The following is a 132,096-nucleotide window of genomic DNA, read 5'->3' on the forward strand; positions in this document are numbered from 1 at the left end:
AGAGAGAGAGAGAGAGAGAGAGAGATGTGTGCGCTGGGGAAATGTTTATGCTAGTGCAATGCAGGTGATGTCGAGCTAGTTCATGCTTGTATAAAGGTCCCCAGAATATTTTAGTATGTCTTGTACTGTGGACAAAAATGAACATATCCATACATGCAGGGTATTTATATCTTAGAGGGCGGGCCTTAGCCAGTTCACCCAGGTCAAAGAGATTAGCTAGGTACATGAAAATATGTAACGAAAAACAGCCCCACCCTCAACATATGATTAAATAATGGCTACACATATAATGACTACATATACAGAAACAAGGAATAGTTATGAACATGTATAATTGGTTATTTGTACTACTGATACTCACATCAGCTCACAGCTGTTACTGCTAGTCAATGCAGTTATGATAAGTAGAGCATGCCAGATAATTACATAGTACTAAGCAGTATATAGGTATATGTTAGTGCAAAGAAAGATCAAGTTTTTCTTTGCTACAAAACATGTAAGTATATATGTTCATACATTTTAGCCATATGTTACAATTACTCTATGGAGCGCAAGAAAGGATAACGTTAAAGGTTGACTTGCAACAAACTTGGCATTACAGTTATTTGGTATCAAAATATTCACCATGTCGTACTCTGTTGTGTTGTAAGTGCCAAATATGTGGAAAGGTGATTACAAGCTCTTAAAAGCTATAAAAAAAAACGCTGTAGAATGGAATTAGTTTATTTCTCTGACATATAGTCATTAAATTTGGTTATTGTTTTGTCATGTAAATTGAAAGGCCATTAAAAGGCTCAGTATAAAACTTATCGTAGCACTAGTTTATGACAAACACTTCTGGTTTTACCGAAGACCCTGTATCAAATATAGATGGTCACTACTTTACAGTTTTGTTTTGACTTGGTCTAATGATTAGACTCTAATCTGATCATGTGAAACAATATTTGGCAAATAATACTTCACCGAAATAAGAGCTTACTAAATGAGACAAACAACAATTGATTCATATTCTGTTTTAGTATTGCACAAAAGATATATAAGAATATGAAAGCAACAAATAATATTATTCTTATCTGAATGTCTGATTAATTTTTTGCTTCACACATTTATCAATATAACAAACATTGGAAAGTAGAAAGGGATAGGCCTATGTTCCACACACTCTATGTCAAATGTGGAGTACAAGGAAGGGTAACTACAAAGGGAATCGCTAACCCAAAGAATTATGTGGGTCTCATTATCAGTCGCTTAGCCAATGATTGAACTCACAGTTGATCAGTCGTGAAATAAGTCAACTAGAAAAGAATAGGTGTTAAATGATGGGATGCATGACACTCAGACTATATCGATGTCTGATCTTCCGGCTGTCAGGGTTAGCCAAGGCAGTTATGATAAGTGGAGTGAACCAAAGGTTATGATAAGTGAACTGAAGGATTACACAGTACTACACATTATACAAGTACATGTTAGTTCAAAGTAAGGTCGATTCCTATGATACATATAAGTGTTTGAATTTACTGCAGTAGAGTAAGTGTTCCTATTGTATGAGCAAAAAATATGTGAGGGGCCATATCTTGGATGGATTTTTTAAATGAAAATATTTTGCTGAGATGAAAATTTTGCAGCCTTTAAAATTATATAATAATATGTTAGCTTTAAAGATAATGCAAAACTTAATTTGCATAACATGTGGATGAAATCTTTGCCTCGCTGTTACCTTTGCGAAAGTTTTTTTCTGCTAGATTGGCTTATGAGGGTTTAATAAGAGCTGTATTGACGAGTAATTTTGCATAACTTGACTCAATTCCTACGGGCCAAATATTGAGAGCTAGTCAAAAGATTTTATGCTCCACTCTACTAAGTGAAAATAGGTGAGTCCGCACTAAAAACTGTCAAACAGGCGTGAAAGTAACCTTAATAACCCTTTGCTAAAATCAGTGGGTTAATTAATGAATGCATACAAAAATTACGTTGTTTCGATTTTGCAGTTTTGTCACTTTAGAAAATCCATTTGCGTTGTACTTAAATCAACTAATTAAATGCGACCAATAAAATTATCTCTACAAACTTATACTAATAATGACTAGATAATGTTGACTATGCATGACTCTTTAAAAATGTAGTTGGTTTCAGCTGTACTCAAACATATTGTTTTCAAAAATACGACTTGCTTATTTTAACTACTAACTACTTTTCAGTTGAAAAAGCAACGTAGAACTTTGCTGATACAAAGGCTTCGATGAACTGAGTTCATGTCACGTCCTAATTACCATAGACTGGCAGAATCATAGTTGGTACTCAGATGTTTACACAAAATTTAGAGAAAAGAAATATGACAAATTTTAAATTATCTTTATTTGAGATGTTTGACAAATTTATACATGTAATAATTTATCTGTAGCTAGACCTGAAAATTTATTCTATGGATCATGAGCAAACAAAAAATAAAACATATGCCGATACAGTTGCGGAGAACTCGATTTGTATTGCAGTAGCCAATGTAAATAAGAGATATAGAAACCGGCTGCCTCTCTATATACATCATGTTAGGCAAGTCTGAACACATATTTTTGTCAGCATTTCAACAGCGACAAAGTTCCATTGATTTCAAAGCAATATTTTATTTCAACAGCTTATTGTCTGAAATCTCAGGTTGCATGATTATTAAAGAATAAAAAAAACATAATATTTGTATGTTTTAGTATTTATCTTGAGGTGTTGACTGATGTTCTAAAAAAAGAATCAAGGAGATTGACCAACCAGAAGCTGAGATATAGCCAACCAAACACAGGTCTACGAAAAAACATTAGTGTTTTGGTAATCATCATTGTATGACGTATGAAATCGACTTGTGTGCCATTGGTCAATTAAGCCAACTAATGCGCTTTTCTATAACAATCACGGCGTTTTAGTTGGTTTAATCCCTGGAAGTATAGAACAACCAAATTGGGCCTAACAATCATTGCTCTGAGAATTCCGAACCATTCCCTCTGACGTGTAGATTAGTTTTAGCATGAAATAATTACACGCGTCTATTATGTCGCAACATTTCGCTATCTTCCTAGTTCAGCTCAGTTTTGTTGTTCTCCCACTTAGCTTTCCTATTCAGACTCATCATTAGCGCTGTTCAGATTTTTTTTATCTATAGCTAATAATTGGAATCAATTAAATCAATCATCAATCTCGGTTATCATTTATAATTTTCGACAAATTATATTAGTTGCATCATTTATTCTATACGCAGTTATATTATTATTTTGTATAACATGCATTATGATTATTATATTAATCATAAAAATAATCATAGATAAGATAATAGATAAATAGAAAAATCAAATCAAAAATTATCGTTTTCTTTTCTTACAGTAAGAGCAGCACAGTCAAACTATTTTTTTTAATTATGGCAGTAGTGAACTTACAGTCTATTAATAGTGATGGTAATCATGAATATCAACTGAATGCTGCAGTAGGTACACTGTAAAAAAATGATGAATGAACAAAAATTCACATTCCCATTTCTTATTCTAAACAAACTGCAAATCGCGGATGTTGCATATAGACTATACACGCGCCGTTTGTAGAACAGAGGATCTTCGGAGCATATCCGTGGAGATCGAGTTAAAATTTGAAGTACAATAGTCAACATCTGCTCTTCTGTTTTGAAAAATCATGGCGATGGGTTATGGGCAAATGCCTTTACCACACAATGTTTGCTTGACTTTCTTGAGAAACCAGAGCTAGTCTGTACATTCTTTACTATCGCGAGAAGCGTTTCACATCTCGTAGCCTAAAACCATCATTATGTGTAACGTTGGTAAGGTTGCGCAACTCCGGCACATGACCAACAAGTCGATTTCATACGTCACAATTTTCGGGATTTTCGAAGGATTTTCCTCTGATTCGCTATTAGGTAGACCTGTGTTTGGCTGGCTATATCTCAGCTTCTAGTGGGTCAATCTCCTTGATTCTTTTTATAGAACATCAGTCAATACCTCAAGATAACTAATAAAGCATAATAATATTATGTTTTTTTATTCTTTAACAACTTGTGATGTCCCATTATCTTTATCTCGCAAAACAGTACTAAATATAGTCATTTAACGCATTTCACTAGCAAAAGTTATCACTGTTGGTAATCTCTGGTCGTATGAAAAATAATTAAATCGCTAAAAAAATTATTAATTGCTACTAAATAACTTAATAAAGCCTGTATCTAATGCTTTTCTGTTTAATAGCTAAATAAAAACCAATAAATACATGTAATCAACCAATCAAAAATTGTATAAAAATAAAAATAGGACCTATCAAATAAAACCATCATCATATCATGTCATACACATGTCATGACATTTTTTATGTCAATCATTTTATAAAAATTAACTTGGGCTCTTCTTAAACTTCACAAATGCTAATTTTAATTAAAAATCTGTTAAGCACGCGTATTTTATTTACAACCCCAATAAGTTCCTGCGGTAAGGATATATTGTCGCAGTTGAATGGGGACAGCATACTAATAGTAATCTAACCAGTTTATGCATCTTTAGCAATTTCAACACTTCATTCCGGCATATAATACGCAATTGAATAATCAATGTTATTGTAAATGAAACATCATGATCAGCGTTTTGAATTACGACTCTGTTTTGTCTAAGAAAACTCTGTACATATCTTAAAATTGATGGAAGTGTCTATTTTCATCACCGTAAAGAGTGATTAAATAAGGTTATTGTTGACGAGGCGTAACGGTAAAAAGTATTGTGGCAGATTTGCTACTATTCTTATTACATTTTGGTTAGTTTTTATCTTTTATCTCATTTATAATATTCTTAATTGACCTACCAGTTAGTTATCCTTGTATGGTCATCATTACCTTATATAGCCATTATTCCCTTATATGAACCATACGCTTGATTGAGCAACCTATATAAATGAGTGTATAGTCAGTCCACAGTGGGCCAGTTGTTAGTGATATAGCAATACAGTTATACACATGCACTCACTCTCTTTTCATTCATGCTTATGCTAGTTATTAAATAATTAATTCTTGATAGACAACCAGTACAAGTATAATCAGTCATCTAGTTGACTATGGGAGTCAGCAACCATGTGATCTGACTGGGTCGACCTAGTCACCTGAAAGAAGGTTCAACCTAAGTTACTCAGACTGTGGAACCTGAAGGTCGACATAGTGTTCTATAATTATAGACACTTATAGTGCACAGCAAGATTAATGTAAGCCTACCAGCAAGGTCGCCATTAGGTACTGGTAGACCAAATTGGTACAGTATTGTTGTTAACCATAAATGTATGCTTATTTGCCTATTATTATGCTTATATGCTTAAAACCTTAAATATCTGCTTACTGAATGTGTAATAGCTCTAATACCCTAACAGCTTTGTTACGAACTGGATTGTTGCGTTGCCAGGCAATCAAACAGAACTTTAACCTCAGCGCATTATTATATAACTAGTTGAGTTAAGCAGACGCTCCCGTACTCTGCCAGATAAGCTTGTGATTAAAGATTTTGTTCAAGCAAGCACACTGGAAAATGTACAGGTAGGCGTGGTGCGCCCTGCAAATGTAGTTTATTAAAATGAGGAGCCACGCTTGACTGGGCTAATTATTATGCTGGGCTGTTTGTACCCCCTACAGACCAGGCATAATAACGGCTTTACTGCATCGTAAATAAAGTCATGCCTTTAAACCTTTTATTCCACATAGCCTTCAAACTTACCAATTATGGCAGTAAATGCTGATACATCTTTCAGCTTGTTAGCTGTAGCATAATACAGACTGTCTACTAGACATGACATCCAGTACTGTCAGATATCAGACCCGCAAAAAATATGCACTCGAAGAGATGTTTTGCCCAAAAAATCCGTAAAATACTTGTCCCTATGATGGCAACAATTCGTGCAGGAAGGAGGTTTAATTATTTATCCATCCTACATACAACACACCAGACAGCACAAAAGGTATCAGATGCTGACTTGACGGCAAAACTACAAATCGCGGAATCTCACCATAATATATAATATTTATTTGTATAATCATTCAGATTCAACTCAGCAGAATATTGAATAAGCGTCGAAAGAAGAGACACACAAATGGAACAGCCATCCAATCCTGCAAAGATATTATATAGAGTAGAAAGGGCCTCCCTGCGTATATCCACGAGCTACAAGGAAAGGTTGAGTCTGTCACATAGACAAGAATTGCATCGCTTGAGCTTACTTTTTAACTTTTGTATTTTATGCCTTCTACTTCATGCTACTTTTAATTTATGCCAACTTTATTTTATTGTACACTAGCAATGTCAAAGAGCTCCTCAGAAACTATCAAACTCATGAATGAACAGTCATTTAAGTTATGTTTCCACAGGATTTCATTTATTCCAAAGAGCTGTCTTCTAGCGGTAAACGGAGCCTCTGCAAAATAAGCTTGAATGATTTTTTAAAGCTAAAATAATTTCTTTTAAATACGACATTCAGAGAAACAAAAATAATGGAGCAAAATATATACCAGACATTTTTTAGATCTCCAAATTTAAAAAAGAGGCAGAGACACTTTTATAAGTTCTACACTCAGTAAATTGACTAAGTTTTGTAAGCATTTTGAGCTCACTGACCAAAAGTCTGTTAAAACAGCTGTTCTTAAATCTTATTGGATTTTTGCTGCTGCTGTTTTACTGAGTATCATATAACTTCCAAGCGACATTCAATAAATTATCAAAAGTAAGAAAAGTTTAATATTTTATTAGTATCCAAGTATCCAGATGTGGAGAGTTTCCAACCATCTGAAAAGCAACAGGAACATAAAAATCACAACATGGTATGTAGAAACAGAATGAGTCTGGCATCTACAGATCAATGGTATTTTGGACATACCCAGAAGGACTTACAATAGCAGAGTGGTGGCTACTACCAACCTGCGTATACAACATACTGAGAGCTACTTATCCTAGCATTAAATATTGGGAGAAATACCCAGATACGATACATACTGAATTTGAGTTTACTGCACTAGAGTTGTGGTTTCTATTATATGAGCTGAAACTATGTGAGTATCTGTGACGGATGTTTTTAATTGAAACCTTATCATAACATATTGAATATATCTTAGCCTCGTTGCTACCTGTATCAAAGTCTTTCTGATAGATTGGTTTATGAAACACATAATGAGCTCTATTGACAGGTGATTTTGCATAGCTCGACTCAAATCCAACAAACCAAATATTGAAAGCCACTCAAAAAAGTCTATACTCTTCACTAGTAAAGGAAAATAGGTTAGTCTACACTACAAACTGCCAACCAGGTGTAGAAGTGACTACTACTACTAACCTGCATATACATTATAGTGAAAGCTACTTTTCCTAGGATTAAAGATGGGGAGAAATATTCAGATACGATACATACAGAGTTTGAGTTTACTGTAGAAAAGTAATTGTTCCTATTATATGAGCTGAAATTATGTGAGTGGCTGTGATGGATGTTTTTAATGAAAACCTTCGCTGAGATGGATATATCTTGGCTTGTATAATTTATATAATAAACAATGATGTTAAAGGTAATGCAAAACATAGTTTTGAAAATTATCATGCAAAAAATACAGACAGAGTTTGAGTTTACTGCAGTAGAGTAATTTTTCCTATTATATAAGCTGAAGTTATGTGAGTGGCCATATCTTGGATGGATTGTTTTAATGAAGACTTTATGGCGTGATAAAAAATTGTTGGTTTGTAACAATTGTATAATAAAATAATATTGTTGAAGATAATGCAAAATATGACTTGCAAAACATATGGAATACATCATAGCCCTGTTGCCACCTGTGCTGAAGTATTGCCTGATAGACTGATTTATGAAGTGTAATCAGAGCTGTTAGAGATAGAGATAGTTCTGCTTAGCTCAATTCAGTTCTAATGGATCAAATATAAACAACTACTTGAAGGATTTTATGCTTCACACTACTAAGTGAAAACAGTAGAGTCCACTCCACAAACCACCAACCAGAAGCGGGAAGGCTTTTGTTAACTCTTTTTTCCAGACAACTTTATTTTCAGAGTTGAATCGGCGATAAAGAAGTTTATAGCAATAGCTGATGTAAATACGAGCAAGAGACAGGCAGCCATTATTTTGTACATTATTTCTAAGCAAGTCTAGGCACTTTTTTGTCTGACAATTTTAACCAGCATTTAGTTTTGTTGATTTTAATCTTAAAACATATTAGCAGTAAGACTACCTCAAAAATCAAAAACCATTGCAAATGATAGAATAATACCAATGCTTTATGATAGAACTAATTAAAATTTGCTGCGAGCGGGTCTTCAAGACTTACGTAAATGTACCTGGGAGTTGTCTTACCACTATGCAGTGATTGACAGATTTTTTATTATTTGAAAGCAACGTACAAACGAGGTTTGTACATTCATTTTATTAATATTTCAGAATAAAATTATTGTGAAGTATTATGAATGGTTGCTTCAGTTATTATTTTAGGAATGTTATAATAGTGGTACACAAGATAATAATCTACTTTGAAACTGATAAAAACTTGCAATGAGGCAAGTTTAAGACTAACTAATATGTGATTTGGAGCAAATTACTTGAGCTGCAGTTGAGATAATTAGTTTAAACTTAGCCAGTGTTCTTTGACATACGCAACACTTCTAAGGTTTATGCATGTGGTACGCCCTGTCTTTTGAAGGGATACGATGAATGGACTTCAATCAGTCCTGCATCTACTCTTTACAACATTGTTGATCTTAGCAAAATCCTTTGAACCAAGTGGTTTTATATAAAAGTTATAGATAAACAGCTAGAGAAGAAAAAATGGTTGCTCCTGTTGGTAATTTAGGGATGTTATAATAGTGGTAGACAATATAATAATATACTTTGAAACTAATAAAAACTTGCAATGAGGCAAGTTTAAGACTAACTAATATGTAATTTTGAGCAAATTAGTTAAACTACAGTTCAGCTATTTAGTTGAACCTTAGCCAATGTTTTTTTAAAATACGTAAAATTTCTAAGAATTATCCATGCAGCACGCCCCCTCTATTAAAGGGATACTACGAATGGAAATTAATCCGCACTGTAGCTACCATTTACAACATTGCTGAATTTAGGAAATTCCTTTCAACCTAATAGTTTTATAGAGATAGAAAATACAGATAAATAGCTAGAAAAGAATAAACCGTGCTGAATTTCCCTAATCATTCGCATTAACTGCTTTATTTGAATTGAGACAAGCCAAAAAAGATGATCAAGTCATTTATTTAATAAGCCATTGAAGAAATTTGTAATCTGGTTGATTGACATGTCAGACAGGTGATTTAGGCTACTAGAAATCACAAGTAATACACTGACGACCTTGAGAGAATTTCAAAAATGAGCTGAACTTTCTATGCTGGTCACATACTAAATATATTAATAATATGGGAGGTCTTAGGAGTAGTAGAGTAGACTGTGTAAACCTGCAGGATAAGACAATTTCAGCATATAACAGTGGTCCTTTCCCATTTTTATTTAAATTTTACAAATAAAAATTTTGAATATTTTGTTGTTTTCTTTCTATTTTCAAGTCTATTTTATGTCTTTGAAATTTGTGAACTTCTATATGTCAGGCGTCTTAAAGCTGATTGGTTTATCAAAGGTCGCTGTAAAGGTCAGTGTCATTTATGTCTTCATTTGCTTACGGTTTGATCATTCCTTGGAAAACCATATTAAGTACTAGGGTAAATTTAATAAATATCTACAAACAACATTTATGGAAGCTACTTTTATATCACGTTCTACCTATTTATCATTTTAAACAATTATTCACATTTTTGGCTTGGAAAAAATTTAGAATCCAAAAAACACTTATTTTTATATTTACTTGAATGTAGGTGCATTGTTAACCAGAAGGTGTTTTTTTTAAAGTAGAGATTTTAATGTTCTTATTCAGATTTATGTAACATCACTGTTGATTTAATAAATTACACTTAACACACAACAAATAGCTAAAAGTAATTATGAAGCAGTTACACGTACGTAAAAGCCATAGGATCCCAGGCTATTGGTAGCAGTAAAAGTATGATGTAATATCCAGAAGCCATAATGCCGAAGTTGTTTCTATTGGCTCTCTATGATCTTACTTTATATTCAAAGCAAGTTAAATGACATAAAAAACAGGAAAACATTCATTTTTTGCTTGAGTGTGTTATTGTTAGCTAGCATGTTCTTGTTTTAAGGTGGAGCAGTAAGCTTACAAAGAACATGACATCCGGGTCGGTAATTGACATCACATTTCGGACATACATGTATGACCTGGACATCCGGGTAATATGTTATAATTTCGAATTATTGGCTTTGGTGTGCAAAACTAAAAACTGACCATGCAGTTGTGTTTTAATTCTACCAAGTTAAAAATATTTTTGGCGGTTTGTTTGTTTAACTTACTCTGAAAATATGTGAACAATTGCTTTTTTGCAAATTATATCTTCTTCCGATGTCAGATTTTATTCATGCAAATTTGGAATCGTTTAATGTTATTTGTTTTTAAACTTGAGGCGACTGAAAAACAGTTTTAACAATATAAATTTTTTTATTCCCATCCAGAAGCTTTCACAAAAATAAAATTCATGTAACTAACATGTGATATAACTTACCAACTGACAGCATAGTGTTACAATCAAAAAGAGGGCCTCAACGTTGCCAGGGAGTCAGCAACACAAGCTATACTGGACGCAGGTCTACTCCAACTGCTGAGGAGATGATGTACTTTAAGCTGGCTGTTACTGTCACTCTGAACTTACAGTGACACTCTTCATACCTTATGGCAGCTACCAGTCAAACAACATTTTGACCTTCATATGACCTTCACTCATAGTCAAGTAGTAGAGTAGAATGTACTTTGAGCCTCTTAATTGGTTCTACTTTTATGTAAAGAGGAAAAGGTAGAGTTAGATTGAACCCTTATCATAAGTAACTTTATTAGGTTTATCTTATACCAACAATTTACTTATTTTTATGTAATGCTCCCAGAGAGTAGATAATTCCCAAGTAGAACTAACATAAAAACCAAACTTTCTGGCTTATTTTATTAGCTGGGTGTAAATAGTTTTGTCAAAGTTATAATAATTTTGTAGTGTTTACAGTATTTAGAAAGAAGGTTATGAAATATTTCTTTAGTAACATTATATAATTTTTGTACTCGTCTTTTCTATATTTGAGGTTTTGTAGGAGAATACAACTCTAGTTTATTATCTGCTTACAGAAGATGTTCAGGATAGATAAAATGTACATTAGGCAAATAGCACAAATAGGCGCACTGCTTTAGGACACGACACAAAATGATGGCTCATGCTCGTAAGGGTAGCTCTCATTAGTAAGCTTACTCAAATTATCTATTGGCAATGTGATAGGCTAATAGGAAGCGACAGGCAACTCTCATTACCTCTCATTGTTTAAAAGGTGATTTTTAAAACCCGGACAACATTGAGTAGTACAGCTAGTGAGATTACAAATTTAAGTAAAACAAAACAACTTATACTGTAGCATTTTATTATAATATATTAATTAATATCATACCATAGTGCATTATAATGTATTATACCATATGGTACTCTAGTATATAGTAATACTTTATTATAAAATGGTACATCAAAGTTATATATTGTATTTTATGTAACATCAGAGACAAGTGTCAAAGTTTAAATGGTAAATATTGAATATGTTAAATAAGTTTGTCATGCAAAAACTTTTTAATTACCGGTTAGTCATAGTATATAATATTATACAAGTATCCTGACAGTCCAGTGCCTTGAAAGATATTGATAAAAACTTGTACTATTATTTCTAAACTACATATGGTGGTTGATTCGTGCAGATGGTACGTCAGGAGCTTGAATTCCCCAGAATGCAACATTTTTTCTACAAAATATGGTTCAGACAGAAACGGATTCTATTAAATTAAATATGGGCATGTACCAAAGATTTCTGTAGCTTTCATCAGAAATATCAGTATTTTTCATAATTTGTAATTGTTTTTTTATGTTTGATGTGATCTGTTTGTTAGTATGCTTTAAAACAAAAGGTAATTATTACAACGCTTATTAATTTTTAGGTTCATATTTTGCTATACTAATATTTCAGTAATTTCATGTGCTGTAAGAGATTATCAGGAAAGCTAAAAACAACAGATAATAACAATGTACACAACTATATGGCAAACATTAATGAAGATAACTGAAGTATATATTATAACGTCAGGTTGAACCCCAAGAATATCAAATCCTAACAAAAAATTGTAACAAAACACTGCAATTGTTCTTAAATACAAACAATCTTGTTTCACAGTTGTTCAAGATAAAACCATAAAAACAAATGATTTTAAAAACTTCTAAAAACCTGCAATAGCATCATTTTCATTGAGCCCACGTTAATCAGCATATTAAAACTCAGACCAATCTGCCAAATTACAATGTATAATTAGTATCATATAATTGATCATCTGCACCCCAATAATTTATTACATGTCAACAAAGAATCGTAGGAATTATTTTGTGATATCGTCTTAGTAGAATTTTCATTACAATTAAAAAAGCAAATTATTTGGAAACCATTTAAATGTATGTAAAATTTTAGTCTAACGTCAGGTGCAAGAACTAATTTGATTGGTTAACACTGCTACTTAGAAGCAGCTTTTGTAAACAGAGCCATATGGATGCCTTATTACTGGCTGCTAAAACCGGGCTTCCATAAATGCTGCAAACCTCAATGAAGGCACTGCAGGCCAATCAGCAATGAAATGTTAATCTACGCGCCAAGAACCACGGGTAGTTGGTGGCGGTCAACGCAAGATTTCATCAGTGTTAAACTTTTTCGAAGAGCCACAGGCAAAACCTTCCTCAAATGCACTGTACAGGTAAAGGTCAGAATTTTTAAAACGGCATGGCAAGCAAAAATTTTTCTGCAGTTATTTGTGATATTGTCAAAAGATTTCGACCCGCCCATTAAAAATGCAATGAATTTTAACCGTTAAACTTTGTTTTATTGCTGCAGAAAACATTTAGTACGAGAAAATGTAGGAATTTATTAAATATGTTGTTTAATTTTTGGCAGGTTTGTTTATTTTTTATTGCAAGCTTGTTGTTGTAAAAAAATTAACTGTTGTTTTTGATAAACTCTCTGTGTGAAGAATGTTTTTAAAATATATGACTAGGTCATATCATGTTTTCCTTTTTAATTTGTATTATCTGGGTCATGTATGTAGCTATGTCTCTGTTTTCTTTTTATAAAAAAAGCTTATTCTCAAAAATAATTTTTAGAAGATTTTTGTAATATTTGAATAAAAAAATCAGGAATTTTGGTTCTTAATGACAAATGCTTATTATGATTTCCTGAGTTTTCAAAGTGAATTTATGCGTGAATACATCTTTCATTTATCTATGCAACGTAAATAATGAGGTTTTAGCTAAAACCTGGTCACACATATATTATTTATTTCTTATTTTGTTAAGATATAAAATATGTGTATTTTTTAGAATTAATGTGATTTCAGTGTGCAAAGGTTGAAGAAAAACCAAAGCTGGCTACAATAGAAGGAGACAAATACTTAGGGGAAGCACAGAAGGCAACTCCCAATGGTGCTGCATCAAAATCAATCTCAATAATTGATTTTGTTGACCTAGATAGTTTTTAAATACAACATTTGAGTGTTGAGTTAATTTTGAGTGTATGTAATGAAGGTATTTACAGCTAGTTTTTTTCAATATGATAAGTTAGTAACAATTTCTGTTGACAGAAACGCCCTACCTATGGTGACCACTATAAGTGCGTTGTATCACATTCTGCAATTGGCTAACCTTCCTTGACTTAAAGACTACTTGTCAAGCACAGATTTATGTTCTACAAAAACATGTTCTCTTTGCATAAGCAATGAAAAACTTGTCTCGAAAACTTTTTTGTACTATAGTTTTCTCAGCAATCTGGCTAATAATTGATTTGAAAGCAAATAAAGCATTATTTTATTGTTACTGATGATTTTAATTAGAAGTATAGATATTAAAAATATAGTTATTAGAAGTAAACCAACATTTTTGCTAACTAGTAGCTAAATTAAATATTTCAGAGCATCAAAAAATTCATCAGAAGTGTCAAGGTAACTGCTTATGGAGATAATATTTATATACCCTTTTTACTAACCGATTAGGTAACTGCTTATGGAGATAATATTTATATACCCTTTTTACTAACCGATTATTAGCGACCGCTTCTATCGGTGTATATTATTGGTACACGCACCTCCTCTATTTCTATTGGTTAACAGCGCATTAGAAAAAAAGAACATAATACAATATGAACCTACATGTACAAAAGATTTTTAGTCGACTTCATCAAAATACATTTATTTTTTGATTTTATAAAACTTATAGTGATTTTACAAAATATCAGTATTTTTCAATCTTTCAATTTTTGTGTTGCTGTTAATGTTTAAGGTCACCTGATCGCATAGAAGTTTAAAGATTACAATTTACGAAATACTATTGTGGTTAAAAAATAGACCTATTAACTATACTAGACTGGTCAATCTAATGCATCACAGCTCACTATTGTGTCCTACTTAAATAGATGTGCTAGTGCTAAGATTAGTGTGCTAAGATTAGAAGGTTTAGAAGATTAGAGTGTGCTAAGAAATAGTGTGCTAAGATTGATTCGATAGATGGTTGCCTGCAAGAGCTAGTAGAAAATAAAGCCAAAAACAGAAATACAAAAACCATAATGGTCTACAATCCAAAATTCAAAGAGCTTGCTATTACCACGCACTACTTTTCTCCAAAAACATACGCCTATCTCAGATAGTTTTTCAAACTTCCCAATGCATGAACTCTAAGAGTTGTGTAGAGTTTAATATGGGCCTTTCAATAAATGTCATTGAAATCATCAGTAAAAAGACATGTGCAATCAATATATACAGGTCATGATAGATAGTATGGCCATCTGAAAGCAGCTTAGTCTGGATAAGTCAACCAACTCTGTACAGAACCATGTTACCATTGGGGACCAAACTTAGTTAGTTAGCGAATCACTGGTATTTCTTCTCGTTTCAGTGAGGGGTGGTGTACAAAATCCATTTGGCCATTTCTATGTAAACCGAATTGACAGTGATTTACAGTCTCAACTGATACAGCAGTGCCTACGCCTGACTTCCGAACATGTAATCAGGATTATAAACATAACTTGTGATGGCGCACAAGCAAACATCACCATTCCGAAAAAACTAGGTGGTGAATTCCAATAAAAACCATACTTTCCACACCCAATTATGGACTACAAAGTGTATGTTTTATTGGACCCGGTACACATGCTAAATTTAGCGGGGAATTCGCTAAGCACTTTGCAGAGATTTAAACCACCAGAAGGTGATGTAGATTAATGGTAATATACCTTTAAGGTATATCATTAATATATCATATATCATACCTTTTCTATAGCACCAGAATGTGATGTATATCTACATTAAAAACCTTCATAAACTCCAGAAAGATATCGGGCTAAGACTTGCTAACAAGCTGACAAAACACCTCATGAACTGGAAAAATAAGACCATGAAAGACAAGCTCGCCCCTGAGATGCTAGTTAGAACTATCACCTCCAGATATGTAAGAATTAGAATTTGCCATGAAGCTACAAAGGTAGCAGCTAACAAGGGTAATCTCAGATCACGGCTAAAACGACTGGTCGTCTTTAGTAAGGTGTAGCAAGTCACAAAATGTTTAGAAAGGTATACCAATTGTCGACTGTTTGCTACGATTTTTCTGATGTTGTTTGCATAACACCTAAGACACAAAATTAATGTACATAGAAGACTGGGATCTTACATTACTAGTACCCAAGACAATAATCTGCTTTCAAATCAATTAAAACTTGCAATAAGGCGAATTTAAGACTAACTAATATGTGATTCAGAGCAAATTACTTGAACTACAGTTGAGCTAATTAGTTTAAACTTAGCCGGTGTTTTTTGACATACATAACAATTCTAAGGTTTATGCATATGGTACTCCCCGTCTTTTGAAGGGATACTATGAACTGAATTCAATCAGCATTGCAGCTACTCTTTACAACATTGTTGATTTTAGTAAATTAATCTGAGCCAAGAGGTTTTATATAAATTGAAAATATAAAAAAATCAGCTCGCAGAGAATGAAACGCGGTGAATTTTTAATCATCTGTCTTACCTGTTTTATTTTCAACTTTAATCATTTGCCTTAAATGCGTTATTTGAATTGAGAAAAACCAAAGGAGATGATGAAGTTATTTGTTTAATAAGCCAAGAAGAAATGAGTAGGCTCGTTGATTGACATGTCAGGCAGGTGCTTTTGAGTGCTAGAAATAACAGGTAATACACTGACAACCTTGACAGAATATCAAGAATGAGTTAAACCTTCTATGCAAGCCATAATACTAAATCTAATAATAATATGTGGGAATTAAGGAATAGTAGATTAAATCATGCAAACTTGCAGGATAAGACAATCTATGCATATCACAGTTGTTCTTCTGCATACATACCTTATTTTTTATAATTTAACTAAAAGAAACTGATATAGTTTTTTATTACATTTATATGTCTTTGTGTTCTTTTGAATTAAATTGGCTTAGAGTAGATCAGGTTGTCAAAGGTCACAATAAAATACATTAGAATTTTTATATTTATAATTTTTTTTTTGATTCAATAAACAAACAGTCTTTGATTGTTCTTTGAAAAACCATTTTAAGTACTTTGCTAAACTTTAAGAGACCAACTAATAACATTTATGTTAGCCACTTTTATATAAAGTTTTACCTTTTTATTGTTTTAAACCATTATTCTATTTGTTTCACAAATTAAAAATGTACAATCAGTAAAACACATATTTTCATATTTATTTGATAGTAAGTGTATTGTTTATCAGCAGGTGTTCTTTTTAAGATAGGTCTGTAGACGTTCTTTTTACAATTTTAATAACATCACCAATGGGTTAATAGCCTATACTTAACACCAAATAAGTAGCCACAATACTTATAGAGTTGTAACCTCTAGGTAAAACCTATATGATCTTAGGCTATTGATAGTAGTTGAGGCATGATGTAATATTCGGAACACATAAGAATGCAGTGGTATCTGATTTTCCTTCATGGTCTCAATTTAGCATCAAAGAAAGTTGAATAACATAAAGTGGCAAAACACTCATTTGTTGAAAAGTTGTCAGAAGTTGATAACACACAATGAATAACAACTTGCACTATTATTCATAGACTACATATATTGGCTGATTAGTAGAGATGATAGATGTTAGATGATATTTTATGCTTCTCTAACCTGTCAATATTAATGTTGTTGTTCAGAACTGAATTCATTAGGAATTTCATGATGGTGGGATTAATCATAAAAACTCTTACTGACATAGTTACCCTGACATTCTAGTAACACTGCGATGCAGTCCTTAATAAGAGTACAAGAATCCATATATTCATGTGTATGTGTATATGTATATAGAAGGTTAAAGATAGAAGAAACGCTTTCTAGTTTTAGGTGCTGCTGCAAGACTTGAGCGAGAGATCGATCCTGCTGATTTCACTTCAGTAGATATGGATATACCTACAGAGACATGTTAAGAATCAAAATAATATATCTAAAACTTCAGGATAGCTGATAGTTATAGTAGACTTAGGGTGGGGTTGTATATCAGATGAAATCTATACAGACTCAGGGAACTTAGTCTGAAGCATAAGCTATAGACAACAAATATGATTCTCAGTTGCATGACATTTGGAAAAATAAAATAACATGTTTGCTTTGTTCATTTAAGCCTTTGGATTAGAACTTAAATTCCAATTTGGAAATACCAAATAAAGCATCAGTTTATTTAAAGCTTTGTATATGCATTTGAATTTGATTGTAAAAGTTTGTACTGCATGTGAGTGATTGTCTTCTTGAACCTGAGTGTGTTCATGTGTGCATATGAGTGTGTGTGCATGTGTGTGCGTACTCATGCATGTGATTGTGCGTGTGATTGGGCATATGTGTGCACATGTTTGTGTATGTATACATATGTGCGGGCAAATGTGTATGAACTTATTATGTTAGAATGAGATAATGCCTCATATTATATGTAAAGATATAAAAGTAACAAAAATAACTGCCAGATAGTTTGGAACTAGAGACAAGGCACCTCAGTCACATTTAAGCATACTAAAACATCCTCCGTTCAAACCATCTCCCATGTAACGACATTCAAACTGTAATTCTCCGACAACTATTTTTAGTTTGACTTTAACCCGAAAAATATTTAAATTTTTTCCTATTTGACTATCAAAGAAAATGTAAAGACCACCAATAAACGACAGCGTCAGTTACTGAATTGACCAACAATTGACCATAGACTTTTTGCTAGTCAAGTTAACTTGATATTCTAACTTACATCAAGCAAGTTGTGTACACTCAGAGTTCTTACAGATATTGTCTTCTCTTTGTTTGCTTTTGTGTTAGCCAGGCAATTCTCTGTAACCGGCGTGGTTGTCAGGGTGATAGGGCAGCTTTTATTACTTGGAATTGTCTGCTCTCTCAAAATATTCATGCTGAGTTAAGTAAAGCAAAACTTAGGCCTATGCTGATTGAATATGTTAATATACAATTATGAGATAGCCTAAGTTCTGAGTGAAGAAGCTATTTTGTGGCGGTCTAACTAAAATGCTGTGGTTACATTATAGGAAAAAAACTTTTTTTCAAAGTTAGTCCTCAATTTCCTGTTCGCGTTCATTTCCATGCTCATGCCCAATACCGATGTCAACTTCTGTCCATAATAATTGTCATATATTAAAATTACACATCAAATATTATTTAGTAACATGCAACAAAACATAGATAAAAAGGGGTGTTAATCACCATACAGGAATCTTATTAAAGTCATCCTTATAATAGAATATGTATATCAACCTCATTGTTAATGTATAGTTTTATGATCACAAAAGTATATAATTTCATGTAAAAATTTTTTATATATAATTTGATGATCACGAAAGTACATTAACTTTATGTAGAAATGTATATTTAAGGTTGGAACACATATATTATACTTTAGAAAGAAATATCGTGATATAAAACCAAACAAGTAGTATGTTCTGCCCACCTGAACATTACATCTAAACAATCAGTTTCAAAAAAATCATACATTCAGCCATTTAGCTAAGAAAGTTGATAGAAGATAAAATATGATGATAATAATAATGATACTGTTAGTATAACTTTACTGTAGAGTAGTCAGTCTTGATGAAACCTGATCATTAATATTGTTATATGATGATTAATAAGAATGTGGTCCTTATTTCTCACTCAGTTTATAGAAGAGCAGCTTGCGAGTCCTATACTGAGGTACAACCAAGGTGTTATCAGTGACACTCAAGCTATAGATAGAGATGTAGAAACCACTAGTATCATCAGCTCTCATCTCTGTTACTTTCTCACCTGTAATAAAAGTATATGAATATCTTGATTATTATTACTGTACAATCATCACGTCTACACTTGTTATATGCTTGTATACTTGCATGGATAATTACTCCACAGAGAACAGGACCGTGCTTTTATTAAAAAGATAATGCAATTCTAATCAATAATTATAATGTTATAATGTTATAAGTCATAGCAAACAAATTTGTTTCCACTTTGCTAAAACGAGAACATCGCATGTCTTGACATGAGATGTTCTCACATGAATTGAAAGCCAATAAAAAGCTCAATATAAAACTTATCATAGCACTAGTTTATGACAAACACTTCGGGTTTTACCGAAGACCCCATATCAAATATAGATGCTCGCTACTTTACAGCTTTGTTTCGCCATGGTCTAATCGGCAAGTCATAATCTGATCATGTGACTCAATACTTCGCAAATAATTTCTACAACACATTTTGATTATCACAAGTGACCAACAGGCTCGTCATGATTGTCAGACATTAAAATGTACTACTTCAAGCTAAGCTAAATAAATAAAAGGAATTTTTATGGTAAGTTTTAAGATATCCCTGCTAAAAATGACAGCATTACAATGTTGAAAACAGACGCGTAAGAACAATAGACATGGCTCTATTGAATGCGTGAAGTATATTTGTGAAAATATTTCGACGAATAAGGTTACATGAAAGTGTAAACAGAAACCATCTACCACAGCTACGTCATATTTGAGCCGTTTTTGAAAGAGAATCCAAACTACGGCGGTCTCGTGTGGCTGCGATTAACTGTTCGTTTTTGAGCTTTTAAGAGCTTGTAATCACATTTCCACATATTTTGCACCTACAACACAACAGAGCAAGACATAGTGAATCTTTTCATATCAAATAACTGTAATGTGAACTTTGTTGCAAGTCAACCTTTAAGGAACAAGCTGTTACCTGGACTCTAGCCTGCTTGCTCTATAAAATATTTGATTAGTTTCATTTGGACGTTTGCCAAATTTACTAGAAGAAAGTTGTCAAATTGTTTTTGTTTACTTGTACAAACCTATGTGTAGCATAAGATTAATTTACAGATAGGAAATTATACATGAAATATCTAACATATGGGATTGCCTGTGAACTAGTTATAAACAATCAACTACTTTCCATGTCTTTTACGTTGGAGAAGAAGAACCAAAGGAACTATCTCCATGATATTTTACTCAAGTTGTGTAAGTTTATAATATAATATAATTTAATTTTAAATATCATAAATGAAGTGATGATGTATTTAAAATTAGTTGTAATTGAATTGCTAAAAATTTTCTAAATTTTTAATCAATTTTCGCGAAAAAAGCTGTAAATTACTCTCTTTACTAAATTATGAAATACTTCATAAGAACTGATCCTGACAGAACAACTTAATAACCACTTTGTATTATTGAAGCCAACATGAAACTCTCAATAAATGTTACTAACCAGCACCTCATACATACAACTTACCTGTAGCATAGCTGAGTGTGTAGATGATACTGCTGTTCTCTGCAGCTACCAGTATGTAGTCTCCATAGCACACCAGACCTTGTGGATGATTAGGATGGGTGAAAGTCCACATGACATTCCTAGTGGTGATGTTAAATCTGAAGACTTTATTTGTCTCAAAGTCAGCTATGATGACATCATCCCCATGTCCAGCGCAAATTGATACCTGATGATTACTCAAAAGGGGACAGCTGATGTTACGCAGAGTCTTACCAGTGAGAGAATAAATAGTTAGTCTCTTGTTAGGAGGATCAGCAACCACCACATTACCTGCTGCTACAGTCAGCATGCTACAGTAGCTGCGATGATAAGGATGCTGCCAAGTTTTGATAACTTGCCCTGACAGGTCATAGACACATACTGTGCGAGGCTCACTATAATACAATATGTATAGTCTGTTCTCATGGAGGCTGATAGACTCAACACGACCAGGAGTAGAGATGAATGAGTTATGCAGCTTGTAGTTGCTATCAATTCTACTGACTGTACCATCATTCAATCCTACATATGTAACTCCTTCATGCTGACATACTGATACAGGCTCTGATGGTAGTTCTATGGATTTGAGTAGAGTTATAGACTTTGGAGGACGGGATAAAGGAATTTGTGGTTGTTGAGGAACTACAGAGTGCTGGTTACTGTTAACTACTATGTCTCCAGCTGAAACAATCTTCAATTCAATCTCACGCTTTTCACCTGAAAAATTAATAATATAATAACATAATGACATGATTACGAGGTGTAACAATATATTTATATGCAGGCAGCGCAGCACAACATCCTAGAAAAGAGTCAAGAAATATTACTTACTCATTTAATTTAAATAATTTGGACTTGATTACTCGTTGGCTCAAATCATCTACGAGAGACATCAGAAAGTTTAACATATTAATTTGTGTAATATGAAAACAGTAAGAAATAAAAATACAGTCTTTTATCAACTGACTAAAATTTAGCTGTGCGAAATGTTTTGAAGTGATAAATATGAGAGTTATTTAAATAAAGATACTGTAACAGTGCTTCTATGATATTTTAGCCTGAGAGCAGATCATGCATGTAGAGACACGCTAAAATTTACTAGCTCAGCGTACCAATATTTTAACAGTGTGTCTATTATGTCTATTTTAGCCTGAGATTATAGCTTGCATGTACATGAGACTGTACAATTTTAACCAGCTCTGCGCGCAAAGATACTGTAACAGTTTATATTTAGGTAATATCATAGCCTGAGAGTAGAGTGTGCATATCCCTGAATTTTCATTGTGTTTATCATTTCTATTAACTTCCAGACAAATATGGCATAAATTGTAAAGATTTGTTGATTATTGAAAGATGGGAGAAAAAATATCATCCTTTTTATCGTAATTTCTATTTAATTAATTAGCATGCAAATAGGCTACTTACTGATTTTCTTCTAGTAGTCATAGTTGACTCATCCCTTGTCCTATTTTTAACGCCAGCACAATTTACTGCATAATTTGACTTGTAACGTTGAGCTTGTATAGCTAACATGTCTTTCAACACAGCGCACCTTCAGAGTAATTACTAAAGATCACTTCTTCACTTGTAAACATAATAATTTAACTACAAACTTATCTTTAGAGGTTGACTTGCAACAAAATTCACATTACCGTTATTGGATATGAAAATAGTCACCATGTCTTACTCTGTTGTGTTGTAGGTGCCAATTAAGTTGAAAGGCGATTACAAGCTTTTAAAAGCTCAAAAACGAACAGAAAATCGCAGCCACCGCCGTAGTTTGGACTCCCTTTCCAAAACGGCTCACATGTGATGTAGTTGTGAGAGATGGTTTCTGTTTACACTTTCTTGCAACCTTATTCGTCAAAAAATTTCACAAATATACTTTACGCATTCAATCAAACTATGTCTATTGTTCTTATTATTCTATTTATATCTATTTATATATCTATTTATATTTATTATTGTTCTATTATTACGCGTATGTTTTATCTTCATTGTAATGCTGTCACTTTTAGCACTGATATCTTATAACTTACCGTAAAAATTGTTAAACTTGTTAACCTTAGCTCGAAGGAGTAAATATCATTGTCGGATAATCATAATGAGCCCGTTGGTCACCTGTGATGATCAAAAAGTGCTGCAAAAATTATTTGCGAAGTATTGGGTCACATGATCAGATTACGACTTGATAATTGAATAATGCCGAAACAAAACTGTAAAGTAGCGAGCATCTATATTCGATTGGTGAAACCCGAAGTGTTTGTCATAAAATAGTGCTACGAAAAGTTTTATATTGAGCTTTGTATTGGCCTTTCAATTCACGTGAGAACATACGTGACAAGAAGATAACCAAAATTCGTGGTTATGTCATTGAAATAAAGATATTCCAATCTACGGCGGCTTTTCGTTTTTGAACTTTTAGGAGCTTGTAATCACATTTCCACATAATTGGCACTTACAACACAACAGAGTTGGACATGGTAAACCTTTTGATAACAAATTACTGTAATGTGAATTTTGTTGCAAGTAAACTCTTAACATAAATAATATGGTAGAAGTCTTAGTATATACTATAACCTTTATCATTTATTTTGATTATTTTAATATACCTGTTTGCCTTAGTTCGAGTTGTCCTCCCAATTCCAGTTTGGGCAACTCCTCCACAATAAATTTGTCCATCTGTTCCTTCAGCTCCTTGAATCCTCTCACAATGTCATCCTACATGTTCAATGTATTAAAAACTATTATAACCTTGACATAGACCAACAACATGTGTATAAGCTATTGTGACAAAGCTAGAAATGTGGTTGATAGCAAAGAATACAACGTTTAGGTTTAAAGCCAATTAGCATTCGTACATGTTAAAAAGGGCTAAACTGTTTATTCACAAAACCCATCCACTTCCTTTTGATTTCACATAACTGAACTGATTTTTCTTGATCATTTACACACATAAATATGTCCAATGGTATTATATTATAACCTTCTGTAGCCTAATAAAAGTGTGTATATGCGTCACAATCTCAGAAACCACGGTTTAGTCGCAAATCACGAATTCGAGTTATCCGACTTTGAAGCTGCACTAACTGAATTTATAAAATCGGTAACGATTTTTGCAACATGTGCCTCTAGACCAATCGAAGAGTGACATTTCTGAATCTGAAGTCAGTTCAGCCAATGGAAGTGTCCAAACCTTGAAAAAAAAACTTGAAACCGTTGCTTCGCTAAACAGGAAGCATTGAAAAATGGTGTTCGATAGAAGTAATCGACTACTTTGCCGATTTTTAAGATAACTCTAACATTTTGGACACTTTTAATGAGTACTTTGGTATTCCTGATGTCGAAAACAGTGAACATAACGGGAATGACGATGATATTTTTGAATGACAATTATTAGAATATTATAACATTTAATTATAAGAATAATTATTCGATTCTACCAGATCGAAGTATATGGTGTCCAATGGTGTGCAAATGTGACTGTTATTATCTTTCTAAAAAAATATTTGGTGATACCACGGCTGTGCCCAAAATTGTGATACTGCCAAGCCATTTTAAACACCGGAAAAATTATTAATAAGTAATACATTTTCTGATAGATATACAGCTATTTCTATGACAGCTAGATAAAATATGTTTAGATTTTTAAATTCAGGAACATTTTTGTATATAAATCAGGGCTTTCAATTCTCCCAGATTTTGCCGGACCCCGCCGGAAGTGAAATTACCTTCCCGCAAAAATAAAATCACGCGTTATATTTCCGGATTTATGTTTTGTGCTCTAGTATAAACTACCGAGCCATCTATCTATCAGTCGCTATAGCATTAACGCGATGCGTGTAATCTAATGATAACAAAAGACTCTCTGTATCGCCAAAAACAATATTTTATGACTTCGCGCATAGAATTATCGTTTGGTAACTTCATGGCCTTTGAACTAGGCACTCGAATATTTCAGAACATTTGTTTTTTGTAGGCTTATGAGCCACCTAGGTCCAAGTAAAAATTCATATGTATAGCCATTTGGGTGGGCTGTTCCCACGGGTTTGAAATTTTCTTGTTTCGATGCCGCGAGATACGATCTACCATTCAGTCATGTCCAAAAAACCCAAGTACGCTTCAAAATTTTAACGGGAATGAACCAAAGAATGGCCCTTCATTGCATTAAGCATTGAGGGTAGTTAGTATGTATCATCCTGTCATTGTATCTGCTGCTTTGAAACAGAGTTGAAAGCTGACTTACTCAAGTCTTAAAAGTCAGCCAAAACCTACAACTTGAAGCATCAAGGAGCAGCAGCTACCTCATCTCAAATCAGTGCAGACCCAAATGTACATAGAGATGATGTAGCATCCCCGTCTAATTACCAAATTCATTTACAGTAAACTTTTGAAAGTGTTATGTTTACGCCATGTTCATCACCACGGATATGATACAATGTTTTTTGCAGGACAAAATTGTAGAATATTAAGTTCGTAAAAGTTGCCCATGACTTGTTTTTATGTTTTTGTAGTTCACTTAGGCATAATTTTAGAGCTGAAATACAATGTTTACCTGCTTAGGTCTCTATTTAAAAACTTTTCAGCTAGTGCGAAATAAATCTCACAACATCTTGATATTGGTTGCTATGACATTTTGGATTGTGAACAAAATTGTCCATTGGTTTCGTTTCTCAAATTTTAACACCAGCTTTTTTCAGAACTACCTGTATGTTTTTGCACTAATGGTAAACATGCATTCAGTTTATTGACCATAAAATCTGCAGTTTTGGAGCTAGAAGCAAAATTCCTTTTGCAAAATAACTCTAAGAATTTCCTCCTTTTTCTAGTGTAGATAACTCTGAATCTCAGACAATCGAATTAACCATGGCTTCTGAGATGATGACCTATTTACCAAATACAAAACATGTAAACAATGTATATGATGACATAAATTATGTGTCAAAACCATGTTTTTATTTAACATGTACAACATATAAAATTTTAACTTTTAAACTTTCTATCAGAAATTTTTTTTATCCAAATTAATTGAATTAAGAAAAAAATACAAAAGGGAGTTCACAGAAGTGTGTGTATAAAAGAGGTTACTGTTGCAGCAGAAGCTCATTGTATTCAAAGTTTTGATAAACGATATTTGTACCTTTTGGTACAAACATAAAAGTGATATTGTAAAGGACTCTACCAACCCTTTACTTTCTAAAAGAGCCATCAAATAATCCAACAGACCAAGCGATTATTCAATAAAATATCTATTCAATAAAACATATATTTGAACGTCACCTCTATTTGAATGTCACCTCTATTTGATGGCCAATATGAGAGAAGAGTTGAAAAGTAGGGCACCACCCTCTGTTTGAACCCCACCTCCACCTTACCACCAGTTTAACTCTTTTGCTACCACATTAAATTCTGACCAATTAATTATTTTGCCCAAATTAATTCAAAAAGATTTTCGAAAAAAATGATGTACCTCTTGTATTTAAGCAATATCTCGAGAATAAATACACATATATTGTTTTACTGTAAAAGGCAACTTATTCATAAAAGAACTTTTTACAAGATAAGTATAAAATTGTTTAGAATATCCTACTCTCGTAGTTTTTCCTAGCTTTGAACAAACGCGTTGTGTTTCTTATTGCCATGAGAATAACGATCTGGTTTTGCTGTTTTGAAAAATAATTAGAATTGGAGTTGTTGAGCCAAATTTTTTTCTAATAATTGCACGTGGGTGGCAGCAAGGTTGTTTCGTTGGAAACAGAATTTGATTAGCCTAGTTAATGTGTACATGGCATAAGGAAAAGAAAAGTGAAACCCTATTGATAAGCCGATACACCAGCCTACGGTCTCTACTTATATTACTGCGCTAGCCGATACATCGACTTGCCTTAGCGGAAGAGTTAACCGCCAGTCTGATCTTTGTGAACTCATAAAATCAAGTGATGATTAAAAAAGTACCCACAAGATCGTATTTATATATTTATATATAATATAATTTATATACATAAACTAGTGGGTTTGTCTTCTCTCGAGTATCGGGAAGTAGAAAGTTTGAGCAATTCGATTTGGTGGGTTCAGGTTTTGACTGGCGAGTTCGGGTTTTGGTACACGGATCCATTGAGTAAAGTGAACAAAAACTCGGTCTATGGCGCCGTGCACTCTTGACTTTTTAACAACCTGCCTGTTAAAGTTTTGAGTACAAGTTTCAGTAAGTGAATTAGTAGAAAAAAATAGATAAATTGACTAAAAATATAATTGCTTTGTAAACTTTAAGATATGTCTAATGTTTAGAAAATTAAAACATAAAATCCGTATCAACAAACCTGATACTCGAAAAACCTGTTGGGCAAGAAGTACTCGTTCCCAGCACTAATAGAGACTAGCTGTGCCTCCTGGCGTTGCACGGGTATTGAAAGTCAACTTATAAACAATAGGAAGTGATGAGAGTTGCCTACCACTTGCTATTAGCTTGGTACTTTGCCAATGGAAGATGGTATTAAAATCAACTTATAAACGATGAGAAGTAGTGAGAGTTGCCTGCCACCTGCTGGCAGGCATCTCTCCCGCAAGTGGCAGTCCCTTGCCAATAGAAAGTTTCCGTAAGCTTGCTAAGACTAGGCTTTTAATGACATTATGTTGCTTACGCGTGGTCTGGCTACAGCTATTTTAATAGCCATAGCTGGACATACCGAAAGACCACAGAAAATAGACGAACTTTGAGAAATATCTATAGATATTTATGCTTTTCAAAATATGCAGTTGTATATCGTATGTCTGTTTGAATTCCGGCTATGGCTGTAGCGCACGCCGATTATGTTACCAATGTGGCAACGTGTTATGATGCGGCAAGTAGTGTATGAAGCAGTGTAGGTTCAATTACTATATCTGAGGTCAGGGCCAATTCTTTTTGGACGAACCATTAAATTGTCCCCATGGGAAAAGTATCTGTATTGTTGCAGTGTTTCTGTAATCAAAGTTTTGATAGATAGCTTCTAGTGGAACAGTAGCCTTTTTATAGACACACATTTCTATGCAAGAATTATGAAAATTAATTCTACATATTCAGGATTTTTATTTTGTTTACTCAGCTTGTATTAATTGTATCACTGAATGATCTTTTATTGAAATCATAGCAAAAGCAACTTAAATTAGCCATTGCTTGCTAATTGTATTGCATTTACACCGAAAACTTTTTATAGCTGTTTTATTTTTCCTAATTTATTTGACCTGCACGAAACATTTTCTTGATGATATGAGGAAACATAAGTTTAAAAGTTGTTTGAACAAGGTTTAAAAGCCTTTACAGCTATTTTTTATCTCTTCTAATTTATTTCAGTTACCAAAAACACTTTTCTCATGATATGTAGTTTAAAAGGTAGAATGGCAAATGTTGTTATATGTTAAATACATATCAATTTTTGAAAAAAAAAGACATTTTTATTGCTCAGGCAACCCCGGGTAGCCCAGGTAGTTAAAAATAAATCGTTTTTTCCATAGCAATCAAATCTCTTGTTGTCCAACGTCAGAGCTTTTGGAAAATTTTTTAACTTCGAAAGGCACCCAATGAAAATAACTAATGACTGTCTCAGGTAAACAATTCCTTGTTTAACACAGTTTTGATACATTGAATTGCATGTATATAAAAACGGTTTAAATTTTTGATGGTAGATGAACAAATAATTTAGGTTAAAAGTTATGTTTGGTGAGTGAAACATTTACGTGTTGCATTTGTGCTAATAGCCGCGTCTAAAAGTTTTGCAAAAAAAGCATATTTGAACGCTATAATACCAACTAGTTCAGCAGTGCAGAAGAAAAGTTGAGGTCAGAAGATATTGTGGAAGGCATTGGACAACCAGGAAACGTTCATTCTATCGAAAGCAACAATCAGAACACAGCGATCTGAGCAAACTATGCAATAATTTTTGTTTTACAAACATTAATTTTCCTTTCTGTTTGTAATATTACAGTAATACTTCAACTTACGAGTGCTCCAACGTACGAGAAACTTGAGATACGAGCCAGCTTTTAAGCAAGTTTTAGCATTAACATACGAGCCATGTTTCAGTTACAAGCACGTGAGTCAGTTGCCAAGTACAATATGCCGGAGGTGTTTTATGAGAACAGCATCACACTGTATTTTTCAACTGCTCGGGTTATACTTTTTGTACCGTGTTTTTTGCGCGATTTTCAGTGCAGAATTATGTGAATTAAAAGTACAGTGCGTAGACCAAAAGTTTGCCAGTAAAATGAAAGATGAAATGCAAAGAAAAAGCAAATGATAACAATTGATATTAAACGGAAAATTATGGAAAAATATGCGAAATCTGCATGTGTGATTGAGCTAGCTCAGCAATATGACAGAAATACATCCACAATTATCAAACAGAAGGATTATATTCAGGGCATTTATTTAGCTCGCAAATGGACAAACCATAGTTTCTAAACGGCGCAGAGACTGCTCAGGCATTGCATAAAAGATAAACAATTGGCCGGTGACAGCGTAACTGAACGATGCTATGTGAAAGGCCGGCGCTATCTATCAAACTATGAACATTCGGACAAGTTGGTTAGTGGTCGTACATTAACCGTTTGTGACGACACCTGTGTTCATCCTAATCGCAACATGTTAAAAGGGCGACAAAGGCCGATGTCCTCAGATAGGTTTATATTAAAATGGCCGGCTAGTCGTGAAAGCGAGACAAACTAAAATTAGCTAACCAGCGAGAAACTGCTAACTATGAACGCCGAAGAGATTTTAATTACGTTAAGTTAAAAATGAAAGTTTGCTTTTAGGTTTGCTTCTAAGTTTGTCTTTTAAAACTGATAAAATCCTAATTTATCAAAGTCAACTGTTGTAATGAAAAACAACTCTCTATATAACTCTCCAGGATATCTCCCTCTCTGGCAAATACTAGCGTTAGCTGCTATTGTATGTATTTAATTTTACATTTTAATTAATCACATTTCCTTGCATTATTTTTTATTTGTTGCTTTTTAAAAGCTTGTGGTAAGTTACGACAACAACCAACATGTTCTTTCTGTCACAATATCTTGTTTTGCGTGTTTTATTTGCATTTTTTAGAGTATGGAAACTAATCAATATATATTTAATTGTTCAATATATAAACAAATTGCACCAACATGCGAGTAAATTAGCATACGAGCTCAGTCTCGGAACGCATTAAGCTCGTAAGTCGAAGTATGACCTGATTATGCTTTGTGTATGTCACTGGTTTGTGATTATATATTTGTAGGATATGATGGTTTATCATTATACAACTTAAAAACTAGCAGATTTATAGCCTATTATTTGATAGCAGCATTACATTAATCCCATCAAACAATTGATCGACGGTCGTAACCCCTAATATATTGCACATGAAAAGTTAGTTTTGGTTGCAAACTGTAGCAAACGTATCAATAAGTGCAGTGAAACTTTATGCAATATTGGTAAATATTGATACAAAGTAAAAATTTGTCTTCAAAAAGAAAGAAATAAAATTAGAAAGCTCTAACAAAATGCAAAGCAGGACACAGGCTTTAACCCTTTCGATGCTGTAGACGCATTTATGCATTTTCTATGGTCGACTGCTGTAGACACATTTTTGCGACTTTCCCCGCAATTGTGTAGTTACTTAATTTTATTAGTCGTTGACAACATAACCCACAGTCTTTAGGACTTTTATGATATTGAAAAAATTGTTTGAAGATATATCTACATGTATAAAATTAGCCTAAACCAACGAAGCAATTTAAAACGTTTGTTTGAGAACTACTAACCTAAAATTGAACAATTTTTGTGTAAGTTTTGCTAAGTACCATGCGGGTGAGAAAACAGGTAATTACTTATATTGGTGAGGCTATAGCCCACTCAGATTAAGATTTTTGTTATTATACATATAATTAAAGCACCAGCAGAGACTCTGATAGTGGTGAAAGTAATAGTTTTGTAAGAGTAAGTAACATTGTGGAGGATCGTCTTAGCTTCAGAGCGATCGTTTACCATAACTTTATCATTGCACAAAGTATAGATACATTGAATTCTTTGCATAACAGTGTTAGTTAAAATGTTGGCAAAATAAAATATGTTACAAAAATGTTCTAGATAGAGTTCGAAATTAAAAGAATATTGTACACATATCCTGAAGCAATGTCGGCAATTTTTGGTAAAATGGCTGGCACTAGGCCGATAGCTAAATTTGTACAAGGATGGCTGTGAAAGGTTTAAAATCATTGCAGGTTAAGTGTAAGCAACAAATATCAACTGGTAGAGATTTTTCTCAGTTTTTCAATGCATGTTTTTAGGAGATCGTTGCGAAGTTTTTGGTAAACTAGCAGAGTTACTGCATCCAAAAGGTATAAACCTTTTGGATGCAGTAACTTTTATTGCTCCACAAAAAATGAAGGCAAAAAATAAGCAATATTCACTTCAGCTGTAAAAAAAGCGAACATATATTTCACCAAAATTCTGACGAGACATTGGCAAAATACAATTCCAGGCTTTGTTTGAATTCAACCTCCACTATTATTAAAGTACTATTTTAGATATTCAAATATTTACATACTGGGGGAGAATGTTTGATTTTAGTCTCCAACATATCTCTGTGATTTCTGAGACTTCTCCATTTATCAAGGACCACCTCCTCCAGAAAGTCAGTAATCTGAACTTTAGACTTCTGCCTGTTCTCGAGCAACTCCTTCTCTATTTCATCATACTGCTCCTTCAGTGAGTTTATCTACGGTTATAGTCAACTCTAATACAAAACAAGAAAATAAACCTAGCTGTTTTGAATGTCTCTCTAGATATATAAAATTAAAATTTCACTTTTTGCTCAGGCAGTTCACAGCTACATTGAGTTAGTTTTAATCCAAATAAAACACATCATTTTGCTTTCTAACTATTCTCTGTTTTTTGCTCAGACAGTTTACAGTTTTAATCCTTTGGCGGGTGAAACGACCAAAATTCTGTTTACCGGTTGCGTGGGAAAACGACATTTATGTGGCTTTCGGTAGACGTTTATAAAGCTGTCACCTTGTAACGTTAAACAAAGGACATTAACACTAGTAAGCTTTAGGTATCATCCACAAAATATCGGTTGATGATTTACAATATCAAACGATTATCTGAGAGGCGTTGCTTTGTGGTAAAAGCTAAACACATCGCGCTTCCATGGAAAAAAGTAAAAGTTCGAAAAACCATTCAACATCGGCTCGACAATCAAAATGGTAAAACAAAAAACTGATTGATCCAGCGATAAGCATAAGCAAAATTTTCATAATAATCTGCTCAAAAATTATGATGCATTATTGTTATGGTCACCTTGATAATACCAACCGTATACACAGTGGTAACTATAGCATCACAATTGAATATATAATTATGATGCATTATTACTATGGTCACCTTGATAATATCAACCGTATGCACAGTTGTAACTATAGCATCACAATTGAATATATAATTATGATGCATTATTGTTATGGTCACCTTGATAATACCAACCGTATAGACAGTGGTAACTATAGCATCACAATTGAATATATAATTATGATGCATTATTGTTATGGTCACCTTGATAATATCAGCCGTATGCACAGTGGAACCTATAGCATGACAATTGAATATATAATTGTGATGCATTATTGTTATGGTCACCTTGATAATACCAACCGTATGCACAGCGGTGACTATAGCATCACAATTGAATATATAATTGTGATGCATTATTGTTATGGTGACCTTGATAATACCAACCGTATGTACAGTGGTAACTATAGCATCACAATTGAATATATAATTATGATGCATTATTGTTATGGTCACCTTGATAATACTAACCGTATGCACAGTGGTAACTATAGCATCACAGTTGAAAATATAATTATGATGCATTATTGTTATGGTCACCTTGATAATACTAACTGTATGTACAGTGGTAACTATAGCATCACAATTGAATATATAATTATGATGCATTATTGTTATGGTCACCTTGATAATACTAACCGTATGCACAGTGGTAACTATAGCATCACAGTTGAAAATATAATTATGATGCATTATTGTTATGGTCACCTTGATAACACCAACCGTATGTACAGTGGTAACTATAGCATCACAATTGATTATATAATTATGATGCATTATTGTTATGGTGACCTTGATCATACCAACCGTATGCGCAGTGGTAACTATAGCATCACAATTGAATATATAATTATGATGCATTATTGTTATGGTCACCTTGATAATACTAACCGTATGCACAGTGGTAACTATAGCATCACAGTTGAATATATAATTATGATGCATTATTGTTATGGTCACCTTGATAATACCAACTGTATGTACAGTGGTAACTATAGCATCACAATTGAATATATAATTAAGATGCATTATTGTTATGGTCACCTTGATAATACCAACCGTATACACAGTGGTAACTATAGCATCACAATTGAATATATAATTATGATGCATTATTGTTATGGTCACCTTGATAATACCAACCGTATGCACAGTGGTAACTATAGCATCACAATTGAATATATAATTATGAGGTATTATTGTTATGGTCACCTTGATAATATCAGCCGTATGCACAGCGGTAACTATAGCATTACAAATGAATATATAATTGTGATGCATTATTGTTATGGTCACCTTGATAATACCAACCGTATGCACAGCGGTGACTATAGCATCACAATTGAATATATAATTGTGATGCATTATTGTTATGGTCACCTTGATAATACCAACCGTATAGACAGTGGTAACTATAGCATCACAATTGAATATATAATTATGATGCATTATTGTTATGGTCACCTTGATAATATCAGCCGTATGCACAGTGGAACCTATAGCATGACAATTGAATATATAATTGTGATGCATTATTGTTATGGTCACCTTGATAATACCAACCGTATGCACAGCGGTGACTATAGCATCACAATTGAATATATAATTGTGATGCATTATTGTTATGGTGACCTTGATAATACCAACCGTATGTACAGTGGTAACTATAGCATCACAATTGAATATATAATTATGATGCATTATTGTTATGGTCACCTTGATAATACTAACCGTATGCACAGTGGTAACTATAGCATCACAGTTGAAAATATAATTATGATGCATTATTGTTATGGTCACCTTGATAATACTAACTGTATGTACAGTGGTAACTATAGCATCACAATTGAATATATAATTATGATGCATTATTGTTATGGTCACCTTGATAATACTAACCGTATGCACAGTGGTAACTATAGCATCACAGTTGAAAATATAATTATGATGCATTATTGTTATGGTCACCTTGATAACACCAACCGTATGTACAGTGGTAACTATAGCATCACAATTGATTATATAATTATGATGCATTATTGTTATGGTGACCTTGATCATACCAACCGTATGCACAGTGGTAACTATAGCATCACAATTGAATATATAATTATGATGCATTATTGTTATGGTCACCTTGATAATACTAACCGTATGCACAGTGGTAACTATAGCATCACAGTTGAATATATAATTATGATGCATTATTGTTATGGTCACCTTGATAATACCAACTGTATGTACAGTGGTAACTATAGCATCACAATTGAATATATAATTAAGATGCTTTATTGTTATGGTCACCTTGATAATACCAACCGTATGCACAGTGGTAACTATAGCATCACAATTGAATATATAATTATGATGCTTTATTGTTATGGTCACCTTGATAATACCAACCGTATGCACAGTGGTAACTATAGCATTACAATTGAATATATAATTATGATGCATTATTGTTATAGTCACCTTAATAATACCAACCGTATGTACAGTGGTAACTATAGCATCACAATTGAATATATAATTATGATGTATTATTGTTATGGTCACCTTGATAATACCAACCGTATGTACAGTGGTAACTATAGCATCACAATTGAATATATAATTATGAGGTATTATTGTTATGGTCACCTTGATAATATCAGCCGTATGCACAGCGGTAACTATAGCATTACAAATGAATATATAATTGTGATGCATTATTGTTATGGTCACCTTGATAAGACCAACCATATACACAGTGGTAACTATAGCATCACAATTGAATATATAATTATGATGCATTATTGTTATGGTCACCTTGATAATACCAGCCGTATGTACAGTGGTAACTATAGCATCACAATTGAATATATAATTATGATGCATTATTGTTATGGTCACCTTGATAATACCAACCATATGCACAGCGGTAACTATAGCATTACAAATGAATCTATAATTATGATGCATTATTGTTATGGTCACCTTGATAATACCAACCGTATGTACAGTGGTAACTATAGCATCACAATTGAATATATAATTATGATGCATTATTGTTATGGTCACCTTGATAATACCAACCGTATGTACAGTGGTAACTATAGCATCACAATTGAATCTATAATTATGATGCATTATTGTTATGGTCACCTTGATAATACCAACCGTATGTACAGTGGTAACTATAGCATCACAATTGAATATATAATTATGATGCATTATTGTTATGGTCACCTTGATAATACCAACCGTATGCACAGCGGTAACTATAGCATCACAATTGAATCTATAATTATGATGCATTATTGTTATGGTGACCTTGATCATACCAACCGTATGCACAGTGGTAACTATAGCATCACAGTTGAAAATATAATTATGATGCATTATTGTTATGGTCACCTTGATAACACCAACCGTATGTACAGTGGTAACTATAGCATCACAATTGATTATATAATTATGATGCATTATTGTTATGGTGACCTTGATCATACCAACCGTATGCACAGTGGTAACTATAGCATCACAGTTGAATATATAATTATGATGCATTATTGTTATGGTCACCTTGATAATACCAACTGTATGTACAGTGGTAACTATAGCATCACAATTGAATATATAATTAAGATGCTTTATTGTTATGGTCACCTTGATAATACCAACCGTATGCACAGTGGTAACTATAGCATCACAATTGAATATATAATTATGATGCTTTATTGTTATGGTCACCTTGATAATACCAACCGTATGCACAGTGGTAACTATAGCATTACAATTGAATATATAATTATGATGCATTATTGTTATAGTCACCTTAATAATACCAACCGTATGTACAGTGGTAACTATAGCATCACAATTGAATATATTATTATGATGTATTATTGTTATGGTCACCTTGATAATACCAACCGTATGTACAGTGGTAACTATAGCATCACAATTGAATATATAATTATGAGGTATTATTGTTATGGTCACCTTGATAATATCAGCCGTATGCACAGCGGTAACTATAGCATTACAAATGAATATATAATTGTGATGCATTATTGTTATGGTCACCTTGATAAGACCAACCATATACACAGTGGTAACTATAGCATCACAATTGAATATATAATTATGATGCATTATTGTTATGGTCACCTTGATAATACCAGCCGTATGTACAGTGGTAACTATAGCATCACAATTGAATATATAATTATGATGCATTATTGTTATGGTCACCTTGATAATACCAACCGTATGTACAGTGGTAACTATAGCATCACAATTGAATCTATAATTATGATGCATTATTGATATGGTCACCTTGATAATACCAACCGTATGTACAGTGGTAACTATAGCATCACAATTGAATATATAATTATGATGCATTATTGTTATGGTCACCTTGATAATACCAACCGTATGCACAGCGGTAACTATAGCATCACAATTGAATCTATAATTATGATGCATTATTGTTATGGTCACCTTGATAATACCAACCGTATGTACAGTGGTAACTATAGCATCACAATTGAATCTATAATTATGATGCATTATTGTTATGGTCACCTTGATAATACCAACCGTATGTACAGTGGTAACTATAGCATCACAATTGAATATATAATTATGATGCATTATTGTTATGGTCACCTTGATAATACCAACCGTATGCACAGCGGTAACTATAGCATCACAATTGAATCTATAATTATGATGCATTATTGTTATGGTCACCTTGATAATACCAACCGTATGTACAGTGGTAACTATAGCATCACAATTGAATATATAATTATGATGCATTATTGTTATGGTCACCTTGATAATACCAACCATATGCACAGCGGTAACTATAGCATTACAAATGAATCTATAATTATGATGCATTATTGTTATGGTCACCTTGATAATACCAACCGTATGTACAGTGGTAACTATAGCATCACAATTGAATATATAATTATGATGCATTATTGTTATGGTCACCTTGATAATACCAACCGTATGTACAGTGGTAACTATAGCATCACAATTGAATCTATAATTATGATGCATTATTGTTATGGTCACCTTGATAATACCAACCGTATGTACAGTGGTAACTATAGCATCACAATTGAATATATAATTATGATGCATTATTGTTATGGTCACCTTGATAATACCAACCGTATGCACAGCGGTAACTATAGCATCACAATTGAATCTATAATTATGATGCATTATTGTTATGGTCACCTTGATAATACCAACCGTATGTACAGTGGTAACTATAGCATCACAATTGAATCTATAATTATGATGCATTATTGTTATGGTCACCTTGATAATACCAACCGTATGTACAGTGGTAACTATAGCATCACAATTGAATATATAATTATGATGCATTATTGTTATGGTCACCTTGATAATACCAACCGTATGCACAGTGGTAACTATAGCATCACAATTGAATATATAATTATGATGCATTATTGTTATGGTGACCTTGATAATACCAACCGTATACACAGTGGTAACTATAGCATCACAATTGAATATATAATTATGATGCATTATTGTTATGGTCACCTTGATAATACCAACCGTATGCACAGTGGTAACTATAGCATCACAATTGAATATATAATTATGATGCATTATTGTTATGGTCACCTTGATAATACCAACCGTATACACAGTGGTAACTATAGCATCACAATTGAATCTATAATTATGATGCATTATTGTTATGGTCACCTTGATAAGACCAACCGTATGTACAGTGGTAACTATAGCATCACAATTGAATATATAATTATGATGCATTGTTGTTATGGTCACCTTGATAATACCAACCGTATGTACAGTGGTAACTATAGCATCACAATTGAATATATAATTATGATGCATTATTGTTATGGTCACCTTGATAATACCAACCGTATGCACAGCGGTAACTATAGCATCACAATTGAATATATAATAATGATGCATTATTGTTATGGTCACCTTGATAATACCAACCGTATACACAGTGGTAACTATAGCATCACAATTGAATATATAATTATGATGCATTATTGTTATGGTCACCTTGATAATATCAGCCGTATGCACAATGGTAAATATAGCATCACAATTGAATATATAATTGTGATGCATTATTGTTATGGTCACCTTGATAATACCAACCGTATGCACAGCGGTAACTATAGCATCACAATTGAATATATAATTATGATGCATTATTGTTATGGTCACCTTGATAATACCAACCGTATGCACAGTGGTAACTATAGCATCACAATTGAATATATAATTAAGATGCTTTATTGTTATGGTCACCTTGATAATACCAACCGTATGCACAGTGGTAACTATAGCATCACAATTGAATATATAATTATGATGCATTATTGTTATGGTCACCTTGATAATACCAACCGTATGCACAGTGGTAACTATAGCATCACAATTGAATATATAATTAAGATGCTTTATTGTTATGGTCACCTTGATAATACCAACCGTATGCACAGTGGTAACTATAGCATCACAATTGAATATATAATTAAGATGCTTTATTGTTATGGTCACCTTGATAATACCAACCGTATGCGCAGTGGTAACTATAGCATCACAATTGAACATATAATGTTGATGCATTATTGTTATGGTCACCTTGATAATATCAGCTGTATGCACAGTGGTAACCATAGCATCACAATTGAATATAAAATTGTGATGCATTATTGTTATAGCTACCTTTATAATACCAACCGTATACACAGTGGTAACTATAGCACTACAATTGAATATATTATTGTGATGCATTATTGTTATGGTCACATTGATAATATCAGCCGGATGCGCAGTGGTAACTAGAGCATCACAATTGAACATATAATGTTGATGCATTATTGTTATGGTCACCTTGATAATATCAGCCGTATGCACAGTGGTAACTATAGCATCACAATTGAATATATAATTGTGACGCATTATTGTTATGGTCACCTTGATAATACCAACCGTATACACAGTGGTAACTATAGCATGTCAATTGAATATATAATTATGATGCATTATTGTTATAGCTACCTTTATAATACCAACCGTATACACAGTGGTAACTATAGCACTACAATTGAATATATTATTGTGATGCATTATTGTTATGGTCACATTGATAATATCAGCCGTATGCGCAGTGGTAACTATAGCATTACAATTGAATATATAATTGTGATGCATTATTGTTATGGTCACCTTGATAATACCAACCGTATAGACAGTGGTAACTATAGCATCACAATTGAATATATAATTATGATGCATTATTGTTATAGTCACCTTGATAATACCAACCGTATACACAGTGGTAACTATAGCATCACAATTGAATATATAATTATGATGCATTATTGTTATGGTCACTTTGATAATACCAACCGTATACACAGTGGTAACTATAGCATTACAAATGAATATATAATTGTGATGCATTATTGTTATGGTCACCTTGTTAATACCAACCGTATGTACAGTGGTAACTATAGCATCACAATTGAATATATAATTATGATGCATTATTGTTATGGTCACCTTGATAATACCAACCGTATACACAGTGGTAACTATAGCATCACAATTGAATATATAATTATGATGCATTATTGTTATGGTCACCTTGATAATACCAACCATATGCACAGCGGTAACTATAGCATTACAATTGAATATATAATTATGATGCATTATTGTTATGGTCACCTTGATAATATCAGCCGGATGCGCAGTGGTAACTAGAGCATCACAATTGAATATATAATTGTGATGCATTATTGTTATGGTCACCTTGATAATATCAGCCGGATGCGCAGTGGTAACTAGAGCATTACAATTGAACATATAATTATGATGCATTATTGTTATGGTCACATTGATAATATCAGCCGTATGCGCAGTGGTAACTATAGCATTACAATTGAATATATAATTGTGATGCATTATTGTTATGGTCACCTTGATAATACCAACCGTATAGACAGTGGTAACTATAGCATCACAATTGAATATATAATTATGATGCATTATTGTTATGGCCACCTTGATAATACCAACCGTATACACAGTGGTAACTATAGCATCACAATTGAATATATAATTATGATGCATTATTGTGATAGTCACCTTGATAATACCAACCATATGTACAGTGGTAACTATAAAATCACAATTGAATATATAATTATGATGCATTTTTGTTATGGTCACCTTGATAATACCAACCGTATAGACAGTGGTAATTATAGCATCACAATTGAATATATAATTATGATGCATTATTGTGATAGTCACCTTGATAATACCAACCATATGTACAGTGGTAACTATAAAATCACAATTGAATATATAATTATGATGCATTATTGTTATGGTCACCTTGATAATATCAGCCGGATGCGCAGTGGTAACTAGAGCATCACAATTGAATATATAATTGTGATGCATTATTGTTATGGTCACCTTGATAATATCAGCCGGATGCGCAGTGGTAACTAGAGCATCACAATTGAATATATAATTGTGATGCATTATTGTTATGGTCACTTTGATAATATCAGCCGGATGCGCAGTGGTAACTAGAGCATCACAATTGAATATATAATTGTGATGCATTATTGTTATGGTCACCTTGATAATATCAGCCGGATGCGCAGTGGTAACTAGAGCATCACAATTGAATATATAATTGTGATGCATTATTGTTATGGTCACCTTGATAATATCAGCCGGATGCGCAGTGGTAACTAGAGCATTACAATTGAACATATAATTATGATGCATTATTGTTATGGTCACATTGATAATATCAGCCGTATGCGCAGTGGTAACTATAGCATTACAATTGAATATATAATTGTGATGCATTATTGTTATGGTCACCTTGATAATACCAACCGTATAGACAGTGGTAACTATAGCATCACAATTGAATATATAATTATGATGCATTATTGTTATGGTCACCTTGATAATACCAACCGTATACACAGTGGTAACTATAGCATCACAATTGAATATATAATTATGATGCATTTTTGTTATGGTCACCTTGATAATACCAACCGTATAGACAGTGGTAACTATAGCATCACAATTGAATATATAATTATGATGCATTATTGTTATGGTCACTTTGATAATACCAACCGTATACACAGTGGTAACTATAGCATTACAATTGAACATATAATTATGATGCATTATTGTTATGGTCACATTGATAATATCAGCCGTATGCGCAGTGGTAACTATAGCATTACAATTGAATATATAATTGTGATGCATTATTGTTATGGTCACCTTGATAATACCAACCGTATAGACAGTGGTAACTATAGCATCACAATTGAATATATAATTATGATGCATTATTGTTATGGTCACCTTGATAATACCAACCGTATACACAGTGGTAACTATAGCATCACAATTGAATATATAATTATGATGCATTATTGTTATGGTCACCTTGATAATACCAACCGTATGTACAGTGGTAACTATAGCATCACAATTGAATATATAATTATGATGCATTATTGTTATGGTCACCTTGATAATACCAACTGTATGCAAAGTGGTCACTATACCATCACAATTGAATATATAATTGTGATGCATTTTTGTTATGGTCACCTTGATAATACCAACCGTATACACAGTGGTCACTATAGCATCACAATTGAATATATAATTTTTATGCATTATTGTTATGGTCACCTTGATAATACCAACTGTATGCAAAGTGGTCACTATACCATCACAATTGAATATATAATTGTGATGCATTATTGTTATGGTCACCTTGATAATACCAACCGTATGCAAAGTGGTCACTATAGCATCGCAATTGAATATATAATTGTGTTGTAATTACCGTCACTAAAAATATAGAGATAAATTACCCAGTTGTTTCTATAGATATACTTAAGATTCAATTTACTGTGTGAGATCGTATGCTAATAAGGTTCAGGGAATAGGCACAATCTCTCAGAAGTGCTTTAAGATGATTGATCGGTGCGGATGTCAGAGCGTTGATGTGCTATACTGAATGTCACAGGTATGAGTTTTAGTCTTGTCACAGACTATATTTTAATCTAACATTAAACAGAGAGTTAGGCAGACATTAAACAGAGAGTTAGACAGACATTAAACAGATAGTCAGGCAGACATTAAACAGAGAGTTAGGCAGACATTAAACAGAGAGTTAGGCAGACATTAAACAGAGAGTTAGGCAGACATTAAACAGAGAGTTAGGCAGACATTAAACAGAGAGTTAGGCAGACATTAAACAGAGAGTCAGGCAGACATTAAACAGAGAGTTAGGCAGACATTAAACAGAGAGTTAGGCAGACATTAAACAGAGAGTTAGGCAGACATTAAACAGAGAGTCAGGCAGACATTAAACAGAGAGTTAGGCAGACATTAAACAGAGAGTTAGGCAGACATTAAACAGAGAGTCAGGCAGACGTTAAACAGATAGGCAGACATTAAACAGAGAGTTAGGCAGACATTAAACAGAGAGTTAGGCAGACATTAAACAGAGAGTTAGGGAGACATTAAACAGAGAGTCAGGCAGACATTAAACAGAGAGTTAGGCAGACATTAAACAGAGAGTTAGGCAGACATTAAACAGAGAGTCAGGCAGACGTTAAACAGATAGGCAGACATTAAACAGAGAGTTAGGCAGACATTAAACAGAGAGTTAGGCAGACGTTAAACAGAGAGTTAGGCAGACATTAAACAGAGAGTTAGGCAGACATTAAACAGAGAGTTAGGCAGACATTAAACAGATAGTCAGGCAGACATTAACCATAGAGTCAGGCAGACATTAAACAGAGAGTGAGGCAGACATTAAACAGAGAGTTAGGCGGACATGAAACATAGAGTCAGGCAGACATTAAACAGAGAGTTAGACAGACATTAAACAGAGAGTTAGACAGACATTAAACGGAGAGTTAGGCAGACGTTAAACAGAGAGTTAGGCAGACATTAAACAGAGAGTTAGGCAGACATTAAACAGAGAGTTAGGCAGACATTAAACAGAGAGTCAGGCAGACATTAAACTGAGAGTTAGGCAGACATTAAACAGAGAGTCAGGCAGACATTAAACAGAGAGTTAGGCAGACATTAAACAGAGAGTCAGGGCAGACATTAAACAGAGAGTTAGGCAGACATTAAACAGAGAGGCAGACATTAAACAGAGAGTCAGGCAGACGTTAAACAGAGAGTTAGGCAGACATTAAACGGAGAATTAGGCGGACATCAAACAGAGAATTAGGCAGAAATTAAACAGAGAGTCAGGCAGACATTAAACAGAGACTCAGGCAGACATTAAACAGAGAGTTAGGCAGACGTTAAACAGAGAGTTAGGCAGACATTAAACAGAGAGTTAGGCAGACATTTAACAGAGAGTTAGGCAGACATTAAACAGAGAGTTAGGCAGACATTAAACAGAGAGTTAGGCAGACATTAAACAGAGAGTCAGGCAGACATTAAACTGAGAGTTAGGCAGACATTAAACAGAGAGTCAGGCAGACATTAAACAGAGAGTTAGGCAGACATTAAACAGAGAGTCAGGGCAGACATTAAACAGAGAGTTAGGCAGACATTAAACAGAGAGGCAGACATTAAACAGAGAGTCAGGCAGACGTTAAACAGAGAGTTAGGCAGACATTAAACGGAGAATTAGGCGGACATCAAACAGAGAATTAGGCAGACATTAAACAGAGAGTTAGGCAGACATTAAACAGAGAGTTAGGCAGACATTAAACAGAGAGTTAGGCAGACATTAAACAGAGAGTCAGGCAGACATTAAACAGAGAGTTAGGCAGACATTAAACAGAGAGTTAGGCAGACATTAAACAGAGAGTTAGGCAGACATTAAACAGAGAGTCAGGCAGACATTAAACAGAGAGTTAGGCAGACATTAAACAGAGAGTTAGGCAGACATTAAACAGAGAGTCAGGCAGACGTTAAACAGATAGGCAGACATTAAACAGAGAGTTAGGCAGACATTAAACAGAGAGTTAGGCAGACATTAAACAGAGAGTTAGGGAGACATTAAACAGAGAGTCAGGCAGACATTAAACAGAGAGTTAGGCAGACATTAAACAGAGAGTTAGGCAGACATTAAACAGAGAGTCAGGCAGACGTTAAACAGATAGGCAGACATTAAACAGAGAGTTAGGCAGACATTAAACAGAGAGTTAGGCAGACGTTAAACAGAGAGTTAGGCAGACATTAAACAGAGAGTTAGGCAGACATTAAACAGAGAGTTAGGCAGACATTAAACAGATAGTCAGGCAGACATTAACCATAGAGTCAGGCAGACATTAAACAGAGAGTGAGGCAGACATTAAACAGAGAGTTAGGCGGACATGAAACATAGAGTCAGGCAGACATTAAACAGAGAGTTAGACAGACATTAAACAGAGAGTTAGACAGACATTAAACGGAGAGTTAGGCAGACGTTAAACAGAGAGTTAGGCAGACATTAAACAGAGAGTTAGGCAGACATTAAACAGAGAGTTAGGCAGACATTAAACAGAGAGTCAGGCAGACATTAAACTGAGAGTTAGGCAGACATTAAACAGAGAGTCAGGCAGACATTAAACAGAGAGTTAGGCAGACATTAAACAGAGAGTCAGGGCAGACATTAAACAGAGAGTTAGGCAGACATTAAACAGAGAGGCAGACATTAAACAGAGAGTCAGGCAGACGTTAAACAGAGAGTTAGGCAGACATTAAACGGAGAATTAGGCGGACATCAAACAGAGAATTAGGCAGAAATTAAACAGAGAGTCAGGCAGACATTAAACAGAGACTCAGGCAGACATTAAACAGAGAGTTAGGCAGACGTTAAACAGAGAGTTAGGCAGACATTAAACAGAGAGTTAGGCAGACATTAAACAGAGAGTTAGGCAGACATTAAACAGAGAGTTAGGCAGACATTAAACAGAGAGTTAGGCAGACATTAAACAGAGAGTCAGGCAGACATTAAACTGAGAGTTAGGCAGACATTAAACAGAGAGTCAGGCAGACATTAAACAGAGAGTTAGGCAGACATTAAACAGAGAGTCAGGGCAGACATTAAACAGAGAGTTAGGCAGACATTAAACAGAGAGGCAGACATTAAACAGAGAGTCAGGCAGACGTTAAACAGAGAGTTAGGCAGACATTAAACGGAGAATTAGGCGGACATCAAACAGAGAATTAGGCAGAAATTAAACAGAGAGTCAGGCAGACATTAAACAGAGAGTCAGGCAGACATTAAACAGAGAGTTAGGCAGACGTTAAACAGAGAGTTAGGCAGACATTAAACAGAGAGTTAGGCAGACATTAAACAGAGAGTTAGGCACACATTAAACAGAGAGTTAGGCAGACATTAAACAGAGAGTCAGGCAGACATTAAACAGAGAGTTAGGCATACATTAAACAGAGAGTTAGGCAGACATTAAACAGAGAGTTAGGCATACATTAAACAGAGAGTTAGACAGACATTAAACAGAGAGTTAGGCAGACATTAAACAGAGAGTTAGGCAGACATTAAACAGAGAGTCAGGCAGACATTAAGCAGAGAGTTAGGCAGACATTAAACAGAGAGTTAGGCAGACATTAAACAGAGAGTCAAGCAGACATTAAACAGATAGTTAGGCAGACATTAAACAGAGAGTCAGGCAGACATTAAACAGAGAGTTAGGCAGACATTAAACAGAGAGTTAGGCAGACATTAAACAAAGAGTCAAGCAGACGTTAAACAGAGAGTTAGGCAGACATTAAACAAAAAGTTAGACAGACATTAAACGGAGAGTTAGGCAGACGTTAAACAGAGAGTTAGGCAGACATTAAACAGAGAGTTAGGCGGACATTAAACAGAGAGTTAGGCAGACATTAAACAGAGAGTTAGGCAGACATTAAACAGAGAGTCAGGGCAGACATTAAACAGAGAGTTAGGCAGACATTAAACAAAGAGGCAGACATTAAACAGAGAGTTAGGCAGACATTAAACAGAGAGTCAGGCAGATATTAAACGGAGAGTTAGGCAGACGTTAAACAGAGAGTTAGGCAGACGTGAAACATAGAGTCAGGCAGACATTAAACATAGAGTTAGGCAGACATTAAACAGAGAGTTAGACAGACATTAAACAGAGAGTTAGGCAGACATTAAACAGAGAGTTAGGCAGACATTAAACAGAGAGTTAGGCAGACATTAAACGGAGAGTTAGGCAGACATTAAACAGAGAGTTAGACAGACATTAAACAGAGAGTTAGGCAGACATTAAACAGAGAGTCAGGCAGACATTAAACAGAGAGTTAGGCAGACATTAAACAAAGAGTTAGGCAGACATTAAACAGAGAGTTAGGCAGATATTAAACAGAGAGTCAGGCAGACATTAAACGGAGAGTTAGGCAGACGTTAAACAGAGAGTTAGGCAGACATTAAACAGAGAGTCAGGCAGACGATAAACAGAGAGTTAGGCAGACGTTAAACAGAGAGTTAGGCAGACATTAAACAGAGAGTCAGGCAGACATTAAACGGAGAGTTAGGCAGACATTAAACAAAGAGTTAGGCAGACATTAAACAGAGAGTTAGGCAGATATTAAACAGAGAGTCAGGCAGACATTAAACCGAGAGTCAGGCAGACATTAAACAGAGAGTTAGGCAGACATTAAACAGAGAGTTAGGCAGACAAGGGGCACTTTTGGGAAAAGAAAAGAAATAAATTAAAAAGTAAACTTTTTGCTTTGTTTTATTTTAGACAGAACAGAAAGTTTTGGTTGTTTTCAATTTGGCTAATAGACTATGCTTTCTATAAATATTAAAAATAAGAATTTAAGTTGCTATTGTAGGTGTGCAGTCGCTTACATCATTGTAGAACTATCATAGCCATGGACCATAATCTAAGTTAAGCTGAAAGAAATGAAGAAAATTTATATATACAAACCAATAGTGCTACAGTTATTATATGGTCATTTGATGAAAAAGTTAAGTCTAGGTCTTCCTTTGAAAAGAGCAAAGTTTTGAGTTGGGGGACAGTCTTCAAATTTCAAAATTTTTACTTCGATTTAAAATCCGTCAAAATTAAAGTTTAAGGTCAGCATACGCCATAAAAGGCAATATTTTAAATGTATGATGTGAGGCAACCATACTTATGCTAGCTGTTGTTCTATTGAAATAGAGAAAAGTTTATACTGAGACTTCTGTAATGAACCAGCCCTTAATTACAAATAATTCTCGATCGCTGACTATTCTATGATTGATGTATAAATTAGGAAACATAAATAAGTTGAAAATGCAAGTCAAAAGGTGCAGAAAATAATTAAACACAAACATAGACTGAGCTAATTCACCAACCTGCTCATCTCTCTTTTTATGAATCATTGTTAGCATGCCTTCAGTCTGACTGTCATATTCAGAGACCATCTTAGATATTCGCTTGAACAACACTTCAAACTGCTCATCCCTGGCTGAACTTTCAGCAGATATCGTACCTGATAGAAGGGCTGATGCCAGGTCCTCTAATGGAAGCAAAGAGTGTGTAGAACCTAAATAAGAAAATAACTTCACATATACCAATCATACATAACAAATAACAACTATACCGATATACGTATACTATACCAATTACATAAAACAATGACTCATTACAAATAATGACTGTGGTAAATAGTAAAAGCATTTAGGCAGTTATTGATGCATTACTTGTATTAAATGAAAACAAAATGAAAAATACAAAATACTCATTCTTGACTCAAAAGCAGATACACTGATACAGCTTGAACATGTTACACTGAAAATAGTATAACTGATAATATCATCACGGGTCAACTGATGTAATGAGATATCATGCTAAAACTAATATCTTGTTTTTAACAAATGTAATATGTTTAGAGACCTACACAAACCTACAATAACCACACTTACCAGTGTCACAGGTTGGTAAATCAGGAACGCACTTAAGGCAGCTGAGCACATAGCAGACTCCACACCCAAGAACGTATCGTTGGTCTTTATGCTTGGGGCAGCTGCTGACTTTAGCTTTTTGTTGCTGAGCGAGGTACTCCAGTATTGTTATCTTGTTATGTTCATCCAATGTGTCATCATGGGACTGAAATATCAGAGCTACCAGCAACGTTTTAGATGATATGTCTTTTTTATTTACAATGTAGAATAAGGAATAAGGAACAAGTTATCAGTAAAATATTTATGTAAAAATAATAAACCAAGTTTAGAACAGTCTCATCAGGTTGGCTTTATCAGAGTTTAGTGATTATGAGGCACAGATAGCACTTAATTTACCAATACTCAATGAGTAGTTATTTAGACTCAGACTAAAGTATGTTGTCTTGCTGTACACTATACTGATTCTGTAAGTTTTTTTTTAACCATGAAACCGTTACGACATAAATTGAAATTAAATGAACATAAAACTCACCATAAACCAAAGTCACTATAGTTGAAATTACACAGTATCGGGGAATACCGCACATCCACATTCAAACCGTTTCACTACCAACTATGTAGAAATTTAGCTATCACCCTACTGCCAGCCATTTTACAGAAAACTGCTAATTTTGCTTAATAATATTTATACAAAACTTTTCAACTTCAAACTCTAACTAGAACACTTTTGCTATATATTTCATTTTACCAACATGTTAACAAATAGTGGTAAGCCAAAAAGTACATTTTATTTATTCTTCATGCATTGCTAAAGCTACTGTATGTGAAGCTACTATCGCTACAAAGCTAAAACAGTCCTCTGTTCTCTTACTCTTACAAAACTATTCCTTTCACCACCATCAGGGCTAGTGCTGCTTCTTTAATTATCTGTGTTATCACTTAAATCTGAATATAAATTGGCTACAATTTCAGCAACATAAGTAATTACCGGTTTTCTAACTTGAGAGGTATTTACTAAAGCCATAATACCGTTATACTAAATAGTCCGTAACTCAAAAGGAAAAATGTTCGTTTTTATGTTAGAAATTCTCAAAGAAAAGTTTAAAATTGCTTGACAAAACTGTCAATACCATACAAGTCCTAAAGATTGTTGGTTATGTTGTCAACAAATAATAAATTTAAGTTACTACGCAATTGCTGAAATATTCGCAAAAAGGAGCATACGGCACCCAACTAACAATTTTACGTTCCCAGAACGTTCCAGGGATGTTCCGAAAAGTCCCAGAAACGTTACATTGTAACGTTGTCACAAGATTATTTGTAGACACATTTTCAACGTTCCAGCAATGTTGTGGGAAAAACATTGCTGGAACGTAACTCTCAAAACGTTCCATCAATGTTGTGGGAATTACTTTGCTGGAACGTATTTCCCATAATGTCCCTACAACGTTGTGGGAAATACGTTGCTGGGACGTATTTCCCACAACGTCCCAGCAACGCTGTGGGAATTACGTTGCTGGAATGTTAGCAAATGATCCCGCATAACATTCCCACAATATTGGGAGAACATTGCATAATATTCCACGAACATTTCTTCCATAATATTGTCTCAAGGCTATTAGCTAACATCCCAGGAAGGTTACGCATAGAACATTGGTGGGACAATGATGCGTAGGGATTTTCCATCTTTATTATACAATATTCCTAGCTACTGCGCATCGTTTTCCTTGCCGCGGTAATCCCGTGTAGCTAAAACGAAATATAATTATAAAGGCATACAAGTTAATGGGCATTGGCTTCGTTCTACTAACGAAATGATTTACATACGCGCCGGCTTGTCAGACGACACGTATCGTTAATCAATCGGTAGATAGACTATCACCAACCATCTGACACAACATGTATATGTTGCGACCTGGTCAGTTGCGATGTGTTCACACTGTCGCGTTTTACTTTGACCCGTGATACGCATAGTTGGAGCCTAATGGACCCTAGTCATTTTTGCGATATGTCTAATGAAGTGCGAAAATTAAAATTTGTAGTGACTTTTCATTTAATTTACATAAATCATTCAAATTTATCATTATTCTTTTTCATTATTCTGTTTTTTTTTTTTATATCTGTAATGAAAAATCTATAACATTTCTAATTTGCTTCATTTTAAATAATTTTTTGTTATGAAAGGGGGACAACTTCCAAAAAATGAATCATGCGTTTTTTGTACCATTCTAGCTAGAACGTTAGAACGAGGAAAAGGTTTGCTAACGTTATTATAACGTTGTTACAAAACATTGTTATCGAATGTCCCAGCAATGTTACAGGATTGCTACTTTGAAATGTCTGGGTATAAACATTCACATAATATTGTCTTTTAATATATTCGGAACAGTATGGCATTTCACCATTATGGAACATTCAGCAGATGATCTGGTGCAAAAATCCTGCGGCATGGGGAGAATGTTACAGAACATTCCACAAGCATGCCTTTCATGATGTTGCCTCAAAGATATTAGCTAACATCCCAGGAACGTTTTCGTGCAGAACATTAGTGGGGTGTATCTGTGTAGACAATTTCTAACATTTTGATGTTTCACAGAATGTTCCTCTAATGAATTGCGTACAATGTTACTATAATGTACCGAGCATAACCGTCGACAATATTCTTTCCTTAAGCTATACAACATTCCACCAACATTACGTCTCCGAAGCAACCTAATTTTTCTATAATGTGCCATGCTTAACCTTCACACAACATCTCTTCTCAAGGCTGACGGACATTCAACAAATATTGCACCTTAGATATATACGAAGACTTTTACTAGATTATTCTTAAAATAATCTTTGTGAGCATCTCAATAGTTAGGGCATGGTTCCGAAGCTGTATATTTTGATACAAACAGTTGCATGATATAATAACAAAAAATAATATGAAACACAATAAAAATATAGCTATAAAATGACTAAACTCTATATATATTGTCATCATCAAAACATGGCAGAAAAATACCACAACCTTTACACCAGAATAAATTATATATCAATGATACACAGAGACAAACAAGCAAAGCTATGATCATATTTGTGAATAATGCTACAGTCCACCAAATGCTTTACCACATTAGACTAAAGTTTTTCCAGCTCGTCCGTCCTTGGATTGTGGTGGCGAAGGCTGTTCTTTCATCCAACAATTCAGATTACCGTACAATCCTTTAAGCCCTGAAATGTGAAGAAGCATTTATATTAGCAGATGAGAACTGCTAAAAAGTACAGAATACAAACAAAGCAAATATGAGTATAAACTAAATATGGCAACAACCTGTTAACAAGGTAATTATGAACATCGAGGTTGATCTGCCACATCACAGTGTCACTTGCTAGATACATGAAATAGTACCAGCAATACTTTTCTTTTCACTATTTGTGGGCACTCTATAATAAGGTACTATTGTCCACTCATTCAAGTTTTTGGAATCACGATTCCTCATAATAGGCACAGGTGGATACAAGAGTGCACAACCACCATATTTTCAAAATCATCCTAATCAGCTTTTTATTTAATGGCTTCATAACTGAGCTTCCTATAAGGCTGCAACTTCATATTGGCATAATATGAAAACTGCACAAGCATATCATATTTAGGGTTGCGCTAATAGTAAGTTTCTTCAGAAGCAACTAATGTCCTAGTCGCATTGTTCTTATGCTGAATTATCATTTTAATAATTTGAAATTTAAAAAAGAGTTGTTGTAGAATAGCAATGCGGTAAATTAATTAGTAAATCTCATGTAGCAAAAAACACGAACTTGGACATATCCATTAAAAAATAATAACAAACTGTAAGCTAACAACTCCGCATTAGTCGAGTTATTTACTTGGAGGTTAACCTTTCTGATGAGACGCTATATGTGCAAACAGCTATATACGCAGGTAAATGAGAAGCACTGCTAATGCTATTGCAGATTGTTCCAAAGCTTTAAGAAACGCCGTGCAGATATTTAATGAAAAATTAAACGATAAGATTTTGTAAGTTTTAGTTGAACTAGAAGTATGCGAGCAGCCTGTCTTTTCAATTTCCTTTATAAGCTTGTTTGAATTAGCGCGTACACTCTTTTAAAAATACATAGTCAATCGGCTATTGTTGCCTCTTACATATTGTCAACTTCTTCAATCATACCTATCTTATATCACAATCAAATAGCTGAAAATCATGTCATAAAAAGAGAAAAAGAAATTACATCGCACTACTAGCTCTAAGTTGACATTTTGGTAAAAGGCAGCACGATTCTCAACCTAACATGCTTATCACAAGTTATACAAAATCTAACACAATGCAAACTTTCAAGAGTTGCTTTCTTAATTATGTACACGTGCACACAACTCTTAGATTTCCATATTTTCTCTGCTTAAAATTCTGATGTGCTAGGTAGTTAGTGTTGAAATGTGCTTCCAATCTGCCAAAAAAATCTACGTTTTGTGCTACAGCATTTCTAAATTTGAAACTAATTTTTCCAACTTTCAATAACAAAAATCACAGTTAAAGGGAGAGTAACTATAGATCTATCGTAAATTCAAGAGTACAAGTCGAGATCTGAAGTTTGGTTCGAAAATCCTGGTTTTGACATGTACATACCGTGACCTCTTCCATGGCCCAAATCTTTTATTCGCTAATAGTTCAATCGGGATCAGAGGCGGGCAATGCGTAGCTGAAGAAATGGCATTCAAAACACCATCAGTAAGGACGCCTTTTTTGGCGCCGTCGGGAATACTACAATTAACAAAAGCCTGAAAGTAGCATGTTATAGTGAAGATCACAGAGAACAAAAAACAAGCACTTAACCAACGTACTGGGTCACCTCAATACAAGAACAAAACCGCTACCTCGGATAATAGGTATTCAACAGAGTAGCAATGCCGCAAGACAGATTTCTGTCAGAAATCGTGATTCATGTACAAGAAAAAGGTGTGAATGCCCAATAGTGGATGTGTCAAATGGATTACTGAAGTGTGGCCTTGTAGGCAGATACTACAAAAACCAACATCAAATTCAAAACATATCACGTATTTCCAGAAGAGAATCCTAGTGATGACATTTCGAATGGTGAATAATGGGGACCTGGTGTTCCAATCAGCTCACATTGAGTAGGATTACTGGTATTTCACTATTTTATAAATAAATTCCTATATGTGATATCATCTAATTTTGATTTGCAACGGTTTTTTGAAGTTGAATTTTACTAGAAATCGTGCCATGAATTACATTACCGTCGTATTTTTGTGCAGACACCGCAGCAATACTATTTAAATTCATGAAAGAAACGAAGTCACTGTTGGGATTCAAACCGAAATGCTCTATGGTAACATCTTCCAGCGCAGCGAGCTGGAAGCTTGTAGGTGTAGCATAAATACACACTGGTCAGTGCGCGAGGCGACATTGCAGTAGAAGGACTGGTCTTATGTACTGAATATTATATGGTATGTTTATCGAATTTGATATGGTTGTCACGACGTTAAGGGCTTAGGGCACAAATAAACAAACTTTCCATGTAGCTGAATTAAAGCATATTGATAACATATTAGTAAGCCTACAACATGTATAATAAAAACACAGACATGGAAAATTTGCAATAGTGATGGAAAAATGCAAGAAATATGTCTAGATCTCACCTGTCCCACAGTTATTGATACCGATTCAATTGGTTATGGAGAATTTACTGTTGAGCCGAACCGGTGTATGGTTGGCAAATTGACCATAGTAGTGGTGATTGACTAGATAGCGATTAGACGATTAGTTGCAAGGATAATGGCCAGATCTTGTGAGATTCATTCTAAAAAATCGCAAACAAACTACATTAGAGATCTTGCAAACAACAAATCGATAAACTATCTATATGGTAAGAATCTAATGGTTATGGACTTGGACTGAGATTGAACCGATAACCTTGTAGTTGCAAACCCTAAATCTGGCCACTAAAAACTGCTGGTTGGTCACTACTAATATTGCTCAACATTTTCCAACTGCACTACTAATATTGCTCAACATTTTCCAACTGAATAACAAGTTTAGTAGCTCAGTGACTAACAAACATGTCTTTACTCATTTGATATATGCGTATAGATCTTCATCTTTATGAAATTTTGGAGACAAAAATAATGGCAAAGGAAGATTTCTTCAAATTAAGTTTAGGAAATGGCGTTCAAACTTGTATCAGAGTTTGTCACATCAGAGTTGTCTTCTCTATTTTATGGCAGTCAAAAACTATTAATGATTCACCATTACTCCGTTTGTACACAACACACAGTCACTCGCAATGAGATTTATTATCAACAATGCCTCTGAAGTAGGTAATGAAATCAAAAGATAATGCTACTACTCAGTAACATGCTTTACACATTTTTCTACGCATATATGGCTTCAAAGCCATTTCAATTCTATTAGCAAAAGCTCGCTCAACCAGCAAAAGTGTTTTTATCAGTTATTAAGACATTCGATAACATCGCTGTGATACGTGAAAAAAATAATATTAAAAGTTGTACTTCTCTTAAAGCACAGAGGTACAGTTAAAGAACAAAAGCAATATGTAACCCTTTTAGTGCCATAGGCCTACTCTTTTTAATGAATTCCTGTTTACAGAAGCGTGACATTTTAAAGACAAATTATATCCATTTTATGACTCGCAAATGCTTTTCAAGCTGTTTTCCAACGTCAAACGCATCCAAGAACGATAATCCACTGCAGTTTACCACCATGGAGTGCAATTATTTATAAACACAGTCTTTAACACTCGGTTTTATTTACGGAGAAAAACTTGAATTTGTACCAATGCAAAAAACTTTACTCACCTGCAATAACGATCGCAAAGAGCGTCAATATCATTTATTACTATATTGTGAATTTTATTGCAAGTATTGCAGATGAGTTAAGCATCGTTAAATCATTAATTAAACTACAACAACCGGAAAAATAAATCAGTATGGCGGATATTTCCTCCTCCTAGTTTTGCCTTGTCCGATATTTTCAGGCATAATACGATGTAAATGCATACCTTCGAAATCTTTCGAAGGAGTACGATGCGGATTTTTAGCTTTCCCACGCATCGAACTTCATAAATTCCAAAAAGTTATAACTAAATTCTATGTATATGCCCACAAACAATCTCGGTTGATATTTTGGTTCAATATACAGTAATACAAAAAAGCGTTTAATCTCTTTGTAAAGATTTAATAGACGTAAACTGACAAAACGTCGTAAAACCACGATTATGGAAGAGCAAGCGAGTCATACTTAACGCCGAATACCTGTTGGAGATTCCGACAAGTTGGTGATTTTTTCTGAAACTACCGATGTGATTACCGCTGCCTATACTCATGATGTTGTGTTAAAACTGCTAAAAGAGTTCTGAATAAATATCGCCGAGTGATTTATTCACTACTAATGGACGTGATTTGACGCTATTTGGTAAGAAACCTCAAATTGTTGATCAGTTACAAAACTGCCTTACACAAAGCCACTGCACACTCGCAGACCTGCGAAAATGGTGCCCGAAGGGTTGAAATCAACTTGATATCGAATAATGAATACCATATTTGCCTTGTGGTGATCGATTTAACTCATGCACTACTATAAGCCCCTCTGTGAGGCTTACAATTTAAATCAGACGGAAGCCCCTCACTGGGGCTTTTTTATATTATGTGGTTTGGTTCTCTTTTTGTAGCTACAAGTGAATGGATTCAAATTTTCTTGGTTCAAATGCTTAGTATGGAGACTATTGTAGTGTGTGCTCATGTGAAACTGACAGTAAAGGATTCTTATAAGTATTATATATATATAGCATTTGTATTCATTTCATGTGAAACGTTAACTGCGGATGATTCCCAACATCTATAAGCACAAAAGCTCTGAAACGCGCTCGTAGAGAGCATACGAATTTCATCGCATCTGACGAAGACTTGCCTTGTTTGGCCTGACCCATTTTGTGAGCAGCTGTTTGAATGGCTTTTGTTGATACAAATTAATTATGTTCAACCTAAAATGAATTACGTAGTGAATAAGTTGAAGACTCTTTTATGAGAAAGAGATTTTGAGGTGATTTTTTTGTGAGCAGTACATCATGTTTATGTTACAAAACTATTTATTGTACTGACTGAAGATAAAAACGAAGTTGCAAGTTGTCAGTCAAGACTCAATAATCATTTTTTATTTACAGCATGAAACTTTGTTGAGTCCAAAAATAATCCATCAGACAACAAGCAAAGCAACCTTTTCACTTCTAACATTCCTTGCAAAAAACATAATTTTCAGTGATTTGTCTGCTAATATGTTACACAATTCTAAGAAAATTTATCTTTGCCAAAATTATTTAAGCATTGCCAAGTGGAAGTAACTTTATGCGGATCCATGGTCTATTCTAGCAAATACATGTAGACTAATTATTATGACATGACCATGTAGTAACTGTAATTTTTAATTTCTGTAATTTATCTAATTGTGATTTTTACAATTTGATATAAATGAGATAATCTCTCTTCGAGTTAAATTCAACAACAAGATTGCATAAAGGTTTGGAAATTTTTTTGAAGGTGCATCCCCCTTTTTCTTATTTTGTAAAGAGCAAATCTGACAATACAACAATCATTTCAACGGGTATGTGAACTGACTGTTTGATATAGCCGCGTAATTGCCTTTAAGCTGTATAAATCATCTATGTGAGAATTTTCTGCAAGTTGACAGGCTCGGTTACGATGGTTGTTTCTTGTGTCATTACTGACCAATGCCCCAGATGGGCACAAACTATTTTGTAATTGCAAAAGGAAGATTTGTTTAGTAAATTGACAATGTCATATAAGCAAGCTAATAACAATAACTGAACACTTCATTGTTTTGTTAATTATTTGTAATATCTACTGTGACAAGCAACAACAAAAACTGAGCCAAAGGTTTCAAAAGAACAGTGAATATCACACTGTATTATTTAACACTGTTTACGAAAACCTACAATAGGTGTTCTCGTCATTTCATGAACAAAAAATAAGATTGTTATATATGACCTATTGTTAAAGGTTGACTTGCAACAAAATTCACATTACAGTTATTTGATATCAAAATATTCACCATGTCTTATTCTGTTGTGTTGTAGGTGCAAATTGTATGGGAATGTGATTAAAAGCTTTTAAAAGCTAAAAAACCAACAGTTAATCGCAGCCACATGAGACCGCCGTAGTTGGAATTCTCTTTCCAAAGCGGCTCAAATGGGACGTAGTTGTTACAGGATGGTTTCTGTTTACACTTTCATGCAACCTCATTCGTCGAAATATTTTCACAAATATATTTCACACATTCAATAAAACCAGGTCTATTGTTCTTACGCGTCTATTTTATCGTCATTGTAATGCAGTCACTTTTAGCTCTGATATATTATAACTTACCGTAAAAAGTCGTTAAACTTTCTATCCTTAGTTCGAAGGCGTACATATTATTGTCTGATAATCATGACGAGCCTGTTGGTCACATGTGATATTCGAAAATTGCTGCAAAAATTATTTGCGAAGTATTGGGTCACATGATCAGATTACGACTTGACGATTAGATCAAGCCAAAACAAAATTGAAAGTAGCGCGCATCTATATTTGATATGGGGTCTTCGGTAAAACCCGAAGTGTTTGTCATAAACTAGTGCTACGATAAGTTTTATATGGAGCTTTTTATTGGCCTTTCAATTCACATGAGAACATCACGTAACAAGACAATAACCAAACTGTCAGAACTACGTCAGAGAAATAAACAGATTCCAATTTACGGCGGCTTTTCGTTTTTGAGCTTTCAAGAGCTTGTAATCACATTTCCACATATTTGGCACCTACAACACAACAATGTAAGACATGGTGAATCTTTTGATACCAAATAACTGTAATGTGAATTTTGTCGCAAGTCAACCTTTAAGACTAAAGCTTTGGAGGCTAAGCTGCTTTTCATCAACAACAAAAACTTCAGCTTTTTAAAATTCACTCTCAGAGTCGTAGAGCTCACATGTGTGCTATACGGCTCTGTTCACGTCTACACATACTGTTGCAACAATAAAGCTATCTCTCCTTGGAGCAGACAATTCCACTTTCCGGTAACTTTTAACCACTAAACAGCTATGGCATTCGTTAAAAAGTATTAGTCAGCCCAGCTTATAGGTCTATGGTGACAGTTTTGTCTTATTAATAGAAACGCACATGCAATAGATTGAAGGGGAGTCTATGGGTGATCGATCCGCATCATGCCACACTATCACAGTATTATCCAAGAATTGTATTTCAATGGGATTATCGCTCAACTGAGCAGTTACCGGTGTTTCTTAGACTCGCAGCTTACAAATTTCTTACTCATCAATACTCTTTAAGGGTGGTCAGTGGTCACGTGAGAGCCGAAACGAACTAAACGACACAAAACAACGTTGCTGTCAGTTGTAAACTGTTCAGCCGAAGACATTTCTGGCTGAAACGAACCATTTCGATCCTGCTCGAAATTTTGTGGTCGAACCCTTGCGTTTATTGGCTGGTTAAAATTCTACCGAGCACTCGTCACATTTCTATTTACGTGCGTGTGAGCAAAGGTAAATAGAAATGGGACGATCTTTTTATTTGGTTAAATAAACAACATCAAACAATTTATGACAAGGCTCTCCCGGACTTGTGATTGTGTTGCATGAATGTAAGATGTTGTGCTTGAGTTTTGCATAAATGTTAAAGAATGGTTGTGGTTTTATTTCCTGTAGAATATAAGTAATGTGTCATACTCATCCTGATGAATAATCGTTGCCTGTTTTATTTATGTAAAACCACAGTACTATGATGAAGACTGTTTTTGTTTGTTATGTACTCAGCATAGAAAAACATTCATATATTAACAAAAAGTATAATTTTGTTGATGGAAGGTTTGGCAAAATTTTTCTATCGAGTGATTTATTCTGAGCAGCTGAACGATCTTCTGATAAGTCTGCTGTGTAATAATAATTAATAATTGTTCCTCAAAGTTTTTTGTTTACAATAGAAATATTTAGTTTAAATACATAAAAACTACCAATGAAACAGTGTCCTGTCTCCATGCGTATGGTATCTAGGAGGCGAACTGACTTCGGATGCCATGTGACATGTGGCTTAGCCGACCCAAAGTAAACTAACCTCCAAACCTAAGTCAGTTCGGTCATCGCGTGACCACGGCTTTAGCGTGTCACCTTTGCAACATTACTAAAAGGCTGTGTTTCATGTAAGCGAATCTATTACTGGTGCACCTTCCATTACATCACGTGGTCCATACATGCATACATAGCTGAGAGGTTCTATAGAGGTCCGAAGGGCTATACAATATTACATAGATTTTTGCAGAGGTCTCTCCAAAGTCGTTCTGTTGTCGAAGATGTCATTGGCAGCTGACCAAAATTAAAGTAAAACAACCATGATAGTTAGTGTAATTAATATAATTATTCAATAAGTTAAAGCAATGGTAAAATAAATTGTGGCAATATGTTACAATGCAATACTGTTAGCAGCGGATGACATTCAATCTATATATAAATGTGAGCGTTTGTCGGTTGGTCCAGTTGTATACGGATAGTTTTAGTAATAAAAAATTCGCTTCGCAGAGGATTTAAACTTGCGAAGATTGTAATCGCAAGTTTGCAAACACGCATAACTAACCACAAGATTGTGATTTTCGGCCATCTTTTTTTTTCAGTATCCGTATCGCGATTGTAGGTTACTAACTAAATGTATATGTAATTTTTACTATTAACTAATATTACCATTTGTTTCATTTTTATAAAATCATTTTAAAATCCATTACCTCTCTTTTAATGTGACGTTTCAATTTCAGATGTCCTGCTACACTCCTATTTTCGGTTTCTTATAAAGCAATTGCTAAATCTACAAGTACCGTGGTGCGCTTCATTGCTATACATTTGTACTGGTATCGTCCATAAAAACTTTTTCAATAGTTTTTCAAAGTAGCTTCTGCTGCAGCAGTAACCTTTGTATACACACGTTTCTACATGTATATAGTCACTGTTATTAATAATTCAGCCTAGTCATGATTTTTATTTTATTTTTTCAATTAAATAGTGCAAGTGCTCTAGAATATCGAATATCAGAATAGGATGAGGTTAAGCACTTTACAAAGAATCACAGCCATCTTTGGTACTAAAAATGATCAGTGCTTGTCCAATTATTACATGAATTATGATGTTATACTTATTTCTTTGGCAATTAGGCTTATTTGTGCTGTTTGTCCGAGGTTGGAAGGAGCAGAAAAGCCTCTGACCTCTTGTATAGAACGCACTAGAGTTTGCGCAAGCAGAGTGCCTCAATAGTTTAATAACCTAACCAGTATGGACAATCATTTGTGTCGCTTTGGTTGTCCACTAGTTTATTGAATGATTCATAAGCAGTTTGTTTGTGTGTGTGTGTATGTGTGCTCTGGTCACTCGCCTGTTCCCAAACACGTCGCAAAGTACTGGCGACAGCACCGCATGCTATTAGCGGTGAAATGGGAACCTATGCGCCGGGTACAGCCAAGGACCACCGATAGTTGCAGACGGCCTCGCAATAGTTTAGGGCTGTTCAAATGTCGCAAAAGGCCGCAAGCAAAACCTTCATGTAATGCTCGTACAGGTGAAGGTCACCATTATAGAAACGGCATGGCGAGCGAACATTTTATGTGATTCCTCGATTATGTTTAGCGATGTAGCTTATATGTGAACATATGCCACCGAGCCTAGTGCCGCAAGCGTTTTGCTGCGCAAGTTACCGCCAGAGTTTCGCAATCGATATGTGAACCAGGCTTTAGTATTAAGCTGCGTTCAGATCAGCCATTGTGCAGAGGCCAAGTTTGATCTGAGAGTGGGTGATTTTGTCCGTTTTTTATTTGCAGGGTCAGATAACTTTAGCTGATATATTTTAGTTAGTCACTCCTTGAATTTTGCTGACTGTTTCCTACAATGTTTTTAGTGAACTTTTTTAGCAAGCTGCCTGATTATTTTGCACTGCTCATCGCTAATAATGGATAACCATAAGGAGGACGATCTTTTGCTAACATAATGTGCTTCAACTATTATAATAACAGCAGTTTTCCGGGTTGCTGTTACTCATGAGTGAAGCTATGACAATAGCATACACAGGTGTGAAGACAAATATGGTGTTCATATTAAAGCCTGGTTTCCATATGACAGCACAAGGCCGCGACGTCCTGCGTGCGTAGGCCAGCTGTGATATGGAAACTTCAACACACGACGATAGCGCGACGTGCGTACGCTAATCGCAAGGATCCAACAGAATGGGTCCTTGCGATGGGTGCTCACGATTATGTATCCCACAATACACCGCTAGACCTTGTCAACCCATCCCATAATTCAAACGGAGGGCTGTTTTCCGAAGAAATCCGTCTCTCCTACGAAAAAGTAAGGAAATTATCCACTCTGTCCAATGCAAGCGTGGTGCCTACGCGCGATATGGAAACACCGCATCGCGGCCCATGAAATGCATTGTGCACGATCACTGGGCTGCGCACGATCATTGTGCTGTCATATGGAAACCAGGCTTTAATGACACTATGACTCACAGTAAAAAAGATGTCATTGGCTACTCAAATAGAATATCGGCTTTGAAAAAAAATTTTCTCTTTGGACTATATCGGTATCAGGCTTGTTTGCGCTGTTCACACGATACGATTCTCGGTCAGTAGAAAAATTGGTCAGAGAATTGACCCAAAATCGGCTGCTGTGACCGCAGCTTTAGTCTGTTAGATTTAGCTTTCTGCTTTTAGGAGGAAACTTATGTTATGCAAAAGCTATTATAACGAATATTGTTGGTTGGTCACATCGTGTATCTGCTCTAGTAGGGCAGTGGTGTCAGGTTTAATGCTTATTAGTTTGTTGTAGGGGCTTAATGGAAACTGATGTTTTTTTTTCTTCTCTAGAGGGTATTCTCAGTAGAAGCATATATCTGACTTTAGTTCATTTTTGGCAATTGTTTCCAGTTCTAATTTATTGCAGCTTCAGTGGTAGTGTCTGCCTTTGAATTTTGAGCTAATGTAATCGTGCATTGTGGTGCCATTTTGTGAAGCGACCAGCATTTGTAATCTTTAGTTACACACCCCATGAATACCTGTCATTGTGAAACAAAGTAACTCATCATGTTATTCAACTTCTATATTAGTATTTATGCATCCTGTCTTAAGAGTATTATACGCATCTTACATAACCACTCATCCCCTTTTATTTAACCATTTCTGATGTGATTAGGAAACAGCTTTCTGGACTCTTGCTAGCTAGCCTGGGCATGGCTCTTGTGGTGGATATGGAGAGAGAGCCTGGGACACATAGCGAAAAAAAGGTAAGATAACTTCTGCAAAACGAGCGACATATGTTACATATGACGCTCAGACTGATACTAATGGAAGCGTGTCGTTAGATTCGTATCTCACGATGTATTAGATGTGGCGCGTTTAAAAGCCTATTGTCACGGTAACGTGACTTGATCTAGTAAAAAGCGCTATTTTTTTGATAGGCTGGGTGGTTACGAAATACCTCGTTTGATAATAAAACGATAGGAACCATAGGCTACTATTCTCTTGCGTTTTCACGTTAGCAGTTTCATTTCCTATACTGATAAAAATAGAGCCATTCAAAAATTACTATCAAAGCTAGGCATAGTCGCACTGAGACCAAAACAGTTTCAAGCTTTACAACATATTATCGCAGGTCTTGACCAATTTATAGTTCTTCCTACTGGCTTCGGAAAGAGTATTTGCTTTCAGATGGCACCATTTTGCAGTGGTAGGTCCGAGTTGTTCATAATAACTGTCGCGAATAATAATACTCGTGAGTAAAATAAAACTGAGATTACTTTTTACTAGATATACTTTTCTTTACTAGCAGCGTGCAATTCATTTTTGTTGTTCTATTGCTATTCGTTTGCTATGTTTGTATTGTTATTGTGAATTTTTTTTATTCAATTGATTCAATTTTTTATTATAATTAAATCAAAACATAATGAATTGAACATATGAAATAATATAACTGTCGTTATTGATTTATTATGCAACCAACATTTCATACTTACCAACCAGCGTTTGTTTGCTGCCAATTCAGATTAAAAATAATACATAATACTCGCGTAGATCATAAATAAGACCGTCACATGATACTCCTTCGGAAATAATGATTGTGATATTAGCGACTTCAGAAGTCGGCTTTTAGAGTTGTCTTCCCCGCGTGTTGCGATGTGTCCCAGGCTCTCTCTCCCAATCCCCACGAGAGCCATGCCCAGGCTACTTGCTAGCCTGACACGCAGATTTATTATTCCAACTTCCTAGCACCTGCTATTTTACTGCTTAGCATAAATGTTATCTGCTTCCTTGTACTTACTCGCTTACTGCCTAGGAAGCTTTGCAGCGCCCAATCGTCTGTGATCTATGGATGTGACGATTGCCTGACTGATTAGGCAAACATATATAAGCCTGTGTAGATCAGAAACAATTCGAACTCCATATTTTACTCACGCTCTACATATCACTCTGCTCTTGTATCACTCTTTATATTTTTAGACTTGCGCAATGAGCATCGGCCATTGACTTGATTAGCCTTCATATATTTTATGTTTTTGCAATTGAAAGTTTGAATTTTTAATAAATATATTCTGTTTTAAAGTTTTTTAACTAAAACAAACCAGTCTAATTCTTGACATTAAATCTACACCTAAAATACAGTCCTTTATAAATTCGCAAATCATAAACCAACTACTTGAACCACCAATCCAGCACTTATAGTTAATAATCCTTTAAACAGAGGGTCATTACAATTTCTATGTCATCAGTCAACTATTCAATTGACAAGTTCATTACTGAAGCAGCATGTTTGTGGTGGTTGTAGATAGTAGTTTGTGATTTTGCTGCCAGCAATTTTCTAACAGCAAATTGTTTCCAGCAAAACTGTTGAAAATCTGAGTGTATTGATTTTAACTATATACATTGTATAATAACCGCAAGTACATCACTAACTTCCATACTATACTCCACACAAGTTGCTTGTAAAACTGTGTATCTCATAACTGAATATTGTAAGATGGCAGATCTCTTCATGAGTGTTTCTATTGTATTCTCAAAAATCTGGTTAATCATTGATTGGCTTGGTTTGCTGAGCATTAGTATCTTTGTCAGACTTATTATTGTTGGCATAGGCCTGAAATCCTCAATTGCTTTATTTGTTTTCTCTATAAAACATGTTATAATGGAACTCTATACATAACCCAAAGGTAGACAAATGTATTTTATTTTATAATTTTAAAAGTATAGCACTATGATTCTTCGTCTTAACTTATTAGTATGCTGGACTTGGTAGATGGCATCGAAATCTGCAAGCAAACACATTAACAATCAAATATATTACAGAATAGGAGAATGTGTTCTAAAAATGGTAACTACTCTTGTTGCTAAGCTCGCACCTATTTTTTGGATCAGCTTTAAAATGGCTTTTTTGCTAGAAAAACAGCAATACTGTTTCTAGTGCTTTTTGATTCAACTTAACTAGCCCATGTTTATTACATTTACTGTGACTAGCATGCTCACTTATCACCACTTGCGACTCTACTACATGCCATTCAGCCACCTAAATGCTGAGTATTATTTAATGTCATACGGCAACCAGCTTTATGGATGCAAAGCTTTTATGTGAATTTAATAATATTTTTAAAATTAATTGCTATTAAATCTAAGTGGTAGGTACAATGGCTGGTTTGGAAACTTTGGATAAATTTTGGCACAGTATTCCGATGTCACTGATGAAAAGATCCTGAGACCTACCGAAATTTATTAAAAATAGCATTCTTTGCAATTGTGTTATGCAATTAAAACTTGATTTTAATGACACAGATGGCTCCTGCCCCTACTTCTCTCATCTAAACCAAGAAAGAGTCATGTAGAAGGTGACGATGACTTCCATGATGATTTGGAATCAAGCGAACCGCTGGAAATCGAACTGTCAAGGTCTGGCTCGAACATAGTGGAGTGCATCGGTAGGTAAATATGACCAATATATCCAGGTTTTCTACAAAACAAAATATCTGGCACACATTGCAGCCTTGCTGCATATGCTAAACTGCATGGCTGCTCATATTGTGGTGCATAATTTGGGTATATAAATGTATTTTGGTATTAGCTACTTTCACTTATTGTTAGTGTATAAAGCAGATATACAGAAAGCAGAGTGGCTTGAAATAATACTGCAGCAGATCAGCGATATGTAGTTAAATTTATTTTATGGTTGATACATATGCTTTTTATAATAATATTAGCATATGATATTTATTTAGCAGGTTATGAGGTACAGAGCTTAAAACTCAACTGCAATGACTGCACCAGCTTTATAGCCTCCTGTCCAGGTTTACGCATCAGGGGATGATGCGATACTAATCAGTGTAAAAGATAGAGGTGGTATGTTTCCACCTCATCCTGTCATCACAAAGATATGTCTAGGCTCAGAACTGAGCATACGGCAGGGTGTCGACTTACAAGGAATCACTGCAGACATACACAAGCTGGTGGTCACTAAAACTCTTTCATCGGTTTTACAAAGCAATTTGCATCAGGGATTTCCATGCTCGTTCCACTGCACAGCGCAACGTTAGTTAAAATATCACCTCCAGATATTTCAGGATTATAATTCATCAGGAGGCTACAAAGGTAGCAGCTAACAAGGGAATCTCAGATCAAGGCTCAGCCGACTGGTCGTCTTTAGTCATGTGTAGCCTTTCACAGTATGTCTAGAAAAGTGTACCAATTGTCGCTTGTTTTCTACGAGTTTGCTGATGCTGTTTGCATAACACCCAAGACCCAACATTTATATTCATGGCAGACTGCAATCAGCGTACGATGTACCAGTGTGTATGCATTTGAAATCAGTTTGTACACCTAGCTATCTGACATGTTAGCCCATAGCATATGGCAACATTGATAATTTTGCAATATCTTTTGGAATACATGTGCATCAATATACACTTTTACTCGCACTTTTTATATGAAATAATCAACTTTATGTTTATAAATTTGCAGGGTAGGAAATACATAGTGTATAAGCGTTGTATCTAAAATTTGAAACAAATATCTTGTGTGCTTTAGTAGTTATATCAAATTACATGTAGCAACAAAAATGTCTCTTGATTCTTTCAGTGTAAACAATGATGACTCACTTGCCTGACCAGCTGCAAGTGAACAAAGCATTGCCCTTCTGTCACAAAGCATGCGGCTATTTATGTAGGACACCACAGCTTTGCATTGCCCAGTCTCCTATAGCTAATAGGTCTTAAATAGGCTCGTAAATGTCACCTTCAAGAAAGGGTAGTGAGCTTCAGCCAGCGCATTGGCATTTAAAATACACCAAAGGTCAAGCTGAGAATTAAACATGAGTAGCAGTACGCAGACCAACACACACAGGCACACATACATATTGAGCTATCCCTGCTACTTCAATTTGTATGGGGTATAAGTGGTAACATCACTCATGAGTTCAATATAGTGTCAGGGTCAGTCATGTAGTAGGACACTCCCCTGGTCATGAATATAATCTCCAACATATCTATGGCAAAACAGTCTTCAGCCATTTTGCAGCTGTTTAACTATGTGAATACAATTGTGAGAACTTTGCAAATTTTATGCAATTCAAGTTAGTTTATTTTTATCCTGCAAAGTTCTGATCAGACATCTGCTGTAATCAGCAATTTGGATTTAAATGCTCTCTGTTGTGTCCTTATGAGGCTTACAGCGTACCCGTGGTTTTATAGGACTATTTTGACTATTAGGACTAAAAATGGCTTGAGACAGCTGGAACAAACATTTACTGAACCAAAATGAATCGAACAATATTAAAGCATGAGCGTTTAATTAATCTAGCAAAAGGGCTACCCTAATATTGCAGCGATAATATTAGGTGCTCAAAATTAGCCAGTTCAACCTTCTTAGGAGGGTTTTTGACATACACTATTTTCCCATGATGCGCAGTGCTTCGGAGTTGCGCCCTTTCCGAATCATGGAAACGGCGTCTTCGCACTGAAACCACTGCGCACTGATCAGTGCGAAGTCTGTGCAAATTTGCAACAAGGAAACAGCAACTGCGCAGTGGCTGCACATATCTCCCATGCCATGAAAACGGATTCTTTGAGGGCCATGAAATAGTACAAAAGCTATCCTGCTAATCTTGTTTTTTTCTAATCTGATTTTCTTTCACCTATATTTAATTATGGTCTGCGCCCACAAGGATGAGGTGATTACTTTCCCAGACTTTGTTGTCGATGCCAACACTTTTCGAAAAACAGGAGGCACGTCCTAAATAACGTTTAAATAATATATTGCTTAAAAAATTCTTATTAAAAATATATTACTTTGTAAAAATTGTGTTAAGTTTTGTAAAACATTGTGATTGTGTATTGTAAATAAAAGTATAATGATGACAGAGGCATAAAAAGACCTTTTCTGATGTTCGGTATCCATGATCGATTCAATTTCTCCATCAGGCAATTCGATTTATACAATGTCTGTTCTCTGGCTAATTTGCTGAAAACCACTGCGCAGCATGGTAACGTGTCAATCCCTTCGACTTCGGAGGGGGCTGCATCGCAGTACTGCGCACCATGGAAACATAGTTATAGTCCTTTTAACATTGCCCTAACAATAGACCGATCTTTAAACAGAGCAGCTCGTTTATTGTGAACGATATTTGCAATAAGGTTTCCTTTTATACATTTGGAAAATTTGCAGGTATTTTATAACCATAAAACAGCTAAAGATTTTTGCTTAGATTTTAAAATAACCTATCTAAAGTTTTTTAAAAATTCTGCAACTGAATAAAACATTGTTGCAGAAAAACAGTGATACCTTATAGAGAAGTTGTTCTCATTGCATGAAGCAAGACTAAAGCTGAATAAGGATACTTCATTAATAATAATTTTGTTTGTGTTTTAAAGAGCCTTGTTAAATATTAAAATGGTTTTCTATTCTGTGCTAAAGTTTTGCATGCAAACAATAAAATAGAAGGAACTTAAATGACAACATAGGTGAAACAAATGCAGGCCTCGATTGAGTAAAATGTTGGTGTATTGTACCTAAGTTCACTTGAAATGTAGAAAAGAGTAAATTGAATGTAATAAAATCCTGCAAAAGTGCTCTCAACTTCAATGAGGAATTAGTACGAGTGACTGCGCGTTACAATCAGAGAATATGAATAATTAAGCATTTTGCTATGTACACACTGTACTCTGCAATCGAGCGTTTCAATAAACACTTGCTGATGTGGATTTAACACCAGGCTTGACCTCATAGGTCAAGTACTAGCCTAATTAATGACTCAATAAATAGCTAAGCAGTCTTTTCCCCGCCAAGGTTAGCAGCAATGATTCGGAAGGTTGGCGCATTGAGACTGCTGAAATGGAAATAAAAACGACTGAATCGTGAAAATGTTTTTAATGTGATTGTCATCGATATTCTAATGCACATTAATAACACTAGTGGGGGTCCTCCCATGTTTTGTGACGATTCTGACGACCCGACGACAGGGATATTTAAAAAGTGACGGACGAGACGACCATTTATTAATGTAGGTGACGAGGATTGCGTAAGTAGGATTACTAAAGGTACGGCTGCACGTAACGAATTTTTCGTTGGTTCTGAGTTCTGGCCGAAATCACGAAAAACGCAGAATTAATCAGTCGAAATTCACAGAATTATTTGAGCTGTGCATGCCCACCGAGTTCGTCGACGAAACGCTTTTAACAGATTAAACAAATAATTAGCGAGCACGATTCTAGCAGCTTTAACAATTAGTATAGTCCAAGACATGAACCGCGACACACAATAAAAATACGAAAGCATTTCAACATAGAACACACGATGTAACTGTTTAAGTCGCGCTATTGTTGGTTAGCGAGCACGACTTTAGCAAATTTTAAGATATATGTAGTCCGAAAACATAATGCAACACACAAGAAAAATATTACAGAAAGTTATCATAGTAAATACGATACAACTGACTTGTTTGCGCTAGAGATGTCAACATTCTCTACCACAAAACTTTTGCTGCTAGAAAGGAAATATAATTAAAAAATAAACAAATTGTAGCTATAACATCCAAACAATAAATACATTCAATAACGCAATCTAAGCAGTTGCATCGTGTGTACTATGTTGATTTGCACTTATACTTTTATTGTGTGTCATTATACGTCTCTTGGACTATACTAATTGCAAAAGCTGCTGAGATCGTGCTCGCTAGCACGATTCTAGCAGCGCAGAATAATTCTGTGTGTTTCAATCATTTCGTGATTTTGGTTAAAACCAACGGAAATTTTGTTACGTGTAGCCGTACCGTTACTAACTTATTATTTGTTCATAAATCACCACGGTCAACCGAAACTTTACTAGTTTTTGGTTTGAAGCATCTGGCCCAGCATTTATAGACTGCCAAATAATTAAAGCAATGAAATGCCACGACATTGACAGCAAATCCGTTTCCAAGTCTGTGACTGACAGTGATTATTAAAGACAATCTCGGTCTATTTTCAGTACAAGAAATATAGCTCTAAAAACATAAGACGGCTGTCACTCTTCGCGGAGTAATCAGCAACGCTCCCAAACAACACTAATATGTTTGTGAAGGGCGCTGGTTGAGCCATGCTTTTGGTTAGCAGAAGTTCAAACTGAGCGAGTTTCAGATTTTTAACGCAACCCAGTGCCACCAGTATAGATATTTGTATTAAAATAACGAATGTGAAGAAAGAGATTGTTTTGGTTACCAACTTGAAAAAGGTGACAGTGATTTTAAAAGTGACGACAGTGATTTTAAAAGTGACGACAGTGATTTTAAAAGTGACTATTCTGACGACAGCTTTGTGTGGTAGGACCCCCACTAGTGCCGTTTCCATAATTGGCAAGAACAATGGATTCGATAATGTTTTGTAGATCGCAAAACTCGCTTAGCTTGCGGATTTATGCCGTTTCCATGACGCAGATCACTTGTGGATCGGCTCAGTTTGCAAATTATGAGCGTCATTGAAACGCAGCTATTGTCTGTTAATTCTCTAGCATGTTGAACTCTTCTCTAGTTGAGCTCTAAGAGATTAGTGAATTAATCACATCCTTCAAATAGCACTACACTAGACGGTCTCACTGTCAAGGACTGTTACACAGGCTGAGGATGTCTGACTGCTAACACGAGCTCAGTCCGTTGACTATCTATGCGTTGACTATCTATGCCATCTCACCGTGCGGCGCATGGGCCATCATCCTAACCATAATGTTTTGGAATGTTGCATATATGTTACAGCCATTCTGAAAATAGAAATACACACACATTTTTATTAATCATTTTGATACTTATGTGGCTACAACATATAATGGCACTGTTTTGAAGCTGTCTTCCATTATAGTTGCAGCTGTGTCAAAGGTTGGCTTGCAATAAAATTCACATTACAGTTATTTGGTATTAAAAGATTTACCATGTCTTACTCTGTTATGTTGTAGGTGCAAAATATGTGAAAAGGGATTACAAGCTCTTAAAAGCTCAAAAACGAAAAGCCGCCATAGCTTAGAATCTCTTTATTTCGATGACGTAACTACGAAATTTGGTTATTGTCTTGTCACGAATGTTCTCGCGCGAATTGAAAGGCCAATACAAAGCTCAATATAAAACTTATCGTAGTATTAGTTTATGACAAACACTTTGGGTTTTACCAAAGACCGCATATCAAATATAGATGCTCGCTACTTTACAGTTTTGCTTCGGCCTGGTCTAATTGGCAAGTCATAATCTGATAATGTGACCCAACACTTCGGAAATAAATTTTGCAGCACTTTTTGATCATCAAAGGTGACCAACAGGCTCGTCATGATTATCAGACAATGATATGTACTCATTCGGGGTAAGGTTAAAATATTTAATGAACTTTTGCGATAAGTTATAAGATATCAGTGCTAAAAGTGACAGCATTACAATGACGATAAAACTGACGCGTAAGAACAATAGACATAGTTTGATTGAATGCGTGAAGTATATTTGCGAAAACATTTTGACGAATAAGATTGCATGAAAGTGTAAACAGAATCCATCTCTCACAACTACATCACGTTTGAGCCGTTTTGGAAAGGGAATCCAAACTACGGCGGTCTCGTGGGGCTGCGATTTTATGTTCGTTTTTGAGCTTTTAAGAGATTGTAATCACATTTCCACATATTTTGCACCTACAACACAACAGAGTAAGACATAGTGAATATTTTCATATCAAATAACGGTAATGTGAATTTTGTTGCAAGTCAACCTTTAACAACTAAACACCTGGCCAGACATTTAGTTGTGCTGCCAAAATAGATGACTATGGTATATTTAAACCCACCAGTCTCATGTGCATCGCATCTCCATCATTCGCTCATTGAGCAATGCTATGGCTGTCCCAAAGTAGGTATTATTCATGGAGTAAGCTCTATGACTGCATAAACAGTAATCAATCAAAAGTTTACTATTTTAGTCATGTTTACCAGTTTGCCTCTTCGCTATGACATCACTCAATAGGCTTACAGTGGAAATGTCTTACGGTGTGTTTACACTGCAGCAACTACTATCAATTTTAGTTGCACATGAAATTGGCTGCAATCACATAGCTGCAACTTCCTACAACTCCACCGATGATTGCACAGTAAAATTTTAGATTTACCAGACTTATTTGTTTTTTGAAACATGTAAACAGTTAGAATTTATATTTTCGAAGCTTGATGCAGTTGCACGAGTGCATTGGGCGGAGTCATTGACTATCTTTGACATCAAACATCTTTGTAAGCTTTTGCCCTTACAGATGTTGTTACCCGCAGCTAAAGCTTGGAACATCAGCAGAATTTATAACAGAATCTTTGTGATTGCTTTTGTCATGTTATGGAGGATTTTGTTCACCCAACCTCAGACAAGCTGACTATTTTACAGCGCTTATTGCTTGCTGTTTGAATTTTTCACCTTTATTGCTCTTCTATATGAATAAACATGTTTCACCAATCATTGCAAATGCTAGTTGACTTTGATCATGTCTCATCGCTTTTCTTCTTTTCAAAGTGTATGACTTAGTATGAGGCTTCCTAGTTCATCTACTAGCAAAGTTATGGTAGGGATACTTAACAATCACTTTCAATACGTCTACTTCATTTAAAAGCTACAGAGTGACAAATCTAAACATCTGAGGTATGCATGAGTTGACATTAACTGACTTGCCCTTAATTCGATTAGGGAGCAAACTTTGAAGGCATGGTATCAAATGAAACCATATACATGTACCTCTGAAAGGTGTTATGAGGTCACTTAAGTTAAAGTTAAACTAAGCCAAAATAAATTTGGGCCAACAAAAACAACACTTGAGCTAAGGTTAAAATGGTCCGCTGCTTCTGTAAAAAGTATTCACAAAATTAGCCATTATTCTTCTTTGAGGTAGGTTTTCAGATAATATGTCACATATTTCAAACATTCATCTTGTTCATTGCTAAAAAGACTAATATGCTCATTGCTAATATGATTAATTTATCTCTGCAAAACATTCCAGTTCATTAGAACATTGTCAAGACATGCACAACGCTTCATTTATTACTAGGTGAATGCCCTGCGTTGCAAGGGTAATAGAACTGCTTATAAACACTACATTACCTACTACATTACAATTACAGTACATCATCTGCAACTGTTTATAAGTTGTTTTATTACCCCTGCAATGCCAGGCATTCAGCTAGTGAGGCTATGAGCCCTGAAGCTAGATGGTAATTATTATCATTGCTATAACAGGACTACACTTAGACACAGATTTATATATATATATATATATATATATATATATATATATATATATATATATATATATATATTGTAATGGCTTGGCCCGGTAGTTGAGCCAGCCTTACTATCCTAACAAGCCGGTGCAGCCTGAACTCTGGGCCTTCCCCTCGTCGGCCTGCCTGACACACCTAGTGGTCTGATCAGGCCACGGCTGGTTGCCCCAATCTCAGGCTCACTTGGAACGCTAACACAGCCTGCTCTCTGAGACCCTATCTTGGCTAGCCTAGGTTCCGGGCTAGCTTGCTGTAGGGCCTGATCTCTAATGCTATCGCATTTCTGATCAGGTCCTGTTGTAGCGTAGCCAACCCTTAGCCTTCCTTAGGTATCTCCCAAGCAGTCCTTACTTGAAGCTAGATCAGTTTTGGTAGAATGGTCCTGACTAAGCCACCCAGGCAGGCACAAACGTGATCAGTCGGTGTGAGTGAATTTAACTTATTTATTATATATAATCATGAATACATGTTGCACAGCAGCGCCCACTTACATAATGATTACATAACACCTAATTACGTTGCGGCAGGCCTGTGAGGCAGGCCTAGATATGCAGTGTTACATAATAGGGTATAATAGAAAAGCACACATAAGGTTGTAATACAGAACATTGATATCTAAGGATAAGAGCATAGTTAATACATTTGTCTAGTCCTCCACAATATATATATAAAAAAAATTGTTTCCTCACCCCGGATACCCCGTATGGGTGGTAAATTCTGCTCTAACTTGGGTCTCCTACCAGAGACCTGGGAGTTTGAGCACTCGCCTCAAGATCTTAGCTGTTCCCAATAGCGCACTTTTCTGCAACTCACCTGAGTTGATTGCTGTTGGTATTTGGGCAAGCCACATTTTATGCGCCGGTGTTATTGCGCCCAGTGCCCCAATGACTACTGGGATTACAGTTGTTCTTACATTCCAGCATTTTTCAATTTCTTCTCCAGAAAGGGAGATATTTCTCTACCTTTTCTTTTTCCTTGCTGGCTATATTGTAGTCATTGGGTACTGCTACATGTATATCTATTATAGCAGCCCTCTTGTTTTCCTTGTCTACCACCCCTATATCTGGTTGGTTTGCCAGGACATGCTTGTCAGTTTGGATGTAGAAGTCCCAGAGGATCTTAGCCCGGTCATTTTCATTGACCTTACTAGGAGCTTCCCACCAGTGTTATGGTTTATTAAGGCCATACTCATCACATAGACTTCTATACACAACACCTGCGACATGATTATGCCGCTCAGTGTATGCGTTCCCTGCTAGCTGCTTGCATCCACTGATGATGTGTTGGATGGTCTCAGGTGCATCTTTGCACAGTCTGCATCTAGGATCGTCTCTAGTGTGAGAGATTTTCGTTTGGAGTTGCCTTGTTGGGAGCACTTGCTCCTGGGCTACCATGATTAGCGACTCTGAATATATATATATATATATATATATATATATATATATATATATAGATATATAGATATATATATATATACTGTTGTTTATTCATTAGGCTCAGCTTACTTTTGTAGTCTATCAAGAATCACATGTAAGCCCATGTCTATTATTTTAGTGACATCTGTGATTGACTGGTTTAGAACACCAACTAGCCAGACATGCAAAAAAAACAGAAAATAAACGCTCCATTTGCAGATTATGGTTATGTACATAGTGTTGGCACAAAATTTTGCATAAAACACGCAAATAAAATCACATGAAAAATGATAGCAAGTAGGCAAGCAAAAACCAAATGTGTCGACAAGCCTGAACAATGATGTTGTGTCTTCTAATATACAACCCTGATTCCTAAAGCTAAGAGCTGTCTGATGTGGACTACTGAGCCGTAGCGATACTAACTGCTAGTCTAAACATTTTACTTGAACATTATCTTTATGGTAAATGGATTATGATATACCTTAAATGCACAAACCCTATTACCCAAACAGACAATAGAAAAACCATTTGTGGTTGCATTGTACTATAGCCATTTTGCTTAGTATCAAATCTATATATGATGTATTTTAACAATTCTAAAGCCAAATTAATCTAGCTTATCCATCAGGGTCCTATTGGGATCTGAACTACAACACGATAAAAATGAATTTTTTTAAACTAATTTAATGTGAACTTGTTAAAGATTTTCATAAACATGACTTGACTTGGAGCTCTCTACATGCACATGTATTTTTCTATGTAATGCAAAAACACTGATTCAGTTCAAGCATGTACTCAGCTGCAATCTATTTCAATAACAGATTACCCAGTTTTTTCCAGTTAGAGTTTTCCCTCCTTGGAAGGTTGCATCTATGAGGTGTTAATCATGCCTCATAGCATTTCTCTAGAATTACTAGCAATTATCTGATACAACCTCCGGTAACTTCTCTTACTGCACCCTAAAACTTATGCTTAGTACCATGTGATTCTGCAAAAGAGTTGAAACCTGACAACAACAGAAGCTATGAAACATCCTGATAAAATACACCACAGTATAACAACTCCTTTCCAGGTCTTTAGTATAACTACTAAATTGATGAAAACTGCCATATTTGGTAAAATCATCATTTATTATTATTCTAACATTATGACAGAACTAAATTATTTAACGAAATGAAAGGTATATACTTTCGGTACTATGTTATGCAAATAAAATGTATGAATAAATCGAGTATTGAATAGTAATTTGAAAGTATTCAAACAATGTTGTTTTGGTATAATAAATCAAAACTCAAACCAAAAATGTTTAAAAATATTGCACAGGCTCACAACAGCAGACTCAAGTCTTTTGAAATAATTTCAACAAAATACGTTTTTAATTAATTGGTTGAAAACATTTAACTTACAAAACAAAATGTAAACATGAAAAATTTGTTTAAAATGTACTAATACACATATTAAACTTACTTGTATTTCGTCTATATAATTTGTAAAAGCTTTTAATGATAAAAAACAAATATCTGGCAAGCCAATTGAATTATCGTTTTTGGAATTTAGGTACTTAATGCTACAATTTTTAAAACCTTGCCGTAGTATTATTACTTCCCCTAAAACATATCAGTTGATGTTACACACATAGAATCAAAGTACTTGTTAATAAAATGTCGTTTGTCAATTTATATAAAGACTGTTTTTTGCATCATCATTACTTCTAAGAATTACAATTGTAGCTGAATGCTTTATGCCTATTTACCAAATGTATATGTAGAACAGTCTAAACAGATGCAACTACTGTGAACTAGTAAGTGCTGCAGCTTTATAACCTCGTTACATTTATATTACTGCTACACTTTCCTCTTTAGAAACTCTTTGTTTGCATTCAAACTTCTTTGCGTTGGCCTGTTATCAAATTAGCTAATGTTTTACTTTTTCAGCGCTCTCTGAAGTTAGTACCAGTTGGTATTATTTTTGAAATTTGCTCTTTTCAACTATATTTGAATTTATCTCAAATTTTTAACAGGTTACTAATGAGGTTTTAACTACATTACTAATGAGTTTATGGTCAAAACGCATACAGCGATAGTCTGTCATTCTTGCTATAAACTTTGTAGTATTATTTTACATACCTAGTATTTAGGATCTTCAGTTAATAGCATCTATAAACTGTATGCAAAGTGAATACAGTGTCTTTCTTTTCGTGAATTTTAGCAAGTCAATAATTTTACTTTCCATTTTATTGACTACTGCAGTTTAACTATGTTAGTTTCAAAAAACTGCAAGCATCAACTATTATAGCAATTTAATAAAAACGAGTTAATGTGAAACTAAAAGTTGTCCTTCTGTTAAAGCGTAGTGGTACAACTCCCAAATTATTAAAACATCACTTGAAGTTACTGTATCTTGCTGCAAAATGAGAAGGTAACTTCTATGTAATTTTGTATGCAAAATATAAATATTGTGTGGCGTGCTCCGAGCAAATATGTCAACAGCATTGTTGCTTTTAGATGCAAGCTCATAATTTGTTTAAATATGTTTCTTTTTAAATATTAATGCATATCTCCCAGTTGAAAATTTGGGATCTAGAAGCGACCACTAGCGGTGGAAACCGTCATGGTCAGGATAAACTTGCCTGACCATAATGTTCCTGATTGCAACTCATAATTAATCACATTTGGCTAATGTCTAAAACTCTCTGTACCATTGTGCTCGATTTCTCAAAATAATGAATATCGATAGAGCTATTAATAATTCCCATACAAAAATGAGAAAAGTAAAATGATTGCAGACATCTGTTATGATGAAAAAGACAAATGATTGCTATCAATTGGTTTTAGTCAAAACAATATTTGCATAGGAGGATGGCAAAATGGGTAAAACTAAAATTAATCTTTTTTTTAATGGTTTGTTGTTTGCCAATTTATTAAACTACCAACAAAGGCTCTAATAGAACCAGTTATACAATTATGTACATATGTTACACCATAATGTTATAGCAACATAGAAAGCCAATGTTATATGCATGTTTACACTCCAACATCCCAAAGTAATGTTTTTGTAACATTGCTGGGACATTTATTTGAAAGTAAAAACAATATAACACCATAATGTTCTAACTACATTGCAAGGCAATGTTATATAAATGTTTACGCTGGAACATTCAAAGGTAATATTTTGGGAATATTCCTGGGACATTCATTTGAATGTAAATATGATGTCACACCATAATATTCCAACTACATAGCAAGCCAATGTTATATGAATGTTAACACTCGAACATTCCAGAGTAACGTTCCTGTGACATTTCTGGGACATTCATTTGAAGTTAATGATGATGTCACATCATAATATTCTAGCTACATTGCTAGCCAATGTTATATGAATGTTTTCACTCGAACATTCCAGAGTAACGTTCCTGGGACGTTCCTAAGACATTCATTTGAAGTTAAATATGCGGTCACACCATAATATTCTAGTTACAATGCCAGCCAACGTTATGTGAATGTTTTCAATTGAACATTCCAAAGTAACGTTCCTGGGACATTCCTAAGACATTCATTTGAAGTTAAATATGATGTAACACCATAATATTTTAACTAAATTACAAGCCAATGTTATATGAACATTAACTCTCGAACATTCAAAAGTAACATTCTTGAAACATTGTTGGGACAATTATTTGAATGTAAATATGATGTCACCCCATAATATTCCAGTTACATTTCAAGCCAATTTTATATGAATGTTTTCACTTGAACATTCCAGAGTAACGTTGCTGGGACATTCCTGGGACATTCATTAATAATGTTCACTAACGACGTTATGATAACGTTTCCAAAGTATATTCCTGTAACATTCTGCTGAACGTTATGATAATATTATTGCACAACATTCTATGCAACGTTCCTGCGACATTGTTGGAACATAATTCCACAATGATCATCAAATAACGTTTGTAGAACGTTATGACAATATTTTTTGGAACGTTATTCCAGCGTAACGTTACGGAACATCCCAGGAATGTCGTTGTTAGTTGGATATCCTGGTGAACGACAGGAGTTGCCCATTGTATTAGCAATTGCAAATGCAGTATAGAGTAGATATGCTGCTTTTACAATTATATTATATTCATGAATAAACTAACTTCTATTCATGAATAAAATATCAAATATATCCTGGGACATTCCTATGAAATTCATTTAAAGTTAAATATGATGTTACACCATAATATTCTAGTTACATTGCAAGCTAATGTTATATGAATGTTAACCCTCGAACATTCCAAATTAACATTTTTGTAACACTGCTAGGACATTCATTTGAAAGTAAAATTGAGGTAACACCATAATATTCCAACTACATTGCTAACCAATGTTATATTAATGTTTGCACTCGAACATTCAAAAGTAACATTCCTGAAACATTGCTAGAAAATTCATTTGAAGTTAAATATGATGTCACACCATAATATTCTAGCTACATTGCTAGCCAATGTTATATGAATGTTTTCACTCGAACATTCAAAAGTAACATTTTTGTAACATTGCTAGGACATTCATTTGAAAGTAAAATTGATGTAACACCATTATGTTCTAACTACATTACAAGCCAATGTTATATGAACATTAACTCTCGAACATTCAAAAGTAACATTCCTGAAACATTGTTGGGACAATTATTTGAATGTAAATATGATGTCACCCCATAATATTCCAGCTACATTTCAAGCCAATGTTATATGAATGTTTTCACTTGAACATTCCAGAGTAACGTTCCTGGGACGTTCCTAAGACATTCATTTGAAGGTAAATATGACGTCACACCATAATATTCTAGCTACATTGCCAGCCAACGTCATGTGAATGTTTTCACTTGAACATTCCAGAGTAACGTTCCTGGGATGTTTCTAAGACATTCGTTTGAAGTTAATTATGATGTCACACCATAATATTCTAGCTACATTGCCAGCCAACGTCATGTGAATGTTTTCACTTGAACATTCCAGAGTAACGTTCCTGGGACGTTCCTAAGACATTCATTAGAAGGTAATTATGACGTCACACCATAATATTCTAGCTACATTGCCAGCCAACGTCATGTGAATGTTTTCACTTGAACATTCCAGAGTAACGTTCCTGGGACATTTCTAAGACATTCGTTTGAAGTTAATTATGATGTCACACCATAATATTCTAGTTACATTGCAAGCCAATGTTGTGTGAATGTTAACACTCAAACATTCAAAAGTAACATTCCTGAAAAAATTGCTAGAAAATTCATTTGATGTAAAATATGATGTCGCGCCATAATATTCTAGTTACATTGCAAGCCAATGTTATATGAATGTTAACCCTTGAACATTCAAAAGTAACATTTCTGTAACATTGCTAGGACATTCATTTGAAAGTAAAATTGATGTAACACCATAATGTTCTAACTACGTTACAAGCCAATGTTATATGAACATCAACTCTCGAACATTCAAAAGTAACATTCCTGAAACATTGTTGGGACAATTATTTGAATGTAAATATGATGTCACCCCATAATATTCTAGTTACATTTCAAGCCAATGTTATATGAATGTTTTCACTCGAACATTCCAGAGTAACGTTGCTGGGACATTCCTGGGACATTCATTAATAATGTTCGCTAACGACGTTATGATAACGTTTCCAAAGTATATTCCTGTAACATTCTGCTGAACGTTATGATAATATTATTGCACAACATTCTATGCAACGTTCCTGCGACATTGTTGGAACATAATTCTACAATGATCATCAAATAACGTTTGTAGAACGTTATGACAATGTTTTTTTTGGAATGTTATTTCAGCGTAACGTTACGGAACATCCCAGGAATGTCGTTGTTAGTTGGGCAGTTGACCATAGATTTTACATGAATGGGCATACGGCTGTAAAAAGGGTTAAATTTTCTAACAAAACAGCATTGGTTTGAGGAAATAAAAAGTCCAGCCTATAATTTAAGCATGCATAAACTTTTGCTGATGAGCAAGAAACCTTTTATTGCATTTCTATAGTACCTCTATATGGGACTTTTGTGCAGTTGCATAGTACGATGAAGCTACTGGTTACCAATATCAGCTTGATGCAAAGTAATAATATATACTAACAACTTCACACAGAACTACTGCTCACATCATATTCAAATTATCATGTATAAAGGAAATACTCGTACCTCCAAATGAGCAAGGCAGAATTTCTTACAGCAGTAAGTACAATAGCTGATAGCTTTCTGTCTTGGTGAGCTCTTCTTTAGACAAACATCACAGAGTGTCTTGTCTCTACCCAATTCATAAGATGGCAGACTGTCCGGTGGCATTTCAAACTCTTGGCTACGAAGAACCAGTCATAAATGATAAACTATTTGCTACATGGGCCATACAGTGCTAGATGATGCATTATATGAGTCATTCTATGATATGTAAATCTCTTTCTAAACTGGTATGTCGGTAGAAGATTAATCTATGAATCTGTACCTGTGAAAAAGTAGAGTTGAGAGGTTTTGTTATCAAAATTTAAGTTGAAGTAGCTAAAAATGTTAAAACAACCACATTATTGGATTAAGAGTCTGATGTCTTAATTTTTAAACAGCAAAGATATTGTTGTACACCACAAACAGTATGAATGTAGGCTGCAACTCAAAGGCACTTTTTGAGTTAAATATTGAGCATAGAGTTGGCCGGCGTATGCACAAATGCAAGCGTGCTACGTGATTATGATGTGGCCCTGGAGCAGGACTTTGGGTCTAGTTTGATTATCAGATGTTTGTATAGCCGGTTGGTTGGTGTTTGTATAAAAGATTAGAAATAGGTCAGTGTTTATATAAAGGGATAGGGAGTGTTTGTATAAAGGGTTAGTAAGTGTTTATATAAAGGGTTAGTGAGTGTTTATATAAAGGGTTAGTGAGTGTTTAAATAAAGGGTTGGTGAGAGTTTGTATAAGCAAGTTTGTAACGCATATTGACAGCAATGCAGAGAGTGCTGATTTCTAATAACTGGCAGCTGAATAAAACCTGGCTGCGGTTAGTGTCCATGCAGTGCAAACCATGCTAAAGGATCTCGAATATGTTTGCTAATTAGTAAATATTTTTAAAGGAAAGACAACTACAAACAATAAAATATTACAATAGTTTCCGTTTTTCTGAAAGGTGACAATGTTCATTTAATTCTCAAGGACATGCATCATGGGCTGCGAGATATAAACAGTTTGTCTATAAGCATCTGTCTACAAAACCTGGTGTATTTTAGAGCAATCATAGCTGATATTTCTGTAAAATCTACGCTTTTTACACAAAGTTACACTAGCTACAAGCAGTCCTAAGAGAAGTAAAAAAACATCCTAACTGCATGTTGATAATTACACACTGATGCCCAGCCGTGAAATTCATTATGGTTGCTGTAAATATTTGCCTGTTTATCTACTCTGTTGCATTAGAAGAGCAGTAACATTAGTAAGCAATTCACAGCCATGGAGTATGTAGTAAAATTGCATAACCCACTTTTACTACTTCTTGCACAGTCTGCAGTAAATACCTACATGCATTACAACCTTTTTAATGAGTATTACGAGCTATAAGTGTATAGCAGTGAGATCCCAGAGAGAGATTTCCAGTAAGAATGTCGTTCCAGTAGCAGTAAATGTCTACTGCAGAGTAAGAAGTTGTAACAAAATACAAAATTACTGTGTACTGCGCTACAATGATGCAATGCAGTTTTAATGCATCACAACCCTGGCCATGCACACTATTATATAATCTAGGAACTTTATCAACAATTAATAAAACTCACCCGCATTCACTGTTTCCACACATCAGCAGGTGTTTGCTCTCATAGTAGGTAGACAAACAGGTCATACAGTGAATATGGCTGCATGGCAGAACCTTAGGGTTGATGATGGTGTCACTTTTACGGCAGCAAAACTCACACTCAACATCTGCTAGAGCCTCAGCCATTGTGATGTTCAACTACCGCAAAACAATTTATTTGTTAAAATTAAGTTTAAAAAGTTTAATGAATAAGGGTGTGCGAAGGCGGGCGGTCGGGAAATTTACCACCTGCAAGTACCTGCTACAAATGCTAAACAATACTCAAGCGCTCTTGCTTATTATGTGAGCTATACATGATGAGACAACTCTTACAAATGTGAGTCAGCAAATTGTGGTTGGCTGACTTTGATCGATACACTGAAAAACATTTACAATTCTTTGCTTAGTTCTGCATAAAATCTAAATTTTTCGCAGAGACACATTTGTATGTTTTTTTGGAAACGCTTACTGCATTTCTCAATTGTACAAATGTACAAGCAACCATATTCAACCTGCATGATCATTAATCAATAATTATTTCAAGGTAGAAATATGTTAATTTTTGTTCGGCATACCATAGTTAGTCATCTCTACATGGTAAATCAGTGGTAAACAAGCGTCCTCATTTCTCTCAGACTAGACAATGTCAAAAAGTGAACTTGACTAAAGCTTTGCATTCTGCATTTTGTCTAAACTGTATTGGAAAACTTTTGAGACCAACTTCATTGCATATCAAAGCTAGAATGTTCAAAAAATTCTCTATTGTCCGTTTGGTGTCAAAATGAATTTTTCCGTACTGTAAGCATGCTGAGCAGGTATGTTTACGTCATTTAGAATATTCTCTACACTGTAGCTACTGACAAAGAACAACCAATCATGACCAACTAGTAGGCGCAGGAATACCATGTGCCTGGAGAAAACGGCAGCCGTTCATCATACAGGTAGTACCTGTGGGTAGGAAAAGTTATTCAGCACTGTTATTCGTTAAGAACAGTTCCTGTGCAGCATTTGTTACTCAACTACAATTATTTATTATCACTAATAAAACAATCCATGAAAACAGAAAATAACTGGAGCATGGAGAACTACAAACCCACCCAAAGAAGTGATTAGCTTGTAAATTTATTGAAATCATAGAAGCCAAAACCTCCCCATACCATGGTAATGTTGGTTATCATTCATGAGATGTTACTAGTAGTCAACCATAGCTATCAAGTTACACAGCATAATAATAGTAATCAAGCGTGACAACTTACTAAATATGTCTTATAAGTGGAATATTCACAAAAGTACCTTGATATAATGCGTCCAGGAACAAGAATAGGTGGGTGGAGGTGTATATGACCTTCACACATATTGACTAGCCTCACTCAATGTCAAGTAGGGTAGATGCACTGCCCTCCCTAATACGGACTGTGGAGGAAAAACCAATCATTCCTAACTAAGAGACGCTATAAGTCAATGCTTGTTTAACGAAGCATGACGATTGCTGTGAGCAGAAGCATGCCCTGAGCCATATAGCTTCAAAGAGTCCAGCGGCCAAAGTAGGAAACAAAACCACTTGTTCCCAAACAAACCCAGTCAGCATATTGATCTCTCATGAAATATTCGTACCTCGCTCTCAAAACCTCTCTTTTTTGCATTTACTTTACATTTTGCAACATATTACTGGTAGTTTCTTGTCAGAAAAGTAGTTTCTTTCAAATAATATATGATACAACAATCAATTTCAGAGTGACTGCCATTGGGAGTCATTTTTGTTGGTTAGTGTTGCGGCCTCTCCATCATAACTTATAGAAAAATAGTAGGCGTGGCCTGTTTGTTTGGAAGCAAGAGAGCTCCATTATACGCTTCTGTTACTGTCCGAGCCGTAAAGCTTCACAGAGTCCCGCGGCCAAAACTGAAAACAAAAACGCTTGTTTCAAAACAAACCCTATCGACATACTGATATCTAATGGAATATTCATACCTCGCTCTCAATACCTCGCTTTTTTGCATTCAATTTACATTTTTACAAAAAGGATATTAGTAGTTTTTTGTAAAAAAATTTGTTTTCTTTAAAATGGTGTATGATATAACAATTAATTTTAAAATAAATGCTAATGAGAGTAAGTTTTGTTGGTTAATTTTGTGGCCTCTCCATTGTAGCTATATAAAAATATTAGGTGTGGCTCGTTTGTTTGGTAAGCTTCCGTTAGACTCTGAGCAAGCCTAATTGGGCCCTTGGCCTTCATTGCTTTGCAGTTTATAAGCTTTTGATTAGCATCCAACAGCGAAGGCAGTCACTTTTCCAGCCATAATTCTTGGTCAGTGTTTAATAACACTAAGTGAGATCCAAAGATTTCACAAGCATTGCGTATAATATGATACCCAAAGCTATAATTAGTCAATGCAGTCAAACATGTCACCTGCAATTGATACACTTAGGTCTTTGGGCTATATGTGTATATCGCAACAGTTGAATGCTAGAGAATAGATATACATATACTAATCTCTGAAAAATGTATTGAATTTGTTTAACTTGCCTAAGAACCACCCGTAATCAGAAAAGGTTTGTGTAGTCATTTTATATATAAAGATTGAGGTTATATATATAAAGATTGAGATTATATATATAATATAAAATCAATAAAACAATAATCAGTAAAAAATGTTTAGCCTTTTTACTTGAGAGACACTTCTGACTCAGCAGGGATAACTCAGGCTCAGCGATAAGCAAGGCAATAGAAATTATATTGAGATCATGCTAAATGTAATAAAAAAGGTTGGTGGTAATTATGACACGGAACTCCCACCATTGCCACCACGGGACAGAGCTTTCTAGATGGAATGGTGGCCCCGAGGAGGGCTGAGATAGGAACTAATGAAGTGACTATCAGTGGGTACTTATTTTTATAGACTGCTGTTGACCTAATTATTGTGCAGCCAATCAACTGTAGATTTTCTTTTGGTTTGCTATATAACCTTGCAGTTTTGTCATTGCTGTTGTGTTACTGCTTGGAACTGTGAGATATAACACCAATAAAGATACTGCGTTTTTACAGTAGCTCTGCTTGATGTTCCAAGGCCAATAGTGTAGAAAATTATTGTCACAGTTTATGACTTTAGAATTGTGGTATTAGCCAGCGTATCATAGCTGCATTCACCATAAGTGCTATTGACCGAGCATCAAGAACTATTGCGATTGGCTTACTAGAGTGTAACAGTTGGAAAAAGCACCATCAAGTATGCTTATCGGCTCACCCTCGAGTCTGTTTATCGGCTCACCCACAAGTCTGTTTATCGGCTCACTCTCAAGTCTGTTTATCGGCTCACTCTCGAGTCTGTTTATTGGCTCACCAACGTGTCTGTTTATCAGCTCAACCTAGAGTCTGTTCATCGGCTCACCCACGGGTCTGTTTATTGGCTCACCATTGAGTCTGTTTATCGGTTCACCCACGAGTCTGCTTGTCGACTCGTCGAGTTTGTGTGAACTCGCGCTCGAGTTGGGAGTCATCTATCCTTGTCTAGTACAACTTACTCCATAGATAAAACTTACAAGTAAAATAATAATTGTATTTTCCATTCATGTTGCATGATTTTTCTTTTCACTCCAAGTTACAAATTCACCTAAACAACAGCATAACATTTGTTGTGCCTTTCACTGGAAAGTTTTTGTAAATTACTACAACTAACCAAATTAATAATAGGGCCACTAGCAAACTGTCTAATTCACTCCATCATATTCAGTAATAGTTTGTTTTTTGAACATAATACTGTTCACGCTTTCTCCTAGTTACGGTATGAATCTGGTTTTTATTTAAAAATTCACGTATTGGTAAAATTATATTCTAGCTGTAAACCATAATTTATCAGATAACATCTCATCTGCTCAATAACACAAGATAATTCAATCATACAACAATATTCCCTTCTCATATATCACAGATTTCCTGAGCAACTATAATCTTGCTTTCTCCAAAGTACTATGAAATCAGCATCACACTACATTATTTGGTAATAGAAAGGTATCTAACACATAAAAAAGACCAGTCATACTACACAAATTACTTTACAGCTAACAGTGACCATCAAATAACAATGACATCCATGAAAACTGCTTTTCAAATCATAATATTGGTCCCTACTTCTCAATAACACCTCTGTGGGTTACGATTTCTCACTTATCTACTTTCCAGAATCTTGTTCTCCTACCCGTTTTCAGCTATATTACAGTCACTCATCTACCATGTTTTTATTACAAACAGTCAAATGATCTTAGGCTATTTTCAAATCTAAATCACTGTCTTTTATAGGTCTTGTACAACCGCTAGTCCTACATTTTCCTACCACGTATTAGCCACATTGGGTTATTCTTTGTGTCTGTTTGCTCCAGCAACTCACTCTGTAGCTCACATCCTTGAGCTGTGTGTTAATGCATATTCTTTTCATTGAGTGTATATAATAGAGGTGGAACGAGACACTTGACATCTCGATTATCGACTAGTCTCGTCTCGCATCGGTCTCGTTTCGACCTAACTATTACCAAACTCGAGACAGGAAATAGAACTACAGTGCCTGCGCACAGCTGTTGAAACATGGCTTTCGTGGTAACAACAACTCCATATATTGCAATGGATTGGGCAACTGTCTTTAAACTTATACCAGGTTCGTTACTACCTGTTGTTATTGATTATGTTGGCCGCCGAGTGTAATCACGTAGTCTGGACAACAGCTTTTTTAATATACTGTAGTCCGGTTCGGTGTCCTTAAAGCAGATACCAGGTTGTATCCAATTATCCTCCGGATAATCTAATTTAATAAATAAGACTGTTGCGGGTAAAATATATGTATTTTAATGTATCGTGTCCAAACACTATTTGCCCTTCATAAAATTTGAGCCTCTTTTGTATACTACCAATCGCAGGTAAAACCTGCCCGTACACGGAGAAACGAACTAAAGGCCGTGTCGACCATAGTCCTTGTTCGGTTAACAATGACATTATCGTTAGTTCAACATAAGAATATATACAGTAATGTATATAATTTTTATGAGTACAATTTAAATATAATTCACTTACTGCAGTTAATACACAAACAAAACTTAAAACAAATATACATGTACAAAGCAATACGTTTATAACAATTAGTATCAATCAAGCTAAAAAATTTTAGAAATACATAACTTCGCTATTTTAGAGCTGTTTGTGTCACTTTTGTTTACAAAAAATACATGCATATCACAAATAAAATTTTGTATTTAAATTGTTTACACCAGGTGAAAATTCAATTTAAAAAGAGGTTCATCTATTTTATATATTAAGCATGCTAGTCCTTGTGTAGTGAAATCATCACCAAATGCACATTATTTTACTGTCTTGAGTCTTGAATTTTTACAAGACAGTGTCTCGGATCTCATCTCAAACTTAAAAAGCCTGTCTCTATCCACCTCTAGCGTATAAAACATATCACACATGCCTTACACTGGTTCACCACCTTAAATTGCTGTAGTTGGTATAAATTATTAGTCATTGTATGCCATGATTGGTATTATTACTTTACTATTAGCTGAAAGCACATTTGCCATTGAAGATTTTGGCCTAACATTGCCCATTGAAAATCAAATGTAAGCTCTGCCCCATAACCATGTACTAATAACATGGCTATGGGGCTGAGTTTTGTGTCTAGTATAATTATCAGATATTTGTGTAACTGGTTGGTATTTGCATAAAAGATTAGAGGTACGGCAGTGTTTGTATAATGATTAGTGTTTGTATGAAGTGAATAATTTTATTTGTGTTTTTCCCAGAGTCATCAGCCACCAGAGCTGCTCTCAAATTATGATGATTCGAATATTTGAAACAAATCATATTGTACTGATTTGACACAAATGGTGATTTGATTTGAAAAGTAACTTGATTTGAAGTGTCGAGTTGATTTGAAGATTTGATTTAAAAAATAAATCAAATCAAACCGCTACCTATAGCCTTGTTTTCTGTAACTGATCAAAATATTTTACACCATTGCACACCATTGATACCGAGACTAAGCGCATGCGCAGGTTTCCCTCTACAGGAAAAGATAGATTGCGTGTCGTGTCTTTAGGAAGAGTGGCTTCATCATGAGGCTACACCGGAGCTCCTTAACATCTGAAGACTTGCACAAAGCAATTTTTATAAAATGCAACAAGTGTATGTAAGTTATAGCTGTGCGCTATGAGTGTTTTGCATTTCGATACGATATGCAATAAATATCGACGATATCGATATTCAATATAATATTTGCATTCCTAATGATTAAAGACTAATTAATGTAAGACTGTAAGACTGTATTGTAATAAAACCAAATGTTAGAAAATAACCATTTTTAAATGGAAACAATCGACTCCAAACTAAAACACCAAAACAAACTACAGCTGAACAGAAATGACTATAACAAACTGGAAATCCAACTAAAACTTTCTACTATTAAGAAACATTTTTCGTGAGGAACAGCCGTTGCGGATTTTTTGTAATGCAGTATTAAGCCTTAGTTCTATTGCTATTTTCAACCTCAATGAGAAATTTTCACCCCGGTGATTTACTCGCCTAACGATTAATGTGTAGTGGCAGCATTTCTGGCTGGCTATCTGATTAGTTTTGACACCAGAAGCAATAAACCACGCACAAATTCAGATCAATATTTATTTTCTATTATACATGTATATAGTGGTTTTTTAACAATATAAACAAATTGGTCAAAATATTTATTCCTGATATTGTTGTATAACAGGGTAATTCTATCGAGTCAAAGAATATTACTTCTAGAGAATACGGGCTTCCGGTTGAGATCCGAAATAAAGTTGGCCGCACTATTCACTCTTATTAAATAATTATTTAGACGCATCGACTTTAATATCTATATTCACACATAGTGGCAGCAAAATATTTGTGAATTGAGAGATGAAGAAGACACCCAACCATCACAAACTGTTATCGTACAACGAACTGCTCCTAGAATTGAGCCTCCTGATAAAATTGTTCTTGATTGTGAACGTGAGCTTAACTTTAGACGTTTTAAGAGCAGGTGGCAATCATATTACATTTTATCTAAGTTTTCAGAAGAAAAGAAAGATTTCTGGCGTGCTCTGCTCGTATATACAATTGATGATAACGCTGCTAGAGTAGTTGAAAGTAGCGATAAATACACTACAGACCAGTCACTCAACACTATATTACATGTATATATTCTTGAACAGTATTGTATAGGCGACACAAACATTGTGCATGAGCGTTACAAATTTAACATACAAAGTCAACTACCTAATGAGCCATTTGATGCTTTCTATGCTGACTTACGTTCATTGGCAGACAAATGTGCATACAACTACCGTCCTGCAACTACAGGGGGAGTTGCTCCACTAGATGAGATGTTGAGAGATCGTATAGTACAGGTATTGTAGATGACAATGTAAGAAATAAAAGGATTTCTCAAGGCAACAATTTGACACTAGCTGAAGCAGTTAGGGTTTGCAGAAGCAATGAGGCTACATCGGCTGTCATGCAATCGGTAGCAAAAAACGCAGGTCCTAGGGCAATAGATGCTGCAGTCAAAAGGTCAAGTAATGCGTCACAAAGACAGAGGCCTAGCCAACCAACAATACAAAGAGACTATAACCAATGTGTTAATGCATTTTTTATCATTGAGTGTATATAAAACATATCATACATGCCTTACACTGGTTCACCCCCATAAATTGCTGTAGTTGTTATAAATTATTGATCATTGTATGTCATGATTGGTATTATTCCCTTACTATTAGCTGAAAGCACATTTACCATTCAAAGGTTTTGGTCTAACATCGGTCATTGCAAAACAAATGCAAGTAGGCCATACAATCATAACCTGGCTAGGAGCAGAGCTTTGGGTCTAATGTGCTTATCAGTTACTTGTATAGCTGGTTGGTGTTTGCATAAAAGATTAGAAGTATGTCACTGTTGTATACAGTTGTATAAAGGGTTAGTGTGTGGTTATATATAGGGTTAGTGTTTGTATAAAGTGAAGAGTTTCATTTGTGTTGTTCCCAGAGCCATCAGCCACCTGAGCTGCTCTTCAATCATGGTGATTCAAAAATTGGAAACAAATCATATTGTAATGATTTGACACAAATGGTGATTTGATTGGACAAGTTTGGAAAATAACTTGACTTGATTGGAAGTTTCGGGCTGGTTTGAAAATTTGAATTGAAAAATAAATCAATTCACACCGATACCTGTAACCTTGTTTTCTGTAACTGAACAAAATATTTTATAACTTTTACAAATTTAGCCAATACTTTGGCAAGAAATGTGCACTATTGATACCGAGGCTAAGCGCATGCGTGGGTTTCCCTCTACAGAAAAAAAAGACCTGTGTGTTGTGTTTTAGTAAGAGTGGCTTCATTATGAGGCCACACAGAAGCTCATTGACATTTGAAAACCTGTGCAAGCTAATTTTTCTAAAATGCAACAGGTGTATGTAAGTTATAGCCCTTGTTCCATTGCTATTTTGAACCTTAATGAAAAACTGCCACCTCCGATGACTTTCTTGCCCCACGATTAATCTGTAGTGGCAATAGCGCTTCTGGCTGGGTATCTAACTAGTTTTAACACCGCAAGTAATAAAACATGCATAAACTCTGGACAATATTTATTTTCTATTATAAACAGTAGGTTATTAACAATATTAATAAATTAGTCAAAATGTTATGCCTTTTATCGATATAGACTTAGCATTACATACCCATGTTGATATGAAATTTTATCAACAAAGAATTCATCATCATTAACATCGACATGTTGATGTATCGCGCAGCTATAATGTAACACAAGTTGTTATTAGTATGTAATTGCTAATAATATACTCAATTCTTAGTTTTGTTTTTTCTCTTTCAAGTTCAAGCCTGAGTAACTGTGTTTCTCTTGCCAATGTTATCAGGTTTATCTTATATTTGTATATCATAATTTGTAACTTCAAACAAGTATCTAAATTTTTTTTAGATTTATACATTCTTGCCTAAAAACTTCAATAAAAGCCAACTCACAGACATGACTATTAACTGTTACATAATTGTTTACCACTTTTATAACTATAAGCCCTCACAATTGAGTGAATCATGTGATGCCCTTCCATTCATTGATGTATTGATCCAATGGTATGATGTGCTCTCCAATGAGGTTTTAACATGCCTTGTAGAAAATAGAACAAACCCGTATCGAGTGATGAATTGAGCATACATATAGTGGTACAGAGATACAGCTATACTATTTCTACCAATGGAACCTAAAACAGGTGGAGGAGGCAAACCTCCCTGCCTTTCCCCCTCGGCTCAGGTCCTATGGATAGGACTACAGGCTACAGCTATGCTGTAGATGGATCATACTATGCAACAATTGAGCAAAAAATTTGAAACAGTATTTCAAACCATTCTCAATTGATTCGGGATTTCAATTCGTTATGGGGCTGATTTGATTTGCTTTGAATCTGATGACAAGGGCAGAGGATTTGATTTGTAGTTCAATAGATACGATTTGATACTTACGTTGTAGAAGCGTGTACTGTACCAGTAATTAAATTGCATGAAATGGATGAGAATCACTTGAGTAAAGTCAATGCTGAATATTTTTACGCCAATCATCATCACAGCCAGTGTTGAATGCCCTTATTGGTGAGTCTCTGTAGACGAACGAGGTGGTCAAGATTCATTATGTAGTAAAAAAACGGTCTTGAATGATCTTAGAATATGTTGAATTTTCATTGCGGTCATCAGCCAGCTCGTCGCTAAGAGACTCGTATCAGCAGACTATGGGCGCCTAACCATTTCATTTGAGCATGCTCAGAGTTATGAGCATATAAGCTGACCCCTTAGTTTGGTAATCTCTTTGTGTTCTAGCTTGTATTAAAAGCGAGGATGAGTAATACATACATAAATATTATATAAATATATAAACACGGTAGTTTTACATCTCCCACAACTAACCTTCTGGGTTCACAGGGTGAGTGACTGATATAACATGAAAGGCATCTTCTAGGTTAACTACAATTAAAATAGTCGTAATTTTAAGATAAATACAGCCATATAATATTAAACACACATCTTACTAGTAATTAAAATTCAGTGTGAGTCCATAAAACCTTTTTTGCTACTGAGCGCATACAGCTGGAAATTGTTCAGTGTAGTTGGTGTGTCAGCTAGCAAATCTATCGGTAACGAGAAGACTGGCCTAACTTACCATTTGGTCTCTAAATGAATATGCATTGAAAAACTAAATAATACGGAAAGCTGAGAAATATCCCTACACAGTGATATTTATTGCTTGCAATTAACCTACGAAGATCATATAGACTGCATAAAATTAGAGCTTTCTATTTTTTGTTTCATTGTTTTGGTTTTGTAAATTTGAAGGCATATATTCATTTCAAGACCAATGATATTTACTAACGATAAAAAATTACACTCAATGAGAAGTTTGCTAGTTTGCAAAATAAACTGGCTTATTATATGTATGAAGTAAGATAGAAGTTATTAGTATCGATCCTCCGAAGAATCACATGACAGAGGATTTGATCTATGAACCTTCTGGTCACAAGATTACAAGCTAACCTATTACGCTACACGGGATGCAATGAATTCTTGGGGTTATATGAGCCAGTATCTTGGCTAAAATAGTGACTCTGCATTATGCATAACATCACTAAAGCTTGCTCTCCCGGCTCTTATTAATAAGTTTAGCAGTATGTGGGCTTGTCCATAAATTCAGTGAAAAATGGACCAATTTTGAAAATATTATCTGTTGGTACATACCCTGTCTGTTTTGTTCAGATTATTCTGAGGGCTCAGAAAATATATAACTCATTATTGTGTTGCCCAAACTTTAATTGTAACATACAACAACAGTTATGGGCTATCAAAGCGCTCTCGAGATTTTATTTTCATGGTAATTTTTTACTTGCTAATATTTAGCAAATTAAAGATGCCAATTGAATAGAAATTAATTCATTCTACTGTTTACACTGTTCCAGATTATGGGAAACATAAAAAATATCAAAAATGTAAATTGTCTAGTCTATCTATAGTACACTTTTACAACTAGTAGCTTTTTATCTGTCACACGACTAGCTAAAAACGTTGACAAAATCACTCTAGCATCCAAAATGTTCAATTTTCCGTATTTTTATTTTAAGTTATCTTAGCATTTACCATGAAGGCACCACAGAATGATTTTTAGGTTTCTAAGTTCAAAAGAATGGCTGTGGGATGGTTAGCAGTGACAGGTAAGTTGCCAGACACCCCCAAGGTTGGCGTTCAGTTGCCTTCCTATTTTATTAATTCACATAATTAAACCATTTTTGTGTCTAGTTAGCAAACATCACTAATTGTTCTGAGATTTCCATTCAATTTATGGTATAGAAAAAAATAAAAAAAGTCTGCTAATAGATTTTAAAGATCTGAAGCAAAAATGTAATACACTATTGGAAGACTGGCTAACCAGCTCAAAGTTGGTCCGTCTGGCCATTTGATGATCAAAGGAGGTGTTATGAGCTGTGTACAACGTTGTGTCATTACATAAAGACACAGTGCTTGTGCTAAAATCAGTATAACCTTGTTTGTCATGAGACGCAGTTGGCCCATGACCAATGCTAAAAAGTGAGAGCTCACAAAAAGCGTATAAAGGAGGATCCTGAAAAGTTTGAAGATTTTAAAAGAAATTAAGCAGAACAATCAAAGATTTTTAGACAGAAGAGAAAAGTCAATATGACAGAGGAAGAAGTAGAGCTCCAAACAGCTAACAACAATGAACGAAAGCAAAAGCAGAGGGACCTGAAACGTAAAACTATGACAGTTAAACTTACACCAGGTATGTATTGATAGTGACTGCAGAAATAGAAACCTAGTAGAGTGTGGTAACAAGTTAGTAATAAATCTCACAGGGATAATGTTTGGAGATTTGTGAACTGGAACTGACTGTTCTTTGTTGGTTAGTGTATTACTTGAAAAGTATTTTCATGGTTGATTTGTTTTCATTTTAGGTCCTTCTCCCTTTGGCTCTGCACAGTCTGCTGGAAAGACATTGAGGAAAGCAGAAGCAGCTTTACCAAAAAGTCCCAGGAAGTCAGCTCATGTACTCAGATGTCTCATTGATCAGTACGTTCCAGATGAGCTAAGCACAAGTGACTTTTGCTCAAGAGGAAGGAAAGCACTTTGAGATGATATCACAAAAAAAGTCACTGAATTCAATGAGAATGATGACATCAGTAAGATGGCGCCAGGAAAAAAGGATTCTATCAAGGTCAATAGTGAGCTGGTCCACAAACACCATCTGTACAACAACATCAGTGAGACGTACGAGCTTTACAGAGCTGACAACCCCGACGATGTAATCAGTCGGAGTAAGCTTGCAGCTCTTAGACCCAATCATGCGCTGCCATTCAATGAGGTTCCCCACACTGTCTGCATCTGTGCAATCAACGAAAACTTCTGATTTCTGGTTGAGGCTCTTAAAAGAACCGAAAAAGACTTGCCAAGCACTGGAAGAAACTGATTGACTCATGTGTATGCAGCAAAGAAAACCCCATATGTATGAAGATTGAAGGCACTTCATGTGTTGGGACCTGAAAAAGTCTACAACACCCCAAGCTTTTGAGAGACGGCACAACTTCAATGGTACATATGGTCAACAGTTGCAAGGAAAAGCTTGAAGACCAAACAGAATGGCACAGCAGAAGAAGCAATGAATGCACTCCAAGAGCAATGGAAGGCCTATCTCAACCACTGCTTTCATAAAGATCACCAGTTCAAGTACTTTAACCAGAAAAGATCCAGCTTAGCTGATGATGACAGCATCCTTCAAGTGGATTTTCGGAGAACTACCAAACTAGCTGTCAAGATGTAATACAGTCAGCTCACTTCACCTACAAACAAGTTACCATCTTCACTTGCTGTGTTTAGTTCGAAGGAAGTGTGAAATCTTCTGCTGTGGTTTCTAGAGGTGGAACGAGATATGAGACGTCTCGAGTATCGACCTGTCTCGTATCGGTCTCGTCTCAACTTAACTATTGCCGAACTCGAGACAGGAAATAGAACTAAAGCGCTTGCGCACGGTTGTTAAAACATGGCTTCTTGCGATAGCAACAACTCCGTATATTGCAATGGATTGCGGGCAACTGCCTTTAAAGTTATACCCGGTCTGTTACTACCTATTGCTATTGATTATGTTGGCCACCGAGTCTAATCATGTAGTCTGGACAACGGCCATGTTAATATATTGTAGTTCGGTTCAGTGTCCTTAAAACAGATACCGGGTCGTATCCAATTACCCTTCGAATAATCCAATTTAATAAATAAGACTATTGCGGGTAAAATGTCTGTATTTTATCGTATCGTGTCTAAACACCAACTGCCCTTCATAAAATTCGGGCCTCTTTTATATACTATCAATCGCAGTTAAAACTTGCCTGGACACAGAGAAACGAACAGAAGGCCGTGTCGACCATAGTCCGTGTTCGGTTAACAATGCCGTTATTGTTAGTTCAATATAAGAATGTACATGTATACAGTAATTCATATAATTTCATGAGTACAATTTAAATATAATTCACATACTACAGCTAATACACAAACAAAACTTAACATTAATGAAACGATAAGAATGAAAGTGTTATCGTGTGTTCTTTTAGTTGCGGTATTTCTTTGTACAGCGACGGCTATCGGTTTCATTACACATTACATTAAATGTAAGACCTATTCAATAGACGTTAAAAATATACATGTACAAAACATAATGTTTATAATAATTATGATCAATCAAGCTCAAAATTCTTAGAATATATAACTTCGGTATTTTAGAGCTGTTTGTGTCACTTTTGTTTACAAAAACTACATGCATATCACTATTAAAATATTGTATTTAAACTGTTCACACCAGGTGAAAAATCAATTTAAAAAGAGGTATATCAATTTTGTATATACCAAGTACGCTAGTACTTGTGTTGTGATATCATCACCAAATGCTCATTATTTTACTGTTTCGTGTCTCGAGTCTCGAATTTTTACAAGTCAGTGTCTCGAGTCCCGTCTCGAACATAAAAAACCTGTCTCGTTCCACCTCTAGTGGTTTCTGACTAACTTCAACGTGACAAGTACGCTCTGTTCACCTTTTTCCAGGCATTGATCTCTAAAGTATAGCAGCAAAGTCTACAAGTTTCTTCACTCTATGTGTTCTCTGATGGCGCTGCATCACAGGTCAACCAAAAATTCATACTCTCCAACCTCAATCACATCAAACAGTCCAATGACCACACCCATCTTGAGTGGAACTTGTTTGCTATCTCTCATAGCAAAAGAGCAGTCGATGGTGTTGGTGGTAGTCTTAAGAAGCAGGCGTGGAGACTGGTGAAAGCTAGAATAGAGACAGTAGAGGATGCGACATCATTCTGTAGAGTTGCCAAAGCCCACTCCAACATAGAGATTTAGAAATAAATACTGCTGAGATCAACAGTAACAAAGACTTCCTTGACCACCGCTGGGAGAACGTCAAAGGGCTACAACCTGTGCAGAAAATACATCATGTTATGGCGAGCGATAATAAATCTGTGAGATACTCCACCATCGCTGAAATGGACACAAAGCGCCATCTGTTCAAAGCTGCCAGCAGACCAAGAGGCCATATGATTGATGATGACATTGTTGATGACCTTTGATTGTGTAAAACACTATGTTATCAGCTATCTTATAAGTATCATAAATATAACTAAACTATTGTGCCTTTTTTCTCTATATTTTACATGGAGTATCACAGAAGTCCCACGACTATTTTTTAAAGGTCACACTGCTAACTGTTTTTAATTGAATTAATTTGAGAATTAAAATTGTTTGATCAAAACTAAAAGTGGACTTATCTTTTTAAACACCTAGTTGATGGTAACTTAGCAGTGATTTTACCATAGGGTGTTTCAATTCACAGAAATAATACACCAAACACAATGGCTCCTTTTAAGCAGAATTCTCTGGATCACGCGACTAACCTCTAATTGCACATGGTATCTCTTTGATTTAATAATTGGGCTAAATCCAACTTATCAAGGCTCAAGATGGCCTCAAGAACTAAGTGAAATTGTTCAAAAATTATAATTTCAAAATATTTTAAATGAATTCATTGCTAGGAAACCCGTACAAGTAAACCGATTGTAAATGAAACAACATGAACAGATTTTTGAATAACAACTCTGTTTTGTCTAAGTAAACTCTGTACATGTCTTTAAATTGATGGAAGTGTTTATTTTCATCACAGTAAAGAGCGATTAAATAAGGTAATTGTTGATGAGCCGTAACGGTAAAAAGTATTGTGGCAGATTTGCTACTATTCTTATTACATTTTGGTTTGTTTTTATGTTTTATATCATCTATATTTTTAGTTGACCTACCAGTCAGATATCCTTGTATGGTCATCATTACCTTATATAGTCGCTATTCCCTTATATGGCTGAACCATACGCTTGATTGAACAACCTATATAAATGAATGTATAGTCCGCAGTGGGCCAGTTTTAGTGAGATAGCAATACAGTTATACCCATTCACACTCTCTCTTCATTCATGCTTGAGCTAGTAATTAAATAATTCATTCTTGATAGACAATCAGTGCAAGTATAATCAGTCATCTAGTTGACTACGCCAGTCAGCAACTAATGTTATCTGAGTAGGTCGACCTAGTCACCTAAAAGAGGGGTCAACCTAAGTTAGTCAGACTATGGACCTGAGGGTCGACATAGTGTTCTATATTTATAGACAATTATAGTGCACAGCAAGATTAATGTAAATCGACCAGCAAGGTCGCCATTAGGTAGGCCTACTGGTACACCAAATTGGCACAGTATTGTTGATGACCATAAGCATATGCTTTTTTGCGCTGCCAACTCTGTAATTTCTATTTATTCCTCAAAATAAAGTAAAACCTTAAATATCTGCTTACTGAATGTGTAATAGCTCTAAGACCCTAACAGCTTTGTAAAGAACTAGATTGTGGCAATGCCTAGCAATCAAGCAGAACTTTAGCCTTAGCACATTATTATATAATTAGTTGAGTTAAGCAGACGCTTCCGTACTCTGCCAGATAAGCTTGCGATTAAAGGTTTTGTACAAGCGAAGCACACTGGAAAGCGTACAAGTAGGCGTGGTGCGCCCTGCAAATGTTGTTTATTAGAATGAGGAGCCACGCTTGATTGGGCAAATTATTATGCTGGGCTATTTGTACCCCCTACAGACCAGGTATAATAACGGCTTTACTGCATCGTAAATAAAGTCATGCCTTAAAACCTTTCATTCCACATAGCCTTCAAACTAACCAATTATGGTAGTAAATGCTGATACATCATTCAGCTTGTTAGCTGTAGCATAATACAGACTGTCTACTAAACATGAGATCCAGTACTGTCAGATATCAACCCCCCAAAAAATATGCACTCGAAGAGATGTTTTGCCCAAAAAACCGTAAAATACTTGTCCCTATGATGGCAACAATGCGTGCAGGAAGGAGAATTAGATATTTATTCATCCTACGTACAACACATCAGACCGCACAAAAGGTATCAAATGCTGACTTAACGGCAAATCTACAAATCACAGAATCTCGCCATAATATATAATATTCATTTGTATTATCATTAAAGATGTAGTTGCGTCAAAAATGAAATTAGAACCCATAAAAGGCTAAAACATCAGCTACAATTTGATGCCATTTTTGTCTTTGTAGACCAACCCTGTCCAGAGATATATGCGTTTGAATGAGGCCCTCTTTTAAAAAGCTCACGTTCCAGCGGGTGCCAATTTCGTGACATAACAAGTTTGTTTTCTGAAACGAAACCACGAGCGATAAATATGAGGTCGCTTCGTTAGCCAATCACGAGCGCGAAATTTTTATATAGGCCGTAATAAATGTTATCACTCGTAAAACGGGTTGTCTGTGATCTCGAAGATTCTCATTCGATAGAGAATTCTCACCGTTACTGGTTCAGCGCTTTTCACCAATTACTACATACAAGTTATAGTTTTAAAATGGCTTCATGTTCGAGCGACTGCGACTCAGAGTTATCTGAGCAACCTTTAGTCAAAGATTGGAGCAGGCAGCCTATGGTGAAAGCTGACAGGCGTCAGCAGCGTTTTGCTGTAGAGAAAGACAGAATGGAGGTAAATTAACTTAGAGTCTTCTATACCTAAGTAAATGTAATTTTTATAGTCATAAATACATATACTAATTAATAAAATGATAATTCTTTGCTATCTCCAATCATCGTTTCATAGCTCATCTGCCGTTTTACCTAGCTTTAATATTTTTTTTCGAATCTTTGGTAAATTAGAGTCATGATTACAAATTATTTTCACTTGTAGGAAGTGGGTAAAATCGATTGATCATTGCTCATCATTAACTACCAAAAACAAAGCTTCGAATTGCTGGTTTTGTATTTATATATTTTACATACCTATATTTTTGTTAAACGTTTACTCATATCGTGATTTTAGATTAGCAATCTAATTGACTCCCAAATTGAAACCTTACCGTAAATACACCTTAGAACGACATCAATGAATGCGTGTAATCATTACGTTTGTTTTATTGATTACAGGATGTTTACGTGGCACCACCAGTTCAGCAGTGGTGCAAGTGTGAGAATTGCCATGCGTGGAATAAAAAAGAAATGAACATATGCTGCACAAATCACGACATGTGGCATTCCATTTCGCAAACTGGTATCAAATGCGTTACCGAAGCTGACGAAATAAAAGATCTAATAAAGCCAGGTCCATTGAGAGTGGCTTATTATAACTACTGCCACTACCATGGTAAGCTTATGAGGTTTGTAGCTGCTATTTTTACTGCTTACTTCAAGTAAGTTATCAAGATACTGTAAAACTATGATATTTTGTTAGTGCCCAAGTATCCAGATGCGGAGAGCCTGGTACCATCTGAAAGACTGAAAGACTGCGACATCTACAACATGGTGTGTAGGCAGAGGAGATTATGCGCGTATAGATCTCTGGTATTCTGGACATATCCAACAGGACTTAGGAGGGTAGAGCGACGACCACTACCAGCCTGCGTGTATAACATGGTGCGAGCTGCATACCCTGGCACTGAAGATGAGGATGAATACGCAGATATGGCGCATACAGAATTTGAATTTACTGCAGTGGAGTGATTTTTATATACTTCATTTTACAAATATACTATAAAGATATAATTTCTATTTAATATAAATTAATATATTTATACACTTAAACTTTGTAGGCAATGTATAATATATACAAAAATAAAAAAGTAAAAGACAATGAATGCAAACGGCGAACAGCAAAATAAATGTAGCAAATAGAGTTGAACTACGAACAGAGAAAATTCACAGGAATACAGTCAGACAATGGAAAAAATGTGGCTTGACAAACTTCTCGTCTCCTGTCTGGCTGCTTCCTCTACCTCATCAACGAACCTGCAGCTATAATCATCAACAAAAGATAAATGACAAAAAAAATTAAACACTTCATTGTCTTGCCACATCTGCCAAAGTATTGTCTGGCAGACTGGCTTATGAATTATAATCAGCAGTATGATTAGCTATTACTGAGAGATTCGTGGAAAGCTCTATTCATCGCACAAAGTTAGAATCACCATGGTCATGAAATCTTGTCTTGCTGGCTCCCCATGAACAAAGCCATTGTTATATGCACTCTCGTACAAGCCTTGCATAACCAAACCATTCTGAGCCACACCATCAATCGCAAAGTGGAAAGGTTGCTTTCCCGCGAATGGAAAAAAGGGAAACCCCTTGCCAGGTCAAATTAAATTTTAGTTTCTAATGCGGGTGAATTGACTTCAACAAAATTTTTTATTACGTCTTACGTTCACTAATTTGGTCAACTCACAAAACAATTGCTTGTCTATTATCAACTAATCATATAAATGATCAGCAGAAAAATTTCTACAAATTCACACTAATAATGTCTAGATTATGATGAATACACGATGCAGTTAGTTTCACCACATTCGAATAGTTCTTTTTGAACATGCGGCTACTCAGCCTTAGCACGATGTCATTGTCTGCATCTTGCTAAGGCTCCTCCATCAGTGCCTTGAGCCGTTGACTGAGGTATCCTACTATATTTGAGGCTCAACGAAACACACAAGGCACATCAGAAGGCGTCCAACTTAGTACCGAGGCTGGCATCCACGTCGATCTTTATATATATATATATATATATATAATATAATTATAATATACATAATATATATATTATAATATACTTACACATGTTATATAATATAAATAATATATATTAATATATAATACAATATACATAATATATATTGTAATATATTTATATACATTATGAATAATATGTATAAATATATAACAATATAATTATAAATAAATATATAATAATATAATTATAACATACATAATATATATACTATAAATATTATAATATATTTTAATTTTGTAGGCAATGTATAATATATATAGCCTACAATATAAAAGACAATGAAGGAAAACGGCGAACAAATTAAATGTAATGAACAAAAAAAGATCACAGGAAGTAAACGGATACAGCCGGACAATGGCGGGTAACGAGGCTTGACAAACTTCTGGTCTCCTCTGTCTGGCTGCTTCCTCTACCTCATCAACGGACCTGTAGCTATAATCATTAACAAAGGATGAATGACAGAAAAAGTTAAATACGTTTTCATCGTCTTGCCACATTTGCCAAAATATTGTCTGGCAGACTGGCTTATGCATTATAATCAGCTGTATGATTAGCTAATATTGAGAGATCCGTGAAAAGCTCTATTCATCGCACGAAGTGAGAACCAGACATGGTCAGAAAATCTTGTCTTGCTGGCTCCTCATGAACAAAGGTGTGGTCAGATGCACTCGCGCGCAAGCCTTGCATAACCATACCAAACCATTGTGAGCCACACCATCAATCGCAAAGCAGAAAGGTTCGCTGTCCCGCGAATGGAAAAAAGGAAAACCCCTTGCCAGGTCAAATTAAATTTCAGTTTCTAATGCGGGTGAATTGACTTTGATAAACTTGAATAGACTGGAATAAACAAAATTTTTTATTACGTCTTACGTTCACTAATTTGGTCAACTCACAAAACAATTGCTTGTCTATTATCAACTAATCATATAAATGATCAGCAGAAAAATTTCTACAAATTCACACTAACAATGTCTAGATTATGATGAATACATGATGCAGTTGGTTTCACCACATTCGAATAGTTCTTTTCGAACATGCGGCTACTCAGTCTTAGCACGACGTCAACGTCTGCATCTTGCTAAGGTTCCTCCATCAGTGCCTTGAGCCGTTGACTGAGGTATCCTACTATATTTGAGGCTCAACGAAACACACAAGGCACATCAGAAGGCGTCCAACTTAGTACCGCGGCTGGCATCTACCTTGGCAAATCCCAGCGCTCGGCACTACGTCAATCTTTTTATAAATATTATATGATATAAATAATATATATAAATATATAATTATAATATACATAATATATATACTATATATACTATACATATTATAATATATTTATATATTCTAATTTTGTAGGCATAATATATATAGCCTACAAAATAAAAGAAAATGAATGCAAACGGCGAACAACAAAATAAATGTAGCAGAGTTACAATACGAATAGAGAAAGATCACCGAAAGTAAATGGGATACAGACAGACATCGGAAGGAACGAGGCTTGACAAACTCCTGTCTGGCTGCTTCCTCTACTTCATAAATGGATCTGTAGCTAGGACCACTTAGAGATTGTACATCTCATGGTATATCTTCAGCAAATAACAAAATAAAAGAAATGTAACAAACAGAGTCGCAATAGGAACAGCGAAAAATCACAGGAATTAAATGGGATACAGATCCTTGGCCTGAACCAGCCATGTTATTACAAACACATGCTGCAGCCTGCAATGCACAGACTAAATCACACCAATAATTATGCAGTATGAACATATCACAGAACAAACAGCCAAGCACCTACCTACATGGGGCTCTACGTAGTTGCCTTCTTCTTGCCACGAATAGCTCTCTGCTTGGCTAGCTCCAACTCTGCCAACGAAAGGTAATGTGGCTTGACATACACTCCTCGTTTCCTCTGTCTGGCTGCTTCCTCTACTTCATCAATGGACCTGTAGCTAGGACCAGTTGACGCTAGACTTGGAGGTTCTACATCATGAGGTATACCTTCGGCATCCACAATAGAAAGTCTCAGCTGATGGAATAGCTTGTTGAGATAATCTGTTGTGAATAAAAACAAAAAATTTCAAACCTAAACATCAGAAGTTTGAGCAGCATGTGGTAATGTAATGGCAACTTACCATATGTAGGCCTGGATCTTATATACCGCATACTGGGACGGAGCTTGGTTGCTTTAGACCTAGCGACAACCTTGACAGGGTTGCTGGTCTTATCTAGCATGACTGGTCTTTGGCAGTTTTCGTTGTGATGGAGGAGAGTTAGCTGTCCTTGGCTGAGCATTCCAGCAAAGGAGAAGCCTTCCCTCTTTGGAGCATTTCGGTTTAAAGAGCTGTGGAAACTTTCCAGTTCACTAGTAGAGACGGTGCTTGCTCGGTTTATAGCTGAGCTAAAATCGAAGATGATATCCGAGAACAGCTGGATAAGGTCGGCATGAAGCTGGCGATCTAGATAGGCAACCTCAAGCTTGTTGCCTTCTTCATCAAACACGTCTTCTGCTTGTTCGTGTTGGCACTCTGGAAAAGTTTCATAGGTGTGAACATGTATATCACAAATGTGATTGACAGTGGAGCACCACCATTCTTTCCTGAGCTGGCCACTTTGAGTATGTGAAATCACATGGTACATGTGATTTATAACGGCGGGTATCCAGTCAAGAAGAATTTTGTAAGCAACCTTGGAGTTGGCAAGAGTTGTTAATCGCTTCCTCAAATTTTTGGTCAAGTGCCATGAGTCAAAAGTGTGAGAAACGGTGCTCCACTGAGTGGACATGTACTTCATGACAGAGGAGTGTCTGTCAGTCGTCAACTCGGCTACGTGTAGATTTTTCTCCTCTAGGTAAGCTCGACACCTTTTTAGCCCCTCAAGTTCCATAGCAGGTGACGATGATGTTTCTGTACATTTTAGGAGCTCACATGCCACAATCTTGCTGGAAGAGTTATCCATCAAAGTGTAGAAACTGTATGTAGCTACAAGGAGACCCCAATATTGAAACATGCGGTCCACAGATCAAGTTTGCAAAGCATAAAAAGTTACACAACAAATACGGTACCTGAATGTCCAATGCTGTAAAAACAGGCATCGCCACTCACTCCGATGGATTTTTCCCTGTGCTCTTGATGAACCTCTTCCAGCATTTCAGCTGTCACACTTCTAACAGCCTGTTGTAAATCGCATCCCAAAACATGTAAACCTCACATCATAGAATACAATAAAGTTGATACAATTTTGAACTAGATTTAAGATAAAGCTTACCCCATGTAGATATGCCTTTTGATGCCTGTGGTAAGTATTTAACGTCGGCATTGCGATGTTTATCGCAGAGAAAAAGTCAAATACTTTTTTGGCAGTGATGCTGTGAAGCATATGGCGGCACAAATAAGAATGTTGATGACTGGAAATCTGGAAACCTTGTCAGAGTTTGACCAAGTTCTCGTGTGGTTACAGGTGGAGCAACGAGTAATGTAGCGAATATACGCCCCACGTCTATCCACCAATTCCACAGCACTGGGACCCGCACACATAGGGCATACTTCAAGGAGTTTTTGAAGCTGGCTATGCTCCACAATATATTTTGGCTGTTTCTGCCAAGGTCGCTCCCTGTGAACGCCAACAAAACATTTTTAGTGAAGATCAGACAATACTTTAGTAATATAAAATCAAGCACTGGATTAAGCCTTCATTAGTGTATAAGGAAGAAAAATTGAAACCTTACAATATTTATATTGTAAGATTGAAATATTGTAAATATTTAAAATTTAGAAATATTTAAAAAATCAATCATTTTTACAGTTAATAAATAGTAAAAAATTTAACAGCAGCCAGCAACTACAAAATATCTAGCAGAGTTCTACAGTTTGATTTGCGGCAATTAAGTGAAACACTTGAATGTAAAATAGCGTTGTTAGGCAGGCATGAGAAAGCAGCAAGCGTATGACAAGGCAAGCCTATGTTTAGCTTCTTCAGGAAGCACACACATACTTACTGCAAGCCGGCTAAAATAAATATTGTTGTAAAGACAGTGAGTACATATAATCGATGAAATAATACGCATTATCAAATACGAACTAGCAGTTACTATATTTCTTACCCCTCAAAGCTTTCTTCTGAAACCTCGTCTTCCGTCTCACTGTTATCTGAATCTGGCACCCATTCTTCTTCATCCAAGGCTTTACCCTAAAAGAAGCATAGAAAATGAAGAAAAGTGCTATGGCATTTTAGGAAACTCATCTAAGTCTTTAACGTAAAAGAAGCATGAGAAAAGGAAAAATTGCTATGACATTTTATCAAAGCATTTGTAACTTACCAGATCTTCCTCTCGTTCCTGCATCTCATCACTAGTATCACTCTCCATAATTAGAGAATAACGTTGTAACTGCTTAGATGTAGAAGGAATGGAGCTTGCTTCATCGACTACTGGCATTTTTCTTTTAGATGGAGGTGAGGCTGGAAGATCAGGCCTGTGAATAAATGTTTATAGACTATCAATATATATTGTAAAAAAGAATCCCGTCTAACCATATGAAACAGGTCAACTGTACTCACTGTTTAGCATCGGTCTGGGTTGAAATCAACCGATACTTAGGACGGTGAAGACATTTCCGTAGCTGTACCCCTTTGTCAACCTTAGAGGACTTTCCAGGTCCAAAGGACTCAGCAGGCTGAGGATTACGAACTGGTATTTTCGATCATGAATGAGAAAAAAAGGTTGCTGTCCTAGGCACTGCAGGAACACTGTAATATATAGACAAGAATTTTTTTTCCGTAAAACACGAGTTGTTTTATATTTTCAAATTGGAAGCTCATAACATAACTTGTGAAATTCAAAGATTCCTAGTACTGTGCATTATCACATCTTACACCACTTACGCATCAGCAAGTAAGCCTCGCACCACTGCTCTGCGCTCTCTTGTAGGCAAAAGGGTAATTGGCTTCTGCTTCCTTGGGGTAGCAGCAGAATCAGCTTTAATGGGAATTATATCCGAGTGCTTCTTTAACATGAGCCGGATATCTTCTCCTTATTGGTACCTGTATTGGTGGTAGTTGCTGAAGCATTCCTCAGTAAAATGCCGGAAGCAAATTCTAGATATGGTTTTATATCGAAAATTTGCTACATGTTTCTTCACAAATGCTGTCCATTTGGCTCGCTGTACATCTGTTGATGTCCTTCCCCGAGGCCAAGCAAATAGATGTTTGGTCTCTTCACAATTAGCTGCGGCACAGGAGAGAGCCCAATGTCGACTTGAAGACATTTCACTGTTACAACGAAACATTGAAGTGGTTATGCAGACTACTCTTAACAAATAGAAAAATATCACGATATTCAAGTGTGTAACCTAATGTGACTTTGAAGAAAATGCTTAATATCCATAATATGGCCGAGATTTATGTTCGTACAAATACGTGGTGTGTCTACCTTATCTTAAAACTAAAAAGTTTAAAGATACGAAAAAGTGAAGTAAGTTGAATAACTACAGCTGTATAACCATGATTAATATTTCATACTTAAAGTATTTTCGTCAATTGAAATGGCAGATCGACTAGTAAACCAGTCGAATGAACTACAACAGCGTTCTGCAATTATGAACTAAAATAGTATGGCTAATGTTGTTTTAATTTATAGAGCAACAGATCAAAACAAATGAAAATACTATTGACTTACTAAATAATGATTTGCCTTTTCACTTTAGTCTCTGTCAAACACAACGAAAGTTGGAATTTATGAGCAAAAGTTATTCGTATTTTCGCAATAACGGTATATCGGTAGTAGCTTGATCAGCTAGTAGTTTCACGTTCGAGTAGCAATTGAGAACTGCGCTGACACAGAGACCGTAATCAACTTAGTTCGCTTGACCTAATTACTGTAGACCGGTAGAATTGGTAGTCGGTACCCAAATGTTTACACAACATTTGGAGAAAGTGAGTAGAACAAATTTTCAATTTTCTTTATTTGAGGCCTTTTAAACATTCATAATAATGCATCTGTAGCAGGATTTAAAATTTTATTCTAGCCAACATGAGCAAATACAAAATAAGATATATGCCAATAGAGCCGCGTAAGGCTAGACTTTTATCGCAAATAGCCGATGTGAATACGAGAGATAGAGACAGGTTGCCAAACGCGTGACATCATTTTTGGCGAGGCTGGGCACGTTTTTGTGGCCTGAGCGTTTTTACGGCGATCAGATTTTTTCGGTTTTAATCTTCAAATATCTTGGCAATGCGATTGCGTAACACAACAAACAACATATCAACTGATAGAGAAAAAAAAATGCTTTCTTTTAAGATCAACTTAAATTTTGACGCAACTACATCTTTAAGATGAAAGGTTAAGTATCTCCGATATACAATAATCGTATTGTTTAAGCTTAGATGTTAATTTTTGTATTTCATGCCTTCTACTTTAGGTTAATTTTAATTTTTGGGATTTACGCTAATGACGTTTTACTTTATACGAGCAATGTCAATGGTCTTCAGAACCATCAAACTCATGAAAAACAGTCATTTTATTATGCCTCTACGAGACTCCTTTTAATCATAGAATTTCCTAAAAAGCTGGTTTCTAGCAGTAAACAGACTTTCGGCAAAATAAGCTTTAATGGGTTTTCAAAGCTAAAATAGGTTTTTCCAATGTGAGATTCAGAGAAACCAAAATAATGAAGCATTATATATATACCAAGATTTTTTTTCCATTTCTTAGAATAAAAAAAAGATAGAGACAATTATGTAAACTTTACACTTTGCAATATGACTTTGAAGTTGAACAGATATTTTGAAGAACTTTGAAGTTTGACAAATAATGTTTACCAAAATTGTTGGCTTCTTCAAAAATTAAGGTGATAGATTACCACAACAAAGGTGTTGCCCTATGCCTAGTCAGCATTTGCACATAGCATCCAAAATTCTGACAAGAAGTCCATAAATAGCTGCTATTCTCTAATGGACTGTACAAAAGGAGCCTCTGAAAGTGATTATATAAGAGAAAATATGGTCGAAGAGGCCAAACGGATGAAATATTGCAACCCTTTTACTGCTACTTACTGTTTTTTACTCTTTTCTCTGCTAGGAGAAAGGCCATTTGGGTGAGTACTACTACTACAGTAATATGCTTTGAGGACATTTTTGATTGCTATCATTTTGTCTGAACATACATTATATACATGTACTACAAATTATTTGGAGAGTTTTTAAAAATTTTGTTGAGTATACGAAAGGTAAACATTTTGAATATTTTTAAATATACATTATACTGACAGTATATAATTATTTTGATATGATAATGAGCACGAAATTATAAATTGCATACAAAATGTGCAGCTAATGTCCCAAAAGAGGCTAAACACTGGTAATGGTAATTATGGAGAGCTACACAAAAACGTGATTTTATTTATTTGCACAAGTTTCACTTTATAAAATTTATATTTTAGTTATATTTAAAATAGTTTTTTTATATAATCACATTTTGTTTGTTCAGATTTTAAATTACTTAATTTTTCTCATGTGACAAAGCTTTAGCTTTGTACTATTTATTATATTTTGTCTCCTTTGACAATAGTAATAATAGTAACAATAGTAATAATAGTAATACTAGTAACAATGTTAGTAATAGTAATACTAGTAATAATAGCAAAAATAGTAACAATAGTAATAATAGTAATAATAGTAATAGTAGTAATAATAGTAAAAATAGTAACAATAGTAATAGTAGTAACAATAGTAATAATAGTAATAAAAGTAATAATAGTAATATTAGTAATAATAGTAACAATAGTAATAATAGCAATAATAGTAACCACAGTAGTAATAGTAGTAACACTAGTAATAATAGTAAAAATAGTAACAATAGCAATAATAGTAACAATAGTGATAAAAGTAACAGAAATAACAATATTAATAATAGTATTAATAGTGATAAAAGTAATAATGGTAATAATAGTAACAATAATAACAATAGTAATAATAGTTACAATAGTAATAATAGTAACAATAATAGTAATAGTAATAATAGTAACAATAGCATTAATAGTAATAACAGTAACAATTTTAATACTAGTAATAAAAGTAATAATAGTAATATTAGTAATAATAGTGATAAAAGTGATAATAGTAATAATAGTAACAATAATAACAATAGTAATAATAGCAATAATAGTAACCACAGTAGTAATAGTAGTAACACTAGTAATAATAGTAAAAATAGTAACAATAGCAATAATAGTAACAATAGTGATAAAAGTAACAGAAATAACAATTTTAATACTAGTAATAAAAGTAATAATAGTAATAATAGTAATAATAGTAATACTAGTAATAATAGTAAAAATAGTAACAATAGTAATAATAGTAATAATAGTAATAATAGTAACAATAATGATAATAGTAATAATAGTAATAGTAGTAATAATAGTAACAACAGTAATAGTAGTAATAATAGTAATACTAGTAATAATAGTAACAATAGTAATAATAGTAATAGCAGTAACAATAGTAATAATAGTACCAATAGTAATAATAGTCATAATAGCAATAATAGTAACAATAGTAATAATATTAACAATAGTAATAATAGTAAAAACAGTAACCATAATAATAGTAATAATAGTAACAATAGTAATAGTAGTAATAATAGTAACAATAGTAATAATAGTAATATTAGTAATAATAGTTATAATAGTAACATTAGTAATAATAGTAATAATATTAATAATAGTGACATTAGTAAAAATAGTAATAATGGTAACAATAGTAATGATAGTAACAATAGTAACAGTAGTAATAATAGTAACAATAGTAATAATTGTAAAAATAGTAACATTAGTAATGATGGTAGTAATAGTATTATTAGTAACAGTAGTAATAATAGTAACAATTATAACAATAGTAATGGATCACATGACTGGTTACTTGCTAGTCACGTTTGTGTCAGATCCACTTACTCATCATCCCAACTTCGCATATAATTACCAAATGAAGAACCAATAAGATAAGATGCTGTTAATCATAATAGTTTACTGGATTGTTATTGTTCTGTTTCATTTTTAATGGATACATGTATGTTCACAACTTATTTTGAACAGGTTTTGGTTGTTGTTGTTGTTACAATCAACATACTTGTATAATAGTGTTACTACAATGATGCTATCTGAAAGGTTGACTTTACACAAAATTCGCATTACAGTTATTTCGTATCAAAAGATTCACCATGTCTTACTCTGTTGTGTTGCAGGTGCCAAATATGTTGAAATGTGATTACAAGCTCTTAAAAGCTCAAAAACGAAAAGCCCCCGTAGATTGGAATCTGTTGATTTCTCTGACGTTGTCAGTACAGTTTGGTTATTGTCTTGTCACGTGATGTTCTCACATGAATTGAAAGGCCAATAAAAAGCTTAATATGAAACTCATCGTAACACTAGTTTATGACAAACACCTCGGGTTTTAGCGAATACCCCGTATAAAATTTAGATGCTCGCTACTTTACAGTTTTGTTTCGACTTGGTCTAATCGGCAGGTCGTAATCAGTTCATGTGACCCCATGCTTTGCAAATAATTTCTGCAGCACTTTTCGATTATAACAGATGACCATCAGGCTCGTCATGATTATCAGACAATGATATGTACTCATCCGAGCTAAGGTTAAAAAGTTTAACGATTTTTTTACCGTAAGTTATAAGATATCAGTGCTAAAAGTGACAGCATTACAATGACGATAAAATAGACGCGTTAGAACAATAGGCATAGTTTTATTGAATGCGTGAAACATACATGTATTTGTGAAAATATTTCGACGAATAAGGTTGCAAGGAAGTGTAAACAGAAACCATCTCCCACAACTACATCACATTTGAGCCGTTTTGGAACGAGATTCCAAACTCCCGTGGTCTCGTGTGGCTGCGATTTTCTGTTTGTTTTTGAGCTTTTAAGAGCTTGTAATCCCCTTTCCACATATTTTGCACCTACAACACAGCAGAGTAAGACATGGTGAATTTTTTCATATCAAATAACGGTTATGTGAATTTTGTTGCAAGTCAACCTTTAAAGTAATGAGGAATTAGGTTTTAATCCTTTGAACCTAGCTAGGTGTCAGAAACCTTAGCGGGCGGTATACCAGGATTGCATAGGAAACATTAACAGGTAGTATACCATCATTGCGTAGGATGTGTCAGAAACCTTAACGGGCGGTATACCAGCATTGCTTAGGAAACCTTAACGCGTGGTATACCAGCATTGCGTAGGATGTGTCAGAAACCTTAACAGGCGGTATACCAGCATGGCGTAGGAAACCTTAACGGGCGGTATACCAGCATTGCGTAGGATGTGTCAGAAACCTTAGCTGGCGGTATACCAGCATTGCGTAGGATGTGTCAGAAACCTTAACGGGCGGTATACCAGCATTGCGTAGGATGTGTCAGAAACCTTAACGGGCCGTATACCAGCATTGCGCAGGATGTGACAGAAACCTTAACGGGCGGTATACCAGCATTAGCATTACTCGTTGAAAAATGCTGTTTTCAAGTAAAAGCATTTGTAAACGCATAAATAGTTCTTAATAGCGCATCTGGCGTCAGACCAAAAATTTCAGCTCTATTTTTAACAGTGGTCAAGTATCTATACTTACTTCCTTCATCAAAATAACCAATTTGGTTGGAACGATATTGGGAAAAACTTGATACGACTCATTTTTTGGTATGTCATGAATGATTGGGATGATGCAAAAGAAGAATTTTTTCATACTAACTATAATTTTTCAAATTATTTTGAGTCATGAAACAACAATGAACGTGTGCTCGATGGATATGATGCTACTGTAAACATTCCTACGAGTTTTCATAATTGTATGAATTTTTATGGTTTTTGCTCAGATAACTGAAAAAAAATTTTTTGATTGGTGAAATTTGCTGTGCGTTGCTGAATATTTTTACTAGTGTTTTACCATATATCATTGTATCATGAGAACTTTCAGATATATTTAATAAAAGTTTAAAAAATTTTTAAGCTCGATCCTTGGACGAAGTGCGTGTCCAGAGTTACCGACACACATTGACAGGGACGGTCAGCGTTTAAAGGATTCATTATTTAGATTAAATGAGTGATTAAGTACTTTGGCTTGTCTCTTTTCTGGGATGTTGTACTGTCCTGCTACATACAAATATTTTATTACGCCTTGTAAGCATGTCTTTATGTTATTATATTATTAATGTTTCAGGTGAAAAGCGTGAGATTGAGTTGAAGATTGTTTCAGCTGATGATATAGTAGTTAACAGTAACCAGCACCCTGTAGTTCCTCAACCACCACAACTTCCTTTATCCCGTTCTCTTCTAAAGTCAATAACTCTACTCAAATCCATAGAACTACCATCAACTCCTATATCAGTATGTCAGCATGAAGGAGTTACATATGTAGGATTTAATAATGGCAGAGTCACTAAAATTGATAGCAACTACAAGCTGCCTGGCTCATTCATATTTACTCTTGGTATTGTTGAGTCCACCAGTATCCACGAGAACCGACTATACATATTGTCTTGTAGTAAATTTAGAAAGTCTCGCAGAGTAAGTGTCTATGAGATGTCAGGGAAAGTGATCGTAACCTGGCAGCACCCTTATCATAACTATTGCTGTAGCATGTTGACTGTAGCAGCAGGCAATGTAGTGGTTGCTGATCCTCCTAACAAGAGACTAACTATTTATTCTCTCACTGGTAAAACTCTGCGTAACGTCAGCTGCCCCCTTTTGAGTAATAATCAGGTCTCGATATGCTCTGGACACGGTGATGATGTCATCATAGCTGACTATGACACAAAGAAAGTCTTCAGATTTAACATCACCACTAGGAATGTCATGTGGATTTTCACCCATCTTGATCCTCCGCTAGGTCTGGTGTGCTATGGAGATTACATACTGGTAGCCGCATACAACAACAAAATCATCTACACACTCAGTTATGCTACAGGTAAGTTGTATGTTTGAGGTTCTGGTTAAAAACATCCATTGAGAGTGTCATGTTAGCTTATAAAGCATTTCATAGTTTATTAAAAAGGTCTTGGCCGGAAATTATTTAAAATTTTAGTTAGTAACATTTATTGGCAATGTCATTTTAGCTTATTAACTACTTTATGATATAGTAAATAAAGGTTTTTGGCAGAAACATTAAAAAAATTCCTTTGCAGGTTTTGCTATAAGTAATATTAATTTCTTCATCACTTTATCTCTGGTTTTTAAAACTAAATTAGAATATTTTATCGTAGTCAACTTGAGTAAGAGATCATGGAGATATCCTTTGGTTGTTTGCCCATGTAGAATATATGGAAACCAATAAATTGTTCATAACTAGTACAAAACAATCCAATATGTTAGATATTTGATGTATAATTTCCTATTTCTAATTTAATATGAGTAAAAAGCTCACTAACATAGTAATATAATACAAACTGGTCATTAAGTTGTTCTGTCAGGATCAGTTTTCCTTGTAATGATGAGTATACAACACGGAAGTCATTTAATACTTATATTAGCTCTTTCACTGCAATGCATGTACAATTTTCGGCGTACTGCCAGCCATTTTACTAAAAATTGCCGATTTTGCTTCAAGATATGTATACAATTTTCAGCTTCAAACTTTATCTAGAACATTTTTATTATATGCAGGCAAACTCGGATAGCTCAAACTTCATGGGACCGAATGAAAGTGTTCGAGTTATCAGAGCGTTCAAGTTATCAGAGCACTGTCACATGTTCATGTATAGTAAATATTAATGAGTAAATGCGTGTACATATACAAACTAAAATATAAATCAAATGCATAGATGGCTTGTTGCAAATTAAAAGGCTTCTACTGTAAAGTTTAAAAATTTTTATTAGAAAGTATAGACTTTTCTATCATTTGAGATTGGTTTGTTGTTTTAGGTGATGTGATTGATTTTATTGAATGCGTGAAGTATATTTGTGAAAATATTTCGACGGATGAGATTGCATGAAAGTGTAAACGGAAACCATCCTGTAACAACTACGTCCCATTTGAGCCATTTTGGAAAGCGAATCCAAACTACGGCGGTCTCGTGTGGTTGCGATTTTCTGTTCGTTTTTGAGCTTTTAAGAGCTTGAAATCACATTTTCACATATTTGGCACCTACAACACAACAGAGTAAGACATGGTGAATCTTTTGATACCAAATAACTGTAATGTGAATTTTGTTGCAAGTCAACCTTTCAAGGATAAGTCAGTCCTTGACTTACACCTTAATATAATTTTTAAAATATCTGCAGCGATTCATCAACATTTCACTGGTTTTATTCATATTTTTTATTTATTTGTAAAGATATTTTTGCTGAAGTTTCATTTGATGTCTTGCTTTTAGTTTTATATATAATTACCAGATGTAGTCACCAATAAAGTTTTGACTGAGGAATAAATTATTGAAAATACGAATAACTTTTACAGGAATATGGGTGTCATCCTATGGCAATTTCGTCATGCAAAAAAGCCTTGGAAAGCATTAAAACAATTATACAAATGAATGTTACAGTAACATCTATAGCAGTCATGTAAAAGGTGTGCCAAAAATAGTAGCTACAATTGATGGCTCAGCCGCGTCCACCAACAATTTGTCAGCAATGTTTATTGCTTTCTGTCTTTATGATTACTTTCTAGCAAAATTAAGTTTTTCTCTCCAGATGACTTAATATTTTATTTTTATTTTATAATTATTTATTATTTTATAAATTTTAATAATGTTATTATTGTTCATCTTTGTGTGGCCCATGGCTAACTTTTTATTGGTTTTCTTACAAATAAAACTTGCAACTTATCTTATTATAGCAAGATGTAAGTGAAATTGTTTGTTATAACTTACAACACTATTATTATATACTAGAATTGCATTAGCTTTTTAATATATTGGTTGTCATGTACTCATTGTGTAGTAATTGTCTATACAAGTATATAAAAAGGGTGGATGGTATGATTGTACAGTAATAATAATTAAGATATTCATATACTTTTATTACAGGTGAGAAAGTATCAGAGATGAGAAGTGATCGCATTGGTCATGGCTGTATCTATAGCTTGAGTGTTACTAGTAACTTCTTGGTTGTACCTCTGTATACATGGTGGACTCGCAAGGTGCTCTTCTTTAAACTGAATGAGAAATAAGGACCACACTCTTATTAATATCATATAACAATATTCATGATAAGGTTTCATCAAGACTGACTATTCTACAGTGAAGTTATACTAACACTATTCTTATTATTGTCATCATATTTTATCTTCTATCAACTTTCTTAGCTAAATGGCTGACTGTATGATCTTAAACTGCTTATTTAGATGTAGTGCTGACAGAAGTTAAACTTTACCTTCTGCTCTGCGGCTACAACCTCATTTTGTTAAAGTGATAAAAAGATGCCAATTGTTTGGTTTTACATCATGATATTTCTTTCTAAAGCATGTCTATGTTCCAACCTTATATGCACATTGGTACATGAAGTTAATATTGTGATCATCTTATACATGAACAATGAAGCTAATAAACATTCCCCTATAATGATGATTTTGAGCGCGTATGGTGATTACCTCCCCTTTTTGTTTCTATCCTGTTGCATATTACCAGATGATATCATATGTATAATTTTAATGCATGAAAGTTATTATAGACATAGAAATTGACATGGGCACTGGCATGATAATAGGCATTGGTCTTAGGCATGAGCTTGAACATAGGCATGGAAATGAACAGGAACTTGGGCATAAACATTGATGAAGACATAGGTGTGGCCATGAGCTTGGTTGTAGGCATATGCATGGGCAAGGCAATGGGTGTGTTCATGAACATATTTGCGGTCATAGACATGTATTGACATATATATGGCCAAGGTATGTATTGTCACCACAAAGCTACAAAGAGTTGATAATCTATGCAATAATTGTGATTATTATGACAAGATATTCATACCTGCTTACAATCACTCTGTCTAACTTATTATATAAACTAGAAATTCCCCTGTCATACAGCCCACGACCAAAGTGATTGGAAAAAAGAAAGGGTACTGATGGTTGAGAAATGCAATATTAGCAGTCAAATGGCTCTGCAGTGCAATAGGATAACTGCAATGGTAGCTGTAATGTACTGGGTGTGGGTGTTATTATATACAACAAACAGCAATAATGAAAGGAAAAAATTATATGTTTATATGTTTCCCCCTGCAATAGGAGAAATGCAATATTGGCCAATATTAGAAGTAAAATGCACTGATATTATTAGAATAACCAATATTATTAATATAGTGATACAGTAATAATAGAAAACCAATGGACAATCTTGTTTACATTTCAAAACGTCATAGCTAACAATATCAAAAAGTTGTGATATTTATATAGATTTTTTGAAAATCTATTTAACAGAACTATTTACAAAAAATAACAGTAACATATTACCCATCATCGATGTTGTTAGTGTGACTATCACACTTCAATAGTCATCAAAACTTATAATTAAATATTGTAATAATCTTGTAAGAATCGTTAGAAAAAACTATGATCGTCATTTCCTTTACTTTCACTGCTTTGGAAATCAGTTAGAATACCAAAGTACTCAAAAGTTTCCAAAATGTCAGTTACTTTGAAATCGGCAAAAAAGAAACGATTTCAGTACTCCTACGTTAATTACTAAAACCTTCGGCAATTCGACAAAGCTATAGACTGGTGAGATGTGCACGTTATTTTTTTGTGAAATGCGCACGACTTATTGGTTTGATTCTCTGTCACACGGCATTTTGTTTGCCGGTCTTAACTTTTATTAAACCAAGCTTTTCAAGCGTTTTGTGACGATTTTCGGCCAAATTAATCTGTCTATTTGTGTATAATCCGATCAGCTGGGTAAGTTTTAAGAGACTGTCGACAATTTACAAAAACTTGGTAAGATATTTAAATAGGCTTATATGTGTTTTGTATCGTTATTATACGTTAACGACTCTACCAAATGATGGCTAAATTTGTTGATGAGATTTCGAAACAAGGGTTTGCGACGTTGTTGATGAATAATTTTTGTAAGTTGTGTGCACATGCATTTATCATAAAAACTCTCAAACTTCACTCCGCTCGTTTGGTCGTAGGATTAATGGTTTATAGTTTTTATGTATTCTACTCCCACTTCATTTAATTTTAGAATTATGTTAATATTTTCATATTGTTGTTTGTTTAAAATGTACTTGCTGAATAACCTCTTACTTACAAAAAAAGTTTGATTTAACCTTTCTGTAATCTAACTTTACAATAATTATTCTATTTGTTCATTTAAATATTATTATTAATAACACTTACCTTGAAATTCAACCTTGTTGATTGCCTCATCACCCAAAGTTTCCTTGACATTTTTAACCTCCTTTATTTATTATTATGACCTATTTATTATTAAGAAAGTAAAGCACAAACCTTCTAGTTGGTGGCTGTGGTGAAAAATCTACCTAATACAAAATGAGTAGTTTTGAAAATTTAGATGTTTTTTTCTGATCATAGCTGTATTTTAATAGCAAAGTATTGCTTTTTCTAACAGTAAAACATTTTTTAATTGGTTTTATTTATTGCATTTCCTAATAAACGAGTCTAGATTTTTTGATAAAGATATTGTAAAATCTTCTAATGAAACATCTAAATGCTCTATCAGTGCAATCAGCTACCAATACAATTAACTGAAGAGAGAAAACACTTCAAGTTGAAATAATGTAGTTATCACAGCAGCTGATTTTAGTCTAGCAGTAAACTATACATAGATACTCTATAAATAGCCTCTACAACTTACAAACAAGATACAGTCCGAGCGGCCGTTTGTCAAGCAAATTTGTTTGTAATTTACATGTATCTGTTTGTTAGTTTGTACGAAACATATGTTTAACCCTTTGAACCTTAACAGCTGGTATTGAGGCATCCACATAGCTCTGTTCAAAAAAGCTGTTTCTAAGTAACGGCGTAAACCAATCAAATTGTTTCTTGAAAAGGATTTTAGACCAATAATTTTACATACATTTTAACTGATTCTAAATAACCTGCTTCCTTCATTATAATAACAGTTTTACTTAAACAATATCACACAAATGTTTATATGATTCTTTCTTGGTACGTAAATAATGATTGGGGTGCAGATAAAGGATTATATGATACTAATTATAATTTTGCAGATTGCTCAGAGTTTCAATACAATGATGAACATGTTCTTGATGGTTATGATGCTATTGCAGACTAGAAGACTATAATATGATATATCAGAATAAAATATGGTATAATATTTTATAACACACTATATTATGTTTTTACATAATATAATGTTATACTGTATTTCAATATGTTATGTTTTACTTAATTAATATATATTTCTCAAAGTATGTTTGTATGTCATATACGTACCTGTCTGAATTCTGGCTATAGCTATTATTAGAATAGCCTAGCTGGGCAAAAATATTGACGCAATGTCATTGCCTACCGACATTTGAAGCTTACTAACTAGCTTAGTAGAATTTTCCATTAGTAATGTGCCAGGCCACTTGGCACATAGGCACAATGGCCTGCCACTTGCTGGAGAGTTGCCTGTCAGCAAGTGGCAGGCAACTCTCATCACTTCTCATTGTTTTTCAAGCTGATTTTTAACAGCCGGGCAACGCCGGAAGGTACAGCTAGTTTGGTAATAATATATAAAATATGTTAGATTGCATTCTATTACAATACAGATGAAGAGTGATGATATAGTTTAATAACAAACTTTTATATTTTCTGCACGAGGCATTTCCGCACCCACAAAAATTAGACTGTTGCTACAAAGCAAAGGTTGAGGCTACAAATCAATCAATGAAGATGGTCACTACCATCACTTTTCTTGACATTTGTTTTGACAGTATCGCACGGTTGCCATTAATGAGCCCAAGTATCAATGTTCACAACAAGTAGTGTTAAGATTATGACGGCTACTACTGTCTGTAGTTAATTATCATATAATCAACAATAACACGCCAGTGGTTGTTTCCAAGTATTTGTGAACTCTATGTCCTTCAAAAGGTCAAAAATAACAATTTTTTTGTCAATACTCATTAGCCTAAGCAAAAATAACAATATGCTTGTATACTCAGCCTTGTTAGTTATGGCCTTTCGAGATTCAATGAGTGCGTGTCTATTAGGTGTGAAGGAATAGATCCTTTTGTTGGCAGGGGGCTAAAAAATCTTCTTCACCTCTTTGGGTAAATTGTGTTTGTAATGTGTTTTTTTCTAAATGAGTTAATCCTTTGCAGACTGTTTGCTGCAGGCTCCTTTGGCTATATTCTATGTCGCGGCTTCCCACACTCAGGGCCCTTCTTTTGCTATCTGGCTCGCTGCCCGTTTCTCCCTCTTTGGCTTTCTGCCAGCTAATCCCTATTTCTATGTTTCCATGATTTAGGTGATATGGATTTGGGACTGAGCGCAAGTTGAGTTACTTTGCAATCGAGCGTGTCAATGAACATCTGCATGCTGTGCATTAAACGCTAGTACAGGACCTCATAGGTCAAGTATTAACCTAATTAATGAGTCCATAATTAGCTACGCAATTTTGTCATGCTAAGCTTAGCTGCAGTTGCAATCGCTTTGAACATTGACCCATTGAGACTCTTCAAATCGAAATAAAAATGATTGAAGCATGAAAATGTTTAAAATGGAATAACCAGCAATAATTTAATGCACACTAGTGTCGTTTCAATCATTCGCAAGCATGATGGATTGGATAAAGTTTTGCGAATCGCAAAACTCGCTTAGCTTGCGGATTTATGCCGTTTCCATGATGCTGCTGACTTGCCGATTGGCCTAAATTTTTGCATCATGCACACCATAGAAATGTACTTTTATACTCATTCTCAGATTACTACTATCGTAAAGCCATTATTTGAACAACATGGCGTTCTACTTTTGAAAACTTCTTTATGGTGGCGTTTAATTAGAGGTAGCCTGCAATAAAACGGCGGCGTTCAATTTTTCAACTAGCTGCTCAGAACTTTGGAAAATTAAATTCAGTACACCATTTTGTAGATACTATTACAAAAGATTACCTTTTGGTTTGACTTCTAGTGCATGCAGAGATATTTTACAAGGTTTTGGCTAAAAAGCTATCTCACCTAACTGGTTTAGATTTATATATAGACAACATGCTAGTGTATGGTGAAACTAAGGAGCAATGCAAAACTAGGCTAAATGAGCTCTTGGAAACGTGCAGGAAAATAGGGCTTGAGCTGAACAAAAAAAATCACAAATCTGCAAAACAGAGGTAGTGTTCTTAGGCCATGTGCTGTCTGATAGTTTGTCACCAAATCAGGATAGGGTTAGTGCAATTTTAAATATGAAATCACCGGGCAACAAGGATAGAGTGATGCAATTTTCGGGCATGGTAAATTATCTGAGCAAGTTTTGTAAAGATCTAGCAAACATGACTGAGCCACTACGACAGTTGATCAGATATGACACTGATTTTGTTTGGGGAGATAGCCCAAGTGCAAAAAAGCATTAACAAAAATAAAAACTATAATAGGCAGTAGGCTAGAGCTAGAACGCTATGTTTAAAAACAATGAGGTTACCATTCAGGTGGACTCATCATCACACACTTTGGGTGCTGCTATGATGCATGAAGGTGAACATATTGAGTATGCAGCTAAACCACTGACAAAAACCAAAACCCGCTATGCACAAATGGTTTGGCTGTAGGAAATTTCATTATTATGTTTATGGGCGACGTTTTCACAAATCAAACTGATCACAAACTACTAGTGTCACTCATTCGAAAGCCAGTAGACAAAATCCATCTCCTAGATTAAAAAAATTGGTAATGCACCTTCGAGACTATGCTTTCAATCTAGTGTACAAAAAGGTCAAAGAAATGGTAGTTGCAGACACTCTCATTAGAGACAATCATCATGTGGAAACAGACACTGTAGGAGCAGATAGTTTTGACCTATTAAGTTTGAACGAGAACAAGCTCTTCACATCACTCACAGCCCTTAACAAGTATCAAGATGAAACAAAAAATATGAAAAGCTGCAGGTGTTATATGAACATGTGTTACATGTATGGCCAAAACACAAAAGGTCCTGTAAATATGATAGTAGGGAACATTGGCAGTATAGAAACAGGATAACAGCTTCTACTTTGCGATGATATACTCATAGTGCCATTTGCCAAACAAAAAAAAGTTCTAGAAGTGCTTCATGGTAGCTATCAAAGCATAAAAAACCATCAGTTTAGTAAAAACCTCAGTATTTTGGGTTAAAATGCAGACTCACATAGAAGAGTTGATTGCTAGCTGCTCTCAGTGTAGAGAGGACACTGCTAAGAAAAAGAGACCACCTTTGATGCCTTAAGAATTACCACAGTATCTGTTTGAGATAGTTAGCAGCGATGCTTTAATTGGAATGACTTTACATTTGTAGTTATAGTGGATCCCAATTCAAAGTAGTTACTGGTTAAACAAATAAAGTCATTTAAAAGCACTGTGGTTATTGCTCATGCAGTTTGATGACCTTTTCACCACATTTGGTTTGGCCAAAACGGTAAGATCTGACAATGCTAGCTACTATGTGCCAGCACAGTTTAGACCATACTGTAAGAATAACAACAAGTTAGTGACCTCATCTCCAGGTTATCCCCAGTCAAATGGTATGGCTGAGGCATATATCAAGATAGCTAAGAAACTGGTTAAAAAATGCAAGGGTCACACAGAAAAAATCAATGCCGATTTGAGGCAATACAGAAATACACCTATTGGTGACAAATTACCAGCACCATTCCTGGTTTTACAGGATAGATATATACAGGATGAGCTGCCAAGGCAGTACGGCACACTTATACCTAAGTCATATGATTACATGCAATTGCAAGCAAACAGAGAAGCCATTCAGGCAAAACCAAAGCTGTGCTATGATCACAAGGCTGGAGGTGAATTAGAGGTGCTAAAGAATGGGGAGCAAGTTAGGGCGCTCATAGAAGAGGAATGGGTGTTAGGAAAAGTAAAATCCAAGTGTGATGAGCCTTGCTCATATATCATTGCAACTGATAAAGGTGATTTTAGGGAAACTTGCAATCACATTCAAAAGTCAAGTAAGTCACTTAATGCAGGATTTGTCATGTAGAAAATTAGTCCAACCAGGGCTTGAATCACAATTTACGAGCAAAACATTTACGCATTTATGACAAAACGCTTGAGAACAGAGAAACAGCTCATATGTTAGAACCTGAGCAGCAGTACAGAACCAGGTCTGGTAGAGCTGTGAAAGCACCCTACATACTGGTTTATAACAGTTTTAAATAAGGCATGTTTTGTGTTTGTGTAGGTGGAGTAGAAACATAGTGGGTATTGGTTAGAAAACTTCTGAATAAATATTACTGATACCCAAGATAAGCTTTAGTATTATTATTATCAATATCATTTTTGTAGACATGCCAAGCACAATAATCTAATAAACCACAATGTAGTCAATGTTATCTGCAGAGCTTTTATAAACCAATATTACTTATTTTATTTTTTGAAGCTGTTTTGCTTTTATACTTTTCTTAAAAGTATAAGACTGTAATTTAAAGGACTGTGACATCATCTGATATATTATGTCATTTTATGCAGTTGTGACACAATTCTTATAATTAACACTAAATTAGGTTAACGTGTGTTCTATAAGAAAGAAGATGTCTTGTGGGGTTTTCATAATATTATATCATGATAGTGAGTTAGCTTCACCTACTAAGCACTTAAGACTTTATTATACATTGGACTGTGGATTATAAGTGATTGGCTCTCAGATGTTCATGGAATAAACGCACAAGCTGTCTCATACATTACACGCATCATCATATGCATACCTAAAATAATCCATGCACTAAACAATAAGTAAAACTTAATATAAAAAGTAGCTTACATAAAATTAATGTTCTTTATTGGTCTCTTAAAATTCAACAAAAGAACTTAAAATGGTTCTCCCAGAAAAGATCAAAGACTCTCTGTATATTAATCTCGCAAAAAAATTGTGAAGACAAATTCTAATGACCTTCAAGGTGACCCTTGAAAACCTGATCAGCTCTAAGGTTCCTTAATTTAAACGAACTCAAAAACATATATGTGTATATAGAATAGATAATGAAAAGAAAAGATAAACTATAAAAAAAATTCGTAGTATCATAAAAATAAATTATATATGGAAAAGATCAACTGTGATATGGATGAATTGTCTTATCCTGCAAGTTTGCACCGTGTAATGTACTATTGCTGAGACTTCTCATATTATTAATAGTTTTATTACGTGATCAACATAGAAAGTTCAGCTCATTCTTGATATTTTGATAAGGTTGTCAGTGTATTACCTGTTATTTCTATTAGCATAAAGCACCTGCCTTACATGTCACTCAACCAGCTTATTCATTTCCTTATTTTCTTGTGAAAGAAAGGACTTCATAAATTTCTTTTGCTTTTTCTAATTTCAATAAATGAAGCATTAAGGCGAATGATTATGAAGCTTCAGCATGTTTTTTTTTCTAGCTATTTTTCTGTATTTTCTATTTACATAAACCACTTGGTTTAACGAAATCTGCAAAAATCTGCAAAGTTTTAAAGGGTAATTGCAGTACTGATTAAATTCCATTTATACCATCCTTTCAAATGAGGAGGAATGCTGCATGCTTAACCCTTAGAAATGCTGCGTATGTCAAAGAACATTGGCTCAGGTTCAATTAATTAGCTCACCTGTAGTTCAACTAATTTGCTCCAAATAGCATGTCAGTTAGTCTCAAGATTGCCTTATTGCGAGTTTTTATTAGTTTCAAAGTAGATTTATATATCTTGTGTACCAGTATTGTAATATCCTTAAATTACCAACAGGAGTGACTGATTGTGAGGCTTTAGAAAATTTTTTATTTTAAATTATAAATCTAATGAATGTAGAAACCTTATTTGTATGTTGCTTTTAAATAATCAACAACCTGTTGGCACTATATAATGGTAAGACAACTCCTAGATAAACTTACAGAAATTTTACAGGTGTATGTAATGAAAAGGAACAGCCGCTGGCTAGTAGTATTGTTTTGTTTCTCAAGCCTGGCATTTGAATTTTGCAGATGAATGAACATATCTTGAGAGCTACAGATGTTTATTATGTAAATTTGTATTTACCTGGTGAAGGCCAGAGCAGCTGCAAAAGAGGCAAATTCAGAAGCAAGTGGTAAGACAATTCTCAGTTAAATTTACAAAAGTCTCAAAGATGTACTTGCACCAGACTTTAGTTGATTCTCTCAAAAAGTACAAAAATTGTTTTATCATTTTAAATTATTTTAAATGTTTGAAAGGTTTGACTGCTAAGATGTTTCAATATTAAAATCGACAAAACTTCATCGCTGTTAAAACGCTCAGCAAAAAATACATGTCCAGAGTTGACCAAAATTAGGTACATAGCTGCAAGGCAGCCTGTCTCTTATTCATATGTACATTGGTTATTGCTACCGATTTCTATTAAATCAATTTACTCACCGATTCAATTCTGTAAATAAACTTGTCTAGCAAAGGGTTAATAAAGGTTTTCCTGCACCTGGTTGGTGATTTGTGGTGTTGACTCACCTGTTTTCACTTAGTAGTGTAAAGCAAAGAATTTTTCGAGTCTGTTAGAGTTCGTAGAACAATTTATCAGACAGGTTTTTGGCACAGGTAACAACGGGGCAAAGAAATATTTAATATTTTTTGCAAATCATTTTTTATTCATGATTATGCGACTGATATTTTGCATTAAATTTTTCAAAACTTGGTTTTTCCTTATCTTTAACATTATTATTTATTATATAAATTTTGTAAGCCAGAAGTTTGTAAGCCAGAAGAGTTTCATCTCAGCAAAAGTTTTTAGCAAAACATCTATCCCAGCCACTGGCATATGTAGTTTCAGCTCTTATAATACAAAATTACTCTTCTACAGGTAACTCAAACTTTGTATGTATTATATTTGGATATTTATCTCTATCTTTAATCCTAAGATAAGTACATGTAGCTCTGACTATGTTGCATACGGAGATTATTAGTGGCCATGACTCTGCTTTTGTAAGTCCTTCTGGGTACGTCCAAAATACAATTGATCTGTAGATGCTTGACTCCTTATGTCTTTACATAAAGAGATGTTGCAGGAACAGGAAATGTTGTAAATTTCCTGTTCCTGCAGCCTTTCAGATGGCTTCAGACACTCCACATCTGGAAACTTGCAAAAAACTAACAAAATATTAAACTTTTATCACCATTAGACAACTTATTGAATGTCACTTGGAAGCTATATAACATGTAAAAATAGCATCAATAAAAATCCAGTTAGCTATTAAACCTGCCATGGTATACCATAGCAGGTTTTTGTGCCTTTATTGTGTGCCAGTATCTTGTGTGCCAGTATTGTGTGCCAGTATATTATGTGCCAGTATCTTGTGTGCCAGTATTGTGTGCCAGTATTGTGACATCCCTAAATTAGCTACAGAAGCTAAAGTTTATAACACTTTACAAAATTGTTATTTTGAAAATGATATAAAATGAATGTAGAAAAATTCTTTGTATATTGCTTTATAGCAACATAATTATGGCAAAATCATAGTGGCCGTATTAAAAACTGACTCACATGCTTGAATCTATATTTTGTTTTGTGTCCCAAAAAGGGTTTGCTTGGATTTTTTCTCGTATCTCAAATTTCTGATATGAAGGAGGCACTTTTATGTCAAAGTTTGAATGTAGTTCTTCATTCTATTAGTTTGTTGTTTGGGCTTATTTATATTTATCACTGTAGGATAAATCATAATAATTTCAACACTAACCATCATTATATGAGCCCTAACTCAGTATTTAGTGTATTTAATGGCTGCCATCAAACAGTGGAGCATACTTTCTATCAGGACTTTGTAATACATCGATGTCATTTCAATTAATCTGACAGATTTAACTACATTTTATAGTTTGTTTTAGACTTTGGTTTTGACCGCTTTATTTTTTTTCTGAATGAGCGATAAATTATCTACCAGGTTTAAATCAGATAAGTCTGATTTACCTACAAAAACAATGAAAGCTGTTCGTGGCAGTTACAGTTTAATCTTGTATTTCTGATACCTCACACAATGTTAGTTTAGTTAATGTGCGACCAGCATAGAAAACTCAGCACAATCTTGAATTTTTTCCAAGCTTGTCAATGCATTACTGGTTTCTTTTAACAGCCTTTAGCACCTACTTGACACATCAGTCCACCTGCCCATTCAGCCCTCATTGGGCTATAGAAGAAATGACATAATCATCTCCTTTGGCTTTTGCCAATCCAAATGTAGTTGTTAGGTTGGATGATTAAAGCACATAAATTACATAATTTTTTTATTGTATATTTCGATATATCAGAGTCTTGGTTTTTAAACGAGCCATTGTTTACCATGGTGAAACAGATATTGGTTGGTGTTTATAAGATTTCCCCAGAGCTCTACCGCAAAAATGTTTACTGGCATAGGCTCGGAAACTGTGACGTAACAAGTTTAATATGCGGTGTTGTGTGCTCTTACCACCTATTTTATTGCTTACCGCTTATATTTATCAACTACGATAATGACGATAGTGTCAGGCAAAGATAGGACAACTCCAGAGAACCAATGAAGATGACAAAGGAATCAAGGTCATTAGTTATCCGTGTACAGATTATTTCTATGAGAAATAACTCATATTCCAAGCACCATACTATGTTTTCTCGATGATATTATGCAGTAGGCCTCTCATTTTATTGTGATGTTGAGGGTAGCGACTGAGACTAATTAGTTTCAAGCATTTTGTGATCTCGCGATAGTTCGATTTACGTATAGTCCTAGGGCCACGCAACCACCGCAAGTCACAATTTAATTGATGTGATTTTATTACCTTTATCAATGGCAGTAGGCCTACATTTATTGAAGCATAATTAGTTCACCCAAAACATGTGTCTGTATTGGTTGGGCGTTATCACGATCCTGGGCATTGATGATTATTTAGAACTCTAGTTTATTATTAGCGCTCTATGGGTTTAACAGCGCCGATTGTTACAAAAAAGCGCAGCATCAATGGCAGCGAAAGGAATCGACTACCTAACGCTAAATAATAATTGTGACATCACATTTTGAGAACCTGAACCAAGTGTTTTTTGCAGGACATACTTTTGGCACCCTGTTTGTCACAGTTCCATTATTCTTTGTGTATTGAATATAGGCTCATTCGAAAGCCAAGACTCTGATGTATTGAAATATATAATAATAAAAAATGTAATTTATGTGTTTTAAAAAAACTTCTCCGGTTTAATCTGTGCTATCTATTTTTCTGTATTTTATATTTATATAAAACCACTTGGTTCAAAAGAATTTACTAAATCCAACAATATTTGAAATAATAACTTCAGTGTTGATTAAATTCCATTAATAATATCCCTTCAAAGAAGGGAGAGTGCGTCAGAGGCATAAACTACGTATGCATAAACCTTAGAATGGTTACATGTGACAAAGAGCATTGTTTGAGGTTCAACTAATTAGCTCAACTGTAGTTTAACTAATTTGCTCCAAAACGAATGTCAGTGAGCCTCTAGCTTGCATCATCACAAGTGTTTATTGATTTCAAAGTAGATAATTATCTAATGTTCCTGTATTGTAACATCCCTAAATTAGCAACAAGGATGACTGTTTGTAAAGCTTTAGAATAATTTAAAATTGAAAATAATATAGAACAAATCTACAAACCTGTTTTTTATGTTGCTTATGAATAGTCAACAATCGTTTGATCATTTCATAGTGGTAAGACAACTCCTAGATAAGTTTACAGAAGTTTCACAAGTGTATTTAATGAAAAGGAACAGCTGTTGGCTAGCAGCATTGTTTTGTTTTTCAAGCCTGGCATTTGAATTTTGCAGATGGATGAACATATCTTGAGAGCTACAGATATTTGTCACGTACTTACCTGGTGAAGGCCAAAGCAGCTGCAAATGAGGCTACTGGTAAACTATCTATTAGCAATACCTCTATGATAAAATTACAGTGACTGCGTCAAGAACTGACTCACATGTTCATTATTCAATTTCATCTCAAATCTCAAGACAAAAGTTTGCTCAGAAGTTTCCTTGTATCTTAAAATTCTCACATGATTTGGCATTCGTATGTCAAGGTATAGATGTAGTTCTTTATATTTTAATACTTTGTTGTTATGGTATTTGTCACTGTAGCATAGAACATCCTAATTTCAACACAAACCATCATTACATGAGACCTAACTCAATATTTAGCTTTTGTAATAGCTGCCATCAAACAGTGGAATTAACTTTCTTTCTGGGTCCTGCAATACGCCTGCAATACACCCTACAATATGTCATTTCAGCTAACCTGACAGATTTGATGACCTTTTAGAATTTTTCAGATTATGATTTCTGCTGCTTTTCTTTCTGAATGCGCCATAGACCTTCTACCAAGTTCATAGTATTGCTGTTTCTTTGACCTGTTCATAGTTCAACAATCTTTTTAGCCCAAACTTGTGGCCATAAGCCACATCTCGTACAGAAGTTGCTGTTTGTTGAATGCCGACATTCGGTATCAGTTTTCTTTCACAGTTGGTTGTAACTAATCTCGCTCGAACTTTTTCTCCACTCATAAAATACAGATCAGCTGTCTACTGTACATAGGGTTACTTAGCTTTAAGATGATATCATTGGCATCACATTGTACTGAGTGTGTAACCTCTCACCTGCAGGTACTCACTCATTATTTTTTTTAGAGTTCAACTGCATAATGGCAGACTTATTAGAAAATAATATCTTTGTTTAGTCTTCTGTAGTCCCAAAGTCAGCACCGCCAAGCTAACCTCATACATTTTGCTTTCATGGCAACTGCAAGACGTGGCTTTGCTGCAGGCATGGACGACCTAAGGTCAAACTCATTATTCACCCAAAAACTGAGATACTCATGTTTTTGAATGCTTTTAATGAGTCATTACAACACAACATCTTATTGCTCTGCATGGAACGACAATTATGTGATGACATCAGCTTTTCACACCCTAGCCGAGTTTGACCAGAACGCTTGAGATCTGAGAATGAGCTCACTGGAGAATACCAGCTGATTGCCTGTTGTGCTGCCATCTTATTGCAGTTTAATCTTCTTACCAACTGTCCCTGTAAATACCCAGTATCATAGAACACCATCATCCGTCTCTAACTGCTGCTGACAAAAAAGCTTTTTTATGCTCATTGCCATTGAATTTAGGCTTCAGCAGCTGGTTGTCTGTTGTTTTGCTATAAACATATTAGTGATGTTGTATATAATATTGCATCACGAGTAATAAAACACTGACATTGCTTTCAATATGTTTGCAATTTAAGTGAGTGTTTCCATTAGCAATTCTATGACAAAGCACATGTATACATTTGCGCTCATACATGCATCTGTATATGTACGCGTTATGTACAAAAGAGTGTATATGAATGTCTCCAACTTTGAAAAAGCCTTTTACCAAATTTTTATCGGATAGCAACTGAACACTGCAAACATAACATCATGCCTGTCTTATATCTTGGACATCCCCACATCATAAAAATCTATTCATAAAAAAACTACAGACTAGCACTGTTACTATTAGGATTTACTCTGCCCACATAGCCTAATTTGTTTCACAAGAATTGAAATGAATTTGAAATTAAATCAAATAATGTTGATATATATTTTTGTTATTTACACCTATTTTTAACAAAATAATCTGAAATATTACAAAATTTTTGTGAAAGTTGAACTTCTTTAAAACTTTTGTAAAAGTTTAAAAAAAGTTAAACCTTTTACAAAAGTTTTACTTTAAAGTTAAATTTAAAAAAAAAGTTTATTTCATACTGTATGGACCCATAGAAATAATATAAGAAACAACTTTTTTCGTTGTCATATTAAACGCCATAATGCCTTTCACCATAAATGCCTTGTATCACAAAACACCAAAACAAAGAGCAGTTAAAAATAAGTTGTTAACCATGTCTGTAAACTTATTATTTACAGAATCTTACCCTATTGGTTCTTCATTTGGTAGCTATAAGAGAAATTGGGATGATGAGCAAGTAGTACTGACAAACATCTGCCGATGTTTATAATATTGATAAGTGTCCGAAGCAAGAAACAAGTCATGCAATCAGATAGGACTGATATTCTCATGAGTTGCTTTCATATTCTCAAATATATTTTGTGCAATATTACAACTAGAGGTGGAACGAGGCACGAGACATTTCGAGTCTCGACCTGTCTTGTCTCAGTCTTGTCTCGACCTAACTATTGTCAAACTCGAGACAAAAAATAGAACTAAAGCACCTGCCCACGGCTGTTAAAACATGGCTTCCTGCAGTAACAACAACAACAACAACTCTGTATAATTATTTTAATGTATTGCGGGCAACTGCCTTTAAAGTTATACCTGGTCCGTTACTACTTGTCGTTATTGATTATGTTGGCCACCAAGTCTAATCATGTAGTCCGGACAACGACCCTGTTAATATATTGTTGTACGGTTTGGTGTTCTTAAAACAGATACCGGGTCGTATCCGATTACCCTCCAGATATTCCGATTTAACAAATAAGACTGTTTTGGGAAGATGTCTGTATTTTATCGTATTGTGTTCAAACGCCAACTGCCCTTCATAAAATTCGGGCCTCTTTTATATACAACTAACTTGGAGTAAAACTTGCCCGGATGCGGAGAAACGATTTAAAGGCCGTGTCGACCATAGTCCATGTTCGGGTAACAACAACATTTTTGTTAGTTCGATATAAGAATATATACAGTAATTCATATAATTTCATGAGTGCAATTTAAATATAATTCACATACTAAAGTTAATACACAAACAAAACTTAACATAAATGCAACAATAAAAATGAAAGTGTTATCGTGTGTTCTTTTAGTTGCGGCACTTCTTTGTAGATCGACGGCTCTCGGTTTCATTACAACTTTTATTACATTAAAAAGTAAAAACTATTCAATAGATGGTAAAAATATACATGCACAAAGCCATGTTTATAATCATTATTATCAATCAAGCTCAAAATACTTAGAAATATCTAATTTCGCTATTTTAGAGCTGTTTGTGTCACTTTTGTTTACAAAAAACACATGCATATAGCTGTTAAAATGTTATATTAAAATCGTTTACACCAGGTGAAAATGTAATTTAAAAACAGGTTTATCAATTTTATATCTCAAGTGCGCTATTCCATATGTAGTGAAATCATCACCAAATGCTCATTATTTTACTGTTTCGTGTCTCGAGTCTTGAATTTTCACAAAACAGTGTCTCGAGTTTTGTCTCGAACTTAAAAAACCTATCTCGTTCCACCTCTAACTACAACATTTGGCTTTATAGAGTAATGGTAACATATGCCTAA

At 34.7% G+C, this 132,096-nt stretch overlaps 1 protein-coding gene and 2 long non-coding RNA genes across 3 annotated transcripts; 1 reads left to right on the top strand and 2 right to left on the bottom strand.

Moving 5' to 3' along the window:
• Positions 1-19,352: 19,352 nt before the first annotated feature.
• LOC137402306 (uncharacterized) lies at positions 19,353-82,582 on the bottom strand. The gene is made up of 8 exons (XM_068088804.1): positions 82,419-82,582; positions 80,807-80,963; positions 48,340-48,523; positions 47,770-47,960; positions 31,549-31,719; positions 23,599-23,707; positions 20,969-21,703; positions 19,353-19,495 (listed from the first exon to the last, which is right to left on the bottom strand). The coding sequence occupies exons 1-8, from the start codon at positions 82,580-82,582 to the stop codon at positions 19,353-19,355; spliced, it is 1,854 nt and encodes a 617-aa protein (XP_067944905.1).
• LOC137401698 (uncharacterized) lies at positions 51,184-55,322 on the bottom strand. Its single transcript, XR_010979379.1, has 4 exons — positions 55,157-55,322; positions 53,981-54,141; positions 52,947-53,081; positions 51,184-51,534 (listed from the first exon to the last, which is right to left on the bottom strand). It is a non-coding gene; the product is annotated as an uncharacterized lncRNA (long non-coding RNA).
• LOC137401979 (uncharacterized) lies at positions 55,617-66,380 on the top strand. Its single transcript, XR_010979412.1, has 4 exons — positions 55,617-55,772; positions 62,593-62,683; positions 65,220-65,362; positions 65,660-66,380. It is a non-coding gene; the product is annotated as an uncharacterized lncRNA (long non-coding RNA).
• Positions 82,583-132,096: the final 49,514 nt, after the last annotated feature.

This window comes from Watersipora subatra, chromosome 8 (genome assembly GCF_963576615.1).
Source record: "Watersipora subatra chromosome 8, tzWatSuba1.1, whole genome shotgun sequence".
Lineage (NCBI taxonomy): Eukaryota > Metazoa > Bryozoa > Gymnolaemata > Cheilostomatida > Watersiporidae > Watersipora > Watersipora subatra.

Coding starts and splice junctions, on each gene's coding strand:
- LOC137402306 (XM_068088804.1), bottom strand. CDS start 82,582: ATGGCTGAGGCTCTAGCAGATGTTGAGTGTGAGTTTTGCTGCCGTAAA. Junction 48,524..80,806: donor TCTGCCTTGCTCATTTGGAG/GTACGAGTATTT, acceptor CTGATATTTCAG/TCCCATGATGACACATTGGA. Junction 47,961..48,339: donor TTTACCAACCTGTGACACTG/GTAAGTGTGGTT, acceptor TTTCTTATTTAG/GTTCTACACACTCTTTGCTT.